Raw genomic sequence first — 116,085 nt, forward strand, 5'->3', positions numbered from 1 at the left:
TATTGTATTATGAGGGTTAAGTTTGTGGGAATTTCAATGTTGTTAAGATTTATTTTATTATATGATCTGTTTGTATTTTATCTGGTTGTAATCTTGCCTCGATCCGCAGAAAAGCAGAAAAGCTTCACTCTGTCCACTTTCTTCACATCATGCATGTTTTTTTATACCTCACTACCACAAGAACTCTGAAGGGTACAAACCTGATTCATAAGAGAGTTGCTCCAGGTGACCTCCATGCCTTATTTCAAGTAAACAATTGGTTAACATTATGTCCAAACTTAACAAAATGGCTTGCCAGTAGAATGAAATCATATACTTTTAGGAAGGGTAACTGATTTGGAATAGCAGGCTGGGCCCCAGCCTCACCAATACCCCATGGGTTTGATGACATGGGCAAACTTCATCCTAATTCACTTCCCTGTGTTGTCTTTATTTTCACATGTTCCTATCATTATTTGATAATTAGCATAAAGATATGATTTCTCAAAATTCAGGTGTTTTACAGCCTAATCCTACATGTCTTCTACAACCACAACCAAGACCCAGTGTGATGTAGTGTTTAGGCCCTGAACTGAGACCTGGGAGCTTGATTCTAGTGCCTGCTGAGTATAGGGTTGCCATAAGTCAGGACCTCCAAACTGGGACAAATGTAAGACAAATGTAGGACAAAATTTTCAAATGGAGGACACATTTTGAAAAAATGGAGGGCACTCAAAAAATTGATGTTTTTTTTTTAAAAAATTCATATAAATGCATGTTTCTTAGGCATGATAAAAATGGAGGACATTTGACATTATTCCTAGACAGATGGCAGAAATGTGCTTCCCTTTCTGGCCAAAAACCAGAAGAGGAGGAAGAGTGGAAGAAGCAGAGGAGGAGGAAGCGGAGAAGAAGAAAAGGAGGAGGAGGAGGGGTAAAGGAGGAGGAGGAAGTAGAGGAAGAAAAAGGGGAGGAAGAGGGGAAGGATGAGGTGGAGAAGAAGAGGTGGAGAAGAAGAGGAGGAGGAGGAAGAAGAGGAAAAAGAGGAGGAGGAGAGGAGACAGAAGAAGAGGAGGAGGAGAAAGAAGAAGAAAGGCTCTTTCCCCTGCCTTGAAGCCTCCCTGGCCGGCGGAGGAAGCTTCAAGGCAGGGAGAAAAGGGTCTCCCCGAGGCGAGACCCTTTGTCCCTGCCTTGAAGCCTCCGTGGCCGGCGGGGAAAGCGGCAAGGGAGGGGAAAAGGGCCTTGCCGAGGCGAGACCCTTTCCCCTGGCCCTCCCAGGCTGCCTCCCTGGCCAGCGGAGGAGGCCAAGCAGGGAATGAGCCTTGCTGAGGCGAGGCTCTTTTCCCTGCCTGGCGTCGGTGGGGGGGGGGGTCCCGGGGTGGGGCCAAACCGGGGCAGGACCGTGTGGCCACGCCCCAAACTGGGAAAGTCCCGCCCCCAGGCGGGATATGGCAACCCTAGCTGAGTATGAATCTCACTAAGGCTGTATCTGCACTGCAGAATTAATGCAGTCTGACAGCACTTTAACTGCCATAGCTAAGTGCTATGGAATTGTGGGATTTGAAGTTTTGTGAAATATGTAGCTTTCTGGTGAAGAACGGAATATAAATTATTATTATTATTATTAGTAGTAGTAGTATTGCACCACAACAAAGTACAAATTCTCACAGCTTTGTGATAAGGATACATTGTGGAGAACAACCCATTTACTCTACCTTCATTTCATTAATGGAAAGATGGGAATTCAATTTAAATAATTATTTCCATCATCATCATCATACTGCCAGGTAAATGGGTATAGAAGTGCAGTCTTATCTTGTAATCACTTAGCTGGGAGTGAGCCATCGAATCCAGTGATGTTTACTTTTGAATACACATAGAAGGAGGTGCATTCTTGGTTCTATGCTGGGATTCTATCTGCTATTTTTAAAATTTGCTTTTAGTACATAATATTTGCTATGCCTTATTCTTATCTTGAGACAATATAACTCGTTAGAAAAGTCAATAATGTCGGAGGAGGAAGGAGAATAAAAAACTTCATTTTAGGTGGATGACCTCATTCAAGGAAGCCACAGACCTGAGTCTGCAGGACCTAAGTAGGGCTGTTGATAAGCAGTGTCACCAATTTCCGGGGAATTCCCTGGAATCTGGTTGGCTAGTAGGGCTGGTTTGCTATTGGGACATATAATGTATATTGCTCTGGAAGAATGAAAGATACATTGTGCAAATACAAGTGCATACTAAGGTAAAAATTGTTGGCCTGCGTTTATAATTTTAACATCTTTTAAAACCCCACTAAAAAAGAAGAAGAAATACTGTATATACTCATGTATAAGTCTAGAAATTTTAGTTTAAAAACTGGCAAAAAAGCCAGAGTCAACTTATCCATGGATCACTGTAAGTACTGTACTTTAATTCATATAAAAAAGGGAATCATCCTCTGATGAAAGGCAAGAGTGTAATCTGTCCTGGAAGCACTGAACGCCTCTATTCTATCATCCATCCAGTCTTCAGTATGAGCACAGTTATTGGAATTTTGTATGTTCTTTGGCACTGCTTTCCTTTACTTCATCATTTAGATCCTTTGTTACATGCCCCTTAATTATAACCCCAATTTATCCATGGTTCATATGAAAATCCATAATTTTGGCACCGAAACTTGTGCTCGACTTATACATGAGGTCGACAGATAGTTGAGTATATACGGTAGACTTGGCACTTCCAGTTTCTTCTCTCCTCTCCTTTTTAGGCAGTCCATGTGGATACTAGAGGGTCATGGTGGCAGAAAACTACCACTTTTGGAGATTTATTTTAGAAAAAGAAAATAAAAAGAAGTAATGCAAAAAAACTTTCTAATAACAGGTAAGAAGGCACAAGGAAAGTCCAAAGGTGAAGAACTGCTTTATGATCTAACGGGCAGAGGAAAGCGAGGACTTGCATTCATTATCATATTGCCTTTTTAAACTCTTTTCCCCCCTCTGTTGGAACAAGGGCTGGTGCACACCTCATCCCACCCCATCTTGTCAAGGTGTGTCTGTTTGGGCACACCTATATTCCTCTACCCACTCAGCAAGAAATAAGTTTGACAGAATTTAATACCTATTTAACCTAAGCTGAAAACATCACATATGTACCAGCAGCATAAAAATGATATGAAAGGATCCAGTAAAGCAGATCAGTAAGATATTTAATTAAATCAAGATTTGTAAAATTACATGAATCGCATAACCATGTTGTGCTCAAGTTATGTTTTAATTTAGAAAAGTTTGTATGCTTCATAGAAATCAAGAAGGAAAGTATGAACTCTCTCTTCAAAATAATACAATCTGAGAGGTAGTAAAAGACCACAGAAGACATCATGTGTGGCTAGAAAGGATCCTTTACTTGCATAGGAGTACAGGAGCCAGGACAAACACGAGCTTGGGAGGAGCTAGATTTCTTTCCCTGCTTTGATTCTAAGGTCATGCGGGATCCATCTTGTGAGCTGCCACCTTGTTCCTGTCAAGAACCCTAAACAACCTAATTAAAAATAAAAGTAATAGTAGCAAATATTTGGATTGATGCATCTCTATTCTCTACTGTACAAGATGGCATAAACTGACCATCAGCAAATCTTCAGTGGCAATGCATGCTACCAATATTTGAAAGAATTCATTTGAAAGACTCTTTTTTTTTTAACCAGGAACAAGGCTGGAATTATGTTGCTTCAGCTTTTGCCAGTTGCAAATTCACACTGCATAGCAACAGAAAGCCTCAGTCAAGGTGCCATAAATAAAACTGTAGAATGTGTTGTAGGCCAGACAGTGCATGTTGGGTGACAGTTCCATTTGCTCTTGAAATTACACACACAGCCAAATAACTATTGACCTGATAAAAATGTTATTAATTCCAGATATCTTTGTTCACTACTCACACATTAACATTTACAATGAGTGAAACATAATTACTGCAAGTTTGCCAGAATATACATACTGTATATAAAATCCTCACCTAAGCCTGTTGTACATTTTCTCTTTTATAAAGTTATACTTTTGCAAGGCATCTTCTGCAACAAGCCACACTTTATACCAGTGCGTGGAAATAAATGATTTTAACAGTTATTAGTAAATGTAAATAATTAAAAGTAGTTTGGGAAGGAAGAAAAACATTTTCCTTATCTGTGCATCTTTGACATATTGCTTCATGCTCTAGGTGCTATCCACTAGCAAGCAAGGTTGGGGAGAATGACTTTCATCCTAAAGCCCTAAATGGCTTGGGCCCAGGGTACTTGGAGAACCGCCTCTCCCCATATAATCCGCCCCGCACACTCAGATCGGCCGGGAAGCATTTGCTGAGAGTCCCAGACTTGAAATATGCCACAACAACGCGTAGGGCCTTTTCCATCTCAGCCCCTCAGCTCTGGAACTTGCTTCCCAGTGAGCTCCACTTGGCCACCTCCCTTGATCGGTTCAGGAAGGAGCTAAAAACCTTCCTGTTCCAACAAGCCTTCCCCTAATTGTTCCCTTGGTAGCCTCCCCTCTTCCCCCTCACTGTTACTGTTGTTGTACATTCTAAGCTAGCTGGATATTGTTATATTGTTGATTGTATTTGATTGTATTTGGTGTTTTGTTATTTTAATGTATATTTGCTGTGTTTTTATCCTGTAATAGCACTTTCTGTAACCCGACTGAACAAAAAGGGAACAACAAGAGATATGTATAATAACTAGACTATGTCTATTCACAAGATATATATATCAAGATACATAATTACAAGAAACATCAATAATAGCCAATATATATCTGAAGAGTGAAGTGGTAACAGTCCAAGTACACAATGTTGCTGATTTTAGCAGTGAAAGAGGTTCTACTGCTGTAACATAATATTAGAGTCCAAAATCTAAAAAGCAATGATGATGGATGATGCTTGGAACAAATCAACATGAAGTTGGAACTAATAATATTGGCTGGTAGCAGGGTCCTTATAAGTAGAATTCAGATGGGACGGCTACCTCCGGAGTCCTGTGTGGCCGTTTCGACTCACCAAGGTCTTCATCAGCATATTAATTTCATAACCGGAATAATATAGTACATCGTGTGTTCCATACTTCTAAATACACAAGGTTGACAATCAAAGATATATTAATTACTATCAGCAACATAATACAAAATATAATATAATTAACAAACGAAATTGAATCATTATGTCTTACCCACATATATTACTAATCCAGATAAGAATCCTTTTCATAAATATTTACAATACTATGGAAGATATATTGATGACATTTTTGTCATATTTTCTGACAGATCTAGAGTTGAGAACTTTTTCACCTGGATGAATTCTGTAAGCCAACATATCAAATTTTCATGCCAGTCAAACACCCAGCATATTTCTTTTCTAGATGTAGAAGTTTATATTTATAATCATAAGATTGGAGTTCGTAATTTTCACAAGCCTACGGACCGTAATTCCATGCTACATTTTTCTAGCTGTCACCCTTATCATCTGAAAAAAAAACTTACCATATTCACAATTCCTAAGATTAAAAAGAAATTCTTCCATTAACACTCATTATGAAAGGGCAGCTGATCAGTATCAATTAGAATTACAGGATAGAGCTTTTCCTCCTCATATAGTCCAACATGCTAGATACAGAGCTTCCCTCAAAGATCGCTCCACACTATTTCTTCCTTCGAATAGTACAACTGAGAACAGGATTATAGGATCCTTCACCTTCACTCATGCTGCGCATCATATTAAACATATTATACAAAAACACTGGCATATAGTTCAGAACATTCCAGGCTGTACACAGGCACCCATTATAACTTTTCGGAGAACTAGAAATCTCAAGGACTCTTTAGTGCATACAGATTTTTATGAACATGCTCAGGAGCTTTCTCATGTAAGAGGACATCACAGATGTGGTCATTGCAGCTGTTGCAAACAATCTTTAAACATAAAATCCTTTATCCATCCCATATCAAAGGAATGTTATGAATTAAACTCATTCACTAATTGTAACTCCCTGAATGTTATTTATGTGATTTTATGCCCTTGTCGGAAGATATATGTGGGACAAACTTCAAGACCTCTAAGAATTAGAATATCTGAACATAAAAGTACCATTCGAAATAAAAGTTTAGATACTTCACTTGTCACACATTGGTCACAATTACATCACTCTCCAGAATCCTTAAAATTCTTTGTTATTGAACAAGTCAAGTTTGGTACTTTTTATAGTGGCAACAAACACACTAAACTCCTACAAAGAGAATCATTTTGGATTCATAAGTTGTCATCAAACATACCCAAGGGTTTAAATGATCGGTTGGATTTAAGTTCTTTTTTATGAAATTGTATACATTGGTTAATATTGTACAAATCAGAGACAGATATGGATATGGGAAGGAGGCCAGGCAGATTACATAGAGCTATATTATGCTCATAATGTATTTAGAATGAGTCGGAGTTGTTAGTTACCTTTCAATTATTATAAGTGTTATTATGCATTCAGCTATGGTTTGGGCTTACTTTATGGGACATGTAGGATAGTATGTCTCTAGAGGATATACCTTTAAGAGAATTCAATGCATCACTCTATCACCTGCAGCCTATTGCTGAGGCAAAGTATATTATGAGTTACTATTCCTGTGAACTTGTACCAGCATCCTTTTTATCAGTCAAGCCAAGCTGTTTAATATTGTGGGTAAGACATAATGATTCAATTTCGTTTGTTAATTATATTATATTTTGTATTATGTTGCTGATAGTAATTAATATATCTTTGATTGTCAACCTTGTGTATTTAGAAGTATGGAACACACGATGTACTATATTATTCCGGTTATGAAATTAATATGCTGATGAAGACCTTGGTGAGTCGAAACGGCCACACAGGACTCCGGAGGTAGCCGTCCCATCTGAATTCTACTTATAAGGACCCTGCTACCAGCCAATATTATTAGTTCCAACTTCATGTTGATTTGTTCCAAGCATCATCCATCATCATTGCTTTTTAGATTTTGGACTCTAATATTATGTTACAGCAGTAGAACCTCTTTCACTGCTAAAATCAGCAACATTGTGTACTTGGACTGTTACCACTTCACTCTTCAGATATATATTGGCTATTATTGATGTTTCTTGTAATTATGTATCTTGATATATATATCTTGTGAATAGACATAGTCTAGTTATTATACATATCTCTTGTTGTTCCCTTTTTGTTCAGTTTGTCTAAGTGTAAGCCTGCTGCTCGTTGGTTGGACTTTCTGTAACCCGCCTTGATCCGAGGAAAGGCGGGCTATAAATAAATATTTTATTATTATTTATTATCCTAACCACAAGTCTTGTTGCCCCTTTAAGACTAACATATTTATTTTAATATGCACTTTCAAGGATTACAATCAATTTCTTCAAATACATGGAATTCATGTACAGCCGGGGTGTTATTAGGGGGTACGGGGAGTGTGGACTGCACCAGGTGACACTCTAAGGGTGACTGACACCACTGTTCCCCAATAACCTGCCTTTGGGCAGGAATGGGCTGTGGTATTCACCCACGCCACTTTAAAATGCTGAAGAGCTGGTGTGACTGGGTTGAGTCTCAGTGGGAAGAGAAGAGAAAGGAAAGGCCCCGGGTTTAAAAATCCGTTTATATGTAAATTTTTATTTAAAAAAAAATTTAAATTGTAAATATTTTTTTAAATGTTTTAAATTTTTAAATTCTTTTAATATTTCCTTTAACATCACATTTTACTAAATTTTCACTTAGCTACACGAAACTATGCATATGTAAATACATTTTGACTGTGGATATGATATTGTAATTTAAAGGCATAGTTTTAATTTTGCTTGTTGCTTATGTCACAACTGTTGCTATTGCATTTAGTGATATATGAGAGTTCTGATTTATGAGCAGTATTAGTATAAAAAAACATTACTAAGGATTCTATATGGGGTGGTATGGGAAGAGGTCAGTGCAGGGATGACGCCATGAGTTACCGCACCAGGTGATCACCTAGTGATGCCACTGCATACATCTGTATATTATACTAGGTTGGGGTGGGATCAAAGTGAAGATGGATGCATCAAAAGACAATTACCAAACATGCTGGCAATAAGTAAGGCAGTTAACACATGAAATATAATTGAAACAAATATCTGCTTAGCAAGTGGTGGGGTTTACTGTAAAGCAATGAGTTCTATTTTCCACAAAATATTTGTTTGATTCTTGTTACTTGCACAAAGTTGACCAGATTAAAAGCCCATGGGGTGGTTTAACAGCACCCTCTGCCTTTTAAAAAGTCCTTCCTCAGCAGCCATTAAGTTGCCAAAATGTTGCTGAATTATTATTATTTTTTAAAGTCTTTGCCCACTGGTTGAAGGACGGCAAAAAAGGGGCCAGCCTTGCCTCCCCTGGAAGCTGGTTCCACAGTGTGGGGGTAGTATTCATCCTGCAGAAATTATCTTATCCTTACGCCTGGTAGAAACCACTGATTGTCTAATTTCATCTTGTTATTTTTCTACTTGGAAACAAAAGTTTAATATCTGGTTTTTATCATCCATCCACCCCTCTAGTATTGGTTTACATGAAGACTTCCAAATCTTGTATTTGCAGATACTTCTGAATCTGAAGGTTGCATTTTTGGGGAAATGGGAAATAATGTTAGTAATTAAAAGAAAATACTGGAGGAGGCAATTTGGAAAAATTAGAAGAAAATCAGAAAATACCATTGTGTCTCCAAATGTTGCTTTTAACAGAAGCAGAAATCTGGACTGACCTGGTCATTTCCATATGTATCTAAGCAGCTGTATTTCAAAAAATAATTAAAGTTAATAAGCAGTAGTTTTTGGTAGAATGGTGGAACCTTAATTGGTGCAATTAGTTCTGAGTGGGCAGGTGCATTTACTGGAGTAACACCAAGACATAATCTGATGAGAATAATGATTAATTTCACAAATAAATCAAGCCCTTTTAAATGTTAATAAAGCAGTGAAGTAGAAAGCATACCTGTGTGCAAATAAAGAGTTATGATTTTAGAAATCAAATGTGATCTGCTAAACAAGACAGATTGCAGAGCAGCCTTCTTGAATCCTGGTGAGTGAGCATCTGGTTTGCTAAAACTCTACACCACCCCTCAGTTTTGTGGGAAAATGTCTGCTGAAAGCATTATAAATCTGCTTAACAATGCTACACTATGTGTTTTTACTCAAATCCTGCTGTGCTGAATGCTGTCTTACTCCCAAAACAGTGTGTGTAGAACTGCCACCTTACTTGGCGTTCAAAGGAATGATAAATACAACCTGTGAAGAAAAACATTGCCTTCCTAATACTTTGTGAATTATAGAAAGGAATAAAGATGGAAGCAGCAAACAAATCATGTGCAGCCAAAAGAGAGATACTCATGAATTACTGTGTGCAAGATGACCTTTTTGACCCTGAGAATTCAAGAACTAAGACAGCTGGAAAATGATGATTTATTATGGAACCCTATCTTAAATGTAACATTGATGCATGTTTCACAGAGCTTGGAAAAGTTACTTTTTCGGTGACCAGAATCCCCTCAGCTAAAGGGGGAGACTTTTTGTAGAGGCAAAAGACATGGAGCAGCCCACCAGAAAGAAATAAGCAATATCCAGCCTGGGAGATTTCCCCTGTCCCATAACAACCCAAGTCTTTCTCCTCAGAGCAGCATCTCCAGCTTTCCTTCTGGACTTCAGAAGGACTACCTTTTTTGTTGACAAACTGCCACATGGCGGCAGTGTGGTGCTGCATGTATAGGTCTGGTGGAAGGGAATGTGAATCCCATTATTTGTCCTCTTTGTACCCTTTAAAATTTATATGCTCATGCATTTTACTGCTGTAACTTTGCACAGTGATAGTGGCTAAGAGTGAAAAGAGTGAACCCGGAAGGCCTAGGTTTAAACCTGTTGGTAGGACTAGCTGTGTGTGTCAAATGTTTGCACAGGCAGTAGACTCTTAAAGTGGTAAGGTTATTATTTTATTTTTTTTCCTCCATGACCATTGTTTTGGGACTATGATGAAGTATATTCTCAGAGTATCTTCCCCCCACCCCCACATCATCTTGTATCTTAATTTACTACTAGCAGTATAGCTGGCATTCCTATTTATATGGTGCTAATGCGAATCTGTCCAGCTTGCAATATTTAGACGTATTATGAATCAAATGGTATTTCCTTCCAAAGCTCTTCTATAGCTCAATATGTAAAATGAAATTCAGCATATATGCAGTCAGTCTTCAGCAGATCAGGTGCCCAGTGTCCATTTGCTTTGGGGGTGCTTGTGGATTTTGTTTCATATTTAACCCCCTACACTTCCAGAAACTCTCATTGCTGTGAAACTTTGAGAAGTGCAATGGCAGGTGTTGGTTTTTTTTTTTTTGTAGGGGCATGAATCAAAGCACTTTGGAATTAATCACACCCACAAACACCCCCCCCCCCCCAATTGATTGCTGTCAACTATATCAATATTTGAAGTAGCGGCCCAGTCCAAAAGTCAGTAGCCGCTGGTTCCTGGAAAGTTTGCAGGAAAGAAAGAAAGAATTGTAATCAGTAGAAAAAAATGTAGAGCATGTGTGTGTAAATGCTAGTGACCCACATCAGACAGCTTAAGAAACACTGAAATATACGACTAAAAACATGACAAATCTGGTGAGAATTTCTCTAGCTGGCTCAAGCCTCTGTGTTTTCTTCCTACAAACATTTTACATGGTTCTAAAGCTCTCTCTATGGATTTTGAGTGAATCTAATGCTCTTTATTCTTCTCTGATGTGTTGGTTTTGGCAGTGATAGAATTTTTGAATTTCTAAGCAGCTCTCCACCATAGCTTCTGGTGGGAACCACTGTTCTCAGAAGGTGATACAATTAAGCTTATTTTTATATATTAAATCTTACATGTGCAATATCATTAGCATACTTGCACCAATGTAATAAGCCAGGAGAGAAGTCACAGAAAACATCTCAGTGGTTCCCCCCTCCTCTGCAAAAGCTAGCTGGCTATCATTGCAGAACAGATTCCCAATTGAGTCAAGGGGTCATTTGCTTGCCATTTAATTACTGCTGGTCCTATAGTTTACGGTACAAGTGTTGCTGAATAAATTACCTGGTACTTGCTTTGTATTCTGTGGCCTACTACAGGGCTTTCCTGTCATGATGTGTTTCTGCGACTTGAATCGGCTGTTGTCTGTTATTGTATGGATTTTTTTAAAATTTAGGAATATTAGTTTAGTATGGATGGGAATGGGTGGGTTTGGTTCACACTGCCCTGCAAATACCGTTTTATGTTCTGAGACATTTCCAAGATTTGCACAATATGTTTCAACAAAGAAAAATGGATGTATGCAAAACTGAAAAGCACATGTTTGAACATAATGCACCAACATGTTTTAGTCATTGGAGAAAATGTGTAAAAATATATGCACGAAGAAAAAAGGAAACGTGAATTAAAGCTAATGCAAGAAATGGGAGTCTGTGTGGGATATCTAGAAATCTAGCATTTAACTGGGATGGAATGAGAATGTTGGTGAGATTTTGAGAAATGTAATGAAAATGAATTTGATGAACATTAAATATAGGGAATCCTGCTTCACAGCAGGGTTTTCAAGTAGGTATGATTAGTAATAGCCTTGCCAGACTAGGATCATCTTGATTTTACATTCAAGATGAAGGTGAATGGAATGGAATTCCCAGCGTTGGAGTTGTGAAAGAACTCGCTTGCCAATAGTTTTGTTGAGAAATGATCCTTCTGCTTGTAGCTGGCTTCAGAATTTAAAGTGCTAGAAATGTCAGTGGTAGAGATGGATGGGCAGAAGCAATATGTTTAAGGTCATAAATAATAAAGATTAAGGAGTTATATTTAAATAGAATCATAGAGTTGGAAGTAGGGTTGCCATATCCCGCCGGGGGGCGGGACAATCCCGGTTTGGGCGGTGCTGTCCCGGTCCCGGCCCGGTTTGGGGCCCAAACCGGGACGGCCCCGCCCACCGCGGCCACCTCAGGCCCCGCGGCGGCTCCAAGGCCTTGCTGAGGCCTGGGAAGGCTCTCCGCGGTTGGAGCTCCAGCCGCGGAGACGCTCCCTCCCGGGCCCCAGCGAGGCCTTGGAGGCAGCTCCGCGGTCGGAGCTCCGACCGCGGGGTCCTCAAGGCCTCCACGAGGCCAGGGAGGAGGAGGAGGCCGCTTCCCACCGCGGCGATCGCCGCGATGAGGGGCGGCCCCCGCCTCCTTCCCGGCCTGGGAGCCGGCCGAGGCTTCTTCCCAGGCTGGGAGGAGGAGCAGGCCGCTTCCCACCGCGGCAATCGCCGCGATGAGGAGCAGCCTCCACCTCTTTCCCGGCCTGGGAGCCGGCCTAGGCTCCCTCCCAGGCCGAGAGGAGGAGGAGGAAGCCTGGCACCGCGGAGATCTCCGCGATGCCAGGCTTCCCCCCGCCCTTCTCGGCCTGGGAGACAGCCTAGGCTCCCTCTCAGGCCGGGAGGAGGAGGAGGAAGCCTGGCACCGCGGAGATCTCCGCGATGCCAGGCTTCCCCCCGCCCTTCTCGGCCTGGGAGACAGCCTAGGCTCCCTCTCAGGCCGGGAGGAGGAGGAGGAAGCCTGGCACCGTGGCGATCTCCGCGATGCCAGGCTTCCCCCCGCCCTTCTCGGCCTGGGAGACAGCCTAGGCTCCCTCTCAGGCCGAGAGGAGGAGGAGGAAGCCTGGCACCGCGGAGATCGCCGCGATGCCAGGCTTCCCCTTGCCCTTCTCGGCCTGGGAGACAGCCTAGGCTCCCTCTCAGGCCGGGAGGAGGAGGAGGAAGCCTGGCACCGTGGCGATCTCCGCGATGCCAGGCTTCCCCCCGCCCTTCTCGGCCTGGGAGACAGCCTAGGCTCCCTCTCAGGCCGGGAGGAGGAGGAGGAAGCCTGGCACCGTGGCGATCTCCGCGATGCCAGGCTTCCCCCCGCCCTTCTCGGCCTGGGAGACAGCCTAGGCTCCCTCTCAGGCCGAGAGGAGGAGGAGGAAGCCTGGCACCGCGGAGATCGCCGCGATGCCAGGCTTCCCCTTGCCCTTCTCGGCCTGGGAGACAGCCTAGGCTCCCTCTCAGGCCGGGAGGAGGAGGAGGAAGCCTGGCACCGTGGCGATCTCCGCGATGCCAGGCTTCCCCCCGCCCTTCTCGGCCTGGGAGACAGCCTAGGCTCCCTCTCAGGCCGAGAGGAGGAGGAGGAGGACAAGGTTTAAAAATCTAGGACTTTTTTTTTTAATTTCCTAGCCAGGAAATAAAAAAAAAAAAAGTCCTACATTTTCAAACCTTGTCCTACATTTGTCCCGGTTTCGAGGTCCTCCATTATGGCAACCCTAGTTGGAAGAGACCACAAGGGCCATCCAGTCCAACCCCCTGCCAAACAGGGAATCTCAATCAAAGCATCCCCAACAGATAGCCATCCAGCCTCTGTTTAAAGACATCCAAGGAGGGAGACTCCACTACACTCTGAGGAAGTGTGTTCCATTATTGAACAGCCCTTACTGTCAGGAAGTTCCTCCTAATGTTGAGGTGGAATCTCTTTTCCTGCAGCTTGCATCCATTGCTCCAGGTCCTGGTCTCTGGAGCAGCAGAAAACAAGTCAGCTCCCTCCTCAATATGACATCCCTTCAAATATTTAAACAGGGCTATCATATCACCTCTTAACCTTCTCTTTTCCAGGCTAAACATCCTCAGCTCCCTAAGTTGTTAAAAAATCTTTTTAAATATATGGACTTTAGTTTATACATGACATAATGCGTAAGGCAGAGGATATCATGAATTTGGCCTGAAACATGGATTTAGCTTTTTGTCACTGAATGTGCTTGAATAGCTCTTTTTTGTGTAAATTAATTAGGGTTTGAAAAGAAAGCTCCTAATGGAAACACTACTGGGGTTCATTGTAGGAGCAGTTCTACAGTCTAGAGAAGTACATATTCTTTAGGAGGAAATAGAATTGGGGTTAAAACACTGACTATTAGTCAGCTGGAGGTGGCAGCTGGCCTTCTATGTATTAAAGCAGGGAGTAGCCAGCAGGTGTGGGTTATCTTACAATGGTTGTTAAAACTGAGCATTTTCAGTCATGTTAATACAATACTATTTCAATGTGTGTCTGTGTTGAAATTACCTTTGAAGGAAGTCCCAGCTGTAGATTTTGGACACAAACTTTGAAAAGCAGTCATTTCTAGAGCAAAAATGCCTGGAATATTTTATTCTAATTTTGAGAGTTTATGAGAGAAATGGGATACAAATGTGTGAGTTTCTGGACATGACAAATACAATTACACTCTTTAGGTTCAAACATATATTAAAACTCAGCATCATATTTCATCTGAGAACAAGCCATAGCCAGCTCATTTTTTGGAATCCAAGTAAAAAGTAGTGCATATTGAGTGTCTTGTGTGTGTTTTTGGGCTATGTGGCCATGTTCTAGAAGAGTTTATTCCTGATGTTTCCCCAGCATCTGTGGCTGGCATCTTCAGAATAAAATCTTCTAGAACATGGCCACATAGCCCAAAAAACACAAAAAAAATCTATGGATGCCGGCCATGAAAGCCTTTGACTTCACAGTGCATACTGAGTTTACAAAACACACCATAAATTATCCCAGAAGTTCTGTGAGCAGAAATTTAAGGTCAGTGTGGTGTAGTGATTTGAGCATTGGACTATGACTTTGGAGACCAGGTTTTGAATCCCCACTTGTCTATGGAAACCCACTGGGTGACCTTGGGCAAGTCACACACTCTCAGCCTAGAGTATGGCAATGGCAAATCACCTCTGATTAGAATAGAATTACCTTAGGTTGGCCATAAGTTAGAAATGACTTGAAGTCACACATAAGTAACAACACACTACATAATTACAGTGCTGTGATCCCACTTTACTGCTATGGTAACATCCTAGGAGTCCTAGGATTTGCAGTTTAGGGAAGGACATTTAAAATCCTCAACCAGGGAGCTCCTCTAGGGATATAGCTATGGCAGTTAAAGTGGAATCATGGCATGATGACTGTTTAGTATGAAAGGGTGAGTAAGTTTACTATGTTTTGCTCCGATTGCAATAATCAAGTAGTTTTCAAAAGCAGCTCTGATACCACTTACTACAGCAATGTCATCTGAGTGTGAGCTGGACCTGAACAACTGTGGCAACACTGTCTCTTTTCCAAAAACTGCTGCAGTTGGTGTGTCAACTCTGAGGTGATGACAAGTACATTGTGCCACAAATGCCAGCTGGGCATTGAAAGTCAGGGCTGCAAATCACTTGGATTCACCAGGATGAAAAAAAAAACCCCTAAAAATCTTTTTATGGCTGCTACATAAAATAATTTGAACAAAAGCTTGTTGACTCCATTTATTTTCTGAGTTTACCACAGAAAGACACATCCTTCAGTCAGATGAGTGAACACGTTCTCAGGCTAAACCAGGCAGGTTGCTTCAGCTGTGTGTAAGGAGTGACGGATTTTGTGGCATGCAAAAAGCATTTTTATGTTGCTTCTGGAAATACTCTTTTTAGCCAGGGTTCTGATTTGGGAGTTATTTTTACCTGTGAAATGGAACCTGAAAGATTTCTCTATAGTGTATTTTTGCAGCATTCTCCCACTACCCCCTTTCTTTGTCAATGGAAGGAACAAATAATGGCCCCTTAACTTTCTATCTGATTTGTGGGGGCGGTCTTCAGTGATTAATTCACTTGTGCTTCAATGGCTGATATAGCTTCTTTCCCTTCAGACTTCAAGGCGATGAGCTCCTTTATCTTCCCCAATGAGGGTGGCTATTTGTTCTGTACTGAAAACAGAACGTTTGGCATTTCACCGATCTTTGTCATATCAGTAAGGCAACTTATTGCCTCTTCAAAAAATTGTATTTTCCCCTGTGTTCTGAAATTTTAGAACCAAGCAATCTGGCTTGGGTTATGCATCATAATATGTGTACAGGTATACTTCAGTTGATGAAGTGGATGTGTTCCTGAGCCTTACCTCTTTAACAGAAAATTTGGTACGAAAGAGAGAAATAACATGGAAAGAATAGGGAGAGGATCCTATACCCCCCAAAAGAATTTTTTTTTTACCCTGCTTCAGCAAACTTATGATTCAAAGCTAACAATATACACATGTGAAATGAAGGGAAAAAACAGGCAGTTAAGCCTTGCGTAAGTAAACAAACACATTTAAAACTTTCTAGAGACTACCTGACAGCTTGGTCCAAAATGCATCCAGGGATAATATTTTCTCTCAGCAACCTGCACTTTTCTTATGAATTCCATTGTGGCGGCAAAACTTATAGATATGTGCTTTTTTAACCTTGCTAGAGGTAGCTGGTCAGTTTTCTTAGTTTTTACTATTTAGATGTGCTCAATAAGGGATTCTTTTCTGAGGCAGCTGTTGTTTACTTTGCCTGTTGTAGATAGACAAACACAGCTAATTAGGATCTGCTAGAGCAAAATCCCATTCTTTCTCAGCTGAAGTTTTATTGCATTGTTTACTGCAAACATGCTGATGCAGCCTAACACTGTGTTTCTCCAGCCCTCCTTTGCCATCCTTCCAATGTTGATATTGCTAAAATCATCGAGCTCAGCAGAGGGCAGGAAGGAAAAGTGGGCATGAGATAGATATAAAAAACTTTGTAAAAAGGAACTTCTTTGTCAGAGGCTTTGTTAACTGAGGTATGGCTGTATTTGCTAGTCAGTTATAGCCCATCCTGCCTTGTGATAGCCAGCGTGGTGCAGTGGTTTGAGTATTGAACTTTGACTCTGGAGCCCAGGGTTTTATTCCTGCTCAGCCATGAAAATCACTGGATGTGACCTTGGACTCTTCTGTCAACTTCAGAGGAAGGCAAAAGCAAACACCCTCTGAACAAATTTTGGGAAGAAAACCCCACTATAGGTTCACCTTAGGGTAGGGTTGCCATAACCCCCCTGCAGGCGGGACTTTCACGGTTTTGGCAGAACCAGCCCGGTCCCGGTCTGGTTCCGCCAATTCAGAGGTTGCGTCCTGGATTTGGCCTTTGCTGCAGGGCGGGCGGCGCTCCTCCTCCTCCTCCTCCGCGCGCTCCCGCATCGGCCACCCACCTCCTCCTCCCCCACCTCCTCTTTTTTGCACGGCTTCGTGACTGTGCAGCCCGCCCTCTTCCTCCTCCTTCTTTTTTGTGCCAGCGCGCGCAGCGCGCAGCCCACCTACTTCCTCCTCCTCCTCCTTCACACAGCCGTGCTGCCCGCAGCACTTCCCCGGTGCTGTGGCCGGCGCCAGCTCACGCTTGCCCCGCTTGTGCGAGCGTGTGCGGGGCCATATAGGGAGCGCTCATCCCCTTCAGGCTCACTGGCCAATGGCAGAAGGGCGAGGGTGGGGCTATTTCCAGCCCCAGCCCGCCATTGGCCAGCCTCAAGAGGGAGGTGGAGCCTCGGAGGAGGAGGAGTGAGACTCTGGGCCAGCCAGGGGAAGAGAAAAGCATCCTTTCTTGGCGCATAGCGCCAAGGGAGGAGGAAGAAGAGATGGAGGAGGAGGATAAGGAAGAAGAAAAGGATGAGGAAGAGGAGGGGAAGAGGAGGGGGAAGAAGAAGTAAGAGGAGGATGAGGAAGAGGAGGGGAAGAGGAGGAGGAAGAAGAAGTAAGAGGAGGAACAGGAGGATGAGGAAGAGGAGGGGGAAGAAGCATTTATATTAACATTTTTAAAAAATCATCAATCTTTTTTGCGTGTCCTCCATTTAAAAAAATGTGTCCTACATTTGTCCTGGTTTGGAGGTCCTGACTTATGGCAACCCTACCTTAGGGTCATCCTAAGTCAGAAACAACTTAAAGGCACACAACAACAACCTAACATGACACTGTATTTGTTTTTAGTTAATAAACACAGGCTGAAAATATGACTGCTTGACACTGACCTCATTTTATTTTCAGAAAAACATCAACACAAATGGTAAAATAATAGATTACTATATTTGTTGTGGTTAACTTTGTTCTGATTTTACCAATACTGTTATAGGCTTCTTTTCCAGAGATCATGTTAATAATACATCTATATAAGGCAATCCATTCCTGAGTGGCCCACCGGTCAAGATACTGGACCTATCTGTATGACATGATGGACTCTCAGAATGATGTGCCCTTCCAACTCATGTGCTCTCTGATGGCAGGGGTGGGCAGACTTCAGACTTGTCTGAGCTTTGTTGCTTTTTATTTTTAGTAGAAGTCCTAAATACTCAGATTGGATCACTGCCTATAGACACACACTTAGGATCCTTCTACACCACAGAATTATAGCACTGTGATGCCACTTTAACTGAGAAGGGCCCATCCTATGGAATACTGGGATTTGCAGTTTGGAGAGGGGCTTTTAGAATTCTCAGCCAGAGAGCTCTAATGCTTCATGAAACTACAGATTCTAGGACTGAGTCATGACAGTTAAAGTGGAATTGTCAGGCTATGATTTTGTAGTGTGAAAGGGTCCAGAATGGTTAAAGAATTTAAAATGAAAACAAAACAAAAACCTTGCCAGGAAGCCCCTAGGACAGTGGTACTCAAACTTTTTACCCTTGGGGCACCCTTTATATCAACATGCAGACGTTGCACACTCCCACCCCATGTTGTAGATGATAAAATATTTTGTTTTATTTGGTGTGTGTATTTTCCTTCACACATTCATCTATATTCATATTTTAACATTTTATAAGGAAATAACATTGTTCAAATTAGAACAGTTTTATTTAAGTAAATTCGATATTTAACTCAATACATGGGTAAATTCTACAGATACGAAGTTTGGGAAGAAGAGGAGAAGGAGCAGTGACATCACTAGGGTTGATGTTACCTGGTGCGGTAACTCATGGTGTCACTTCCCCCATTGACTTCCTCCCATTTCACACCATACAGAATCCTTAGTAATGCTTTTTTGCACTAATGTTATTCATAAATCGTAATTCCCATATACCACTGAATGTAATGCTAATAGTTGTGACATAAACTACTAGCAAAATTAAAATTATACTTTCAAATTACAATATCAGATGCACAACCTAAATGGATTTACATCTATAGCGCGCTCTTGGCTTACGCAGGGGATCCGTTCTGGACCTCCGCATAAGCTGAATTCCGCGCATGCTCAAGCCCCATTGGAATGTGTGGGGCTCATGTATGCGGCAGTGCGGAACGTGCATGCCATGGGCGCGCGCCCCATTCATTCCAATGGGACACACTGCCCCTTGCACCCTGCGCGCTTTCACGTGGCTTACCGCATATGATTAAAACCGCATATAGCGTGCCCGCGTATGACATGGGTGCACTGTACATAGTGAAGATTTGGTTAAAATGTGATGCTTTTAAAGAAATTGTTAAAATAATATTTTTATTATTTTTTAAAAAATTAAATTTTGAAATTTTAATTTTAACAAATTCTGAGGCCTCTTCTTTCTCCTTCCATTGAGCTTCATCCCACTCCCACCATCTCTTCAAGCATTTTAAAGGGAAGCAGGTGAATGCCACAGCCCATTTCTCCCCAAAGATAGATGTTTGAGAACCAGTGGTATCACGTTAGGGGTGTCACCTGGGGTGATCCGCACCCCCCCAGTGATGCCACTTAAGAGGAGGTCTCATTGTCCTCTTTGAGCAACTCTCATGGCCCCTTGGGGGTCCCGCTTCACTATTTAAGAACCAACAGCCTAGGGGCTGCCTTGGGTGGGCCACAAGGAGCTGCAAAGAAGGTGTGGGGGGTTCCTGGTCTCAATGGGCTGCCCTGTCCACACCCCTGATGTAAAAACATAAATTTGACTTGTGATCCTGTTCCTTCGTTTAAAGTCACTGTCTCTCATTACAGGAAATTGTAACCATTCCCCCCACTGCCTTCTCCCACACCTCTGCTCTTTTGTGCTTTTCCTCCCTCCATCTCTGCAATGTCCAGCAGATCTGCCTGCCTTCCCAAAATATTTTTTTGTAGCAATATCCCATCATGGCTGCATCCTCTTATAGCAAGGCCACCTGCCATAAATCTATGAGAAATTGCTGCTGTTGCTGCTTTATTTGAGACAGCACAAAGAACCCACTAAGAGTTTTCAGCAGATTCTTTGACAATCAGGAAAGGGCTACTGTAGCTTTTCCTGTTTTGAAATAAGTTACTGTGATACTTTGTATTTGAGGTTGCTTTGGGACCTTGTCAGAAATTTCAGCTAGTTAATAAAAGAAATAAGCAGTAAAGGAGCCCAGTCACAGGGAATGTTGTTATTCTTGTTGTGTATTCAAGTTGATTTCAATTTATGGTGCCCTTATTATGGCAAGATTTGTCTTGCTCTCTCACTCTCAGAGGATGGTCATGGTAAACCTCCTCTGAGACTGAGAGAGAGTGACTTGCCCATGGTCACTCAGATTTACTGGGGCATGCTGCCGCACTGCTTAATATATAAATTACAAATACTAAATTTTAACACCCTTTCTGATTTCATGTGGGTAGTGACCAGAGAAAGTATCTTCTTGATTGTAGCAGCCTTTCTGTGGAATGATCTTTCAGCCTCCCACCCATTGCTGATTTTAAATGTCCCCCCCCCCCCTTGCCCAGTTTTTTAAAGTAAAAAAAGTTCTGTAGCATTACTTGGATTGTAAACATATCTGCGGGTCTTTGCTCCTTCATCAGGGGAACTTCACCCAAAGGTAATTCTGACCTCTTAAGAACATGCTGGCTCTGGATATGAAATATAAAAATGGGAGACCCCCAAGTGTAGTGCGGGATGATGATGATGATGATGATGATGATGATGATGATGATGATATTTATTTATATTTCCCGCCTCTCCCTGCAGATTGGGGCGGGATTACAACAATAGAAACAACATTACAAGATAAAAACTACAATTTCATATAAAATATACTCTATAAAACAGTAAAACCACTATCAATACAATATATAGACTAAAACATTATTTAAAATACATATCTTTACAAATAGAGGTGGGATATTTCTAACTCTCTTACAGCAGATTGGGTGGATAGGTCTACCGGAAGAGATCCGTCTTAAGTGTCTACTTAAAGGCATCTAAGGTGGTAATGAGACGGATCTCCTCCGGCAAACCATTCCATAATTTAGGAGCTATGGCATTAAATGCCCTGTGGGAAGTTGTTGTTAACCTGGTGTTTACATACTCTAATAAGTTCTTCCTGGTTGTACTGAGAGTGTGGAGTGGATTATGTAGGGAGAGGTGGTCCCTCAAGTAACTCAGGCCCAAACCATGTAGGGCTTTAAAGGTAATAACCAACACTTTGTACTGCGCCCGGAAGGTAATCGGTAGCCAGTGAAGAGATTTTAATACTGGTATTATGTGGTCTGATCTAGATGTTCCAGTGAACAATCTGGCTGCCACATTCTGCACCATTTGAAGCTTCTGAACTTGGTACATAGGTAGCCCTATGTAGAGTGCATTACAGAAATCTAAATGAGAGATTACCAATGCGTGTACCACTGCTTCAAGGTCCTTTTGGTCCAATTAGGGGCGCAGTTGGCATATCAACTGAAGTTGGTACCATGCAGGGTGTGTGCTAACATGCTTCGCCAAGCTACAAATGTGGCCCTATGAAGCAGCTTGGTAGCTTTTACTTCCATTTTTGCCTAACCATGGTCCATTGTGCTGTTAGGACCCAGCTTAATGTAAACACTGGTTTGTTTGAAACTACAAGCCAAGCTAGTGGGAGTATCTTGAAAGGGCCCTTTTCCTACTTTCCCATTATCCTCCAAGATTTCCCAGATGAAAGCCAGCATACATGTGGCTAAGCAACACCCATGTGTGGTCAAGATGGCAAATTTTATTAACAAGGAAGAACACACAAGCTAAAAGCAGCCGCAGAAGTTTACTTTTGCCTAAGACTACTCCTGCTGAGTCGATTGTGCACAAGCTAATTTTGCTCTTTGAACTTGGTTTGCACCAGCTGAAATAAGCCCTTGCTCCATCCTAGGAGATCCTGGGATTTGTAATTTATTTAAATTTTTAGTATTCTTGAATAAGAATCTTAATGTATTCTGCTGGATTACAGTTCCCAAGGTAGCCTGAGAAAAGTGATGATTAAATCAGGGTATGTTGGGCACTGTAGTTCAGTGAGTGCACAAGAACGCAGAAAATTCTAAATACCTCACCAAACTACAAATCCCAGGATTCTGTAGGTGCCATGATAGCCAATTGATAGCACTGTGTCACCTTCCAGCTGTGGAAACTGAAGATAAAAATTATTCTCTCAAAACAATGCAACATATTGTCAGAGGTACTATTTGTATATCTAAAATGCCCATTTATATTATCCTTGTTGATATGCATAATTTATTTTGATGGTGCAGTTTGTTTTTCTGCATTGTCTCTTTACCTAACCTCCCTTGTTTGTCTCTCCCCCACCTTTCTCTTCCTTTTTTTTTTTTCACATTGACAGGCTTCTATGAGCACCTTAGATGCAGATAAACATAAAATGCAAGTAAACCTTTTTTTTCCTAAGAAGAAAAACATATCCTGTTAAGCTTTGCTGCCTTCACAAATGCGTGAAGGTAAATTGTGAATACTAGATATTTTCATCTCTCCCCTGCCACTCCTTATTTGTGTGTGTATGTGTATGGAAATAAAAATCCTTCAGTGGCCTGTTTCTAAAGCTGATTCTAAAATGGCTCCTAATAAAATGTCATTTTGTTATAATTATGGAAAAGTCAGCAGTGATTAATAGAGGCTGGCGTTCTGTTGGTTACTCCCAACTAGAGTAGACCCACTCAGTCATTGAGTAGTGAGTCAACACATAGGTAAATGCCATTGATTAAATGGGTTTACTCTAGTAATAATGAATAATAGGATTTAGTAGGGTCTGCAATAAAATGTTGCAGCATGGCCAGACTAGCAGGCCACTACATCCTATTCCATCCCATTGTGAATCTCACTGTGGGAGAAAGTTGGGATATAAATCCTGGCAATAAAATAAAAAATAAAAATTCCATCTCCACTCTCTGCCTTTTCCCCCCTACTCTTCCTCCAAAAGTCAGCCTCCCATGGCCATTAAGCTTGCATGGGCTGTTTTTGCTCCCCTACTCCCAGTATTTTGTTTCCTAGAGGTTTTTTTTTTTAATTTGTGCAGCTGCAAATCTTAAGTCTGTTGTTACCTCCCTTTGTGTTTGTGTGTTTTAGCTGCAAAGGAACAGCACCCACAGACTGAAGATAATGATTTAAACACCAGCAAAAGTGGGCAGATAGAAGTACAATTACAAAATGCAACTAAAACACCAAATAACAGCAAATTAAAAAAAATTACAAATAATTTCTCAAAATATAAAGATTTGTCTGAGTCAGTAATAACTTAGGCAATTTTTTAAAAATCCTAACAACAAAAATTGAGAGAGTGTTAAATACATTCTTTTGAGGAAAGTATTTCATAAATGAGGCCCTGTGGTTGAAATAGTACACTACCAATTGCAGTGATGATTGTAAAAAGGTAATGTATGCGAAGTGCCTTCTATCCTCAAAAGCACTCTATAAATGCTAAGCATTATGAAGTTGTTCTAATGCTGAAACTCTCTCTTGTCCTTATCCCAGGAACCCATTTTTCACTGCAACAAGCCACAGAGCTTGATAATATTTCATTAAGGGCAATTATTGACATTATGTTCGCAACATTGCCTTGGACTTGAAGGGGATGGAAAATTGCTACAATTACTTGTCTATTGATTCATCCTGCACTGCAGATGATGTATTCAGATGAGAGTAATTTGGTGAAGAGCTTTGCTTTCAATCCCATGCAGCTGGGTCGCCACAGAGAAAAAGTCTGAAACAAGCACAGGCTCTCTCATTAACTGTGGTCGCTCAGCCATGTGAACTGGGGAGCCAGCATGGTGCAGTTGTTTGGGTGTTGGACTAGGACTTTGCAAGACTAGCATTTGGAATCCCCACTCAGGCATGGAAACCCACTTAGATGACCATCCTTGAGCATGTCACACTTTCTTAGCCTCAGAGGAAAGGAATGGCAAACTCCCTCTGAACAAATCTTGCCAAGAAAACCCCATTACAAGTTTGAATTACAGTATTAGGGTTACCACAAGTCAGAAATGACATGAAGGCACACAACAACAGCCACAACATTTTGAGAAACTTGCATAATAAAGAATAAACATTTTGGCCAGAATCCAGTTCACCAATGGTTATGCATGTGGGTTTATGTATGTTATATCCCCAGAAGAGATAGCAGAACCCTTTGCTTTGCCTCATTGGAAGGGGAGGAAGTAGATATTGGTGAGTTTGTCAGTGCTCACATTACAAGGACTGTGCTTGTAGATTGGGGTGATTGGAAAAGGCGATCGGATTGTGTTTTAAGAAAACAAGGATTCTGCCAATATGTTTGTCCTGGAAATCAACTGTTTATTTCATTCCTTTGGAGCTTGGGGAACTATAACTGGAACTGATGACTTTTAAAAAGTAACTTTCCACATTGCGGGCCTGAGATGAGACTTTGTTTGATTCGGACTTGACTCTTCCAGCCACACCACAAAGCAGAGTACAGTAAGCCCTTTGCATACGTGGGGGATCTGTTCTGGACCTCCCCCCCCCAATATGGCAAAAAAAGCCAGACCTCAAGTCCCATTCATTTTAATGGCTGAATGCTCCTGCTCATTATAGCATTCGAGACTTGCCATCCTGTATAAACTTAAAGCCATGGATGTCAAGCCCACATATGGGGCGGGTGCGCAGTACTGAGCTCCACCCAATTCCCAGCTTTCTCCTTGGTTTTTGGAACTGGTATATATTGTCCTTTGCAAATTTTTTAATTTGTTGTGTGCTGTAACTTTTTATATCTCAGTTCATGTGTGTGTGTGAGTGCGCGCATGTGTGCATACACTTTGCATGTGTGTTGATTCCCCTTTTTATAAATAAACTAAACTAATTTGGAATATGCCTCTGGAGTTCTTTGGGTTCAGAACCAATATATATAGGCTAAAAGTCCCAGCTAGAGTTATCCTGGCCCTCTTATTGCTCCCTATTGAGCTAAATTAATTTCTCCATTGAATTCAATTTGTACTTGCCTTCCTGAGACCCTAGGTTTTTAGGTAACATCTTCCAGATTCTTTTGGTTGAAACTGAATGCATTCTTGTATTCTTGATAGTGAGTTGGCCCCAGTTTAGGATCTGGTATGTACATTCACTCACTTATTTTTCTGTGGAGTATATTAGCCATAGGCTCAAGCTGGAAGAGAATGTTGTGTGGCATGCTATGGCAATTCAAGTCATCCCCTATGTTTTCTAGTTCTTGTTCTTGGCATGTTTTTAGTGAAGCAGTTCTAAAAATTTAGCCTAGGCTGGCCCCATGATTCAAAATCAAGAAAGCCTTTGACAATGTCAAGTTTCCAGCAGCCAGGTTTCAAATCAAATGACATACTGTGGATACAGATCATCAGTCTTCCTATTTCTTGTAAATTTATAATTCCCCTTCATTTCCTTCACACCCTTGTAATGTCCTCTCTTCATTTTCTTAAACTTTCTAATGGCATATTTGTCAATGCCTAGAACTAACTGGGATCAACAGAATTTGTTTCCAATTTGAATGCTTAATATTATAGTGATTGTCACTTCAAAAAGTAACTTCTTGCAGCATTGTGTCAGATTGGCGACATTTGAGGGCTTCCATGCATGAACAGATCACTTCAGGTCTTGCCACATTTCAGTGGTCTTTACTTTGACTGGGCTATTCTAAGGGCAAGACTACAAGCGCTTTGTGGGATACAGATGTTACAGAACTGCCCAATTCTAATTCCTACAAATGTAAGTCCACTTTAAAAGATATAAGTCCCCAACAGGATTCCAGTCAACAGTGGCTATTTAGAAAAGGACTTGTATTGATTCAAGGGTGTCATGCGTGGTAAAACTATTGAATTTCTGTAATTATCATTAGGAACCATGATTCTTTTTTTTAACTGTACGCTGGATGCATGCACACCTGCGCACACACTGCTTACCATAATCTGGATCAGGGGAAACCATGTCCAGGCTGGGTGCTTTTACTATGGCCACCAACCATTCATTCTCTAGCTTTGCAAAAAGACTGTAAATTATTGAAACTAGAAGCAGTCTCATGGAATTGCAGTATCTGAATAAGTCTTTTGTGGCCAGTGTGGTGCAGTGGCTTGAGTGTTGAACTATGACTCTGGAGACCAGGGTTTGAATCCCCATTTGGCCATGAAAACCCACTGGGTGAACCTGGGCAAGTCATATGCTCTCAGTCTCAGGGGAAGGCAACAGCAAACCTCCTGTGAACAAATCTTGCCAATAAAACCCCATGATAGGGTTGCCTTAGAGTTGCCATAAATCAGAAACAATCTGAAGGCACACCACCGCAACCTCCCTCTGGATTGCCCTTCCAAGGGAAGCTATACAGTAAGCCTGAATGTGTTTGCATATACATAGTTTTGTGTGGTTAAGTGAATATTGGGTAAGATGTGATTTTTAAAGGAAAATTTTAAAACAATAATAATTATTTTTTTAAAAAAATTCAAAATGTTTAATTTTTAAAAAAATAAAAAGATGATTTAAAAAACACCCTGTGGGCTCTGTTTTCTCCTCCCACTGAGCCTCACCCCCTCATACCATCTCTTTGGTGGTTTGAAGGGATGCAGGCCAACACTATAGCCCATTTCTGCCAATAGGCAGATGTTTTAGGAGCAATGGTGTCATCTCTTTTTAGGGTGTCACCTGGTGCATTCTGCACCTCCTGCAGAAATATGATACATTTCTTATCTGTCGGACAAGGTATCTGAGGGTATGGAAAAAAGTCATTGAGCTTTTGGCAATGTACAGAAACTTGGCTGAGGTCCTGTAATGCACAGCAAAACATAAATGTTCTGCAGGCATAACTATGTTAAATCTCCCCTTTCAGCCTCCCCAGACTCAGTGTATAGCTGATGAACCTCCCCAATGACCATTCAGTGCCTGGTGGGGAGAGGAGGAATTGGAGAAACATCTGGCTGTGTCCCCATAGCCAAATACAGACCAATGAAATACTCTGCTGAGATCTGTTGTGGTGTTCTAAAGGTCCTCACTGGGGCCCTTTGATGTTTATGAAAAAAGAAAGAGAATACTAACTTTGGTAATGACAAAAAGAAAAGGATAAGATAGGATTTGACAGGACAAGACATGACATCCACAGGCATATATTGGACTTCTAGGATGCCAGGCAGTGATTGGTATCTCTGTATGTATGAAGGAACAGTAACTTTTTCTGGTTCTTTGTAAACATTTTTAGTTCTTTGGCTAAAATTAACCGCACAGGTAAAAATAAAATAATTAAACATATTCTAGAATGTTCAGAGAATAATTTGGAAGCTACAATAGGATAGCAACCAAAAGAAGGAAAGACTTATTACAAAGAGTACCATTACTGAATATCCAAATACTGTATCCTTGAGGAAGGGAGAAGAATGGGTCAGACATTTTACGTGGAATGAGTGCAAATGAAATCCTGCAACAACCTGCTGCTAGATTTTGCACTGAGGTACTGGAGCTCTGCTTTTGTGGCATGGTGGCAATATTCAGATAACTTGTGCTGGTTCATGGATCATTGTATTCCCGAGGTAAGCTACTTCCACATGGCGATTTACTTCACTTCTCAGCAACATCTGGCACAGCTTGATAAATGGACCTTCCAAATCACATGGAAGGCTTCTGCCAAAAGAACAAGTAACTCCAGTTATATCTGTACTGGTAAGAAACTTTCCACAGACTCCCCATCGGCAACACACAAACACTGGGTCAAGACAGATAGATTTGTTGATTACTCCTTCTCCCATATTTGAATTTCTCAACAGATCAAGTTCTTTCTTATATGATTCAATCTATAATGTTTAGTAAGTTCTTGTTAAAAGTAAACCAGGCTGAATTATCAACTGTCTTGCAATGACCATTTCAGTAAGTACTGTACAACTATTTTGAGCATGAAGAGGACCATGTTAATTATATTTGTCTGCCGTGTATCTGTTAACTATAAAGATGCTGTCAGGAAAAAAAAGATGGTCGATTAGCCATAAATATGGTCAAACAGTTTAGGCAAGGATTCAAAGCCAGGGTGCCCTCTCCTTTCAATTTTGTCCCCTTCTACTTTTGCATTAAAAAACCCCAAGTTCTTTCTATAACATATATGAAGAATTTTTTTTCAGTGCTGAAAAACCAGACACAATTCTCCCCCATTTCAAACCATGTAAACTAACATTATTTCCCACAATTTTGTGGAATGCTACTTCTAAAAGGATGCTTATAATTGCCTGCTGCCATCACTAGGTGTGTATTTTGTTATTGTGTGCCTTCAAGTCATTTCTCATGGCAACCCTATCATGGGGTTTCTTGGCAGAATTTGGTCAGCGTGGTTTTGCCATTGCCTTCCTCTGAGGCTGAGAGAGAGTGACTTTCCAAAGGTCAGCCAGTAGGTTTTCATGGTTGGGGGAATTCAAACCCTAGTTTCCAGGGTTGTAGTCCAGCATTCAAACTACTACATCATGCTGGCTCACAGGTATGGGTTTACCTGGAGGCAATTTGCAAAGGGCCCTGTCCAGAGATGCTGTGTGAAAAACCTGTTCAACCTTATGTTGTGTGTTGTTATTATGATGTGAGCCTGTGTGAGATTTGATTATTTTTATGTAAAGCGCTGTGTACATTTACAGCACTATAGAAATAAATAAATAAATAAATAAATAAATAAATAAATGCTGTGACAAATTTTGAAAAGATTGTAAGGGGGGGAGGAATTCATTCAGGTTGCTCTGAGAGAGAGTTGAAGATCCCACCCAGTGATGGCTGCAAATTGGTTGTTAACAGTTTGAGAGTTCAGTTTGGGAAATTAGACTGTGAGAGGCTTGGCTCAAGAGAAGTTGAGATTTGGCTGGGGTGATTTTAGGGTGTTTTGACTGAAGGGAAAAGTCCTTGTGAGTCTGGGGACATCAACATCCCTGCCCTCAGATTATTCAGAGTCTGACACCAAGTATTGATCCCACTAGAAAACTGATTCTCTTCTACAAAATAGTATCTATCTAAAAAATCCAAAGCCCTAGTGGCACAGTGGTTAAATTCCAATACTGCAGCCACAACGTTGTGAGTTTGATCCCACGGTTCCAAGGCTGACTCAGCTTTCCATCCTTTTGTAAGTCGGTAAAATGAGTACAGTCGACACTCTGTTTTCGCAGACTTGAAGTTCGCGTCCCTTGCCCATTTGCGGGTGGCAAATGGAGGGGGACAAAATGGTGCATGTCTGTGCTGCCATTCAAGCCAATGGGGCTTGAATATAGGCGGATTTCTGTTTTCGCACGGCGGGTCTGGAATGGATCCCCCATGAATATGGAAGGGTGACTGTACTTGTTGGGGGCAATTGGTTTACAGAGTTCACTATTAAGCTGTATAGAAATGTACCTTAAACTCTATGCTAAATTCCTGTTTAGTTTGGACTACTTCTAATAGTGGTGTTTTAGCTTCCATATCAATAGTCAATCTCCTCTGGGTTATTTTCCAAACTTCCAAGGCATTGAATCTATTGTAGGGACAGAGTCCAGCACCCTGGAACATTATTTTAAAGTCTGGAATCTTTTGAATAAATTCATTGTGAAAGTACCATGAAGCCAATAGCTGCCCCTGCATAGCAGTTATGACACAGAAGAAGGAATTTATAATGTAGTGACAGAATCTGAGACTTTTATATACTTAGTGGGAAAATGTTGTACCACAAGCCTCCTCAAACCTTGGACAAAACTTGGTTCTTTACATCAGTAAAGAATAGTCAGGATATAAAAGACTTGCTGTGCTTACACAATTTTGAGAAAGTGCAGCTGCTTGTACCTACAATTATTTTTTACAACAGGATTCTGGCCTATGTTTCTGTGGATGAAAATTATGTGTAAGAAATTAATGAAGGCTTGTGAGCAATTTATTGAGACAAGTATGATGTAACGCTTCTACCATTAGTCTAGGTGTCATACTGGCCCCAGGCCTTAACCCCACTATAACACAACTGTGCCTCCCTTGTTGTCATGTTGCCTTTTTTGGCATGCAAACTGCTGTTGCACATCTACTTTTCAAGCTATAAAGGTTATATAAAAACCTGGAGTCATGTAGGAGACGTTTATGCCATACCACTGTTGCCTATTTCTGAGCAGCATAGGGATGAGACACAATGTTCCTCCTACCTGGTTTGAGGAATCTGATCCTACCTTCACCAGTAAGTATAAGTAAGTAAAATGTATAAGCAGAACAAAGACATCAACTTTTTAAAAAATCATTTATTTATTATTTTATTACATTTTTATTCCACCCATTCCCTAAGGAGCTCAGGGTAGCATACATAGTCCCCCCCTCCTCTGTTTTTGCCTCACAACAACCCTGTGAGGTAGGTTAGGCTGAGAGTGTGTGACTGATCCAACATCACCCAATGAGCTTCATAGCAGAGTGAAGATTTGAACCTGTGTCTCCTAGTCTTCAATCCAACACCCTACCCACTAAGCAGTGGCCTTTGCCATTAATGGTTCCCTCATGTTACTGTCTGGAGATTCCTGTAGTATGACAAGGAATAGCCAATTGGAGGACTTTTGCTACACTGCCAGGCTTGCAGGTTCAGGAGCAAGCAGTCTTCACTCTTATTTATGTCTTTGCTAAAACAAAATTTTAAAATGATCCCGTAATGAAATTAGAAAGTGACACTGACATCTGCAGGGTGGCATTTTTGGAATATTAAAAAGCAATCAAAAATTTGGCAATATTTACCAGTCATCTGACTTACATGAAAGTGTTTCTCTACAAGCTTGTAGAAATTAAACATCACAGTATGATTTTCTCATAATTCAATGAGGATGTATGAAAGGGAAAACAGCAACATGGATCCTGTGGTTATTGGTATCAGGTTTGATACCACTGAGATTTACAGAAAAAGTTTCAAGTGTCATATAAGACCAGCAAATCTAACAAAAAGGTTTATTAACATTTGACTTAATTGGCTCACTTGTAGCTAAAAATCAAGATCCCTTTAAACTACCAACAATTCAGGACAACTTTATTGGGGTAGATTGTAGCTTTAAAAAATGGACCTTGCCAGTTACCATCTATTCTAAGTAGCATAAAACAAAATAATTGTTCTGAAGCAGAAACAGTAAGATTTCTACAGCACAGGAACAGGAGGAAAAAGTAATTTTATGAGCACCAAAGCTCTGGGTGACATAACATAGATCATTTCTTGTATGTCAGACTGAAAAAGAGAGACCAGGAAGAAGAGACCAATGGGCTATACTCCACTGCTTTGAAAAGATTAATGGGTGTGTGTTTATGAAGTGGAGGGGATTTTTTACTAGAAGAAGTTGTCTGGAGCTGGGAGAAGGAAACAGGAATGCTTTGAAAAGGGACCATAAAGTGATGAAGAAGAAAAATTCTTAACTAGGCAAAGGGGAAAAGGGCTCTTGTTACACTATGCCTATAGAAAATACAGATGTGGCTTAATTTTTTTATTTAGACAAAACTCTTCTATATTTAGAGATTAATTAAAGAAAACAGATGTTAGACTCTTCTGAATGACTTCTCAATTGTTCTATCCGTACGGCATCAAAATACCATATGGACATTTAAGAGAGTCAAGACACAACACAATCCAAAAGTGCTGAGCACCTGAATGCAGAAGAGCTAGCCAAGCCTATGAGGGACCATAAAGGAGATGATAAAGATGACAACAGCATCAAATCTCTCTAAAATAATGTGGAATTTAAAATGATATTCATTCCACACTTGGAAAATCCCTGGAACCAAAAAAGGTAAAAAGTACACAAATCCCAACAAACATTCATTAAAATATTGCTAATGTTTTTCAATAAAACATTGTTTTGTCAAAACCCAGGCCTTAAATCCGGCACAAAGTTATCTGTGTGCAATTCCCGTTGATTTACATAAGTTCCATTCATTTCAACAGGATTGATGTGGGGGTAACTTTGCGCAGGGCTGCAGTCTCCAAAGTTTATTATTCATTGGAAATATGAGGCATCAATTGAAGCTAATAGCCATAGCAGCATATTTGGGAAGGCTTTTAAATCAGCAGATGTCGCTTGATCTGAGAAATTCTGTCGACAGTCCTGTGACTTTCCTTCCCCTCTAATAGTGTGATTGAGGACTCGTAATATTGACGGCCTAACTAATAAAATCTGATAACTATACAATGCGAAATTATTGCAGCAAGGCAGCTATATTCAACATGTTCTGTGGGGAGCTTTTCCTTCTCCTGTCTTGCAAACAGCGAATGACACTGTGAATTGCCCTTCAGTCAGACATTCAGGAGACAGAACTGGGAACTCTTTCACAGAACTCTTTGCATATCCTTGCCAAAAAAACTAGCTAAACTAAGTACAGAATTTGGCCCTGAACAACCATGGGGACATAGGGGCCTGATTTAAACATCTATGATTCACTAAAAAAGCATCCAGAACACTGAACGTACAGCCAGACTACGGTACAATTAGTAAAGGTGATATTACTATTAAAATGAAAGGATTTCATTAGGCTAAAATCTATATACAGTGATAGGGTTCCTTATAGACAGTAAAATTATCCGTTAAATTATTATTTTAAGGGCACTATTATATAAATGTGTCAACTAACTTTTAATCTTCTCTTTGGCTCACAAATACACTAAAATACCAATAAACATTATTTAGAACTTCAATAATTATATAAATAGGATACATTACAAATGGAAGAAAATACAAGACAACTCTTTAGCATGGTAAATCTTTGCATATAAAGAAGCAAACAGTTCATATATTGAGAAATGAACAGTTATCTTGCTGGAAAACTATTACATTTAATTCCTCCCCCCCAGCCCCATTTAACAATAATGTACACAATCTACACAAATTGAATTCTAAAAAATACAACAATAATATAGCCTATTACAACAACTCAGCTACAAGCCTACAACTATCCCCCTGATGTGACAACTAAAGGGGGCATACATACAGCTACTAGGTGGTTCTCCTTTGAATGTTCCCCTTATACTTTTGTGCATCAGAGAAGTACCAACAATAAAGTTTAAATAAGTTTAAACATTTTCCTTCATTCCTAAGACTCTATATCTTTTACTAAGTTCCCTGACCTAATTTTACCTTGGATGCTGTGTCACTGCATGATTTACATGTTGACTGAAACATTAGCTTCTTTATACATCAACCTTAAATGTGGGCACAATCCAAACAAGAGGGACATAATTGCCTCAAAGTTAAGTTCTTTTTAAAGCTCCATTATTTTTCTCCTTTAAAAGAAATGCTTAACTTTGGCTTACCTGTACCCATTAAAATTAGCAGCAATTTTGGCACAGACCAATGAAGTGTGTCTAGCATTACTTGTGGATGTGCTCTACTGAAATGAATGGGACAAATGGCCAAGTAATGGCCCTAGAATGTGCCTGCTGGGATATAATCTTCCAAGCAATGCTCTAGTCAATCCCTATGATTTCACTGGTAGGTCGCCCTGAGACCCCATGAGTTAGGGAGAGATATAAATAATTTTAACAAATCAATATTGACATAAATCAGGCTTTACAAGAGCAGTCCTTGACTGATAATACCTCTGCACTGGGGAATATAGTGTGAACTACTTTTAGGATTTATCACAATTTTATTTATATCATATACATTCTTAACTGGCTATCTTAATACAGTTAGCTTCCTGCTATCTATAATTACTGGGTTTAAATAGGGTCAAGGATACATTTAAAGATAATACATCCCGTCCCCCCCTCCCCTCCCACTGGTAAAATAACCTACTAATATGCATATATGTTTCATTAATCTAAAAGAGTTATTTTATCATTGTTTTAAAAGACTGTGTTCTGAATGAATTAAATGTTTAGAAAGGGGCTACCTTAAAATGTTTGCTACAGAACTGATTCTTTTGGGGTTTTTTGAAAAGCCAGTACATGTACTGGGAAAAAAGAGCTCTGGATAAGTAAAATTCAAGTAGATTACAGATCTTGCCCCAGTCTTTCTATTTCCTCAATTAGGAAGTCAATGTCAGACTTGGTAGCTGCTGGGTTTGAAACAACCATTCGGAAGAAGTTGACTTTATCTCCCTGAGGCTGATATCCAACCATCGTGGTACCTGTTTCCATCATCAGGGCCTTGATTTTGGGTGCCACCTTTTAATTCAAGCAAAGAAGGAAAGAGGTTTAGAAGCCTGTTTCTCACTGAATAGCCATTATATTTCCTAATTTCTAACTATCCCAGCAAGGCAGCAGGATTTGAGGAACAAACAACACAGGAAAAGCAAACAAAAAATCACCAGCTTGGGGGGCGGGGGAACTAGCAAAACCTGGCAGTACTTGCTGGGGGATAGTTAAAAGCAGCAGAAATAACAGACCGGTTTAAAAAATTCTATAAAACCAATGACTGTTACTGACCCATTTCTGTAACTGTGCTTTGAAGAAAAAAACTGCATGAAAATATTTGTTATTTGGCAGGCAGTTCAAATCACACTCTCCTGACAGAAAGCAGCATGAATTAGAATAGTGCATAGAATATATAACCTGATAAAGAATAGCCTATACATTTTTAGGCCTGAAACAGAAAATTCAAATAGTGTTTTTCACGATGTTAAAAATTATGAATGTTCAACAAAATAAATGACAATTCACTGCTCTTTAATAGCCCTTGTAGTCTCTGCTGCTGGTCTTGCCAATAACATCAAAGACAGACATCAGGCTAAGAGAAGTATATTCTCATCTATCAATCAGCTAATCCCAAGAGAGGATAGCTAACTCCTTTTGAAGGGAATATATGGAGTAATTCCATATCTGACCTTTTAAGGAGGTTAGTTTTCTAAGGCCCAAAACACACTGCAGAAATAATCCAGTTTGAGACCGCTTTAACCGTCCTGGCTCAGTCCTAGAAAATCCTGGGAATGATAGTTTATTGTGGCACCAGAGCTCTCTGACAGAGAAGGCTAAATGTCTCACAAAACCACAATTCTCAGAATTCTCTAGCATTTAGCCAAGACAGTTAAAGCTGTCTCATACTGGATTATTTCTGCAGTGTGTTTGGGATCAAAGGGCCTGAACAGACAGGCCAAAATAAAGCTGTTTTGGGCCACTTTGGCAGTATGCTGTTTAAATGGCACATGCATCCTAAGAGGCCGGAAGCCGTGCCAAAGCCTCCAGTCCTAAGGCCTGGAGTGCAGCTTCTGGCCTCTTAAGATGCGTGTGTCATTTAAACAGCATATCTTCAAAGTGACCCGAAGCAGCTTTATTTGGGCCTGTCTGTTTGGGCCCAAAATTATCAATTTATTGTGCAGCTAAGTTGTTTTTGGAAGAGGATTCTTTTCATACTTATTCTGGAGTACCAACTCAAGCTAGTAAAACAAATACTAACATTTATAAACATGGACACAAAATAGGATGGACCCACATCAGAATTCAGATGGTATGCTTAGAAATGCCATAATGTGTTATTGGAACCCATATCTACTTCGACCCCAGAAATAATGAAGTGGCTCCTTAATAAGCCATGTTTCATAGCTAGCTATATTTACACATATATTGCTTGTCTCTCAGACTGGACTACTTTCATGCTATCTGTGAGGGGCTGCCATTGAAGAAACAATTCAACCTGTGCAGAGTGAAGCTGCCGCAGAAGTGTCTCATGTATTTCAGCAGCAAAGTCATTCACCCAGGGCCCTTCTCTGTGTGTGTGTGTGTGTGTGTGTGTGCGCACGCGCGTGTGCATGCCTTCAAGTCTCTTGTTGGTTTATGGTGACCCATGAATTGAGTAGGGTTTTCTTAGGCAAAGGATCCTCAGAAGTAGTTTTGTCAGTTCCTTCCTCTGAAATATATCCTACAGCATCTGGTATTCATTGGCTGTCTCCCATCCAAATACTAACCAGTATCTGACCCTGCTTAACTTCCAAGATCAGACAGGATCTAGTGGCTTTAAGGGTATTTAGGTCCCATCCTTGGGAACCAAAATGGCACCATCAAGACAGAAGAGAATGGCAGCAGATGGCCACACTAAAAATAGGGCATTAAAAAAGAAAAGTAAGGAAAAAGGAAAGTGAGGACACACCCCTGCCAAAAAACAACTGAGGACATAATGCTGAAAGACTGTTGGGGCATGGGCATGGGCAAGCCAGAGGGATACCTTTGAAACAAGTGAACTTGTTGACTTTTGTCTGTTTTACACGCTCTCCTCTGCAGTTGGTTTTATTAATTACAATGTGGTTCCATTATATGCTGTCTGTAGGGGGCTTGCCCTGATATGTTCTTTGTATATAATTCAAAACAAACAAAACTAAAATAATTACCCTGTGTAGCTTCTCTCTTCTTTCGTCAGAGTCTGGAATCCCTCTGAGACTTGGTGGAATGTACCAGAAGCAAACGTTTGTGTGTTCAGGCTGAGAGAACATAAAAACAAGCCACCCATCAGAATGACAGGCATATAAAACATTGACACCAGTGTTCCACTCTCCACTATCACCACCATCTAGAAGTGCTTACCACTCCCAGCCTTATTTTTCCTCTTCTTTTGTGCTTAAGAAAAGGGATTCAGCAGGCCACTGAACATGGCAACAGCAATATCACTTTACATCTCTTCATAGTGAACTAAGCACTCTCTGAGCAGTTTGCAATGTGTTAGCCAATTGCCCCCAACAAGCTGGATACTCATTTGACCGACCTACAAAAGGATGGAAGGCTGAGTCAACCTTGGAGCCTTCCGGGATTGAACTCACAACGAAGTGGCTGCAGTACTGGCATTTAACCACTGTGCCACCAGGTAAAGACACAATAGGATTCCCTGGTCTGCAGCTTCCCATTTCTTGAGATGTCAGGACTGAAACCTGAGTCTAGTGGGTGGGCTCATGTGAAGTCACAGGGGGCAAAGCCTAATGATGTCATGGAGGAAGGTCTTCTGTTATCATAGCAAAATTTTGTTCGGGGAGCATGAGAATGAGCTAGACAACATAGGTGTCTTGCATTTTTTGTTGTGTGCCTTCAAGTCATTCCTGACTTACGGCAACCTTAAAGTGATGCTATCATGGAATTTTCTTGGCAAGATTTGTTCAGAGGAGATTTGCCTTTGCTTTCCTCTGAGGGTGAGAGAGACTGGTTTGCCCAAAGTCAGCCAATGGGTTTCCTGCTCTGGGATCACCCCCTCTTTATGCAACTGCTCTGACTCATTCAGGAGCTTTTCTGGTGCCAGACCTCTATCAGGAGAGTATCCAGCACTGGGAGAATGGCCATGAAAATAAAAGTGGATTTGTACGCCCCATGCCAAAAGATCCCTGTGGTAACAGATCCCATGGCTCTCCCTGCCTAGAACTGAAATAAAACTCAGGAAATGAATAATATGGCAACCCCATTCCAAAGCCCCCCCCCCAAAAAAAATAAAAACCTTCCCTGACAGCAAATAATGACCAGCAGTTGTAGCAATTCCCACCTTTCTCCCGTCCAGCACAATTCAGGGCCCCCTGACCCACAACATGTGAAGACTTTTCCAGAGTCTCCACTACTGTTTAGTTCTGAAGAAAGCTCACCACCAGTCAATGCAAGTCTCCCCTACAAATGCTGTACTGCTGCCAGGGCTCACAAGTAACAACAAAGTCCATGAGTTATAGAATCACACAGGGTAAGGAAGTATCACTCCTATCCTTATCTCATCCGTGCTTATGAAGTTCTTGTCCTATTAGTGGCCCCATCATTGTATTAATGCAAGTTTCCATTAATACAAACTGATGGGGCCATGGCACTTCAGGGACAGGAGAAGGAGGAGTAAATAATAATAATAATAATAATAATAATAATAATAATAATAATATATCCCGCCCCTCTACAAGATGCAATCGGGGCGGCTTACAAAGATGAAAAAGCACATATGATCCAAAACCCTCAAACCCCCTCCCCCAAATACAATTAAACAATGTAAGAATTAAAACATACTTAAAAATAATCTAATATAATATAATAATAAATAATATAATAAAACCATAAATCGTGACTGTGGTAAGGTAGGAGTTCAACCATTAGGTTTTCCTTCTACTTAAATGTGACATTGTCTGAAAATCTTATCATGATCTCGTGATAAGAATGTGTCATGGATGCAACAATGACAACATCATCTGAAAACCTCTGCATGATTGCATGTTACAGGACAGGGATGGGACAAAGATGTTTATCACACTATACTCTTAAAGTGCTACTATTCCACTTTGACTCCTCTAGCTGCTTCCTGTTGCATTCTGGTATTGGCAGTTTTAAGGAGGGGTATTTAGAATTCTCAGGCAGAGAACTTCTCTGCCTGAGAATTCTAAATACCCCTCCTTAAAATTGCAAATCCCAGAATGCAACAGGAGGCAGCTAGAGGAGTCAAAGTGGAATAGTAGCACTTTAAGAGTATAGTGTGATAAGACATCCCGTGCCCTATGTGATAATCTCTATAGAGCTGGAAGGCCCTTGTGGGCCACTGAGCCTAAGCCCCTGGTCAGTACAGGATCTCCAGCCCGAGTATCCCCAGCAGGTAACTCTCCAGCCCCTTTTTGAAGGCATCAGAGAAGGAGACCCCACCACCTCTCTAGGCTCTTGATACTGGTAATCTGCTCACTGCTTTGCTCCAACTGATGTGATGGACCCAAGCACATTAACCCGATTCTCACTTCCCTTGCTCCTTTGTTGTGCCAACTCTGTGCAGCACACAGGCACCTTCATGCTGGTCCCAGTGGGGACTGGGGAAGAGGTGGCCTCCAAGGCCTTAAAGCCATCTCACATAATAAAATAAATCTTTATTCTTTTTTGGCACCACTTGGCCTGAGATTTGTCTCTTCACCTAAAGGACTGGAGAAGCATATAATCTCCTGAGATATGGGAATCCTGTGGATGCTTAGATGAGAAGTAGAAGTCTTGAGGACCTTCCTCCCACTCACAACTGGGCATTTTGTTTGTTAATTAGCAAGGGGCAACAATGCTGTGGTTTCAGTTTTGTATGCAGCCAGCTGTCACCTTAAGCTTTCTTTCCACATCATTTTACAATAGTTGAGAATGCAAATAGAGTACAGTTTTAATCCATTCATTCCTGAAATGTTCACTCACTCACTCACACGCTCAGTCCTTGCTCAATATGGAAAAATGTGCTCTCTCTCATGCTAAAAGACAGAGGATTTGCTTTTGAAGTTAAATATGGAAGCTGAGCACACACACTCCCTGATTACCCAGAACCAGAAAAAGAATGAACAGAATTAGCAATCTTGGAGCACAGAAAATTATGCATGGAATCTAAGCAAAGAGTAGGTTACTTTAAAACTGCCAGTCTATGATGCTTTGTTTTCTAGAGAAGGCTGGCATGACTTTTTAAGAGAATGCCATTCATTTGTGTTCAACCTGTGGCACATTATTGCAATGGATTTTTAGGTGGAAGTGGAAAAGTAAGTATTAATGCCCAAAACTCAAAGATCTGATAGGAGGTTGTACAAACTCAGAGGAATTACCCCCCCCCCCCCGCACCGCCACACACATAAAAAAACCTCTTTAAAAATTAAGAGGAGATCAGAATACAGGAACTCCAACCATTCAATGTACTTTAAAGAGCATTTGAACAGACCATTTTGTTTAGCTATTTGAAGACTATTTATTTAAGCATAAGTAGGTAGTCCCTCCAAATATAATATATTCCAATAGTACAGTAGTTCTACTACTCAGTATATTTATATGACTATTGAGACAGAACCAACATATTTCAATGGACATTTGTCTACCATTTGTTTTAATATGTTCCATTTTTAATGGCTGATCTCTATGGCATACTGGCATTGAATGGCACCAAATACCATAGTCTGAATTATCCATGCCATAGCATTTCCAGTTTCAATGTACTCTGAAATCTGAACAACAAAGAAACCAACTCCTTTGAAATGTGGAGCTGAAAGAGAGTTCTGCGGATATCACAGACTGCCAAAAAGAATGCCAAAAACAAATGAAGCTTAAACTCTCACTAGAAGCCAAAATTACTGAAATGAATACTTTGGACATATAATGACAAAATATGACTCACAAAGGGAAAACTGGGAGGCAGTAGGAAAATAGGAAGACCACATTACAAGTGAATGGACTCAATCAAGGAAGCCACCGCCCTGAGTTTGAAAGACCTCAACTGGATTGCTGATGACCAGGTCTCTTGGAGGTCTCTCATTCATAGGGTCATTGTAAATCTAAGTCAACTTGATGACAAATGCTATACAAATGTCCTTACATTTCAAAAGGATTTTGCAATGTGACATGCTATGCTGTTATTTCAAAAAGGACATCTAAAGCCTTTTTGGGTTCATGGCTAACTGGTAATGCATCAACATAGGGCTAAATTCAATATCACCATCTAAAGGTGCCTGATGAAACTAGTGGAACTTACATAAATGCTGATTTATGAAGTTTCCATTGATTTAATGGATTCACTCTAGTTGGAACCAGCAACTGTATTTAGGTGCACAGGGAGTTTATAGTTTCAACCAGAATTCAAGTCATTTTGCTGCAACAGCACCATTTTAAACCAAGAAGTAACCTTTTGCTTAGTTGTCCAGAATTTGGCGGGGAGGCTCTTTTGCTGAAGCCCGTAAATGCTTGGAGCACAAACCAATTGCATTTCAGCCGTTTTACATCCCATTGATTTCAACAGTAGGGTTAAACATGTACTTAAAATCTCTCTCATGAAAATCACTGAGAGTTTATCATGCTTAGCTTTGTGCTGGATTGTGCATTTTCTGTTCCCAAAATGACCAGATTAATTGTAAGTGGTCGTTGCTTACCTCTCCTTTGAAAACCATCTCAAACTCCTCTCTGTTTTTAATTTTATTATACAGGTATTCTGCTAATTCAAGACACTTGTTGATTTGACTTTCGAATCCCACTGTACCCTGTTTTGACAAACAAAATATATTAACTTTTAAATTCAGCTCCATACTTTTCATGTATCTTCCAACTGCCATTCAGTATTAACAATTGGGTTTAGATTCAAATATGTTGTTTTTTGTGATACTATATTTTAGTTAAAACTGATGTTCAATGAATTAGGAAATATTTGTTAAATTATTTTGTATATCTCAAATCTACAGTGTAATTTTACATTTACATCACCATTTTTTTAAAAAAATTGCAAGACATAAGAATCTCTTAAAATTGTAACTGTAAATATGCCTTTCAAATATACCCAGATATTCAAATTAAAGGTAGCTTGGTTGGTAAAGATAGATTTTTGACATTGGCCTTACAAAGCACATGCACATATCTTCAGTTTTATAAAAACGGAACAAAAAGAACCAGAGATTTAAAATATAATTATTTGTGGGAACAGTATTAAGGAACTGTTTATTGGTAGACTTCTGAGGACCAGTCAATACAAAACCAGTATTATGGAAATTAGTTTCTATTTGCTAAATATCTCCATAAATCTCTCAATCTCTCAAAAATGTTTTTTCCTTGAAGATATAAGATATATATGACCAGGGTGTTGACTGGTGCTAAGTATAGGAATCATGTGAATCCCCTGTTGAAACAACTGCTGTTCTGTTTCCAGGAAGAATTCAAAGTGCTGGTTTTGACCTTTAAAGCCCTACATGGCTTGAGTCTAGACTCTCTGAAAGACTGTATCTCCTTATATAATCCAAGGCGTGCATTGCAGGGGAGGGTTTTCTCTCAGTCCCACTACCTATGCATGTGTGGTTGGTGGGAGAGAGCCTTCTCCATGGCTGTTCCCAGGCTGTGGAACTCTCTTCCATGGGAGATCCAGTTGGCCCCCTTCATGGTTTCTTTCCACCAGCAGGCATTTTACTTAAGGCGGCATTTGTTGACAACAGATAGAGCTTTTAATGGGAAGGGGTGTGGTGTTTACTTCATCATATTTTAAATGCCTTTTTATGATGTTTAAATTTGTGTTTTTAAATTAGTTAGTTTAAGTTGTATTTTAACTTTTATAATAAAAGTTCTTTAATTGTATTGTATTTATAAGGTATTGTGTGCCAGATTGGTTCCCACACAGGGAGAAAGGTGGGATATGAAATTGAAAGAAGAGGAAATATACAGTAATTCTTAGAACGAGAGTTTATGAAAAAACTATATATATATATATATATATATATATATATGCAACCACTGAAAAGGAGATCAGAAATCTTGTTTTTCTTTCTAAGCTCTTTTTTCTTTTGTTCTCTTTCCCTTTCTTCCCTTTCTTCTCTTTCTCTATTTTCTTTTTTAAAATTTCTGGAATTTTTAATGTATTTTAATATCTTTAATAAAATGCATAATAATAAATAAAAAGGATCGCTCCACCTACTCCTAATTTTTAAATGTTTACCTTGGCTTTCCACATCAACCAGAATTTGAATATGTCCACGTGCCGGCCACATTGTATTGCTTTATCTCCAGTATCATAGGTTATATCATATTGCTTGTCCTGTTGGAACAGATATCCTGCACACATCTGGTTGCAGCCTTGAAGTATACCCTGTTGCAAAAAAAGAAAAATCTCTTTAAATATATGAGATCTAGCAACAGTTAAAACATGGTATTATATGCATTAAATGAGCACACCATTCCACGTATGTGTAGAAATCTCCAAAGAAGGAGAAGTTTGATTTTGAGGCACATTTGGAATTATCTTTCTGTTTTCATATCATGTACTTCCCTCACTTGAATAACCTGCACACTTCTGGCATACACACAGTCTTTCTTATATGTTCAATACTAATTCTTGATCTCAGAGTTAGGTGGGAGGTGTGCATAGTATAATGATTACTTTAATGTCAGCATTAACCCTGTTGTATACCCAGCAGCACAATGTGACCACGGAATCAGCTTCTATGATCCTATCTATTATGCTATGTGGCAACAGCATACAGTTAATTACAGTTAGGGATTACAGGCAGTACAGCACAAGACTTTGGGAAACATATGTTCCTAAAATCATACTGCAAAGGTCACATAATTCAGGGGACACTTGTACAGTCAAATATAACCTTTCTCAAGCCCATTAGTTCTTTCTTGAAATACCAGTCACAGGTGACAATACTGGATAATACTGGCCATGCTGGCAGGGGTGATGGTGATGATCTTTATTTATACCCCACCTTTTCTCAACTTTAGTAGTTGTACTCTAACACATCTGGGGCCACCAGATTGGGGAAGGCTGACCTACAACATTTTTTTTTACCCAAGAAGAGAATGCAATATCCAGCCAGACCTTTTCCCGAAGAAGAATGGCAGAACATTGTAACAAAACTCCCATCATCTTGTGTGGATTCCATGTGACAGAGTTGGCTCTGCAAAATAATTTAATGTGCTTAGAACTAATAGTATATGCAATATAATCTTACTTGATCTTTCATCAGCTCATGGTGGACATAAGCACAAGGGCCATACCCTCCAATATTTTACAGAAGAAAACCAGAACGTGTGTGGCCAAGCAACATCAGAGTATGGTCAAAATGGCAAAAAGCATTAATGAGGAAGATAAGAGCTGCTACAGTTTGCTTTCACTTAAGCTAACTCGGAAGGGGAAGGTTCCACCTCCTACTCTGCTCTCTCACTACCGAGTTAACTGAGTGCAAACTACTTTAGCACTTTGAATCAATTTGCACCAATGGAAGAAGTTTTAAGACAAAGGGGGAGTGTGGGAGAAGGAAAGAGAAAACTAGACATGTTAAAAGCAGCCAAGAAAGTGAAACAATAGAGGATTAATCAGGACCACCCCTGTCAAATCAAGTCAGTTGGATGATATGTAGAACTTGAATAAAGATAATATCACATTCCTTGGTCCAGTCACCCCTGCCTAAGTGCATTGCAATGGAAAATTCTTGATTATTTTATTTTATTTTTATCCCAACTTTCTTTCAAAAAGGGACCCAATGGTTCATTATTGGGAGTATGGATTTCTATAGACCAGCATTCCATTCTGAAACTGGCAAACCTGGTGCTCTTGGGAAGCCCATAGGCACTCAGGGCTAAAAAGTTCCTGAGTGCCAGGGGGCATTTTGCCCTCTCCCGGGCACTTAAAGCCACCCACTTCAGACAGTCCCATCTCATAATACCTCCAATATTTTTGCATCCCTTCAAACTGGGTTCCAAAACAGGCCAAAGGTTAAATTATGTGACTGGTGAATGAGCAAAAAGTTTAGGGGAGATGGACACTCGGCAATTTTATTTAAACAGTGTGTTGCACTCAAATGCAATGAATGTATTTAAAAAAATGTTAAAATACTATAAAAAGTAATTCAAGCCTGTGGGCCACGCCCTACAGACATAAACGTAAAATGAACAATCAGTACTGGGCCAGAAAACTGCAAATCCCATGGGAACATATACAGTACAAGAAATATCTGTTCATTTGTGCCTCACAGAATGAGATAAAAGGGTATACAACAGATTAGAGAGTGCACAATGACTAACAAATTAAAAGGGATAATGCAGTATGCCCATTACAAAATAATGAATATTGACCAAACACGTTTCGACATATGTTGAAGCTTGCTACTGTGTGTGGGACATCCCAGTCCTAGGCAGGATATTTGGTCCATTGGGAGCTACAACTTACCCATAGAGACGGGATGTCCCCATACACCTTTTGAGTATCTTTCCAAGAGTGTTTCATTAGTTGTACATGACCACTGAGGAAGACACATATGTCGAAACGCGACACATATGTAGATCCCACAAGCCTGAAATCAACCCCCCCACACCCAAAAGTAATGGAAAATGCCCCCCCCCCCCCAGTGTTTGAATTGTTTCTAGAAGCTTGCTCTTCCAGGAATTAAGTTACTGCATCTACTAATCAGCACAGATCTGACAGTAATTAATTATCATTCATTACACTATCATCTTATCAGTGTTGTTCCTTAAACACCAGAATTAATCCTAAAATAAAAGCTTCCCTAAACATACTTCTCATCTTCAGTGAGTCTGCAAAATCCTTTATTGCTTGCCACATTGAATAACACTATTTTTATATTTTGCCATCTCATGTACTGGGTAAATGCCACCTCAGTCCTAGCTTCAAGCCAGATATGGTTGCCCAAATACACCAGTTCTAGGTACATGCTGCTCATTTGAGGTAGAACAGGCATTTGCAGTCTCACCCAGGAAATATTCTATTTGGTATCTCACTGAAGTCCATAGGACTGGCTCACAAGTAAAGTTGCACAGAACTGTATCATTATGGGGAAACAACCATCACACTTGAGATACCAAACATTTCCTTCAATAATCTGTACTGTGTGGGGCCCAGTGGTGAGCAACTTTGAAGAGGTAGGGAACATTTCCACCCGTGAGATTCACCTACTGCAGGCTGCAGCATTGCTCCTGGTGTGACCGGAGGTGACTTTTGTTGTTGTTCTGGGCCAAAATAGACACATTTTGTTCATTTTTAGGGTGGGGGCGAAGAAGGCAAAGCAACACAAACTACCAGGTTTTGTAGCAGTTTGAATGGTTTGAGCTCTCTGAAGATGCCAGCCACAGTTGCTGGCGAAATGTCAGGAATAAACTCTTTTAGAATATGGCCACATAGCCTGAAAAACCCACAAAAAACAATGGATGCCAGCCATGAAAGCCTTCGACTTCACAGTTTGAATGGTTTTGTGGGCATTGGGTGTGGGTGGGCAGGGGACATTAGAGATATTCTGTGGGATGTTGGGGCTGTAAAACAGGTCCTGATATGGGAGCCACCACTAAAGCGCTTTGACCAGAATGCTTTCTGCTTTAGATCTGCTTCTCTGTTTCCCTCATCTGACAGATGTATTTTCCCTTTGTCATTGGGAACTATTATTTTTTTCAGAGATGATTTTGTGAAATGCCATGTGGGCCTGGAGAGAAGTCACTAAATAAATTAAGAGGAAAATAAAAAGTACCTTTCTATTCCATTCAGCTTATGACGATGCTTCCTAGACATCAACAGTCCACCTCCCCAGGCAGCCTGGAAGTGATTAGGAAAAATGCAAAAAAAAAAAAAAAAAATCAGGAGTTTTCCAATATTCTATGTTCCACAATTACCTATGATGCCAATTTCATCAATGCTTTGGGCACATAATTTCTGATGAAAACATACAATACTTCAAAATAGTCATGCTATTTAATTCATACTTTTGCTGAAACAAAGAAAGTTGGAGACTTTTCCTTAGTTCACAACACAGGAGAGCTACTTGAACCATATTTTTCCACTTCATAACAATAAAAGTATTCAGTATGCAGTCCAACGCCTTATTCACAGGCCAGCCCAATATATCTATATGGCTACTCCAAAGGAAGTCCTACTAACATCACTGAAGTTTATTTGCAGATAAGTGAATACAGGATTGCAGTTTGGGTTACTTACATCAACATGGAGCCAAAGGTTGTATTTTTCACAGATGTCTGCTATCTCCTGAATGGGATCAAAAGCCCCAAAAACAGTTGTGCCTGCAGTTGCATTCACATAAAGAGGAATATATCCCTACAAGATAAAAACAAGGATGGAAATTATTTTAAAAATACAAATATCTAAAATGCCATTTGAACCAGCTTCAAGTTCAATGGACACCAGTGTTTTTTAGTCAGTTTCTCCATTGCATTTCACAATGGTCACATTTTTCTTTCCTTGGTTCCTCTGAAAGATACATAGAAAGAGATAATCTCACTGTGCCTAACAAATAGTTCACAGTATCATTCTGAAAGGTTAGTCCCATGGACACATACCTAAACACATTAAATAAATGGTAACACATGGAGGGAGATAGCACATGGTCTTTCTGCAGTTACCTCAATGGGAAATCCATGCAGAGGGGTGTCTGGAGAATTAGGTTCACTATGTATAGAAAGCCAGAATGTTTAGAGCCAGCATGGCATAGTGGTTTGAATGTTGGACTAGGATACTGGAAGACCAGCGTCTGAATCCCCATTCAAGTCATGGAGACCCACTATGTGACCTTGGGCAAGTCACATTCTCTCAGCATCAGAGGAACGCAATGGCAAACCACCTCTGAATCTTGCCAATAAAAACTCTATGATAGGGTTGTCATGAGTATGAGACAATGTGAAAGCACATAACAGCAACAGCAATGTGTAGCAAATCAACCTCTTGTGAGTGTGTGTGTGTGTGTTTTCTGCAGGGGGGAGCTGGTGGTGGTCACCCTGTGAATTTCAAAAAGAAACAATGATAACATAGACCCTTCCTAGTAAAACAAAAACAATTATGTGAATCAACCCAAAATGCTAAGTAATGTACAAATTAGGAGGCAAAGCTAAAAGGTTGCTGTAGGATTTTTTTCTTTAAAAAATCTAGACAAGCATGTGGTTTAGTGAACTGGTTTCAGAGAGGAAGCACTCTCATGGAGAGCAACAGCTAATGTTTTTTTAAATGGATAAACAAGAACTGTATGCAGTAGAACTTCAAGAAAAACAGCATAAGAACCCTGAAGAAGAACCATACCAACGTAGTCTACTCCAGTGTTCTCTGTCTATCAGTCAACAAACTACAGTGGAGGTTAACAAGCTGAAAAAGGGAGAGGCATCCTTATGGTTTGTCTTCTGCATCTTGATCTCATACTGCCCCAGCCAAGATCAGATGTACCATGAGGCAGAATGTGTCTCTTTCCATGTGTCTTTGAGAGGCAAGGCAGATGCCAGGAGGCTGCAGTGGCTTTTCTCAGCAAGTTCTGCTGAACCTTTTGATTCTTCTCCTTTGTTTCAGGATGGAACTGTCCATCCCATTATGCGGCCTGCCCTGTATCCCTAAACTAGCCTGCTGCCTCAGGGGTGGCAGAATATCTTGTCCTATAACCAATGTTAAAATAAAATTCAACATGTGGTCTGCTTCTGTATGTTAAATGGGTGATGGAGGAGGAATGGGAACTATCCTGTCATCTGCCTCATGCAACAAAATACCTTGGGCCAGCTCTGGCCTCTCTGCACATGAAAGTTATATATGCTGGATAATCTATGCACGTTTACTTCACAATGCTCCACTATGTCCAATTAGATTTACTGTGTAAAAAGAGGTTGAGACTGCAGCCTTAGTCTGGAGTCCTACATACGTTTTTAGCTTTTTTTTTACATTTTTATTAGTGTGTATTATTTTATAGCCTACTGTTTTAGGATTATTTTCATGTTATGTCATTATTTTATAATTTTGTTGCTCTCTGGTTTTAAATTGTACATTGTAGGCAGGTTTTATCTGTATCTTGTTTGATGACAAAGGCCCAGAACAGACTGGCAGATTGCGCCAGCCTGGGGCCAATTTTAGGGCTCGGGAGAGGGGAGTGTTGGCATGCTCCTGAGCCCTACAGCATGCCGCTGGTGCCATCTTGGCATGCCCCCCGTATAGACAGGGCATGCAACGATGACGACCATGTTGCAAAGTGCCCAAACAGCGCCGTGCTGTGTGGATGTCATCAACGTGTGAGAGTGCGCCAATGGCGCCCCACACACGTCCTAAAAAAGAACCCTTCAGGAACAGGTTCTTTTTAGGGCTCCTGGAGGCTGTTCCGTTTGGTTGCTGTGGCCTCCATTGGGGGCAGAAAGGGGTGGCATCTCACTGTCTGTTTCTCCCCGTCTGTCGAGCCCCTATGTAAAGCACCATATAATATGTATGGTGCTATATTAAATAAACAACAACAGCAGCAATACCTGGGAAAAACACACCTCATAGAACTCAAATGGGATTTACTTCTGTTTAGAGCAGATGTATATACGACTCAACTCTTAAACTATGGTATCATGCTCTCTAAATTTAACTAAAATCAATGTAATTCATTGATATTTTCAAGATAAGAAACATTGTGATTAAAAAACAAAAATAAAACAAGGTTACCTTCTGCTTGGCTTCCAGAATTTTGGCTTCCAAATCAGCTGGTATTATTTTGCCTCTACAATCCAAATGAAAAACAAAACCCAAAGCTGTTTTAAATAAATTAATAAGAAGACTGAACTGAACTGAACATCTGTCATCATGTAAGTTTACTGCTCTTCTCAGTAAGACATTAGCATCTTGTTGTTCTACATCTACACACAAATTTGCCATGTGAGTATAAGAGACATCTTACCTTTCATTACACTTTATCAAAATCACATTTTCAGTTCCAAAACCAAGTGTGGCTCCAGCTTTCTTTATCGAGTAATGGCTCTGCAACAACATAAGTAACAGAAATATACTAAAGGTCTTTTTTTTAAACAAATAAATGAACAAATAAATGGCAAAAATATAATTCACTTTTAGCCCAGGCACTAGCCAGCCATTTATGTGCTGAAACTTCAAGTCAAATGCAATGGTGAAAGTGACAAGTACAGTATGGCCAAGGGCAGTGTAGTGAAAGCTAACTATTGACATATGAAAGGCTATAGATCTATCTCAATCTAGAAGCTTTAAGGATTTCAGCAACAACAACAACAGAACCCTCAAGCATTTTAAAACTACATTGTCTGCCCTCCATAAATGTGGTTGCAATACTCAACCTATAAACAGACAAATATGTATATTGAGAGAAACATTCTTTTCTCATTTAATTGTTTTGTTTTTGTTACTTTTAAAGCGGGGAGTAGAAAGGAAGTGGTGATAATAAGGTGTGATTTGGTGAAGAGAGGCAGGCCTATTTGAGCAAGTCTGTAAAATGTATTTATTTGCTCTGCTAAGATGACAGTATGGGTGCCACACAGATTGTGAGATTATCCTCACATCATTGCAAATCTGTTTTCATGTTGTGAATTATGCAGACCATGAGCACAACTAAACCTAAACCTTGGGTAGCAATTGTATAGCCCTCCAGATGTTGTTTGATTGCAGCACCATCACCATTGGTGATGCAGGGCATGACTAATGGGAGTTGCAGTCCAACAATAGCTAGCCGTCTACATGATGTCCTGTCTCTGACTATTCATCAGTAACAGCCATTGCAATCATCTCTACATGGTGATCCATTCATAATGCTTCTAATATAGCTTTACCATTTGCCTCATGGCTTTCACTGCACAAAGGCTGTCAGCTATCTGGCTTGTGACTGGATGGCATCATTGGCTGAGCCACATGGTGAGCTGCTGTACATGGGCATCCCCATGTACTCTGCATTTGGAGTGGCTATGACATAGCTGTTTCCTCTGTGACATGGTCATTAGAAGTGGGAAGAGGACATTGCCCCATCTATGTTTCAGATGACATGGCATACCATTGGATTCCACATGGCTCTTTCATGTATTGCTAAGATGATAGGGCTGTAGGGCCACACCTCTGTCTCTATCTCTATTGTCTACACATTAGTGTGAACATCTGTGGTAGGACAACCAATGCACAAAGGCCTCTATATACGTAAGCCAGTCCTCCCCAATCAGGTGCCCTACAGATGTTTGAAGTTATAACTCTCCTCATTCTTCACCGTTAGCCATGCTGGAGGCTATGATAGAATTTATAACCCAAAGTATCTGGAGAGTGCTGAGTTGGTAAGCCTGAGATTGGCTCATGCATGGATGATGGGAGATAGTGTAGGGCCAGAGACATTATTTCATAGACACCTTCTATCCATATTCTCCTTTCAGAAGATTAATGTCTCACATGGCTTTAGGAGTACTTAAATATTCTCTCAGATTCTACTCACTGGGTGGCTGTTATCATGCACAAATAAAATAAGGATGGAACCAAAGGCACAAATACCTTTGCTTTTTTTAAAAAGTCTGATCTTTATTGCTAACACTCCTATTATTATGATGTGGTACTATAAAACAGCTGCCTGGATCATTTCTGAGAGTTGTAGTCCAAAAAGCAATTCTTCCAAACTTTGGAAACATAAGGACATAAATTTTGCTTATTTGCCCTGTTCGCTATTTAATCTTGCATATATTCTTTGAATCTTGTCTCCCCTCCCATCTCTTTTTCCCACTGTGACGCAGTTTGAAATGGCATCCTGGCTGGAGAAAGTCTCCCCGTCAAGTGTGGCGATCCATTGCACACAAACAGCTTGCCACAATGAGACACTTGCCACAGGGGGAAATGCAAAGCAGACTCCACATAGCGGTCATGTCAGCCATTTCTCCCCAAAGATAACTGCTAATGGTAGAGATGGTGATTTAGGAAACATGCCTGAGAAGATCCCCTCGCCCTCTGCTCTAATCCACAGAACCTCTCTATTTAAATAAGGAGGTGCAGGTTTCAGGATGCTGCATAATGACTTGATCCTCTGACAAACATTTTAAAGGAGGAAAAACTGCCAACAATCAATAGCTGATTTGAGATAATTTTTCTGGATTTTTTTTCTGACATGTGGTGGAGGAAATGAAACCAGGTAGTCATGTCTCTCCAGAACTGGGCGAACAGTGATGGAAAAGCATTTTTCTTTTGCCCTCCCCCAGTAATTATAGCAATTACAGTTAATTATAATTAAGCTGATTAGGCTCACATGTTCTGAGGTAAAGAGGACCAGTTTAGGCACTGCAGCCATGCCTTTGGTTTTGACTTCTGGGAAATATTTGTAGCGGGCCGCCATGATGCTATACATATTGGATATAGCACCTCCTGTAACAAGAGTACATTATAATAAAATATTAGAAAAGAAAGAGGGTAAAGCCTGATATTATGAGCCAAAGCAGAAAAACATCACTTGGGTGAAATGTAAAGTGTGCCTTTCAATTGGGCGTGAAAGATTTAATAACTGATGCACCAGTCTAAAAGGTTTCATGATAGGCTTATGAATGCTGATTTCTCAAAGGAACTATTGTCCCTTCTATTGGAGAAGGTTCCTTTAACACAGTGATTACCAAAATGTGTTTTGACAAAGAAGGTTACTCAGAATGCTATCAAGACTACTCAGGTAACAGTGATTAGCTCCCACAGAAAACAGTTTATTCACCACAACTAATCATTCGTTACAATACAAGAAAGTGCTGCTTTTGTGTATTTGAGGGGGTACCCCCAGGGATAGCATCATACAAGGTAACAGAAAGGGTGGACAGGCTTGGCCATTGACTTTACATCAAATGCATCCTAGAATACAGTCCAGAATCCTTTGCCATGTGTAGCAGTTTCATTGTGAGTATCTCTACACACATTCCTCGGCAAGCAGCCTAGAATGCAAAGCAACAAAATACTCATTTAAAATATTAATTATAGAACTAGATTTTGATATTAGGCTCTCAGATATTTAGATTAGACAACTTATTAACCAGAATCAAAAAGAGGCTTTCCTGTAGAGCAGAGGTGGGCAGCTGGGACAGATCCAGAAGACCATTTTCTGCCCCTGGAACACTCAGGGCACCACATGAGCTGCCAAAAATACCCAAACATTGGGAGGAAACGCTCCAGAAGTGGCCAGATATCAATGTGTGAAAAACAGGATTATTTTTGTATGCTGTATATTAAACAGTGCCTGATCGACGTGCAACCCATTTAAAAGGTGAATTGCCCTTTTGCAGGCATTCAAGAGCCAATGTCGTTTGAGTGTTGGTCTAGGAGTCTGGGAACAAGGGTTGGAATTTGTCCTAAGTCCCAAAAACCCACTGAGTGACTGTGGGCAAGTCACATACTCTCAGCCTCAGAGGAAGGCAATGACATACCTCTTCTGCATAAATCTTGTCAAGTAAACTAGGGGTGCAGCTGCTCTGTAGTAATAATACAGTTTGGCACCATTTTAACTGCCATAGTGCCATCCTATGATCCTAGGACTTGTAGTTTTGTGAGGCACCAGCACTCTTTGGTACAGAAGGCTAAAGGCCTTGTAAATCTACCAATCCCAGGATTCCATAGGGTGGAACTTGTTATGGTGTGTCTTCAAGTTGTTTCTGAGCCTAAAACAAACCTATCATGGGATTTTCTTGGCATGTTTTGTTTGTCTGCCATTGCCCTCCCTTGAGGCTGAGAGGATGTGACCTGCCGTCACTCAGTGGGTTCCATGGCTGAGCTGGGAAACGAACCCTGATCTCCAGAGTTGCAGTCCAGCTCAAACCACTACGCTACACTGGCTGGCTGGCTGGAGTTACTGTACTTAAAGTGGTACCAAACTGCATTATTTCTACATTGAAGATGCACCATTGGAGAGGGCTGCCGTAAAGTGGACTGGGCTTGAAGGCACACAACATCATCAACAACAGGCTTCTAAAAGAGGCAATTCATCTTTGGTGGGGATTGAAGATGATGGTCTGGAGAGTCCAAAGAGATTAGGGTAGCAAAAACATGAACTGCCCAGGGCTTCAAGGTCAACCCTGTTGTCCAGCCTTGTTGTGTAGTTCATTTTTTGTTGTTGTTGTTTTCTGAGCCCAGTAGATTAGTGTTCAGCCAGTTGGATTATTAATTTATGTATTTATAGCACAAACACCCCTTATCCCCAAGGCCTCAGGCTATGTTGTCAAACTTTAAAACAACAGAGTGCAGAATACAAAATAATAAAAGTAACAATAAAACTGACCCCCTCCCCAAAACCATTAGGAAGCACTGACACAACGTGAAGAGTGTCAAAGACTAAAAGCCAGTAAAAAAAAGTGAAGACAGACTTTGCCTGGCACCTAAGGGGATAATGAACACATGTGCATATCAAGGAAAGAAGTCTCACAATTTGGACACTGCCATTGAAAAGACCCTCTCTTTGCTAGCTACCTGCATTACCTAAGAAGACTGGGACAGCTGGAGAATGATGTCTGAAGCAAGTCTTCATTGAGGAGTAGATTATCTAGGGAAAAGCAGTCCTTCCAATAGTCCCCCTCCCAGAGGGAAGGGACAGAACTACAGCCAGGGTCAAATTTCACCTCTGCAGTGAATCTGATTACCACATTTTCAAATGAAAACCTGGAAGCACTGAAAAATATATGTTTTTGTACCTCCTGGAGGTTTGGTTTTTGTGTTTGTTTATTTGTTTGTTTGTTTGTTTGTTTTGCAGTGGAAAGAGGTTGGAGGTTTTTAAAAGCAAAACCACCATGTCTTGTGTATTTGGGGACATTTTAGCACAGTCTTGTCCTTCCCAGTAGGCTCAGGCAAAAGCAAACCGCCTTGCCTATCTTATGTGTTCTTTCTCATTAATGACTTTTGCCATCTTGACCACACTCTGATATTAGTTAGCCAAACATATCTCGGCTTTCATCTGTGAAATGTTGGAGAAAATGAGATTGGAATTGAGAGACGAAAAAGAAAAAGCAGGATGGAAGGGGAATGAAGGTACAACAGCACTGTGCCTATGCAGTAGTTCCTCCTGTTTTTACAACCTATGAAGCAATGAGAAAACCCCTCTGCAAAAACCTGTCAAGAAAATCCCACAATAGGATCACCTTATGGTCACCATAAGCAGAAAAGCATTTGAAGGCACACAACAATAACAGTCACCAGTCACATACATAATACCTTCCAAGTGAGGAAGAGAAGACAGCTTCTTTCTTAATTTGGGTACAAGACTCGCCTTTCCTAATAGCTTCTTCCTAAGGTATTATACAACGTTTATTTGATTTACAAAATGTCTACTGCATTTTCAAGCCATTTATGGCAACTCAAAATGATGTACATTTTTTTAAAAAATGACTGTGTAAAATGCTATAATTTTATCTTCCCAGCACCTCTGTTCTTTGCCAGTAAGCAAGCCAATGCCTCAGTCATCATCACCCAAGTAACTAAGTGCAAGATTTCATTGTCTCTGTGATCAAAAGCACATATGCATCAATTAGCAGTTAGACTGCCAGTCCAATAGAGATTATGTCAATATATGGCTGATTAAGTTCACAGCCTTCAGTCTGCTGAAGAAATATTATTAGATTCCATGTATTAATATTTATGGGCTTGTCTCTGAAATACTGTCTTCCAAATGTGGGTTTGTTACCAGAACCTGTTTTGACAGGAACTGCCTGGCTAGTTCATTTCTTGCTGTGTGGTTTTAGGGTATCTAACTGAACTAAAATAGCTTTCAAAGAGCTAAAATACTTAACAAACTCTTTTCATAGTGGAAGCAATAGCTACTTTGATCTTTGGGCTGAGAATTCAGTGAGTGTTTATGCCATAAGGATACACAGTGGTGTGATTCCATGCGGATAATACATTTAAAAAAGCAGGGGAAAGTGGTGGAGAGCTTCTCTCATAACCATTCTTTAGCATGCAGTGGAAATGTGTGACCCTCCAGATGTCACTGGAGTGCAGTTCCCATAAGCCTTAGCCAGAATAGCCAGTGGTGTCAAATCGTGGGAACTATGGTACAACAACATCTGGAAAGCTACACATTCACTATTCTTTTCTTATAATAACACAGCCTGGTTGTGCCCAACAGTACCTTGAGACTAAAAGTTAGCATACAGGCATATTAACCAAGGCTTTGACAAAGAAGCTCCTTTTTACACAATGGTTTTTTGTCCTTAGATCTTACTTTCCCTCCTTCTTCTGTCTGTCTGGAAGTTTTTTTTTAAAAGTAGTATCAGTACTGGGAAGATGGTAAAGGAGGCTGGAGAAACACTGACTTTCTGTGTCAGTTTATAGGAGCATGCTAGTGGAAAAATATACAGTGCATAAGCTCAGAAGAATGGGATTCTGCTCGAGCCAATCCTACTGTTGCTGCATGTGTCTGCCTACAATAGGCAAAGTAAACAGCATCTGCCTCCAGAATCCCTACTGAGCAAGTGTAAACAGCAAAACAGAAAGAAAAGGAAAAAGCAGATAAGGTGCCTCATTAGGTACCCCGGCACATTAAAGAACCATGGAACTGTGAATGTGGCTACAATATGAAAATTATAAGAAAAGTAGTAGTAGTTTAATTCCTTTTAAACTGTCATTTTTGCAAGTTTTTAATTGTACTGTGTTTTTTGTCTGTAGGCCACTTTGAATCCCAATTTCTGGGGGACAGCGGGTTGTAAATAAATAAATAAATAAAGTGGAGCTGGTGAAATTTTAAAGATCATCCTTGGATGCATTTGGGAGAAGCTTTCATGTGAGCTACTCTCCTTTTTAATGGCATAGGAACCTATCCATATCCTTTTCATATTATTTCTGCCTCTGGCACCAAACTTTCTGTTAAAGAAGTAATGCTCAGAAACATGTCTACCTCATTAACTGAGGGGTAGCTGTATTTAGAACTTCAGATACGTGTTAACAATAGTAATGGGCAAGTCATGACCTTCCAGAAGTTATTGGAATGTGAGTCCCATGATAAGTCATTCTTGGCCATGCTGCCTAAGCTCAGGACTGCTGGAAGTTGCCAAGACATCCAGCCTGATAGGGGCCCTCAGCCTGCTCCTTGTTCAGTTGCCCTCTTCAAGAATGACAGAAATTAGAATCAGTAATGTTTTATGTTCACCTTGCTTCTCCACTAGCGTGGTGTTGAGGACCAGATGTAAAAGGAGAAGGCAGGAAGACAGGCAGTTGTGAGAGGAGGAAGGCCTACTAGTCCAAGAACCTTACCACACACACACACACCTATGTGGCAGTGGCATTCAGGGTAGCCTAGTATAGTCACAGAACAGCATAAAGTCTTGTGGAGTCTTTGACAATGACAAAGACTTTTAAGGAAGTCTCTTAGTACCTATATTCCTTTTGTCATGGAAGAATGAAACAGTGATGTATGCAATCTTTAAAAATGTTTATGTGGTTCCCTGCAAGAAACTCTTTCCCCACCCCCCAAATGTATCTGGGGAAAAACATTGCAGTTAAATTCTACTAACTTCCAGACCTTCCTGAAGGTCAGCTAGCCATTTTGCCATTTTTTGTATGGATCTTTTTTAAAAAACAGAAAGTAATTGTCCAGTCATTTCCTTGTCCTCCTCCTCACCCTTTGTAATACATCTATAGGCCTAACACAGCCTATATATATATGTATATATATATAGGTGTTCATATGGAATTTAAAGAAAGACACTAAGAATGGAACTTACCAGGAGAGAAGATTCCATCTCCATCTTTATTTACCCATCCAATAATTTCCCTCATTTTTCGAAGTGTTATCTGCTCCATGAGGACAAAAACAGGTGCAATTTCATATGTAAACCTATAGAAACAAATACATGTTTGAATAAATAAATAACGATATCTGTTTTGCAATCATAAATAATAAAGTGTTTACATTTTAAGAAGTTGCTTTCAATTTAAGAATCTTATGAGTTTTAAGTTGAAGTCCGTTGTCTGCCTACCTAGAACTAAGCCCCACTGAACTGAATAATGCAGGGTTCCTAAGTATTTGGGTCTTTATTTACTGCATGGCATTATGTAAGTGCTCTTTCTTCCAGCAGCAGGTATTTGTGCTGTATGCACAAATGCATGGGAAGACTAGCATAATGTGCGTATGTGTGACTTTGGGGGGGGGGGGGCTACATATTATGGTCCTGCTCTTAGCTCACATGAATATGTACATTTAGGTTAACGTTCAAATAAATTTCTTTTCTCAATCTAACCCACTTTCCTCCACATCATATGCTAACTGATTCTTTTGAAAACAAACCAACCTGGAGATAACAAGAATTGAACCTGCCATATTCTGCCTATAAAGCACATGCTCTACCACGAGCTGCAGCTACTTCGTCATATTTAGAATATTCAGCATTTGTATATTGCTGTAAGTGTTCAGATCCATCATCTTAACAATCTTGTAAAGACTGGACCAAAATCCAATGCTAGTCTTACTCCTGCTTAGAGTAGATCCATTGAAATGAATAGTACATGTTAGTTGCAACTGTTAGGTCCCATTAATTTCAGTGGGTCTTCTCTACTACCATTGCATTTAGCCTTGAATCAGTATTACCCCCATATTGTTGTACATGAGAGAACATAAGGCTCAGAGAACATGGTGTTGCCTCAGGTTAGTCAATTTAATGGCAGATGAAAGATTTGAATCCAAGGCCACTTGCCTTGGGGTTCAGTAGGACCACTTAGACAATTTGCCTAGGAAGACATCCCCATAGGCACATAATTTAATGTATTTTCCATAGATTTGTCTTTAGATTCATCACTGGATTCTAAGATTATACCATCTTGTTATACCAGTTATAAATGTACTTCTATCTAGTCAGTGACAGAAATTATTAGGCTGCAAAGGTTTTTAGCTCAAGAGTGTGAAATTCTTATTTGAAAAAAACAGTTGCCGTGAGAACTAGAGAGCTATGAAAATGGTATGGTAAACTTCAGAGGGCTACTCACAAAGATAATTAGAAATATTGAACTTGTGTTTAAAAAAATGCACCAAACCAATTATTTATTTGGATATATTCTGCTTGTAGTCTCCAAGGGCAACTAATTATACAATACCACACAATCAATACCTGTCAGGAGTAATTAAAAAGGATGCTTTTCTAATTACCAATTACAGATAACAAGCAGACAGTCCACTGCTCTATCCATTGAATGCGGGCAACAACCACTCCATATCATCTAATGGATCATGCATTTTTTCATGTACTGAAACTTCTGTGTAGGTCCTGTTGTTCTTTTGGAGAGAATTTGCTAGAGAAATCTGGTAGAAAGTTGCTTCTCAATTAATGCTGTAGCAGAAAGCTAATTAAATCTTCTCACCAAACCACATTGAAAGTATAATCAAAGAGAAGCGCAACTAACTGAAGCAAAAACCTTCTCTCACTGTACTGGATTACACTAGTTAAATCCACCTTCCCTAAACCAGCAGCCTTTTAGGTATTTGAGGTTAAAGGTCCCATCATCCTCAGCCAAAACGGCCAATAGTTAATACAACAAACTGACATCTAGCCCTAAAATGCCATGAAGCCTATTCTGCACAAACAACCAGTTTGTGCCTGCTAGGGTGTGCACCCAAGTAGCTATAACATTACCTTATGTAAGGCTGGGCACATGCAGTGCAACTATCCACCAAACCCTATGTCCAATCATGGCTTTTTGCAGTATGTGGACATAACAGCCAAATCCTCCAAAAGCTAGAGAAAAACACTGTAGAGAAAACCCAGGATTCCTTATCTGGGTCGATGGGGGGAGGAAGAAGACAGAGCACTAGTTGCTGATGAACGTAGGTCCAAAATGCACTGCAGAAATAATCCAGTTTGAGACCACTTTAACTGCCCTGGCTTAGTGCTAGGGATTCCTGGGAATTGTAGTTTATCATGGAACCAGAGCGCTCTGACACAGAAGGCTAAATGTCTCAGAAAACTACAGTTCCCAGAATTCCCTAGCACTGAGCCAGGGAAGTTAAAGCAGTCTCAAACTGGATTATTTCTGCAGTGCGTTTTGGACCTTAAATGCAAGAAAGAATGAAAAAAAAACCCGATAAAGGAGGCCTGTGGTTTGCTTAGCTGTTGCAAGGGGAAGTGAGCAAGAAGTCTTTACCAGCATGTTGCATTTCTTTAGGAAGCCAGGTTTCTCTCCAGTTTATTATGACATTTGAATGTGGCCTATATATAGAATTTTTGGAACGGAGTCTTGGGCTGTGGTTTTCAAAACTTTTTTCAGTTAAATCTTGTCAAAGTCTCTGGCACTGAGAATACAAATAAGAATTCATCCTACTATGAAAGCACTTTCCCCCTTTCTTGTCAGTTATTCTACATCTTTCTAACCTTTGAGATACAGTACAGTATCATGACTCATAAAAGGTTGAGCATAATGGAAAATGGCAGGAGACAAAAGTGATCCACAACCAACAATCTATCCCAGGTTTCATACTGTTATGCTAACCTACATAGCTTGTGGATAACAACTGAAATAATTTAACAAAGCTCTACCAATACAATATCCAAGAAGTGAAATGTTCCAGTGATGATGCATTTAAACTCTGCATATCCATTCATCACCCAGCCACAGTCTAGACAAAATGGCTACACTGAGAATCATGAATTAGGCTCACTGAAGGCCTTCCACTGATTCTTCCATTACCTTCAGTGCATTTTGGATTGGATTCTCTGAGTATTTATGTGTAGTGAATTCCTGAACATCTCATGTTCTCAAATTACAAAGTCATGCACACAAAAAAGGGTTATACTGACTTCTCAAAAACAATGCATTCAGATTGCCATCTGGACAGATCTTTCTTGCACCAGTTGCGTGCCATTGTAACAAAGGCGGGTTACATATCGCCATTTGGGACGTCCCCAGGACGTCCCAGTTTTAAAAAGGGGCGTCTCTTCTAGACGCCCCTATTCCTGTTATGGACTCTGTCCGTAACAAATGGTGGCGGCCGTTCCACACGGCCGCCGCCATCTTGACGTAGTGGATGCTATGCGTCCACACATCGCACAGCGCTTATGACATCGCGAGGGCGCCATTGGCGCCTCGCGGCGTCATAACTGCGACGCGAGAAGAAGCTCCATTTTGGAGCTTCTTTTTTGCTCCGCGCCAGAGCCGCGCGGTTTGGCTGCTGCGGCTCCCTCGCGGAGCAAACAGCAGCGCCGGCAGACTGCCGCAAAGTGGCAGTCTGTAACGGACCAAAGAGACTACCACTGGTTTAATCTTTGGGGAAAATATTATACTGTTATGAAGAGGATCCAGTATGGCATAGTGGTTTGAGTATTGGACAAGGACTCTGGAGACCAGGCCATGAAACCCACTGAGTGACCCTGGGCAAATCACATGCTCTCAGTCTCTGGGGAAGGCAATGGCAAACCTCCTCTGAAGAAATCTTGCCAAGAAAAATCTATGATAGGTTTGTCTTAGGGTCCATAAGTCGGAAACGACTTGAAGACACGCAACAACAAATGTGGTTTGAAATTTGAGTATAAAGGAGCTCATGCATACAATTAATTGGCTACAAAAACTCATATAGAGCTGGGATGTGTGCAACATATGATGCAATCTCAGAAAAGTTGCTTGAATAATTTTAGTGGCAATCCATTTGGAGAAAAATATGTAATGGTAGAGCAATCTCATCTTTAGGAGAAGGATTGTACAACCTGTGACCTACCAAGGCAAATCTAGCTCACCGGACAAAAAGTCAATGTTTGGCCAGTTGTTGAGGAGTCTCAGAGACAGCAAAAATAGAACACTGAATACCATAATGAATACCAAAGTAAGTACCAAAATGAATAAAAAGCTGACAAATAAAACATGAAATGAATAGGAGTTTGGTGAAGCATAAAATCAACGAGGCTTTTAGCAACAGAAAGAAATGGAATCACAAAGCTAACCAAAATGTCTTGCACACTCCCATTGTTTGTGCTCAGTGGGCAGCATTTCTAAAAGGCACTGCTAGAACATTTCACCCAGTTGAAAATGGTTCAAATCCAAAGATGCCTCTTTGTGATTTGAAAGCCTTTTTAAGGGGGAAAGGGAGAAAGGCATTTGCCTTGTACATATCAATTCAGGTGCAAAATGAGAGGTAGTGTACACAGTGCAGTCAAGTAATAACAGGCAAACAAAACTCCAAAGTAGACAAAATGCCAAAATAGTGCTCTACACAGAAGGGTAACCTTACCAGTGTTTCTGTCTTTATTTCTACTGGTTGACACAAATATTCCTGTGCTTGAGAGGCATGGTGTGAGGCACCACACTTCTAAAGAATTTAGCCAAGGCCAAGCACTTAACTGTCACCAGTTTCAGTGAGAAAGAGGAATGACAAGGGATGAGGATCTGGACACCATGCCCTATGAGGAGAGACTTAGGAGCTGGCTATGTTTAGCCCAGAGAAGAGAAAGTTAAGAGGTGATATGATAGTCCTGTTTAAATATTTGAAGGGGTGTCATATTGAGGATAGAACAAGCTTGTTTTCTGCAGCTCCAAAGAATAGGACAATAGATGCAAGCTACAGGAAAAAAGATTCCACCTCAACATTAGGAGGAAATTCCAGACAGCATCAGCTGTTTGACAGTGGAACAAACTCCCTCAGAGAGTAGTGGAGTCTCTTTCTTTGGAGGTCTTTAAACATAGGCTGGATGGCCATCTGTTGGGGGTGCTTTGATTCTGTGCTCCTGCATGGCAGGAGGTTGGATTGGATGGCCCTTGAGGTCTCTTCCAACTCTATGGTCCAAAACACACTGCAGTTTTAAACCACTTTAACTGACCTGGCTCATTGCTAGGGAATTCTGTGAGACATTTGTGAGACATGTATCCTTCTCTGTCAGAGAGCTCTGGTGCCACAATAAACTACAATTCCCAGGATTCCCTAGCACTGACCCAAGGCAGTTAAAGCGGTCTCAAACTGGATTATTTCTACAGTGTGGATTGGACCGAAGATTCTGTCGTTCTATATGACAAAGCCTATCTGTCTCATTACACTGCTGGGTTAGCTAATGCTAGTTCTCTCTGCAATCATATGAAGGAGATTGTCCTCATGGCTGGTCAATTAATTTGAACACATGAGGCAGAAAATTCTCACCAGGACTTTTATCCCTCTTGACCAGTGTATCTAAAATAATGAAATAACTTGCTATCATTGTACTGTCCTTTTCATGACACCCCAAATGTTAAAGCATCTAAGCTCTCTTGGTTTTGTGGTAGGGCCAGTCCCACATCTCATGGAAATCAGTGGGATGTAAAGTGCTCAACTTTACCTGGATCTTGTCCTGCATATAATATTTTCTAAAATATATTTCATCAAAACTAATTATAATAACTTTTTAAAAGGATGGTCATGTAGTTTTGAACAGCAACGCTGAACACAAAAGTCAAAGACAAAGTAATATCCTGGTTACAAACTGGTGCTGATGATGACTGGCTGACTTTTCCTCTACAGTGGTTTTTGACAAGTCAGATATGTGGGTCTCTCTGTTGCTAAGCTCACTGAATGAGCACATATGGCCCTCCACAGTGCTAATCACTATCGCTGCTCAGCAGTGCATTATCAATAGATGAAGCTGCAAGGGAAAGAACCATCCCTTTTTGATTTGCAGGTGAAACTTCAGCATGCGCTGTTCTTATAGCAACCATGCACATCCTATTCCATCTGGTGGTTTATAAATGTATCTCTCTCTCACACACACACACACACACTTGTAACTGATAGCATTCTGAAATAGAAACCTTGCCTTTTGATTGCTGTTGGGTATTTGCTCTCCTATCATGTCACACTTCCTAAAGCCCATGCAAATCAATACACAATTTCAAACTGCCCTGAGGCCTGTCTCACACTTGTCCTGGATCCTTTTTTTGTAGGGAAGAGGCTGGGTTTTTTTTTGTCACTAACGGGTACCAGCCTTCACCTTGAACTTGATTTTAATTTTCCCTACAATGTAGTGTCAACACTCAGCAATGATAATGGCATCCCATAGAACTGTGAGATCTGTCACTGGCTAAAATGTCATTCACCCACAACCTCACTACTCCCTGTCCTTCTTTACATTAGTTGAAAACAGGGTGGTATGAGGACTACTTCACTGTGAGTACATTATAATCTGCACACACACCATTTTTGCATCTTATAACCTTTTTTAAACAAGCAATTAAAACAAACTCTTAAAATACAATCCTGCTCCCACTGAACCTAATTCTTATTCTGTACATGAATTCCCAGGGGAAGTTTTGATGGTTCTGCATTCTCCAGGGAAGTCACATTCTCAATGGGAAACCATTCTGAAAACTGGTCATTGTACCTAGACCAATGGTGAGGATTGTGTTGGCTGGGAGGAGCTTTTCTGTTAATCCTGGGCCTTCCAAAAACCCAGTAACCTATTGCCCTCAAAATGGGGGCAGGGGGACTAAAATTGAGAATTATGAAGCCAGAGTCTTCCAAGAGCCTTCATTTTCCATTTATTCCCAAACAGTGAAACAGCCAGAAAATCATTTCCAGGGCTGCAAATGAAATGGAAATTTTACCTGCTACTTTAATTAGTCTCTATGTCATCATCATCATGCTGTGTAACTTTCTTCTGTTGCTGCTTTTGCATTTTATGCTATAGCAGAGGAAAGTTTTGAATCACTAAATATGTATTTGTTCTATTCTGTCCAGAGGATAGTCAGGATAAAAAGGTTTTTAAAGTCATACATACATACACTGACCATTCTAAAACTAGTTTCAGTGTTACTCTGTGACCCAAAGACTTCATACAGGAGAACTCTCAGGGTACTCATGAAGACAGTCAGAGGTCAACCTTGACCACCTGGACAGATGGTAGGTAGACACTAATGACTGCAAACTTTGTATCTGCTTTAGCAGGGAGCTCGCATTGTAAATGTGTGGGAAAGGCCTCTTTATGGAAGCAGGAGCAGTTTTTAGATGTGGAAGTGGATCAGCTCTTTCCCTCTGCTGATTATCTTCCTAAATGTGGGTTTTTGTAGCAGCTGGAGTGCTTACTAGATCCTGCCTAATGTATTCAATGTGAACAGTTTGCCAGCAATTGTTATGCTGATAAATAACTCTTATCAGTTTACTTGGCAAATTCCCTTATGGATGCTTTTAGATGGAGGACTTAGTGCTCCCAGTCAAAATGCACTGTATATCTTTTCTCATCATTTAAACTTTAACCAAAAAAAAAAAAAAAAAAGATGTTGGTCTCTTCTAACTCTATTATTCTATGATTGTATGAGAAGCAGCGACAGGAAAACAGGAAAGGGTTATAAGCTGAAGACATCATCATCATCATCATCATCATCATCATCATCATCAGGATTCCTGGTAAAACTCCATGAGCAGGGTGATCACTCAATAAAAACCTCACCTAAAACCATCCATGGTCCTGTGGATATTTCACTCTGCTGGTTTTCCATTTCCCTCTACTCCTCTGTCCCAGGAGTTCAATACATCCCAGGATGGCATGATTCTATAACTTACTCCACTGTGACCTCACAGCCACTGTGTCCCCAAAGTAAGACTCCTAATTAATGTGTCTAGATACCTACCAATCCTTAATTATGTTTCATTTTACTTAGAGTCCAGCCCCAAGAGGAGGGGCATGAATAGAACTGAGCTCACCAATTTGTCTTGTCTTTGTTTGTTCTTGGCAGACTTAAGTAATGCTTTTTTCCTGAAGAAAGTTCACATCAACAAAAGTTGGAAAGCCCTCTGCTGTTTGACAATAGCCTTTCCTTGCTTGCATTCAGGGCCCAGCCATTAGGAAGAGTAAGACAGTTGTCTCAGGCCAAGTATGGTGGGTGAGACCAACACTCAGTGGCAAGCTTTTGCTTGAACTCCCTGGCTGTTCCCCAGTGCTGAAGGATATAGTTATGGCTGGTGCACAACCTCTCCTGGCCTAAATTAAGACACTATCCCATTGGTAGTATGGAAATAAAATTCACCCTCTAATCCAGATTTCTTCTGCCTGTGTAATGGAGTGGGGTTGTTGCTTTGCCCTTCCGCTTGGGCAGCAAAATGCATTGGGCCAGCCTTGTTTGCATTTCATAGGAATTATGTTTTCTCTCAAATATGAGCACCTAGACCCAAGCACTGAATGGTACTCATGGTCACTCCCCCCATCCATATATGTCCCTCAGGGTGCCACTGGTAAAAGAGGGGCTCACAAAGCTGCTTTGCCTGGGGGGCTCTGAACACATGTAACAGAGAAGAAACCAAGAAGGTGCTTACATATTCGTATTAGCAGTAGAAGTCAGCCATTCCCCAGCCAAGCCAATGATGTCAAGCCCTGTAGAAAGCTGGTTGAAAAAGCGAGGATGACCTAGAAAGATGAATAACACCACCTTAAGCATACAGTGTCTTTTAAAAAAAGTTTCAAACTGTATGGCCATCCAGACGTTGTTGGACTGCACCTTCCAACATTCCTCATCATTGGCCTTGCTGATTAGTTGCAGTCCAAGAACATCTAGAAGGCTACACTATTCCCACTAAGGTTCTGTCCAAAGCAACCTGATTTCCCAAGTTCTGCTGCATAAAGTTATACCTTCAAAGAAGAAGTATTGTTTTTCTTGTTGCTGTTCCTTCTGTTATGTTACTTGCAAGTGTGGGACAGGTCCATCATTAAGGTAGAGAGGAGAAGGAGAGGCATTTATCTTCTCCTCTCCAATGAAGTTTGAGGGAAGAATTAACTCACCATATATTTTCATTAGTAGTTCATTGCATAGAAGTTAATCTTCCCCATCCCCCATCTTAATTAAGCCTTGTGGAAAATGAACTAGAAAGTAGTAGAAGCAGCTCAGAGATTTCCCATGTCCTCTTTAGACTGCTGACCTATGAATGTTTGAATTATAAATTGAATTGTTGTTTCTGGAGTGTTGAAAAGTGTGGCAGTGCCTATTACAGTACACTTTACTCTTGTACTCTATCATGAAAAGAAAAGAATTTTGGAGTTTCTACTCAAGACAACTGTGTATGTATGTAGTTGTTGTTTAAGCATATAGTTGCATATTTCTTATCAACATTGCTTTTTAAAAGTTGCAATTTTTACTCAAACTGCATCAGTCAAAGCATACACTCATGCCTTTCCTTCCTTCCTTTCTTTCTTCCTTCGTTTTTAAGAGATGAAGAGTTGGCCTTGAATAAGCTCTTCTATACCTTGTTTTAACTTTGGATTTGTTTGAACACTCAGTGGGATAAAATGGTTTAAAAAGAAAGTTAGATACCTCAATTAATCCATGGTTCTGTACTTGTCTTTATTGCGATCCAGGTTATTAGCAGAGCAAAGGTAAGTAATGCCATGTTAGCCTGATATTTTCAGTGACCTGAGATAATCAGCCTAAGACTCTGAGATCCACACCACTAAACAATCGCTCAGTGAAGTAGCGGAACTGGAATAACACATTCAAAGCAATAGCCCTGTTTTTAAGCACAGGGCTGCATTGTGGCTGTATGGGATGGACAGACATGGCTAATTGAAATAACATGTTTTAATGCTATGATTTGTGATTATTTCATTTGTCATTAATTTACTCCTGACTCTTCATCCAGTTACTTTAAGGCAACATTAATAAGGCTTTCTTCTTCTATACTATTATCCTTACAACATCCCTATGAGATAGATTAGGTAGGTAGGTTAATGGCTCAAGGTCACCAAGAATACTTTGTGGCTGAGCATGGATTTGAAAGCAGGTCTCCTGAGTCAGGTGTTGACACTCAATCAATTATACATCACATTTGCTCTCAGCACTACACACCTCTTTCATTCTACCATAGGGAATATCCAACAGATGTTTGGGGCATTCATCCAGCCTCAATATACAAGATGTGCCTCAGGAGAAATCATGCCAAGCATAATAGCAACAAATGAGTTGTGTGGGAGATGAACAGTACTTCCCTCATATATAAAAAGACAGTGCATTAAGCACGAAAGAAATGCACCCTGAGGCCATGCGCAACAAAAAGGAAACAAATTTGCCTTTATCATCATATTGATTATGGGGAGGTACCCAGAGCCAAAGTATTATGACCCTTAATCAGAAAAATGTGAAACTAAATTATATATTTTAAAAGTACTTTTCATTGCCAGTCTTCAACCAGTGGTCTCTAATCAAGCACCCTTCAGCAAAGAAAAATAGGCTTGTTTGTTTGTTAGCCACTACCACAGTCTTATTTCCTCTTAAAGAGAAGGTAACTCACCAAACCCTGATGGAGGTCTAACTCAAAGAAGTCCAGAACCCAGAAGTAGACCAGAACACAGTCAGACCATACTAGGACTTATGTTAAGATCAAATGCACCCCTCCACACACTCACACATCCTCATACACAAAGCTCTACCGATAATCTGAACCATGTTTTTTCTCAGTTTCAGTGAAAACAGATTTTTCAGGAGATACAACTACTACTCTGTGTCAGCACCCTAGTCATACCAAAATGTATACATTCTTCAAAAGGAACAGCAAAATAAAATTATTGATATTGTGAAAAAAATGTGAATAACTGGATACCAAAATCTAATTTATGTTCCTCCCTCTGTTAAAATCCATAGCTTAACTGGAGATTCTCCAAGACTTTTTGATATCTAAGGTTCCCTGTTGGCAAAAATGTAGCATCAATATATGCAATTATCCATTTGCTGTCCTTTTGCAATACCCTTCACTCCGTTGCCTTGAGTTTCATCTTGGCAAATAGGCCAGATATAAATAAAGTGATTGACTGACTAAATGTTTGATTAACTGGTTGCTTTGCCTGATCAAAATGAAGGCGCCAAACCTGGACATGTGGTGGCATTTAATTCATCATCTATCAACAAGCTTATTTATTTTGGCACTTCCAGATGGTGGGCAAAATCAAGTCTTATTACGATGTTGTAGCCATCTCCCTGACAGGACACACTGGCCTTCTCATGAATGGTGACCTTGTATGTCGTGGCATCCTGCATGGCATCCGATTGCACAATGAGAGTTCCCATTACACAGTGGGTTACAAAGAATTCTGGTGCCCATTGCATCATGGGACCCTGGTGCAATGATCCTGCTGTTGGCTCCATTTGCACAAGTGTCCCAGAGATGTAGCTATGGAGTTTATCACATGGGATTTATCCCGTGCAGAAATGGGATTTAAAAGGGGGAAATCCCGTGAAAGCTGGATCATTTTCACATGATGTCATGCTTTAACATGCACAGAAAGTGAACAAATCCCCCCAAAGCAGAATCTCCTCTCCGACAACTTGAAAATTAAAGCTCTTTAAAAGCAAGTCCTCCCGAGAATACTTGCCCTCACTCATTAAAAGAATGGGAGAAATTACTATGGAAATTATATTTGATATCTTATGTCTGTACTCCGGAAAGGCCTGGAAGGAGAAAACTTGCCTTGTATAATGAGTTATCAGTAGGATTGCAAGTATTAATGATCCCAAGACTCCAAGTCACCCTTTTCCTTTCTTTGTTTTTTTGGCATTAACTGTCTTGGGAACATAAAGAAGAAAAACTGCAAATTCAGTGTCATTTAAACCCTCATTTACCTAATGATATTGTTCCCTCGAGATATAGGCGGCTTGCATTTCATCAAGTGAAAAAGATTACGACTTTTCAAGTACGTACGGCTAGGCTGTCTACATCCAATGCTGCAAAATGCCCATTTGAGTGACAAACAGAACTGCCTAACAGTCTGCCTACTGTGAGCAATAAGGCAAGAGTCACTGGTGGAGGGATGGATGGTGGTGGAACCAGACAGCATGTGTGCTAAGCACTCGGCCGCAGAAGGGGGCCGGGATGGATTCAAACCAGCTGGATTTAAAGCTATGGTTTAAAATTGGCTTTCCCACCCTTGATTTAAATAAGGAATTTAAATCATTGCATTTAATTATGTTCCCCTTTGTAACATCTTCCCATATTTCCTAAACAAAGGTGAACATCTGAACATTGTTAATTTAGAATTTACCCAGGAAAAAGCTCACCAGACTCAATGGGACTTACTTCAGAGTAGACATTAGTACAGAATTGCAGTGCAGTTAAAGTATTATTTCTACTGATTATAGGGAATGTCATAGAAATATTCCCACACTGGGTCTTTTTCATAGCTAGGACCCACTGAACAATTTTGTTTTCTCGTTTTCTTTTGAGCATTGCTCCTTTCTGCTTCCTGCTGCTTTGGCCTGTCTCACAAAAACAAAGTGGCAAAACAGAAATGAAATGTTCAAGACAGAGTCTTGCAGATTACTGAGATGTGAAGAACAGCTTATTTTCACCCGCAGAAAAAGAAACTAGAATGTAAATAATGCACATTTGTGAAATGATCAATTGGCTCTTCATTTATGGAGAAAAGCCTCTTTCCGCTCAATCTATGTGGAAGAAGCATTAATTTGGGAGTGAAGATTAACTACAACAGGGTTGGCCCTATGCATTATGTTTGTGGTTGTATGCCTTCTTGTAGTTTCAGTCTTACAGTGACCCTAGGTGACCCATTCCCAGGGTTTCCTGGGGCTGAGAGCATGTGAGTTGCCCAAGGTCACCCAGTGGATTTCCATGGCTGATCAGGGAATCGAAACTTGATCTCCAGAGTCCTAGTCCAAAACTCAGATCACTACACCATTCTGGGTCTCTACCCATTATTTGGCAGTAAAGGTAATGGCCTGAACTAGCAGGTTTTGCATATGCCATGAAATGGCAACAAATGATTAACTATGGTATTTATTATAATCATGTTTTCACTGCCAAGAACTGAGGGCCTCTTATGAGGTTTTCTACTTCAGTCACAAAAATAACATATGTGGCCAACAGTACTATGCACCTTAACTTTTTTGGGAGGGGGAGGGAGAGCATTTCTAGAACTGCCTCTGGCAATAGATGCCTTAAAGCAGTGCTGAATTGCAGAGATAACAAGCTTAAAACTAAATTATATAATGTTAAACTATTTACTGTGGAAAAAATAAATAAGTATTATAAATTTGATAGGGAGGTAGTTGTCCCTCCTCCTTTCTTCATGGTGCGCCTGTCAGAATGAAGGTCCTTGGGTTTCATGGGAATTGCTCTTAGGTGGCATGGGAGCAAATGCATACTTATCAGGGGCCAAGTGGTTTTAGAAATACTCACATGCGGCCCTAGCGATTTGTTCCCTCTACAACCTGCAGGTATCACATCAAGATTACTTTTGCTCAGGGTATAAAGTTCATATTTTTATTGTTGTGCCATGGCAATTGTCAGGACAGCAGCAAAGTCAGTGAAAGCAGTGGGTGGAGCAGGGTTGGTGGATAAAAAACATGGATGGGATGCACATGCTTTCTGTGTGCTGTTTGTTGTTCACAGCAGTTTTACAGCAGCAAAGTGGTCAGTCTGAAGTGGAATTACCAGAGAAACTGGACCTTTGTTAGATATGTTTCTTGTGAATGTTTTTTCCAAATGAAGTGTCTAACTTAAAACACCAAAGTCGGTCATGGTGGTGCAAAGATCCCTACTGATTTAGCAGTGGCTATGAAAAAAGTCACTTCCACTGTCCCTCTAGTTGATTTGCTTGCAGCTATTTAGGGGACCCCTCTATTTCAGGCTGTAAGTAATAATTCCTTGGACCACAAGCCCAATTCTCTGGCCAAATCACTGACTAGTTTCTGAATGACTACTGTGATAAACTGTTGAACTGGTCTTACAGCCCAAAGCCACAAATCCTGTTTCAAAAGAAAGAAAGAAAGAAAGAAAGAAAGAAAGAAAGACAGACAGACAGACAGAAGGCTGTTTTATCCATGTTGATGAGTAATAGCATATTTGCTCAGACTTTAACTCTACTGTGTTGAATATGTTCACCAAGGCCGTGCTGCATAAGGTTGGAATCCTGGGGCCAATTCCCATTGGAGCACTGCAGAAGAATGGGGTGGGATGGCAAAGGGCAGAGTGTCCTTTTGCATTTTCCCTTGCATGAAATTGAAATTTACTCTTTAGGTGCCTCTACACTGTAGTTTGACACCACTTTAACTGTCATGGCTCCATCCTACAGAAACCTGGGTTTTGTACTTTTGTGAGGCACCAGCACTCTTTGGCAGAGAAGATTAAAGACCTTGTAAAACTACAAATCCCAGGATTCCATAAGATGGAGTTACAGCACTTAAAGTGGTGTCAAACTGCATTATTTCTACAGTGTAGCTGCACCCTCAGTTATTGCACAACTCATCAGGATACAACATTAATAATGCCACAAAAGTTCTTATGTACTTTCAGTTTCATCTTGACTGTCCTGCCCTTGCCTCTGAAAGGCCTGCCCAAACAGAAATCTCAGAATGCACAGGTGTTAAGTATTTGGTTTCCAGGTGGAAACAACTTCCTTAGTTGTGTCAAATTTGTATTAAACATCTGCACAAATAGATAGGGGTATTGCTGCAAGGAGGATGAGATTTAGCTTTCAATAGAAGGAAACTGTGCTACTCAGGTAGGGAATGGGTGGTTTGCTCTATACTCCCAAGAGCATCATTCATGTATACTAGCAACCAGATAAATCTTTGTCTGAAAGCAAAACTGGACTGACCATTTTGTACATCTAACAGACCATAGATGGGCTCAATAAATATCTGTACTGGGACATAAGTATTCATCTGGCCTACTAAAGTAGGAATAGGAAGGTCCATCTGTCACTTTATAGCACACTCCAAGCAGAGAGTGAGATGTGATAAATGCACTTTCTTTCTTTCTTTCTTTCTTTCTTTCTTTATTTATTTATTTATTTATTTATTTATTTATTTCTATAGTGCTGTAAATGTACACAGCGCTTTACATACAAATAATCACATCAATAAAAATATAAAACCTGCAAATGGTGTACAATCTACAAAGCTCCAAGCCAAACTGGGAGGCTGCCTGTGCCTTTTTCCACCAAGACAACAGCTGAGGCTGTTTAATATTGTTTTTCAGGACCAGGAGAATGGGGATTAATATCCTATTGTATCTGTTTTGCCATGTTAATTGCTATGCATTTTTTACTGTCACTGTGAATTGCTATTTATTTCTTTGCTTTTTATTGTTAGTGTGATTTGCCATGTTATTTGATTATTATTTGCTATATATTTTTTACATACTGTAATATTAAAACTTGTTATTTTATAATTTTTGCTGCTTTTGATTTTAGATTGTACACCGTAGGCAAGTGTTATCTGTATCTTGATTGATGACTATGCAAAGCGCTGTGTAAACTTATGGCGCTATATATATATATATATATATATATATATAAACAAAAAACAGTGATGTGTTTTTTTTCTTCCACGGTGGAAGTCAAGATAGAATCCTAGAATCCTAAGAGACCACAAGGGCCATCCAGTCCAACCTTCTGCTCCAGGTGGCCTGCCATCTAGTCACTGATCAAACTTAATCCTAGTCCCAGCAGTGTCCCCTGTGACACCCATATCATATAGTGCAAAGCCCAGGACATTCTCTCACCTGTCCTAACTCCATATTTCAGTGTGTCCCTGCAGTCCACCAAGATCTGCTCGAGCGACTCTGGGTTGTCAGAAAGCTCGAGGTTGAAGCCTTCCATGCCTTCCAGCAGCTGGTGCGGGTGATGGAAGTCCAGCACCTTTGTGGACCTGTCAAAGGTCTTCCGCACATAGTTCAGGAGAATGTCCACCACCTCCAGAAGGAACTGCACCGTCTGTTCCTCCCCATTCTTGGCTGGAAGCAAATCTGAGCAAGAGATCAGTAACAACCAACTCGGTTAGAAAGGACAGCAAGAGAGTTGTCAGGCTCCTTGCACACTTCAGACTTTTCTGCAGTCAAATGGCCCTTCCAGGAGGTAAACTTTTTACTCAGGGATATAGCTCCATAAGGCAAGACTGATACCATGCTCTTCCCTGACCATTTAATGGATTCCCTCTTGTCCATGTTCATCAGTGAACAAAAAACCGATTTTCACAGTTTTAGCCCACTGCATTCCAACATATAGATGGCCTTTGGCAGCTATCATTCAGTGGTAAGCATCAGGTCAAGCCAAATAAACTTATTACAAAAAAAAAAAGTGTGAGACATTTTGGAGCCCACTACAATCACTTTAATCCTGTGATGGGAAAGACCTCAGATTAAAATGAAAAACTCAAAATTTAAACGTCTTCATTTCTGTTCTTTGTGGTTAGCACAACACACACACAAATTAAAATCTTGAGGTAATGGTAACTAGGGTCCAAAACACTTCAGAAATGATCTGGTTTGAGACCACTTTGACTGCCCTGGCTCAATGCTAGGGAATTCTGGGAACTGCAGTGTTGTGAGACATTTAGCCTTCTCTGTCAGAGAGAGCTCTGGTGCCACAATAAACTACAATTCCCAGGATTCCCTAGCACTGAGGCAGGGCAGTCAAAGCAGTCTCAAACTGGATCTGCAGTGTTTTGGACCTTAGTTAACCCTGGCTGACCCAGACAATGTTATCTGCCCATAAGGCTTCTGGGATGGGACCCAGGAAGCAAAAGCAAGCAGGAAAGGAAGACACCAGATCCTAACCCCTCTCTGTCTCTAAGCCATTTTATCCTTAGTGGATAAGAGAGCAGCAAGAACAAGCCCAGAAGCTGCTGTTGCTTCCAGCAATAACCAGTTGCCTGTCCCACTTTCCTCAGCTCACATGTTTGTCAATAGGAAAGCAGGAGAGCAGAGAGGAGGAGGGCATGTCACCCCTAACTGAGCTGATCTATTTTGTCCCAAGCATGGTCGATAAAAGCCCTTTGGCTGAATGTTCATTGGAGCTTATATGAGTTGGCCAGCAAGAGTTATCCAGAAGGAAGCCAAGGCAGGCCCCAGAAGAAAGAGGGGATTAAACAGCATTTGGGGTTTGTTGTGGCACTGGAGGACATATAAGGGAGAACCATTCTGGACCAAATCCATCTGGACCAGTATATTATTTTGAACAGCCAATGTTTCACTAGTGTTCGCAAAGTATACTGCTTCGGCTAAAGGAGGTTCCCTTCAGTTTGGGGAGTGAATATTCCCACCGACAGACCCATCCTTCCTAGAATTTGTCACCACAACATCCAAGCCCAGAGGGATATTCCCTATTTTATGGCTGTCCTTTACCAAAGTGACCAGATTTCCTAAAACCGCAAAGGAGGGCAAGTGTACACCGCAAAACGGAGGACTTTTCAGAAAAATGTAGAACGCAATCAAAGAAAAGCTAAAAATATGAATCTGAATCAGGCTCAAAATGGAGGACACTTTAAAATCCCTCTGGTGGTTCTGTCCGGGAGGAATTTCAAAGTGTCCTCATAGAATCATAGAATCTATGATTCTATGATTCTATGCTCTGAAGGTTTTGCCACTCATTTCCCCTAAAAGCCGTCTTCCACTTTGCGCTGCCTTGTCCTCCTTTGCAGCCTGTTCTAGGAGGACGAGACTGTCGGGGGGGGGGTATTAACTCCCCAAACAGAAGGGAACCTCCATTATTAGCTGAAGGATTCAAAGCCCTAGCCGTGTCAGTCTGTGGAGAGAGCTTGTGGGACCTTTGACACTCCCCCCAAAAAAGAAGTTGGCAGCCTAAGCTTTCCTGGGCTTCCCTCTCCTTCTTCCTCAGATGCCTTTAGGAAGTTGGCTGAAGTCTAGGGAAGCTCCTGCTGCCAACGTCTTCCTTTCGGTGAGTCTCAGAGGTGTTACAAGATCTCTCAAGGAGGAAACTTTGTGCCTACTAGAGAGTAGGGAAGGAGGAAGGGCGGCTGACAGGTTCTCTGGTCCCTCTTAGCAATTGTCCCGATGGCTTTGGTCCAGGATGGTCCTTCCTTCCCGGAGTTGGAAGACTGCAAGGAAGCCCCCTCCTCAGCCTTCCTGCCGGTGCCCTTCCTTCCCTTCCTCCTGCTTACCGCGGGCGTAGAGGTTGGAGAAGTCGGTCTCGGCGCGTCGGAAGCGGCCCCCCTCCTGGTCCTGCTGCTCCTGGGTCTCCTGCTGTCGGGCGCTGTTCTCGCAGGCCACCCTCAGGCTCTTGGGGCTCTGCTGGCGCTCCTTCAGGGAGGCGCCCCCCAGCCGGCCCTTCTCCTCCAGGCTGTTGTTCCGCTGCAGGAAGCCTACGGGGGGCAGGAGCAGAGGGCCCCTCAGCCACGGGCCCGCCTTCCTCTCGCCCCCCAGCATCGCCCCGGAGCCCCGCAAGCCCTTCCCCGAGAGGGGCTCTGCTCCTGGCTGTGCCTCTGCCCCGAATGAGGCCAGGCAGGGAAGGCAGGAGGAGGAGGAGGAGGAGGAGGCTCTGGAGGGGGAAGGACAGCCCCGCTAGTCCCAGGACAGACGCAGCCCCACAGAATTGGCACCAGGAGGGAGGGAGAGGGAGAGGAGGAAGAGGAGGAAGAGGAGGAGTGTTTGCAAGGTAAGGGCGCCTTCCATTAACTACATGGCTATATTATTATTATTATTATTATTATTATTATTATTATTACCATTATTATTATTTGCTCTGTCTCTCCTTATACCAAACCCCCAGGGCAGCTGGCAACAAGCAAAAACCCCTTTCAAAATCGAAAGGCAAGGAAGGCACACAAAAGAAAGGGAAATCTGCATCCAAAGTGGATGAAAAGGCAGAGAGAAATGTTTTAAAAGTCTTTCCAAGGTGCTCCTAAATGCCCTCTCTTCTGTTCTTAATGTTTTGCAACAGACTGATAAGATGGCTGTCTCTTTGAACAGAACTAAGGGATGCGACAACAACAACCCAAAGACGCCGGTTTTCACATATAGAGACATTAACCCCACTGACTTCAACAGGCTTTACTCCCGGCGAAGTGGAGGCAGGGTCCCTAAATGGCCCCAGATCCTGTTCGATCTTGGAAGCCAAGCAGGGTCAGCCCTGGTTAGGACTTGGATGGGAGGCACCCAATGAATGCCGGGTGCTATAGGCTCTATTTCAGGGGAAGGAACTGACAAAGCCACCTCTGAGGAGTCCTTGTTGCGACATTCATATATCGACAGGCGACCTGAAGGCACATACTGTGGATCAACGTCTCTGTCGGCCATGGGAATCCACTGGGTGAGTGACAGACTCTCAGCCCCAGAAAACCCAAAGACAGGGTCTCCTTAGGGTCGGCCTAAATCGGAAACGACTTGGGCAAACAGCAGGAATACAGAAAAGCCAGGGTGGCGTAGTGGTTTGAACACTGGACTGAATGAAATCCACCTTGGGCAAGTCACACTCTCTCAGCCTCAGACAAAGGCAACCCCCTCTCAGATCTTTCCAGGAAAACCCAGTAATAGGGTCGCCTTAAGTCCTTAAACATGGATAAGTGGAGATAATATTGCAGCCTTTGCAGAATCTGGTCCAGGGCTCCTTCTTCTCCCGCTTTCAAACCGCTCCATGCTTTCAGTACAGAGAACCTTCGTGTTTCCGGCTTGCTAACAGTTGCCATCCTGACAGATATGAAAACCCGCTGGGTGACCTTGGGCAAGTCACACTCTCTCAGCCTCAGAGGATGGCAGGGGTTAAACCCCCTCTGAACAAAGCTTGCCAACAAAACCCCCGTTTAGGCCCGCCATAAGTCGGAAACGACAGTGGACAAAAAGTCTACTGTAAAGGTAAATGTGAACGAGAGCCGGTTGGAATAGTGGACCAGGACTGCCGGGTGGCCTTGGGCAAGGCACACTCTCTCAGCCTAAGAGAAACTATGGCAAATATCCCCTGGACAAATCCTGTCTCGAAGAAATTAGGGGAGGGTCGCCATACCTCAGAAACGAATGGAAAACACACAACACTCACTAAAGAGTTTTGTGGATTTTGGATGTTATTATACTTTGCTATATGGTCAACACTGCTACTCCTGGATATGTTTGAAAAATAATTGAGATAAGCTTTTTTAAATGTAGAGAGAAGAGAAACAAAACAAAAATAAAAAGGAGGGGGGAGCTGGAGTCCAGCAACTTCTTTAAAATTAACGATTTAGGTCCAAAACACACTGCAGAAATAATCCAGTTTCGCACCGCTTTAACTGCCCTCGCTCAAGTACTAGGGAATCTTGGGAACTGTAATTTCTTGTGGCACCAGAGCTCTCTGACAGAGAAGGCTAATATCTCGCAAAACTGCAGTTCCTAGCATTCCCTAGCAGTGAGCCAGGGCAATAAAAGCGGTCTCAAACTGGATTATTTCTACAGTTTGTTTTGGCACTTGGTTTAGCAGGACCTTATTTCCCAGGAACCAAGTGGATTGAAATCCAGGAAAAAGCACCTGCTGCAGTACATCAGCTCTTCTTAAAGATGCTGCAAGATCCCTCCCTCCTTTTCCATGCTGCCACTGACACAGAAAGGGCAAACAGGACAGTATCACCCAGAATCCACGAAACAATGATTGGACCAACCTAAATGCACAATGCACATGTTGCAAGCTTTTCAAAGCTCCACGGGCTTCTTCATCCAGTAAAGGAGTTTAAAAATCATTACAGAAGAAAGAAGGGAGAAAGAAAAAATGACCACGTAAGTCATAGCCCTCCATTTGGTCAAGATGTTGTGCTTGTTGTCCTCAGTTCAGACAGTATGAAAAAGTATTCATGCAGGTCAGAAACTTTCCGAGGTGCAGCTGAAGTTACCGGTGATCAGACGTCCTCTTTTTTCCAGGACGTGTCCTACATTTGAGCCACCTGTCCAGAAGGCATTCCAAAACATCCTCCATTTTGAAGCAGGACTATGGAGCATCAACTCCTATCTCTATATGAGTGTTTTGAGCTCATGTCCTCCCTTCTTCTTGCGCATCCTTTATTTATTTTGCGGTGCCTGGTCCTCCTTTTCGGTGAGAACATCTCTGGCCACCCTGGAAGGGAGGGGTTGGGGAGGGAAAACCTTCCTCAACCCTCCAACTCTGATGCCACAACAAAAGACAGTTCCCAGAGTTCCATAGCCTGGAGCTGTGGCAGTGAAAGCTGTGTCAAAGCGGGTTATTTCTGCAGTGCGGATGCAGCCAAAAGAAGTGCCTGATCTTGTGGTCTGCAAAGAGAAAAGGAGGCCAGGGCTATTTCTGTCTCGGGCTGTCACTTTGGCTCAGCTCAGCCCCACGCGAGGAGCCTCTGCCGCTGCTGCTGCTGCTGCTGCCGCCTCTCTGCCTTGTCTCTCGCCTCTCGCTTTGGCCTTTGCTGGCTTTTTCCATCCTGACAGTGGAAGGGCCCGGGGACTTCCAAGGCTTCCCAATGGGGCGCGTGCTCTCTCTAGCTCTTGCTTTGCAGTCTCCAGGCAACTTAAAAGGCGTTTGGGCATTGCCTTTCCCAGGCACGCGAGAGGGCTTGCATTAGAAGTCGGAAAGAGCAAGCCAAGGGAGGGAAGAAGCCTCCTCTTCACTCCAAGGAGGGTGCCAACTTTCATGGCTGATGAGCAAGGGGGCTCCAGTCCTGATCTTCTAAAACCAAAGCACACCCCAGAAATAATCCCGTTTGAGACCGCTTTAACCGCCCTGGCTCAATGCTAGGGAATACTTGGAACTGTAGTTGTGGGAGACGTTGAGCCTTCTGTCAAAGAGAGCTCTGGTGCCACCACAAACGACAGTTCCCAGGATTCCCTAGCACTGAGCCGGGGTCTCAAACCTGGAATATTTCTGCAGTGTGTTTTGGACCCCAGAAATCGCCCAGTCCAACATTTAAACCACTACATCACGTTAAACCACGCTAATCAAATAATAATAGTGATGATGATGATGATGATGATGATGATGATGATGATGATAACGATCTAATCTAAAAGGCAACACAATACTGGCAACGCACCCCGTAACCAGCGCACTTCTTTTCCTCTGCAGGAGGCAGGCAGAGAGATCTTGTAGCACCTTTAAGACTCACCGAAAGAATTGGCCGCATGAGCTTCCCTAAGACTGCAATCTACTTTTTGAGATGCATTTTGTAGACTGAAGTCTAGGAAAGCTCGTGCTGCCAATTTCGTTCTTTCAGTGAGTTTCAAAGGTGCTACAAGATCTCTGTACAACTTATTCTACAGACTAACACGGCTATATCTCTGGAGGAGGGAGAGTGGACTTTGTTTCATTTCATTATTTATATTTCATTTTTTGAAGCATAGAATCCTAGAGTTGGAAGAGACCACAAGGGCCATCGAGTCCAACCCCATTCTGCCATGCAGGAACTCTCAATCAAACCATCTAACCTCTGCTTAAAGACCTCCAAAGAAGGAGAATCTACCGCACTTGAGGCATTAACATTAGAAATACACAAGTTTTTTTTAATGACTAAACACACACACACCATCTAAAAGCCCCTGTGTCGTCATTTTTAAAAGCCTGCCTAAACAAAACAAAAAAGAATCCGACTCAGGACAGCGAGGCAGGGTGACCCGACCACCTCCCCGCAAAGGAGGACAATACATCGCAAAATGGAGGGCATCCACGAAAAAGGGAGGACAGGGCCAAAGAAAAGCTCAAAACACTCAGAGGGATGTAAATCCGTGCTTCTTGTGTCGTGCTCAAAAGGGAGGATGTTTTGGAAAGCCTCCTGGACAGAAAGGTGGGAATGGAGGACATGTCTTGGGGAAGAAGGACGCTTGGTCACCCTGCAGAGAAGGAGCTCCATTTTGTTAAAATGGGAGATTTTAGACAGCTAGGAAATATTCCTACAGATCTATTCCCTTCTAGACCAAGAAAGGGCTCGGTGTAAAGTCCTTGGGCAGCAAGCGCCCTGCAAAACGGGTTGGTTTTGTCCCTACTAGGGTTGCCAGAGCAAAAACTGGAGAGGACTCTTGTCCTTTTAATGGATATGCAGAAACGAGAATCTTACGAGGAAAACACGAACACCACAGTCCCCCTGAAATTTAAAGTCGTGTAAATCTCAATTGAAATTTTGGAAAGGGGACATTGCCATCCACCCGCAGCTCCTTATAACACAGAAACAAGTCCCCTTGAATTGTTGCCACCTGAGAGCACGTGTCTGCTGGGAAGTAAGTGACGGAAGGGAAGATCTGCAGCAATGTTTGTCTCTGTGGAGTTGCGGTAGAGAGCTTATTTCTTGGTTGTCTGTCTTGTTTATCCTGCTCTTTGTTGTTGTTGTGTGCCTTCAGGTCATTTCCGACTTGTGGCGACCCTAAGGCAAAGCTATCATAGGGTTTTCTTGGCAAGATTTGTTCAGAGGGGGTTTGCCATTGTCATCCTCTGAGGTTGAGAGTGTGACTTTGCCTAAGGCCACCCAGTGGATTTCCATGGCTGAGATGGGATTCTAATCCTAAATTTCCAGAGTCAAACACTCAAACCACTAGGTCACACTGCCACCCCTGCTCTGCTTAATATATAAACTACTGTATCAGTTTTACTAAATTCCAGCAGTAAAGTCTACCTTACTGCTGATGCTTAAAGGTACTACAAAATCTCTTTCCGTACAGTTCCGTTCCGTTCATCCACATTAATAGGACCTACTTCCTGTTGAAAGAAGGTTTTACCATTCTCTCTCCTGCATGAAAATATCCCATTCACTTCTAACTCAATCTCAAGGGAATAAAGACCTTTGTAGCCCCAAAACAAACAAACCAGGGGGATTCAGCTCACTTCCTTTTAGGAAGCTTTCTCTTATCTCCCTTGCTTCTGCTGGTCCCCCATCTTCCTCCTCTTTCAATCGCTGAGATAAAGATGTCTTCTTCTACCTGAACCATTCGCTTTGTTTAGGATGTAGCCTCTATGTATATGTAGATTCAAGCCATTAGTAAACTTTTGTTTAACATATACAAACAAAAATCCATCAGTGATACCTTTATTGGCCAAACGAAATGCCCAATATACTTGTTGCAAGCTTCCGAAGCTCCATGGGCTTCTTCCTCAGGCTAGGTGTTACAAACCAAACAGGAGGGGAAAAAACCCAAACAATTGGAGATGTTAGTCAGTAAGGAGGAGGTTTCCCTGCAACAGAGAAAGCAAGCCAGGTTGCCTTGGGTTTCCATTTCTGCTTGGCTACAGCAATTTGAGAACCATCCCTGAACCAGCCGGCAATTATTTCCTTGCTGCGGAGCATCCAAACACATGATCTGTGTCCTTTTCCAGGAGGGGAAAAGGTTAATTAAAGCAAGATCTGGGAGATCGGATCGGACCTGGTTGCTCCCTCTCCCCTGTAAAGAAGAGACTATTTATTCTTGCTTTTAAAATAAATAAATAAAACGAACCGAAGTAAGGATGATGGATCTGGAAACCCGCAGCTAATAAAGTTAACCAGGTTGTTGCATCTTCGCGATGTTGAAGTAATAGGGACAAATTAGGCAATTATTTTACACTACATTTTCTCTCTCTCTCTCTCTCTTTCTTTCTTTCTTCCCTCCCTCCGCCTCTCCTGGGAGGTAATGCGACCTGATCTGCTTTTGCCGCTCTTAAAAAAAGGAAGCCAATTATTTTCAAGGCGAGATTTTAAAGGCCTTGAAGGGAATGATATTAACTGCAGAGAAGCAGATTTGTTTGTTAAAGGATAGAAACGGGGGCGCGTGTGTCCCTTCATTCAAACATCTGATTTCTACTTACACTTTGCAACTAGTACTTTGCAACTAACTGCTCTCTCTTAAAGGCGCGGGTTCTGCCTTCCATGGAGATCATTAGAACAATGGATCCCTTGCAACACTCGATCAACTCGCGCAGCTGAGAGACTTCGCTCCAGACACACTGCAGAAATACTCCAGTTTGAGATCGCTTTAACTGCCCTGGCTCGGTGCTAGGGAACTCTGGAAACTGCCTTCTCTGCCAGAGAGCTCCGGTGCCACAATCAACTACAATTCTAAGGATTCCTTAGCACTGAGCCAGGGCAGTTAAAGCGGTCTCAAACTGGATTATTTCTGCAGTGTGTGTTTTGGACTGATTCGCGGTTCTCCAGTCGGGACAAGCAGCACCAACATCTTCTGTCTGCAACCGCGCGCACACGTTTAGCCCAAGGTGACCAGATATGTCCTCCTCACCGCAAAGGAGGACAAGGCACCGCCAAATGGAGGACATGCCAGGAAAAAAGGAGGATAGGAAAAGCTCAAAACGCTCCCAGGAATGCAAATCCATGTTTCTTAGTTAGGCTCAGAATAGACAACAATTTGGATTTCCTCCTGGACAGAAAGTTGAAATGCAGGGCGTGTCCGGGAAAAGGAGGACGCCTGCTCACCCTGAGCAGGCCCCATTGAATAGCATGGGCCTTACTTCTACTTGAAGTTAGGTGCCAAACTTTTCTTTGCTTCCATTTTGTACACAAGAGATGGGGAAGTGTCCCTTTCATCTCAGGTCTAAAAGCTGGCCTAAGGGAAGGGGATCCACCAAGGGATATAGAAGTCCAGCTCCTAAGGATAAAGTCAGAACCCGCAAGTTCTGGATCACGCGGATAAGAAGAGAGCGTTTCTGAGCACGTGCAGAGGACTTTTGCCTCACCGCCGAGGGAGCAATAACAAATCCTCCAAACGTCCCGAATGATAGGGTTGTCGTTGTTTTTGTTGCTGTTGTTGTGTGCCTTAAAGTCATTTCCAATTTATGGCGACCCTAAGACCATGGGGTCTTCTTGGCAAGTTTGTTCAGGTAGGGGTTGCCATTGCCATCCTCTGATTTCAATGGTCTCCAGAGTCGCAGTCCAACAGTCAAACTAGGGATAGGATGACAGATCAAAATCCAGTCAGTCGTAGGATCGCGGTTGCCTTGAGGACCCAGGGTGGCCAGAGGCCCTCCTTTTCCAGGACCTGTCCTCCATTTCAGCCTTCTGTCCAAGAGGAATTCCAAAAACATCCTCCGTTTTGAGCATGAGGATGTATGGTACCTTTCTAGGAGTTCTTTGATCTTTCCTTGGGCCATGTCCTCCCTTTTCTTGGAAGTCCTCCATTTTGCAGTGCCTGGTCCTCCTTTGCGGTGAGGACACACCTGGTCACCCTGGGAAGAGTAGGAGCAAGACTGGCCAGGTCTCTTCCCCAGGAAGCACCTGCCATTGAGGAACCACCTGTCTGCAAGCCTGGCAGCCTTGCCCAGGAGCCCCCCAGGCAAGACCCCTGCAGGAATTTGGGGACAGCCTCTGAAACCTCATTGGATAAAGCCAAGCCTGCCTCCTGTGACGTAAGAGGCGCCACAGCCAATGAGGAAAGCTTCCTCGCATCCAACAGCCCCGCTGCGTTACAAACTGGACTGGAAGGCCCGGCAATAAATAAATATATAGTTCACTTCTTGTTTTGTTCTTGTACCAATATACAGAACATAACAATCTCTTATATGTTAACATTTTTATACACACACATCATTATATACATTATAACTATGATATATTTTATATATTTATACAATACGTATATAACATATATTTTATATAACAGACACACACACAATATAGCAAATATCCATCAGTGAAACGTTTATTGGCCAACCGAAAAGCACAACGTACTTGTTGCAAGCTTCCGAAGCTCCATGGGCTTCTTCATCAAGCAAGATGTTACATTTCCAACTTGTGAAAACTTGCAACAAGTATATTGTGCATTTCGGTTGGCCGATAAAAGGGATGACCCGAGGGATTTTTGTTTGTATTTGTTAAACACAGCTACCCCTGAATGTTTACAAAAATATAGTAGTTAAAATGTGGTATCAAACTGGATTATTTCTCCAGTGCGGATGCAGCCCCAGTGTCCTAGTCCAATGCTCAAACCACTATACCAGACTACTTGGATCTTGTGATTGTTCCAGTTTGAGCTTTTGTGCTTTTAAGTCGATCCAACCGGAGGGACCGGGTATAAATAATAATAATAATTATTATTATTATTATTATTATTATTATTAGTCTCTTTCCACCAAAATTTCCTCAGAGGAGAATCCCAGTTATCAGGGAACACTCTGCCTATGTGAATACACACAACACACAACACACACACACTATATATATATATAAACTGAGAATTGCAAGATCCACGTAGTCAGTGATGGTACAATGTTTTGAGAGTTGGACTATGACACTGGGGCTACATCGCACTGCAGAAATAATCCAGTTTGACGCCACTTTAACTGTCATGGCTCCATGCTGTGGAATCCTGGGAACTGCAGTTTGTTGTAGCACCAGGGCTCTCTGACACAGAAGCCTCAGTGTCTCACAATAGTGTGAAGGTTTGATAACCCCCCCCCCTCTCTCTCACAGCTCTTCCTTTGGCTGAGTTCACCCCCTCTCCTCCTTTCTCTCTTCTCCCCATTTTCCTTCTCTCAGCCTCAGCACATAATAAGAATAATGATAAGCAAGCTTTGGTATCAATGCATAGTTTGGAAGGAGGCCTTCACAGGGGAGGATGGGATGCAAAAGGGAGTCAGAGATGCCCAAGGTCCTTGGCTCCCCGGGAGAACAAAGAAGCCTCATAGTAGACTGATAAGGAAAGTCTGGTTATAGAAACGAAAGTTATCCTCTGTTTGTTGGAATGTCAAAATGCTATAAAAGCTTTGCTCCCTGTTTTGGTCGGGGGCACAGCTTGGTGAATGATTCCCCTGTGTTCTTTTGCATGCAAATAAAGGCCATCTTGGATCATGGACCTAGTTTGTTTGTTTCTCCTGTTTTGGTACCTTAACAATAGTACAATTCCCAGAGTTCCATGGATTATTTCTGCAGTGTGACTGCAACCTGGGAGATCAAGACTTTGGGCAAAGTCACACTCTCTCAGCCTCAGGGAACAAACCGTGCCAAGAAAACCTAACGATAGAACCTTAGGGTCGCCACAAGTCGGAAATGACTTGAAAAGAACACAGCAGCAGCAACAGCAACAGCAACAACGATTGTCTTAAGGGAAACAGTGTAGAATAAATTGCTGACCACTCCACTTCATCTCAATGGGGAAAGAGTCTAGCTATGGGCGCATCTGAGCAAATTAAAATGGAAAAACTGCTCTTATTGCAGAACGGGCTAATATTGCAAGGGATTCTGCCGGTCCTCCGAAGAGCAAAAAAAGGCAAGGAAACCCAAGGCTCAAGTCTCGACCCCATTAAAAAGAAATACACTTATGGATCGGGCTATTATAACATCGTTCAGGCCGAACGGCGGCGGCCATTTAACGGGTTTGTGGAAACGCTCCCGATAATAATTAACATTATTTTCTCCTTGGGTGATGGCGGTGGGTTGTAAAACCGAAGCGGTGGAGTAAGACCACCTGGTTTTTATTCATCCGTAGTTCCTGAATAAACTGACCTCGTTTTTTTGGTAATGATGGTTTACGGCTGCTCACAGTTTTACTGGGCTGAATCGGAATTCAAGGAATTGAAGTTGGTTTAGGTGTGCGTTACTGCGGTGTTGTTGTATTATTTGAAACAGGTCTAAAGAAGACGTCTGTGTAATTCCAGAACGTTTTAAACAACAGTTAACTTAATCAAAGTGCCGGCATAAATTACACCGTGGCCTAGTGGTTTGAGTGTTGGACTAGGACTCTGGAGATCAGGGTTGAAATCCCAGGGCAGCTACGGAAACCTCAGCCTCAGCCTCAGGAGAAGGCAAAGGCAAAGGCAAACCCGCTCTGAACAACTCTTGCCAAGGAAACCCCAGGATAGATTCACTTTAGGAGGAGCTGTAAGTCTGAAACAACTTGATGGCACACAACAACAACAACAACACACACACACACCCCCACACACACACACCGGGTGGCCTTGGACAAGTCACACTCTCTCAGCCTCAGGGGAAGACAACGTCAAACCTTCTCTGAACAAAGCTTGTCAAGAAAACGCCTTAGGGTCGCCATAAATCGGAAAAGACATCAAGGCACACAACACACACATACACACTCACTCACAAGTAGGACCTACAATTGAGTCTTTACAACTAGAGTCTCTACCGAGAGCCCTTCACCTTAACTCAGGGCTCTTAGCTTCCTGAAGCCCAAGGATTTCCTACCCCAAGTCGTACTATGGGACTAGCTTTTCCAAAATCGTGGTTCTAGTTCCCAGGGTGGAACTTAGTTTATACTATATGTTTCTCTCACCCGAAAAGTCTCGGTGGGACGGATGGGAGAAGCTGGAGAAGAAATGCTGATGTTCCTTCATTTAGTGCTCCTTTTACGCATCCAGGTCCAAAACACACTGCAGAAATAATCTAGTTTGAGACCGCTTTAACTGCCCTGGTTCAAGGGAATTCAGGAACTGGAGTTTTAGGAGACGTTTAGTCTTCTCTGTCAGAGCTCTGGTGCCACAATAAACTACAATTCCCAGGATTCCCTAGCACTGAGCCAGGGCAGTTAAAGCGGTCTGAATCTGGATTGTTTCTGCAGTGTGTTTTGGACCTCCCAGTCTCCCACGGTCAGCTGCTTCAAGTAATTTCTGACTTACAATTAATAAATAAAAAACTTGTCTCCCTTATGGAAATTCAAGTTTCATAAGTCTTCCGCCTTTGTTTGGGAAACAGAAAATACTTAAACATAAAAAATATCAAAGCCAAGACTGTTAGGGTTTAGCATTAAATCAGCGGAGGATGGTTCTTTGTCTAAGGCAGCTGAGAACTGAGACTGACTCAGAAACAACACAAATAGCTTGTAGGTTAAACAAAAGTTTACGAATGACTTTAAGCTACACATGCTAGTTTATGGATAGTTCAGGTCGTAGAAGAAATCTTTATCTCACCATCTTTCAAAGAAAGTTGAAAGGGGAGGAAGATGGGGGACCAGCAGAAGCAAATGGGGGCCATGGCCTGGAAAAGGAGGACGCTTCACCCTGACACACACACACACACACACACACATTTAACTCGAGGGAGGCGTTGTAAACTCTCCACGTTTGGAAAAAGCGGCTTAATTGTGCCTTCTGAACATACCTCCCGTAACGATAGTGAGCGCCGCATAGCAAAGCGACACGGACACTGCGAAAGAAAACGGGACCTCTTCCGAATCTCTTCCTAAAGCTGCATCCCCATTTTAGAAATAATCCGGGTTGACATCGTTTTAACTGCCACCGCTCCATGTTATCGAATTCTGGGATTTGTAGTTTTGTGAGATATCTTAACTTTCAAGAGTGTTCTGGTGTGCCCCAACCGATTCCAGAATTCTCTTGCATGGAGCCGTGACAATTAAAGTGGTGTCAAACCGGATTATTTCTGCAGTGCGGATGCAGCCTTTAGACAAATCCCAGCTAATCATGACAGGATTCTGGATTTCCGAGTAGACTGGCAGGGTAAAGAAGGACCTCTTGGTCCAGATTTGGTCTGCCCTCTTTTAAAGAACACCAGGATCTGCAGTGAAACAGTGGACACTTCTCGGCCCCGCTGCAGAAGCCAGACAGAGGCACCCCAGGCACTGACAAGAAGAGCAAATTGTGGCATCTCCGAGCCCAATGAGTCGAAACGCTTCGGTTGATTCTGGGAAATTAATTCGAAGGACCAGGGTTCGAGTTCCAGCTCGGCCATGAAACCCACTGGGTGGCCCTGGGCAAGTCACACTCTCTCAGCCTCAGGAGGAGGCAATGGCAAACCTCCTGTGAACAAATCTTGCCAAGAAAACCCCAGGATAGGTTCACCTTAGGGTCGCCATAAATCAGAACTGACCTCAAGCCACAGAACAGCAACAACAGCAACACCAACACCATGAGTGTGTTCCCTTTCCCGGGTTTTCCTCTTCTGGCAATTACAGGGAGTGGGGCCAGATATGTCCTCATCTTCAAGGAGGACAAGACACCGCAAAGTGGAGGGCATGCCAGAAAAAGAGAGGACAGGGCCCAAGAAAAGCTCCAAACACGCATAGAAATATAAATCCATGCTTCTCAGTCACGCTCAACATGGACGACATTGTGGAATTCCTCCTAGGCAATTCTCTTGGGCTGAAAGGGAGGACAGGTCCTGGAAAAGGAGGACAGGCTGACGACAGGGAAGTAGAATGCCCAGATGTCGTAATTGCAAAGGCGGACGAGGCCCCGAAAGATGTAGGACATTCAAGAAAAAGCGAGTACCCAATAAAAGCTAAAAACATCCATCTAAATGTAAATGTATGCCTCCTAACTCAAAGGGGAAGACATTTCGGGGGGAAAAAGGAGGACGTGGCCAAATAAAAGCTCAAAACTCTTCTCGAAAGATAGATCCATGCTTCTTAACTCCATTAAGTCCAGACCAGGAGCTATTTCTAGCACAGAAAACACCCGACGGAGCTGAGGGCTTCAACCGAGAGCAATCGGGGTCTCTTTGGGGGGATTTTTTTTAAAGGGGGGAGTTGTTTTAATCCTAAATCCTATCATGCCGCCTGTGGGACCTATCTGCTCGCTAGAGGAGGTCACCCGTCCCCCTCCGAAATGAACCCACCGGGGAGGAAGCTGGACGCCTCCTGCGTGTTTCTTGGCCACAGAAACCCACTGGGGGACCCTGGGCAAGTCACACCCTCTCAGCCTCAGAAGCAAGCAAAGGCAAACCCCCTCTGAGCAAATCTTGTCAAGGAAACCCCATGACAGGGTCACCTTAGGGTCGCCATAAATCAGAAATGACTTCAAGGCATACAACAACAACAACAACAACAACAAAAGAGAAGTCCTAAAAGAAAGTCTTTCTCCTCCGGAGTTGCGTAAAGAGTTTTACTCCCTATATCTACCAACAAACTAACTGCAGTTCGTTTGCTCGTAGATATAGGGAATAAGGCTCTTTCAGCTATACACACACACACACACACTCCCCACCTGGTCCCCCATTTTCTCGGGATCAGAGTGGGAAGGCATTGGAAGGGAGCCGAGGGAGGGAGAGGCTGCTTATCCGGGCCGGGATCTCTCGTCTCGGGGTCTCCTGGCCCCCTTCTCGGCCTTCCTTTCGCCTGCCAGCCCTTCTATCTCCCCGACGCAGCCGCCTGACGGATGGCCCTTTAATAAGACCCTCGTTAATCTCCCTCTCCGCCCCGAGAGAGCCGTCTTTTCTGGGCAGATAAGGGGGAAATCCCAGACACAGAGAGGGGCCCAAAGGGAGGCGGAGGCGGCCCTAGCTCCCCGTTTCCTCCCCTCTGGGGTGACCAGGCGTCCTCCTTTTCCAGGACCTGTCCTCCATTTCAACCTCCTGTCCAAGAGGAATCCCACAATGTCCTCCCTCTCCCATCTGCCCTACATTTCAGCCTCCTCCCCAGAAGTCATTCCAAAGCGTCTTCCCTTTGCAGCCTGACCAAGAAGCAGGGATCTATATTTCTAGGAGTGTTTTGAGCTTTTCTTTTGACCATGCCCTCCCTTTTCTTTGAGTTCTCCATTTGGAGCCTGACCAAGAAGTATGGATCTATATTTCTAGGACTGTTTTGAGCTTTGACTTTGGCCGTACCCTCTCTTTTCCTTGAACGTCCTCCATTCGGAGCCTAAGAAGCGTGGATTTATATTTCTATGAGCGTTTTGAGCTTTTCTTTGGCACTGTCCTCCTTTTTTTAATGTCCTCCCTTTTGAGCATGGCTAAGAAGCATGAATTGACATTTCTAGGAGTGTCTTTTAACTATTCTTTGGTCCCGTCGTCTCTTTTTCTGAAACGGCCTCCATTGGGCCATTGGTGCCTTGTCCTCCTTTGCCGTGAGGAGGACATCTCTGTTCACCCTGTTCCTGCTCTCCCTGGCAGCTTCGGTCGCCCAGCCAGCCAGGCACCACACAAACACACAACACACACATAACACAAACACCCCCCCCCTTCTCGACGCCTCCTGATGGCCTCATTTCACAAGTGCTCCAGAGGCAAATCCTGACACCGGCGGCGGGCTACAGAGAGCCTGGATCTGGAGGAGTTGCGACGGGGACAAAAATAGTGTGTGTGTGGATTTTTTTGAAATGGTTTTCTTCCCCCAGGCGATGGGGAAGCCCGAAGGAAAGCTTCTCCCCCGAAACCAGCCTGACTGTGGCAAAGTAACCCCCACATTTCCCCAGTCTGATTTCCCCCTCCACTCCGCCAGCCCCGACCGCACTAGGAATAAGGCAGGAATCCCTTGGACAGATCAAGCCTGGCATCTCCCTGGAAGCCAAGATGATCAAATTGAGGCTGTCCTACATTGGCCACATATCATGAGAAGGCACGACTGGTTAGAAAAGACAATACAGCTAGGACAGGGAGAATGTAGTAGAAAGGGAGGAAGACCGTAGGCCAGATGGATAGACTCAGTTAGGGAGGTCATGGACTTGAATCTGCAGGACCTAAGCAGAGCAGTGGAGGACAAGGGGTCTTGGAGGTGTCTCATCCACAGGGTCGCCATGAGTCCATGTCCACGGACAGTTACCAACAACAACAACAACAACAACAAGTATCACACCCCAAGAGGGCCACTGTCCCTCAAGCAAGAGTCCTTCATTCCTCTTCAGAGGCACCTTCTTCTCTCTCCACCAGGAGCCATTTCCTAGCACCAGCATGTCCATTCAACTTTTTAAACATATCTATTCCCCCCGCCCCCAGCATAAAACCCACTGGGTGACTTTGGGCGATAAAGTCTTAAGGTCGCGGTAAGTCAGAAATGACTCGAAGGCATACAACAACAAGAAGTCCATCAATTCTAAGTCCAGCTGCCTAGGAGACTCTCGCCTGTCTCGGCTCCCTTCGGCCACCAGGTGGCGCAAGAGTCCGCCTCCCAGCCTCTGGAAGGGACCCCAGAGAAATGGAAATTGGGGGGGGGGGGGATGATAAATGCAACCTTCCCTTGACTCCACTTTCTCTCCTAAAACGAATTTGGGGATGCTGCTGACAGCTGCCTCGTTAAACTTCTCAAAGGGAGAAAGAGACCGGGAGGGGAGTCTCTTGCTATCTCTCTGCGATTTCCAACCCATTATCTGATGATAAAAGAGGTGTCCTACTTTTCTTTGTGAGACAACCTGGCTGCTTCTGTCCTTCCAGAAAGGAAGCGTTTGGTTTAAAGAGAGATAAGAATTGCCATACTGGTTCTGGATTCAAGGAAGAGGGGTGGGGAAGTAGAGGCCTTCGGGAGGGAGAGAGGGAGGGGGAAAAGACAGACAAAGCAGAGGAATATGTGTATTGCTATTATTATTATTATTATTATTATTATTATTATTATTATTAACCTTTATTTATAAAGCGCTGTAAAATTATTATTATTATTGCCCCTTTCCACTTACCGCATATCTTGAGGCCGATTTTCTTCCTGCAGCCATGGGCCACCCCACACCAGGTGTCATAGGCTACAAGGAATAGAAAGAAAAGGTTTACACGCCTTGTATACAGATAAATGTACCCGGACTATGCCTCTGAAACACCGCAGTTCTCAGTATATAAAAACGTGTTGTAACATCAGTGTTAGTTATTCTACTAGAGGTCGCACAGAATCTACAAGGAGGTGAGGACTCAGCTTTCGGGCATGTGTTGGGCTGCGAATCGAATTTCCTGACACGATTCCCTCCCTTCCTGCCCAAATCTTGTCAAGCAAACCCCATGATAGGAATGACTTGAAGGCAAACAACACAACCAGCCATAAGCAGAGGACCCCCGGCTTCGCCTTTGCGACCCTACAAACCAGACTACTCAAGGCACCCGAGATCGGAAAGGTTTAATGGGGTGATCCCTACTTCCCCGGTGAACACGTTTTTAATTTCCCTGCCCTTCTCGGAGCTACAATGTATGTATGCAAGGGCCATCAAGCAGCCTGTACCTCTCTAAAAGAAAAAAAAAATCGATTACCTTCGTGACTGATCTCATATGGATATGTGTACTTGTGAAACAGAATCACATCCCTACATAGACATGGCTGTTGTTCTCTTACACGCAGGGTGACCACACAGTCCTCCTTTTCCAGGACATATCCCTCCCTATATTTCATCCTGCTGTCCAGAAGGAATTCCAAAACGTCCCCTATTTTGAGCCTGAGCATGGAAGTGTTTCTACAGGAGTGTTACTAGCTTTTATTTGGTCCTGTCTTCCCTTTTTCTTCCATGTCCTACATTTATTTTTTTACGATGCCTCGTCCTCCTTTGCCATGGTGACATCTGAGCAGCCTGCTTAGAGGACAATGCAGCCGGGGATCTTGCAACAGCCGCTGCTCCAAGAGAGGTCGAGGAGCCTATTTTCCTGCCACCTCGGCACAGATCGTACTTGTCTTTTGTTCGATAACCGCAACACCATTGCAAGGGAAAGAAGCCAACCCACCTGGCCCTTTTTCCTGTTACCATGTGAGAGCTGGACAGTAAAGAAAGAAGACAGGAAGAAAATCCATTCATTCGAGATGTGGTGCTGGAGAAGAGTGCTGAGGATGGACAGCCAAAAGGACAAACAAAAGGGTCCTAGAGCAGATGGAGCCAGATCTTTCCCTGGAAGCCAAGATGACTAAATTTGAGGCTGTCATACTTTGGACATATAACGAGAAGGCATGACTCATTGGAAAAGATAATGATGTTGGGGAAGGTGGAGGGAAGTAGAAAGAGAGGAAGACCACATGCCCAATGGATAGACTGAGCCTATGGGACCTGAGCAAGGAGGTAGCGGATTGAGGGGCTTGGAAATGTCTCATGCACAGGGTCGCCATGAGTCCAGATCGACTGGAAAGCAGCTAACAACAAACAGCATAGTGATACGGGGCTGAGCACCCCTTCTCTCATTTCCAAAGGAGAGCTTTGGGTTCAGGCTGGAGGCGGTGAGGGTGGGCTTCTAGGAAGGGGGCGGGCATCAGGAAGAGAGAAAGAGAAAGAAAGAGCCCTGACTGTCTCCGAATAATGGATTGGCCGGGCTCCAGGAAAGTGGCAGCTTAAAATAAACTGGCATGAAATGGGGTCACGGAAGAGTTCAGGAATTAATTGGGTGAAAAATAGTATTTGATTAGATGATCGGAGTTGCATGATTAGGTCGGAGCCGGATTGATGGGGGGGAGGGAGACCCCCTTCCCAAGGCCCCTCGCCTCCTCCTGGGTCCCCTTTAGAGGAAGGCAACGTCTCTCCACCCACAAGAGATTTGGGATCTCTGGGGTGCTGTCCAGCTGGACGGTGCTGAAAGGGAAGGAGGCGGATTCCCAGTCGCCCTAAGGAGAGCCACGGCCTGGTCTTTGCAGAGGACCTCGGGAGAGGGCCACACAGGGACCACAAGGACAGGGCCATTGGAGCCAAAGGAAGCCCCGACACACACACACACACACACACACACACACACACACACACACACACACACAGAGCCCAGGCTTGTTCATGGTGCAGAAGCTGCAGAAAAACAGCAGTCCCAAACACACTGCAGAAATAATCCAGTCCGAGTCCTCTTTAACTGCCCTGGCTCAAGCGCTAGGGAATCCTGGGAACGGTAATTTATTGTGACAAAGAAGGCCCTGTGTCTCACAAACACTACCTAGCATTGTTCCAGAGCAGTTAAAGCCGTCTCATACTGGATTATTTCTGCAGTGTGTTTTGGACCTGGAAAAGCCCAAGAGTGACACAAAAGCGAGGGGAAAAACAACAACTGGGAAGGGAGAGAAAATCAAAACAAAGGAACACTTCCCTCTCTCGTTTCATCCCTGTCTCTTAAAAAGAGAGAAACCAGGCAAAAGACTCCTGGAAGGAAGGAGCGGGACAGAGAGCTGATTTCCCAGCGGAGCAAGCGGTTCTCAGAAGCGTGGCGAAGGGGAAATATAGTTCTGCTGGGGTTAGTGAGGCTCCCCGCCTAAGTACATTAAAAGCCACTTAATTCAGGGGGATTTGCTTCCGCGTGAATCTGTTCGGCCGCGGGCTTTTAATCCCTAATATGTGAGACTGGGCGAGTTGAGCGACTAACTGGGAGCCTTGCAGAAAGACCGCCGCCAGAGACAACGCCAGCATTTCATCAGCTCCTGAAGATGGAAGAGAAGGCGAAGAGGAAAGACCGAAGGGGGATCGGATTGTGGCTCCAAAGTGAATTGGAGGCAAGGCCAAGTTTCTTAAAACAAACAAACAAACCAAACAAACAACAGCAACAACATCCACTCCGCCTGTTGTTGTTCTTATTTATGGAAGAGTCGGAATTAATAGAAGAATTTCTAGGGAGCTTTTTGTACACCTGAAAGATCATAGCAAGAGCTTCAAGAACGGAAAAGCTTCTGACTGCTTCTAACAGAACTATTGGGAGGATAAATCTCTCCTAAAATTATGGAAATACCCTGCCAAGGCAGACACACACACACACACACACGCACGCACAAACACAAACACACATCTTAGGGATCCAGGAGACCAAGCTTGGACTGAAAGTACTTGGGCATGGAAGAAAGGAAAAGGAAAAGGAAAAGAAAAAGGAAAAGGCAAGGTGCCAGCTAGGAAAAATCACTGAAGCGGGGAGGAAACCTTTCCGCAGAAAGATGCTCGGCTTTTGCACTTCCCTCTGAACGGTCTTCATTCGGAGATTAAGTCCGGCTGATTTACTCACTTGCTGCCCTACACCTAGTTGTATGTGCCTCAGTTTAGAAAGAGGAGCTTTTTCCCCCTTAAGGGTCGTTGGCTCGCAGTCTTGAAGTTACCAGTCGGAAATAAAGGGGAAGGGAGTCCATGGCAAAAGCCCCTCTGAACAAATCTCGCAAAGAAAACCCTGCAGTAGATCCGTCTTGTTGTTGTGGGCCTTCCAGTCGTTTCCGATTTATGGCGACCCTAAAGTGAACCTATCATTTCTTGGCAAGGTTTGTTCAGAGGAGGTTTGCCATGGCCTTCCCCTGGGGTCGCCATAAATCAGAAATGACTCGAAGACACACGACAATAACAACAACAAGGTCTTTCCTCCCTTTGGATCTTCTGTAGGGGGCGCGCCCAGAGGCAAGGAAGGAGATGCGGCCCTAGAGAAATGGCGACAAACACAACAACAACAACAACAACAACAAAGCGCTGTCTGGGCTGTGATAGGTATTCCGAATAAGACAAATAAAGCCCAGAAATATAAAGTTGATTACACTTCTTTTACCGCCAATAACCAATTAAGAGCTTTTCATAGCCGTGTTCTTACAAATTTAGTCTTTTTACAATAAAATCATACAAGTTCCATGGAAACCAATGTTCTTTATCACAAGGTAGCATCCCATGGGTTCAAAGTCCAAAACACATAATTCAGTGATTAAGATACACACACACACACACACACACATGTTCTGCATACTAGAGAAATGGTGGCCAGGTGAAGCAAAGGAGAATTGGACAGAGAACTGAGAAGAGGCTGAAGAAGGCTGGCAAAGGGAAATTTTAGCCCGCGAGTAGGAAAAAAGGAAAGCTTGGGGTACACTGAAAACACTTGTGGATGGAAGAAAGGAAGGAAGGGAAGGAAGAAAACAGCAGCTAGCAAAATGGGACTGAATCAATGGGAAGGGAAGGGGGGTTATTCCGCACAAAGAGGCTCGGTCTTTGCATCTCCGTCTGAACGGCCTGAATGGGAAATGAGAGGAGGGCCCCGTTTCCAAAAAGCGCGAAGAAACCAGGAGAGGGAAGGTAGGCGAGACCTGGCTAGAGACAAGAGAGGGGAGAAGAAGGAGAAGAAGCAGAAGAAGAAGAAGAGGAAAGCGACGGAGGAGGAGCTGGGCCCTGGGCTTTGGTGAGACTCAGCGGGCTGGAAAGGAGCAAGGAAGGGGGGGCGGTGGTGAGAAGAAGGAGGGCCGGGAGGAGAAGAGGAGGAGAAGAAGAAGTGGAGGTGATGGTGGTGGAGAAGGAGGAAGAAGAAAAAGAAAAAGAAGACGAAGAAGTCGAGGAAGAGGAGGAAGATGAAGACGAAGAGAAGAAGGAGGGGGTGATGGTGATGGAAAAGGAGCAGGAGGAGGAGGAGGATGAGGAGGAAGAAGAAGAAGAAGAAGAGGAAGAGGAGGAGGAAGAGGAGAGGGAAGAAGAAAAGGAGGTGATGGTGGTGGTGGTGGTGGTGGTGGAGGAGGAGGTTGCCTCAGGTGAAAGGGAGGAGACTGGAGTGTCCAAGAAGGACACCGAGAGGACGCGGGGGAGGGAGGGGAGGGAGAAAGGCCAGCAAAGGAGGAGGGAGAGAGGAACCGGGAAGAGTGGCAGGCGACCCAAACAGCTCTGACAGGACTCTCTCTCTCCCCCCCCCCCCCCCCAAAACCAGGCAGAGACAGGGTGACCAGATGTGTCCTCACCGCAAAGCAGGACATTCCAGAAAAAGGGTGGACAGGACCAAAGAAAAGCTTTTTTTTTTAAAACCACTCATAGAAAGATAAATGCCTGCTCCTCAGTCAGGCTCAAAAGGGAGGACCTTTTGGAATTCCTCCTGGGCAGAAAGGCTGAAATGCAAGGCAGGTCTTAAGGAAAGGAGGGCCACATCTGGCCATCCTGGGCAGAGAGAAAGGTTAGGTGGGAACATGACAAGGAGAAGAGGGCCAAACCCTGCCCGCCCTCCCATTCCACAGCCCTCCACCAAAGAAAGAGAGAGAGAGAGAGAGAGAGAGAGAGAGAGAGAGAGAGAGAGAGGTCGGGAGCGCGCACGGGCACGCGCCAGCCGTCGGGAAACAATAAGCGCGCTGGGGAGAGGGAGGGAGGGAAGGCAAGCCAAGGCGCGCTCCCGTTGCTCTTTCCAGCTGAGGGGCGCATTCCTCCAAAGGGCTGGAAGGCGACACAGTATAACCCCCCACAAGCCCCTCACACCCCTCTCCACACTTTTATTGCTACCAGCAATTCTTCTGAACCAAACTGGTGGCATGGAGGGGGCTTCCTTTAATAAACGGGGAATAAAATAATAATAATAATAATAAGAGAACTAACAAAACAGAGATACTGACAGCAGAAAAAGAGGAACTTCTTCTTCTTCTTCTTCTTCTTCTTCTTCTTCTTATTATTATTATTATTATTATTAACAATAATAATATACCCTCCCCAATCCCCCCCCCCCCCCCCAAAGGCGCCTTTTTTCGTTGTCTGCGCTTCCCTCCGTCCTTCCAGGGCCAGAATAATCCCAATTATGTCGGGCTCTTCTTCATGCTTCACAACCTTTCAGAGCAAAAAGCTATTCGAGACCCAGGGAAAAAACCTCTCCCCCCACCGCCCCAGAGAGAGCCCTCAGCTGGGTCTGGCCAAGCTTTCCCGTCCTTTCCAGGGCCTTTGTCGCCGGAGGTGATCTCTGCCGGTCCAGTGCCCCTCCACCGACGTGGCTTTTTCGGGGTCTGTGTCTGGTTCCTGAGCGCCTGTCTGAATTGTCTGGGCTCAGCCATCCTCATCCTCAGCCTGTGTCTGGGGCTGCCTGCCCACTGCGGAATTAATCCGTTTTGACACCGCTTTAACGGCCACAGCTCAAGGCTATGGGATTCTGGGACCCAGGCGTGTTTTTCAACAGCCCCCTCCCTTAACCAAGGTCGGAATTCTCCCCTGAATAAGCAATGGAGACCCTTAGCACCCCCCCCCCCCAATTCTTCCCGCCTTCAGCCCCATCATGTTATCTGGGGGAGAGGTTTCCCCTCTTTTCTCCCCGACTTCCCCCCGGATCATTTTGTTGGTCCCAGAAGCCAAAGGAAACCAGCTCGATTGGCCCCACAGCGCGGTTCCAGCCCTGGAGGCAAAGAAAGGGGTGTGTGCATGTATGTATGGCGCTGGATGTGGGTGAGAAAGAAGGGTCGCCATCAGGTTGGTTCTTTTTTTTTGGGGGGGGGATGGAAGCCTCGGCTGGAAACGAGGAGAGGCAGGAATCCTTGGGAGCTTGGCAAAACGAATCAAAACACCCTCCCTGCCGCCCCCTCCCCCGCCGCCCCCCATGCCTCTTCCTGACCTACTTGTGGGTCGCAGATTGGTGGGGTTGGGGTCCTGGGCCATGTTGGAGGCGGACGGGTCCGAGGCTGCCATCAGGGTCCGAGTCCGAGCCTTTGGGTCCCAGCTTCTCTTCCTTCAGGGTCTCTCTCTCTCTCTTTCTCTCTCAGCCCCCTAAAGCCAAGGCTGCAAGGGAAAGAGAGGCAGGGTCAGGTCGGGGGAGAGCCTTGGAGGGGACTCGCTGCTTCCCGAGAGGCACAAGAAGCCAGGGACCTCAGTGGGTCGGAGGCTGGGCTGGCTGGCTGGCTGGCTGGCTGGGGGGCGGAGGGCACAAAAGGAGCCCCTTCCCTTCCTTCTGGGGACGGGGCCTCCTCCTCCTCCTCTTGAAGCCACCCACCCACCCGACCCCCGCCACCGCCTCTTCCCAGCCTCGCCTTCGCCAGATCGGAGACAAAAGCGACGGCGACGGAGGAAGGCGAGCGGGAGAAGGCAGGAGAGCAAAGAGGAAAGGAATGTCTGGACAAGACTGAGGAGGCAGCGAGGAGGAGCCCAGGGCTCCCTTCGGAGAAACTGAGGGCCAGGATGGGGTGCCTTCTCTGCTTGGAAGAGGAAGAGGAAGAAGAGGAGGAGGAGGAGGAGGAGGAAGAAGAGGAGGAAGAGGATGAGGAAGAAGAAGAGGAGGAAGAGGAGGAGGAAGAAGAGGAGGAGGAGGAAGAAGAGGAGGAAGGGGAAGAAGAGGAGGAGGAAGAAGAAGATGAGGAGGAAGAGGAAGAAGGAGAAGAAGAGGAGGAGGAGGAAGAAGAAAAAGAGGAGGAAGAGCTGGAGGAGGAAGAAGGGGAGGAGGAGGAGGAAGAGGAAGAAGGGGAAGAGGAGGAAGAAGAGGAAGAAGAGGAGGAGGAAGAGGAGGAGGAAGATGAGGAAGAGGAGGAGGAGGAAGAAGAGGAGGAAGGGGAGGAAGAGGAGGAGGAAGAAGAAGAGGAGGAGGAAGAAGAGGAGGAGGAGGAAGAGGAGGAGAAAGGGGAGGAAGAGGAGGAGGAAGGAGAAGAAGAGGAGGAGGAAGAAGAGGAAGAGGAGGAGGAGGAGGAAGAAGAGGAAGAAGAGGAGGAGGAGGAGGAGGAAGAAGAGGATGAGGAAGAAGAAGAGGAGGAAGAGGAGGAGGAAGAAGAGGAGGAGGAGGAAGAAGAGGAGGAAGGGGAAGAAGAGGAGGAGGAAGAAGAAGAGGAGGAGGAAGAGGAAGAAGGAGAAGAAGAGGAGGAGGAGGAAGAAGAAAAAGAGGAGGAAGAGCTGAAGGAGGAAGAAGGGGAGGAGGAGGAGGAGGAAGAGGAAGAAGAGGAAGAAGAGGAGGAGGAAGAGGAGGAGGAAGATGAGGAGGAGGAGGAAGAAGAGGAGGAAGGGGAGGAAGAGGAGGAGGAAGAAGAAGAGGAGGAGGAAGAAGAGGAGGAGGAGAAGGAAGAGGAGGAGGAGGAAGAGGAGGAGAAAGGGGAGGAAGAGGAGGAGGAAGGAGAAGAAGAGGAGGAGGAGGAGGAAGAAGAGGAAGAAGAGGAGGAGGAGGAAGAGGATGAGGAGGAGGAGGAAGGGGAGGAGGAAGAGGAGGAGGAAGAAGAAGATGAGGAGGAAGAGGAAGAAGGAGAAGAAGAGGAGGAGGAGAAAGAAGAAGAAAAAGAGAAGGAAGAGCTGGAGGAGGAAGAAGGGGAGGAGGAGGAGGAGGAGGAAGAGGAGGAGGAGGAGGAGCGAGGCTCAGCCGAGGGCCAGAGCCAGGGGCCTGCAAGGGGGGGCTGTGGGGGTTCAGATGACCCAGAGGGGGAGGGGGAGGGGAGAAAAGCCCCTTCTTCCCGGGAAAGCAATAGATGCGCGGACAGCCCCCTTTCCCCGCAGCGCCCAGAACAATAGGAAGAGACCAGAGGAGAGGGGCGTGTGTTGCTGAGCCTGGGAGGCCTCCCTCGGGGCCCCTTCCAGCCCCCCCCCCCGATGTAATGCAAAGGGCTGGGAGGGCCATCCCCTTCTCCTCCTTCTTCGTGGGGATCCAGGAAGGCGGCGGAAGGGAGAGGGGCCGAGGAAGTCCGGCGCTGGCTCTGCAGCAGCTCCCACCTGTTCCCACCAGAGACACACGGGACAGAACGAGAGGGAAGGCAGGGGAAGGGCAGGGCAGAGCCAAACCGGCCTGAGCCTCTGGGCCAGCGACGCCGTCGAAGAACCAAGGCACCGGCCTCCCCGTCCCCGGCTTCCTCGCCTTCCTCTCCGGCGGGGCGCATGGTTTGGGCCCCTCTTTGGGAGGATGGGAGCTTCCTTTCCATCCCCAGGAGCCTCCCCTCGTGCCTCGCTGGGGCGGCCAATGCTGGACGGTCGGCTCTGCCTTCGTGCCTTCCCCCGTTCCTAGTTCCAAAGCCAAGAAGTGCAGGGCATCGGAGGGCAGGGCGCTTGGCACCGGAGCGTCGCCGGGCGGGAAAGGTCCCTCTGGAAACCGCTCCCCTGGAAAAGCCCCCCTGGGTCCCTTTTGGGGGAAGGCGGCACAGAGACGTCCAACAGAAGAAGTAATAAAATTAAGATCTGATAAACCCAAACGCCTTCTGGTCTCACAACGAATTGCGATCGTGTCTGGGTCTGGCCAGAGGGCAGTCGCTGGGGCCGTTCATTATCATTATCATTATCGTTATCGTTATCGTTATCGTTATCGTTATCGTTATTATTATTATTATTGTTATTAGTCTACAGAAGGTAATTTGGGAAATGGCAAATGTTAAGTGCTTAAGGCCGAAGGAAGGAGAAGGGAGGCTAAAGGTGATGCGTTCTGGAAACGAAGTAACAGGTTAGTCTGGGGCTCACCCGCCTCCCTTTTCCTGCTCCAACTAGCCTCTGTTTTCAGGCATTACCTCGGAAAAGGCACACTTTCTCCCAGGAACAGACCCTCCCCAAACCTTCGGAGCCATAGGAGAAGAGGAACCATTGATTCTGCCTAAGAAGAAGACCTACAAGAAGAAAGAGAAAACCCTTACCGGCCGAAGGATGGAAGGCAGGCAGCAGGAGAGTCAACTCCAGGAGTCCAAAGGCGGCAGCAGCAGCAGCAGCAGAAGAAGAAGAAGCAGAGGGAGAAATTCCACTTTGGAAAGAAGACTTGGCGCTTATAAACCCCGCCACAAACGACGTCGGAATCTCAATGGAGCCCTGGAGTTTAATTCGAGGTGACCTCTCTCTCTCTCTTTCTGGCCCCCAGTCCTTGGGCTTTGCTTTGGGGAAGCGTGAATCGTCGGCTGAGCTCTTGCGACGCAGGCATGAGTCACTGCGCTGCCTCACTTCGCCCCAAAAAAGGGACGCCGCCAAACCCAGGGGGGTTCGGGGGGGGAGGGAGGGAGGGAAGAAGAAAAGGAAGGAAGGAAGGAAGGAAGGAAGGAAGGAAGGAAGGAAGGAAGGAGAGAGGGAGGGGAGGAAGGATGTTGACTCAAGGGATGGGGAGAGTCACGCTCCTCCAAGGGCTGGGTGCCTGGCCAAGCTCAGGATGATGGGACTTGTGGGGGTTTCCTTGAGGAGGAGCAGCGCGGGAGCCTGAGGACCAGGTCGCTTCTAGATCCCTGTCACGACGATGAAGTTGACCCCAGAAACTGGACAAGACTGACTCCCGGCGCTCCCGGAGATAGGCAACCAAGCAGGAGGAGGAGGAGACCCTGCCCAGAACAAGCTTTTCAGTGTGTGTTCTTCGTGTGAGATCTGATGATTTGGGCCACTTTCTTTTCACCAAGTTTCCTTATACCACTAAGTCGCTTTTTGGTCCAGCCATAGGCCTCTCTCTCAGGACTTGGTGGCCCTACTGTTGAGAGATCGTCTTAAGAGGGGGAACTTCTCAATCCAGTTGGAGGCACTTGGGGGACTTTTTCTAACGCTCCCCTCCCCCGCCTTGCTCTTGTCCATTTATTCCCATCTAAGGAAGGGCGAGGGGGAGGCAAGTTTCCCTCTGAACAGCCATCTTGCCAGCTTCCACTGGGGGGCGCCGGCGAATTAAAGACGGGACCCTTTCCCTCCCTCTTGGCCTCTTAGAAAAAGCTACAGAGAACTGGTTTGGACCAACACAGGCACAAAATATTAAACGATGTAGTGTTTTGAGTGTTGGACTGCGACTCTGGGTTCGACTCCCAGCTCGGAAATGGGAATCCACTGGGTGACCTTGGGTAAGTCATACTCTCTCAGCCTCAGAGGAAGGCAACAGCAAACCTCCTCTGAACAAATATTGCTAAGGGGAACGTGTAATAAGGTCGCTCTAGGGTCGCCATAAATCGGAAATGACTTGAAGGCACACCACAACAACTGGAAGGGGTATATTGAGGATGGAGCAAGCTTGTTTTCTGCTGCTTCAGAGATGAGGACCTGGAGCATTGGATTCAAACCACAGTTCAGGAAAAGAGGTTCCCCCTCAACATTAGGATGGTAAGAGCTGTTCAACAGTGAAACACATTCCCTCGGAGAGTAGTGGAGTCTCCTTCCTTGGAGGTCTTTAAACAGAGGCTGGATGGCCATCTGTCAATGGTGGTGCTTTGGTTGTGAGTTCCTGCATGGCAAAATGGGGATGGACTGGGTGGCCCTTGCGGTCTCTATCAACTTGATGATTCTATAGGCATTCCTGAAAATGAAACTGAGGGGCTAAGGAAAAGTTTCTGTCCATGGGATTTAATAGGACCTTTTATAGGTTTTATAAGCGGTAGTGCCAAGAAAGTACAAATCAAGATACAAAGAAAAGGACTCTCCTCTAAGGGAAAGCAGACAGTGTCCTGGCATTTTACAGAGAGAGGGAGGAGAAAGGGAAAGGGAGTAATGTCAGACTGTAAACATATTTCTTACAGAGAAGGGGCCAAGAGTGTCAGCCTATTTTGTGTCTTTTATGAAGGACTCAGGCAAAAAAGGATGTAGAGAGATCTTGTAGCCCCTTTGAGACTCACTGAAAGAAAGAAGTTGGCAGGATGAGCTTTCCTAGACTTGAGTCTACTTCCTCAGATGCATTTTGTAGACTTAAGTCTACAAAAAAAGCTCGTGCTGCCAATTTCTTTCTTTCAGTGAGTCTCAAAGGTGCTACAAGATTTCTCTATGTACTGATTCTACAGACTAAGACAGCTATATCTTTGAATTCAGGCAAAAAAAGTAACTTAACTCCATTCCAGCCAAACAGGGAAAGCAAAGCTGAGTATAGTACTTTGCTGTGCCTAAGAATCTGTCTTGGCATTTTCTGTCATACCTCCAACAGGCACCATTTTTTTTAAAGGACTAAAAGAACTTTTCCAAAATGGGGATTGAATAGGTACAACCTGATAAGGTTCTTTTATCTACAGAGGGGAGGCTGAATTTCCCTGGCCTTAAGAGCAAGAAATAATACTGACCTGTGACACTTGGAGAAGAGAAGGTTAAGCGGTGATATGATAGCCCTGTTTAAATACTTGAAGGGATGTCATATTGAGGAGGGAGCAAGCTTGTTTTCTGCTGCTCCAGAGACTAAGACCCGGAACAATGGATGCAAGCTCCAGGAAAAGAGATTCCAATTCAACATTAGGAAGAACTTCCTGAGAGTAAGGGCTGTTCGACAGTGGAACACACTCCTTCCTTGGAAAGTGGTGGAGTCTCCCTCCCTGGAAGTCTTTAAGCAGAGGCTGGATGAATGGGGGTACTTTGATTGAGAGTTCCTGCATGGCAGAATGGGGTTGGACTCGATGGCCCTTGCGGTCTCTTCCAACTCTATGATTCTATGATTCTAAAGGCGCCCCATGGTTTCTTCCCTTAGAGGGCTTGTCACATTCATTCTTGCTCAAATCATTCAAAGAAGAAAGCGACTTACACAAGAGAAGGCAAAGCGATGTTGTTGTTTTTAAAATCGGGTGTATGGGTCTGGAGGGGAAAGGCCCATAAATCCGACTCCCCCATTAGGGCCACCTCTTTGCCTCTGGGATTGTTCCCAGGGCGGCAGGACACTAATGGCACGGTTAGCATTGATTTCAGCACCTCGGACAGCAGTTCATTGCCACCGCTTTTTGCTCAAAGAAAAGCAGAGATTTGGGGCGGAGAGCCTGGGGGGGGGGGGGGGGTTGATCCTTTCCAAATCCCCTGTGTCTTCACGCCAAAGGCTGTCTCTGGAAATTCACCGCATAGCTGTATCTATAACCTGCATTTATTGGCCAAGGTTGGAGCGTGGAGTGATCTCTCCTGTTAGGCTTGCCATTTGTCCCAGAAGACCAGGAAAACCCAGGACTGAAAGGGTCTGAAAAATGTCCCCGGCTGAAGCAGCAGATCCTGGATTCCTCCAGGCAGGAAAGGGACGAACAACAACAAGAACGACTCTGAAATATGCAATATAACAATGTTAAATGTCAAAATATGTTTGGTTTGGGGTGCTTATCATTAAGTGAAATATGCAATAAAACAATGTTAAATGTCAAAATATAATGTGTGCATGCGTGTTTGGTTTTTTTGGGGAGTTGAGAGTAACCCTCCCAATCTAGTCCCATACACGTTTGTCCTTGTTTTGTTAAAGAGAATTATGGCAACCCTCTCTCCTGTCAGGAGGCGAGATTTCTTTGGGAGTTAGAATGCCAACAGCCAACTTGAAGGCATCTACACAGAAAACAAGCAAACTGAACAAGAGAAGAGGAAGAGGAAGAAGAAGGAGAAGGAAAAGGAGGAGAAGAAGGCCACAAACCTTGCCAGAAGGACCACTTATGGAGGAAAAAAAGGTGCCCTTTGGGATATAAAAAGCAATAGCTGATCCTGCAGTAGGGAAAGACAGGCTTGAGGCTTGTAGGATCTTCTTTGGTTTTGATTGAAAGCCTGACATCCACCTACATTACAACAGCCAGGTGGGAAATAGTGCCTCAGAAAGACTGATATGAAATTATGCAATGAAGGTGCCTCTGAGCACAAGCAGTACAATTTAGCAGCACAATTTAGTTGCAAGAGTGGAGTGACCCCTAAACTTTGGCCTTCCAGGTGTTTTGGACTTCAGCTCCCAGAATCCCAGATCATTGGTCAATATGGCTGAGGCTCCTGGGAGCTGAAGTCCAAAACACTTGGAAGGGCCGTGTTCAGAAATCACTGGACTAAGATTCTAGAGACCAGGGTTGAAATCCTGGCTGGGCCATGTAAACTCACTGGGTGACCTTGGGCAAGTCACATGCTTGCAGCCTCAGAGAATGGCAGTGGCAAACTCCTTGAAGGAACTTGCCAAGAAAGCCCCATGAGGGCAACAACAATTGGAAATGGAGCTCAAAACAAATCCTTACAGGAGGTATCTCCCAATATGAGTCTGCCTGGACCCTGAGAGCTACAAGAGTCCCTTCTTTCAGTCCCACCACTTCCACACACAGGACTGGTGGGAACAGGAGAGAAGGTCTTCTCAGTGGCTGTCCCCTAACACTTTGGCACTCTTTCTCTAGAAAGGCTAGCATGGGCCACTTTTTGTTGCCCTTCCATCAGCAAGTGGACACTTTTTAAATTTAATCAGTTTTTTTTAGAACTGAAGGCTTTCAAGCAAAGGTCTATAAGACTTGTATTGCTTTTAAACTGCATTGTCTAAGTTTTAAAAACAATTAAAGAGATTGTTTTTAATATGATGAATATAGTCGGTCCTCTGTAGACACGGATTTTTAAATCCATGGATTCAAGCATCCACAGCTTGAAAATATTTTTAAAATAAATACATTCCTAAAGCAAACCTTGATCTTGCCACTTTATATGAGCGGCACCATTTTACCTATGCTACTGTATTTAATGTGACTTGGGCATCCAGTGATTTTGGTATCCACGGGGGTCGGATTTCCTGGAATCAAACCCCAACGGATACCAATTGCTTACTATAGTTCAATTAGCTTTCAATGTTGACATCTTCCATGTTTTTAAGTGTAGTCTTTTAAATGTCGAAGCTGCCTTGAGTCCCAGTTTTGGTAGAAAGGATATAAATAAAGGCTGAAATCCTGCTGGGGACAGACATATATCTGTGGGAATTACAATTGGGCAGTTCCATAACATCCATATCCAGTAAAAGACTGCAGTCACATTACTACTTGGGGAGCCAGCAAAATGATTGATGTACAAAAAGACCAATGTGCATCAGTCGCATTGTGTAATGGGACACTTTTGCAGATGTCCCATGGTGCATCTTGCAATTCATGTAGCACTGCTACACAGCTAAGTATACATAAAGTTATGTAATGTACACCATGACGGAGGATTCTGGCCATCCATCATCATCATCATTATCCTTTTTTCACACTATGACTACTCCCCTCCTCACAAATGAAGAACAGGGGAAGAGTTTAAAACATTGTTAAATAATTGGGAAAGCCAGATATCCTTGCTGATTTACTGTGTCACTTTTGATACGCCAGTAGATTCTAATCTACCTCCTGCTAACTTCTGGCCTAGAGCAGCCAGAGCCATCAAATAATTTGTTCATTCAGTACAGATTTTCAGCTCCTTGCCTCTTGGTAAAGAATGACTGCCCCAGGCAAATTTTGCCTTCATTTAACGAATGGCAGGAATGGAAAACTGAAACAATGCAACTTTTAAAGAATCACTCCATTAATTATTATTGTAGTTGTCTGCATGACCCTATCATGGGGTTTTCTTGGCAATTTTCTTCAGAGGGGGTTTGAGGCTGAGAGAGTGTGATTTGCCCCAAGGTCACCCTGTTTACATGGCCAAGCCAGGGTTCGAACCCTGGTCTCCAGAGTCACAGTCCAATGCTCAAACCACTATACCCCACTGACTCTTCCATTAATACGAACAGCCATTTATTTTATTCTAAAAAGAACGGACACATGTGGCTTCATCTTGAGTAGTTACAGGCTTAAGGGACATTGAGAAAACAGTCCTTAAGTGCTAACTGATGTTATTTGACTACAGATGGTGTCATAAAAACTGACCTCTCTAGAGAGGGCTATATCGTCTTGTCGAATTATTGATAGGCAAAAATTATAAAAGTAAAGCACTCAGCAGAGCTAATGTTTTAAGCAAATCACCATTTGAAGCAAAGCAATTTTGAATAACAAAATAGATTTAAGCAGGTCCCTGAGAATGAAGAATTGGGACAAAAACCTACAGAACTGTCAACAGCCACCGTGGATCAACCATAAAAAGTCTGAGAGGTTAAGTTCCCCCCAGATGGCGCTGTACCTCCTCTTCCAACTCTTCTTCATGGGGTTTTCTGTTTATTTTTTTGATTACTAGTCTGAAATTTGCAAGGCACAAGTTTTTCAAGCAACTTGACATTTCACATGACTGGAATGCAGCCTGTCAGCAGTGAGGGGGAAGAAGACTGCTGCTCCTTGCCTTTCAGATCCTGGCATTTGGTTTGTGAATGATCTGAACACCTTGTTAAGACACCAATCTCCCATTGTGTCAGTGTGTGTGTGTGTGTGTGTGTCTATGAATCCACACATTGTAGCCCTACAAGTGCTGTGTCAAATTTGACATTTTCTTTGACATGCACAGTCTAATGCTCCTAAATTGCCACACATGACAAAAGAAACCAGACTTAGCTTGTGGCTACAGCACATACACATTATTGATTCAAGTAAGGATAGCCCTCTGCACACAGTTATTTTATTGAGAGTTAGGAAAGCTGTATGGATGGAATTCCTTCATATATCACATTCAGTTGGCATGTGAGTATTACATGTATTGCCTCTACTTAGTAAAAGGGCTTCAGATGTGTCGCAGCTATCATTTCTGGGAGCTGCTAATACACCTTTGGAAGGAATTAGTTGCTGTTATGTTACTACATACCAGAGTTGGCAAAATGGTTAATGTGCATTGCTGCACAATAGGACTGATGTGCAATGCATCAATCCTGATGCACATTGCATTAGACCCAATGTGCATCACATCAATCCCAACGAGCCTTGAGCACTGATGCACATGAGACATTCTTACCTGTGTCCCATTATGCATCTTTACAATTCAGTAACTGCATTTCTTACCACCTCTGCTACTTAATTAAGTACACTGAAAGTTGCATTATATATACATTATATACAGGACTCTAGCACACAGAACTTGACAGAATGTGATAGGATCTAGAAAGATGGAAACCATGTCCTGTGTCCTAAATTTTCAAAAGTGCTTTGAAAATATTTGAAAATTTACTACATCTTTCTGACCCCTATTATGTTCTTACTCCCAGAACTGTATAAACATGTTTTATAACCTGAGGCTTTAATATCACACAGCACTGCATCTAAAGAAGTGGGTTCATATCCATTTATATCCATGAAAGCTCATGCTAAAATAAAAACTTGTTAGTCTTAAAAGTCTGCCATATTACTTTCCCCCTCACCCTTCCTTTCCCCCCCTGCTGCTCTAAGATATCTATATAAATTGGAGCTCAATTGAAATACTAGCACCATGTTTAACATCTTCTTTTATTGGAGGGATGTGGTGGCTGGAGTGGTTAAGATGCTGGCTCTGCTGACTGCAAGATAGGAAGGCTGGCAGTTCTGCTGCCCGGGGGCTGCATGATGGGTGAGCTCCCATCACTAGTCCAGCTTCTGCCAACCTAGCAGTTCGTAAGCATGCAAATGCAAATAGGTAAATAGGTACCACTCCAGTGGGAAAATCATGCTGGCTACATTATCACAGAATAGTCTCTGACAACACTGGCTCTTCGGCTTAGTAACAGAGATTAACACCACCCCCTGTGGTTGGGCACGACTTGACAACCTTGTCAACCTTTATCTTTTCACTTTTATACTTAAGAGGAATGAAAAATACAGATGGATAATTATAATTTTGACATTTTTCTTGAGAGTTCCATCTCCCTTTTCACTGTTTCAGAGATCTCCCCTGCTACCTCAAGTATCTCATTTGCTTTTACCAGTATCTCTGTGCCTTTTCCTTTAGTGTGGCTGCTTCACTAGTTAGCTATTCTAGTTAGCTGGCCTCCTATCTCTCTAACTTCTCATTTCTTTTCTGCCATGGTTTATTTCTTAATTGTATTGTCTTTGCTGATGCATCTAGATATTTACATGCAAACCCCCAAGCACACATGCATTTTTAGACCACAAGTCCCACCCAGTCCAATCACTTGCATGCATGAAGACACAATCAAATACAATGAAGAAATAAACCATCTTCATTAAGTGGACTTATGGAATTAGAATTGTATGGTTGAATTGTGCAATGTCTGTATCCAGTAGAGGGCTGCTGTTACATTACTACATACCAGAGCTGGCACAGTGGCTAATGCACATTGGTGCTTGGTGCACAATAGGATTGATATGCAAAGCACTCTCGATAGATGGGACATCCAGTCTCTGTTTAAAAACCTCCCAAAAAGGAGACTCCACTACACTCCAAGGTAGTGTATTCCATTGTTGAACAGCTCTTACTGTTAGGAAGTTCTTTCTAATGTTAAGGTGGAATTTCTTTTCCTGTAGTTTGAATCCATTGCTCTGGGTCCTATTTTCTGGATCCGCAGAAAACAAACTTGCTCCATTTTCAACATGGTACCCTTTCAAATATTTAAACAGGGCTATCATGTCACCTCTTAACCTTCTCTTCTCCAGGCTAAATATCTCCAGCTTCCTAAGCTGCTCCTCATACACCAAGACTTCTTTCTCTTCTGTTTTCTTTGTAAACCATTTTATTTCTGAACTTGTTCTTCTAGGTGATAATTCTTTGCTCTGCCTTTTCCTCCTCCATTCCAATTCTTATTCCTCAGGGTTTTGCCCACTTTCCCCTATAATCAATGGGAGCATGGTTAGGTCAACACTTAAATGAATTCCATTAAATTTAGTTTCTTCTCAGGAATTAATTTTATCCTTCCTTTACATTTTAATTCCGCATAAAGTTTCCCTTATTTTTAAAAATGATTAATTCCTTGTTGGCTAACTATTGCCCAGTTTTCTTTTATTTATTTTGTTTTATCAGGATTTCTTTATTCAACCCCCCCCCCCCCCCTTACTGGATGCTTTGTACCAATTTGGCATTCATGCTTACCATTCAACTTGCCACCGTACTTTGCTGGGCAAATTCTTATGTCTGAACAGGAAGCAAGTGTACTCCAGTGCTGCACTTGATCTTCCTTTGCTTGTGCTACTATTAATGAGTTTTCCTTTGTATGATTTTCTCTTGTGCCTTGGCATTTAACTTATCTTCCTAATCAAATTTATGAAGTTGCTATTCCTGGTCTTCTCACCCTAGTGTCTCACCACTCACTGACCTCCCCCCTCCAATGACGTTTGTGACAATCCCGTATTAGTCCTTTGCTTTGTCCTTGTGATCCTCATAGTCAGGCTTTTGGCAGTAACCACATCTATGCTGATTATTCTTTTCTATCTTAATTTGTTGTTCTGGTCCTTTTACTATTCATGGCTCTATCTTTCATTGAATCAATCAGAACCAGAATACCACATTTTACCCTCATTCCATCTATTTCTTTGATTGTTAATGACTTTATAATGTCTGTTTATTGAGTTAGAGCACTTCACGTTATTTTTTTATCTATTTACTTCATTTTTAGTTTTAAAATGTTGCCAACATTCATTTTCTGTGCAGATTCTGATCATACTTTTGTTTGCTTTCTCATTTTGTCTGTCTTCATGCACTTTTGTCTTCCATCTTAAGCCATTTCCTTTTGTTTTGCTTTCTGCCATCTGCCTTAGCTTTGGAGTTAGATCACATTGTTCTTTTCTTGAGTTCACAAGTTACTTTTGCATATTTAGTTCAAGACTGCTATTTGTCTAAGCATTTGTATCTGAATTCTCTCTATACTCTTCCTGTTATCTTTGCAATCTTAAGAGTTTTTTGTTGCTTGTCAAAACTCAGAGTTCTTTCTCTACTTTTTAATTCTTCTTTTTCTATTACTCTTTATCTTTGGAATTATATAGCAGCTGATAATCATTCAATTAATCCTCTTTTTTAAATAAAAAAACCCACTTAATGTCTTTCAGCTAGTGTATGTCCAATTGTTTTCAACCGCCTCTTCCTCCAGATTTTTTAAAAATACTTTGTTCGTTATCTAAGTTAGATAGTAAGCCCATTGGAAAGCCCTGCCTTTTCATGCATTGTTCAAGCACCCATTTTTAAGGCACTTAAGAAGAAATGTGATTATTAACACATTAGAGCTTGTTTAAGATATAAGTGGTTATATTTTTAAACAGTTACAAAATCTACTTGTCAGCATTGACTTCTAATTGTATGAACATTATACTGAGCTTTATGGTGGCTTAGTGGTTAAGATGCCAATTCTGATGATTGGAAGATCAGAAGGTTGGCAGTTTGAGGCCCGAGTGCCACATGATGGGGTGAGCTCCTGTCACTAGTCCCATCTTCTGCCAACCTAGCAGTTCAAAAGCATGCAAATGCAAGTAGATAAACAGGTACCACTTCTCAGTGGGAAGGTAGCAGCGTTCGGTGCAGTCTTGACAACTAGAGTTGTCCTTGGACAACACTAGCTCTTTGGCTTAGTAACGGAGATGAACACCACCACCTACAGTGAGTTACAACTAGACATTCATGTCAAGGGACTACCTTTAGCTTTTATATTGAGCATAGAATTTGAACAATAACTATCCCCTACATCTGTTCCCACAAAAGTCAATTTCCATTTATTTGTGATGATTCTATACCAGCTGTATTTCCAAATGTTGGTAACATAGCCACTGTGGAGGGTATTTTCTCCCCTCTTTGCATGGCCTACTCTCTCCCTCTCTCTTTATGACTGATCAGTCACAGAGCTATGCTAAGTGTTTCACACTTAATGAAGATCATGGTTGTCACATCTTATTCAGATGACAAGTAAAGATTAGCTGGCAGCTGGAAAGTTCTGCCTCTTTGTAAAGAGACAGAACATCAGAGGAGTCAGATTTCACATTATTTTATACAAGCAGTTACCTATGCAAGGCTTCTGCTGTCTACTCTAATCTTTTTTATACCATATACATATCATTTACATTTGTTTACTACAGAGATTTAACAGTGTTACTTTATACTACAAGGTGGCTTTGCTCTTAATATAATTATGCCATCAGTTTCCAGCTAAATCAAGTAAAATAATGAAAGTTATCAGAATGTCTTAAGCATTTTTGTCTTTACAAACTATTCAACAATATTAAAGTATATTATTCACTGAGTAAAGTAAGGCACTCAGTTCAATGCACTTATTAACTTGTTCAGAATCTGTTTGTAGCATAGTACCTCCCTTACATATCAAGGTACCAGAATGAGATTTTGGATGCATATTCAAGGCACATTGTACATCTCATGTCAAATACAACCCCAATGTGATCCTCAAAGTATCTTGTAAAACTAGAGCGGGCATTCTCCAGCATTCGGCTAGATTTCAAAGTCTCTGCATATGACCAGCTCAGGCTTCATTGAAAGTAATGTACAGCTTCCTCAGCAGTTTGATAGATAAGAAGAAAGAGGGGGGAACAAGAACAGGGGAGGGAGATCACACAAGGCAAGATTTCCATGCTTTATGTCAGGGTTGAGCAACTGTGTGGGCGAGGATGGGGGCAGCTTATGTCACAGGTCATGACCCTGCAGGACATGTCATCTCTGCATGCCAGTTTTGGCCTGAAAGGTGTAATGAGGAAATCAGGAAGTGAAACCACTGCATTGGCAGGGCGTTTTCTTCTATTTCTATTTGGGACTGTTTGGGGGCAAAGAAATTGCTTACAAAACCATCTGAATATTACCTGATACAGGGGCTTATTTTAGGGATTACAAGCTAAAATCTTTTCAGTGCTGCCTGAATCCATACCCTGAATTCCAAAAGGGGTCCCATGAGGCTTCCCATCTTCCCCCCTTTTTAAACATCAAAAGTCTTACCGGCTGTACTTCAGAGAGCCCTCGTTTCACTGCTTTTTTAAAAATCTCAGGCCTGTTCCAGAGTGCCAAAATAAAGCTGCTTCGGGTCTCTTTGGAGTTATGCTGTTTAAATGATGCATGCGTCCTAAGAATCCGGAAGCGGCACCAAAGCTGCACTCCAGTGCTTAGGAATGGAATGTGGCTTTGGCGCGACCTCCGGACTCTTAGGACCCAGGCATCATTTAAAGAGCATACCTCCAAAGAGACCCGAAGCAGCTTTATTTTGGCAGTCTGGAACAGGCCTCAGTAATCTTAGCAGCAATGCCTCAGCTCTTTTCAGTTGGGCTATACACAGTATTGCTCCCAAGCGCCCTCTCAGACCCGCTTCCAAACGTAAGCCCTGGTATACGGAAGATCTCCGGGCAAGGAAGCGGGAGCTGCGACGGCTAGAGTACCGTTGGCGGAAACTCCTTCGCTTAGACGACAAGACTCTCCTAGCCCAACTGTTAGAGGACTATGGAGAGGCGATACGAGCAGCAAAGAATTCGTTCTATGGTGCTCGTATCGCGTCCGCGGAGTCGCATCCAGCAGAGTTGTTCAGGGTAGTCAGGGAGCTAACTCAGCTCCCTCCTGCCCTGAACCAGATCCTTGAACCTTCTAAGGCCTGCTGTGACCAATTTAACAACTTCTTCACGGATAAAACTTCTCGGATAAGCGAAGGTCTTAACGCCGACATTCAAGCAGAACCTAGGGTAGAGGCATCCAGGGCCTCCGTGGACTTTATTAAACTGGATCGGTTTGAGTTGGTAAGTACTGATGATGTGGACAAGATCCTCGGAAGTGTTCGGAAGACAACCTGCTCTCTCAATCCCTGTCCCTCGTGGCTAGCAGCCCAGGGGGGACCGGCTGTGACTTCATTGTTACGCCGGATTATTAATACATCTTTGAGGGAAGGGCAATTTCCATCTGATCTTAAATTGGCCATCGTAAAACCTTTATTAAAAAAGCCCTCCCTCGACCCCCTGGTACATAATAATTATCGGCCAGTTTCACTGCTGCCATTTTTGGGGAAGGTGATCGAGAGGGCGGTTGCACTCCAGCTTCAGGCGGTCTTGGATGATACGGATTATCTGGACCCATTTCAAACTGGCTTTCGGGCGGGTTACGGGGTTGAGACGGCCATGGTCGCCTTGGTCGATGATCTCCGTCTGGGCATCGACAGGGGAAGCGTGTCCCTGCTGGTGCTCTTGGACATCTCAGCGGCTTTCGATACCATAGACATGGTATCCTTCTGGGGCGTCTAGCAGGGGTAGGAGTCGGTGGCACTGCGCTCCAGTGGTTCCGCTCCTATCTCTCTGGAAGGTCCCAGATGGTGCAGCTGGGAGACGTGTGCTCCGATGAGAGGGCCCTTAAAACTGGGTTCCCTCAAGGAGCCATTCTGTCTCCCATGCTATTTAACATTTACATGAAACCGCTGGGAGAGATCATCCGGAGACATGGGGCGCGGGGTTATCAGTACGCTGATGACGCCCAAATAATCTTCTCTATGTCTCTGACTGTTGCAGTGACTGAGGATGGCGTCTCTCCTCTTGTGGCCTGTCTGGAGTCAGTAATGGGCTGGATGAGGGAAAACCGACTCAAGCTGAATCCAGAGAAAACGGAGGTACTCGTGATAGGTTCCCCTGGTCCAGGAATGGCGGTGGTTCCACCTGTCCTGAACGGGGTCACGCTCCCTGTGAAGGACTCCATGCGCAGTCTGGGGGTGCTTCTTGACTCGTCCCTTCGCCTGACTACTCAGGTGAATGCGACGGTCAAGAGCACCTGTCATCAGCTTCGGCTTATTCGCCAGCTGCGCCCATACCTGGCCCAGAGGGACCTTGAAACTGTGGTACATGCTCTGGTAACCTCGAGACTGGACTTCTGCAATGTACTCTACATGGGGCAACCCTTATACCAAACCCGGAAGCTACAAATGGTGCAGAACATGGCAGCCAGGCTGGTCACTGGTACTTCCAGGGCCAGCCATATAACTCAGGTGCTAAAAGATTTCCATTGGCTGCCCATTCGCTTCCGGGCGCAATATAAGGTGTTGGTGATGACCTATAAAGCCCTAAATGGCTTGGGCCCAGGATACCTGAAGGACCGCCTCTCCCCATACATTCCGCCCCGCACCCTCAGAACATCTGGGCAGCAATTACTTAGGGTTCCCGGGGCGAGGTTTGTCTCCACTACTAGGAGGACATTTTCCATCGCCGCCCCGGCCCTTTGGAACACGCTGCCCATAGAGCTCCGCTCAGCCACCTCCCTGGCCCAATTTAGACGGGATTTAAAGACCTTCCTGTTTGGGATCGCATTCCCTGATTAAAGTCCTCTAGGCCTCCTTCCTCCGCACTGGCAAAGGGATCGGCTAATCCGGGGCTTTTCTGTCTTTGTTTTTTTTTTTTTTTTTTGGAATTATTGTATGGATTTATTGCTTTATTGTATTGTTTTTAATCTGTTGTTAACCACCCTGATCTGTTGGAAGGGCGGTATATAAATAAAATTTTTATTTATTATTTATTATTACTGCCTTTTTCCGTCTCAAGAATATTACCAGCAGTGTCTCAGTACAGGTTTGTACCTAAAGCCTCCAAAGGTGTTGATGGAGACTACTTTTTTTCCTATTACTTTTCTTCCCTGATGAATCTGTCACAATGTTCTGACTGTAAGGCTTGGGATGTGTATGAAGACTGAGTGACAAGTGTGGATTGTATGATGGAGTGTGAATGAACAAATGGATGGTGACTGGTTGAGAAAGTGAGAATGGGAGAGGCTGGCTTTCCCCTTCTTTTTACTTCACATGCTCCCTTTCCCTATTTGGAATATCATCTCAAAACATGGCATTGCAACTTAAATAACCTTCTGTCAAATTTTAAGGCATCTAGCATGATATTCCAAATGCCGTATGTTTACCACATATAGACATACATGCACACAGACATCCTCTTTTATTATTATAGATAGATGAGGTGGGTAACCTGGGATATCTTTACTCTGTGTACGATCCCCTCTCCTTTCTATATGAAATGTTCCAAGGGCCCAAACTGCATTATAAGAAGAATTTTTAAAACCTGTATGTGATCTAAGCAAAAGAAATAATATCGGCCTGAGGGTGTGAGAGACATGCCCAATCTTTCCATTGTCTATATTGGCCCTGGCATGCTTGCTTTCACACACTTAACAAGGATGGGAAGGAGAAAAAGCAGTGTTCTACTGAGCTGCCTAAGCATTTTTTTCATACACAAGCTGTGCTCTCATATAGAGAACAATCATACTCAACTTGCTTTTATACAGAGGATCATCTACTATAATTTAATCCTTAATAATATTTGTTATCTATGCATAAATAGTCTGGGCAGACTTTTTATTTCCTTAGCAATTATGAATAATATAATCAGAATTTCTAAAATTATTTTTTAAAAAACAGTATAGTGGGGAAAAGTTAGTTTTATGTAACTATTGGACTTTTGCTAATGTAACTATTGGACTTTTGCTAATCTTGCCTTGTGTGATCTCCCTCCCCTGTTCTTGTTCCCCCCTCTTTCTTCTTATCTATCAAACTGCTGAGGAAGCTGTACATTACTTTCAATGAATTAGCAAAAGTGGGGAACTTGCACAACAACATCAAAATAATAACAATAACATACTTTAGCCAACCTCTCTCAGACCTAAGAAGTAGAAGTAGCAATTTTAATTTAAAATCTTCCACTGCTATGAAGAACATTCTGCTGGCACAGAATACTA

The 116,085-nt window shown here is 43.0% G+C and overlaps 1 protein-coding gene across 1 annotated transcript; it reads right to left on the reverse strand.

Moving 5' to 3' along the window:
* Positions 1 to 30,205: 30,205 nt before the first annotated feature.
* GAD1 (glutamate decarboxylase 1) lies at positions 30,206 to 100,590 on the reverse strand. The gene is made up of 17 exons (XM_089519773.1): positions 100,518 to 100,590; positions 97,551 to 97,710; positions 90,979 to 91,041; positions 74,888 to 75,088; positions 72,492 to 72,734; positions 65,304 to 65,394; positions 56,776 to 56,888; positions 51,345 to 51,460; positions 49,005 to 49,084; positions 48,773 to 48,827; positions 46,301 to 46,417; positions 45,837 to 45,901; positions 43,178 to 43,256; positions 42,293 to 42,442; positions 40,749 to 40,856; positions 36,264 to 36,353; positions 30,206 to 34,107 (listed from the first exon to the last, which is right to left on the reverse strand). Exons 2-17 carry the CDS (start codon positions 97,618 to 97,620, stop codon positions 33,934 to 33,936), a joined length of 1,815 nt encoding a protein of 604 aa, XP_089375899.1. The 5' UTR covers positions 97,621 to 97,710; positions 100,518 to 100,590; the 3' UTR covers positions 30,206 to 33,933.
* Positions 100,591 to 116,085: the final 15,495 nt, after the last annotated feature.

Source organism: Sceloporus occidentalis, unplaced genomic scaffold (genome assembly GCF_023333645.1).
Source record: "Sceloporus occidentalis isolate IW3139 unplaced genomic scaffold, rSceOcc1.0.p SCAF_4, whole genome shotgun sequence".
Taxonomy (NCBI): Eukaryota; Metazoa; Chordata; class Lepidosauria; order Squamata; family Phrynosomatidae; genus Sceloporus; species Sceloporus occidentalis.

Excerpts from the sequence above, each read along its gene's own strand:
- GAD1 (XM_089519773.1), bottom strand. The coding sequence starts at position 97,620 with ATGGCAGCCTCGGACCCGTCCGCCTCCAACATGGCCCAGGACCCCAAC. Across the intron at positions 49,085-51,344 it reads TCCTCTTTACCTCAGAACAT|AGCCATTACTCGATAAAGAA; the intron begins GTGAGCCTAATC and ends ATGTTGTTGCAG. Across the intron at positions 48,828-49,004 it reads TTGATAAAGTGTAATGAAAG|AGGCAAAATAATACCAGCTG; the intron begins GTAAGATGTCTC and ends TTTGGATTGTAG.